We start from the raw sequence: 116,118 nt of genomic DNA, 5'->3' as shown, positions 1-116,118 counted from the left end.
TTTGTTAAATCATTCAATCCTAGCTATGTTCTCCCCACTAAAGGTTATAAAAGCAGTGAAAATTTAGTTTTTACTGAATAAAATATGAACAGGCAGGACTGAGGCCTCAGTGTGTAGCTGTCCATACCTCAACGTTACAAAAGCACAACTACTGTCCACACCCCAACCACACCTCACCTCACAGTAAATGATCGTTTCCATTTTAAGCATTTCCAAATAATCATTTCCCATACTGCCAGTGTAAATGTACACAGTATACTGCATCACTACAATATACATGTTTTACACACTCCTTTTGTTGTTGACATTTACAGGCTGTGTGCAAAAGGCCACACTCTTCAAATTCATGCCAACTAATATTTCTACATCCAATTGGATGAAAAGCTTCAGTGCTTCATGAAGCTTCATCTGCCCATCACTACTATCAAGGGCACACACACAAGAGCATCTGCAGCCACTGAGGAGCGACCTCCACATAAACAGAAACACGTGACCTCCACAGTAACCGGAAACACGTAACTCATGCTGCTAATAAATACATTTGGTTCTAAGTGGGGGGTTTTTAACACTCTGGGTTTGTTAAAAAAAAAAAAAATCACCATTCCTTCAGATTGTTTGTGGCTAAAAGTGTCCATGTGTTGTTTTTGTTTCTTTGCTACTTTTTCTGCATAAAGGTTTTTTCATAAATATAAACTAGTCATTACTTACATTACTTACATTTTTAATCATTAAAACACCTTTTTCTAGTACAATGCACTTGTTTGAAGACAACCTAAAAACTCACCATTTCATATACACATACACACATACATACACACACACACAATGGACAACTGTACCCTCAAACACAATAATAACATGGACTGAACCACCACTCACAACCACTAGCACTTTATATAGCCTCTGTAGAAACTATCTACACCCTCACTTATCTTAACTGCACTACTGTATAGCTCTGTGTAAATAATCATTCTGTACATTCGATAATCTTTAATCCTACAACTGTTTACAACTTGCATAGTTCCCATTTCTGTATAGCTGTATATCCCAGATTCTGTAAAGTTATTTATTTCATATTCTGTATAGTTTTTCATATTTATATCCTGTTCATATCCTGTACATAGCTTGTACTCACTACAGCCTGTACATACTTATAGTTATAGAATATTCACAACATACTTCATACCGTGTACATTATAACATACCATAATAGACCCATTTCTGTAATATACTCACATATCTATATTATTGCTAATATATATTGTAATATATCTATATCACTAAAACACTTCTGGATGGATGCAAACTGCATTTCGTTGCCCTGTACCTGTGCATGTGCAATGACAATAAAGTTGAATTCTATTCTATTCTATTCTATTCTATATATCAGCAGTGCTACTGGAAAACAGTGGTCCCTCACGCGGTTCATCTTTCACTGATTTTTTTTCCTTTGGGTCGGTTTCCCTGGGGCTTTTCCCCTGTTGTGGTCTGTGTCTTATATTGAAAGAACTATTTACGCGTTACCATAGCGACCAGAGAGCATCAAGAAGCTGAGAGGAGGTTGTTACTCTCAATGTTGTTGGCACATTTCAGGAGGACGCTGCTAATAAAGTTAAACAATTACACAGCCGAATTTGCGTTTATTATTATATTTACAAAATACCACAGTTTTCGTCTTTGTCTGTATCATTTTATTCTGTTGTATTTATCTGCAACACCTTAAAGGCCGGTCCGTAAAAATATTGTCTAACTGGTCCGTGGTGCAAAAAAGGTTGGGGACCGCTGCTGTACAGTACAGAATGCTTTTAGCTTGTCGAATTTATATAAATCTGCTGACAAAACGTTTTGCACGGTTTCATTTTATCATGGAATTATGTTTCTATGATGGGTTGAACTTTAGGAGTGTTTAAACAAAAGAGAAAAGTGTGAAAATGTTACAGTTAAATTTTTTACTTTAAGCATGGACATGGAAACAAGTGAACAACATTTTATAATAAGCTTAATTGGAATTCTGTACACTGAAAAAAAAGCAACAACACATAAAAACACAAACAAACAGCCAGTGACTTCATCTGTCCATTAAATGTCAAACATCACATTGACCCGTAGTCCCTGCTCGTCAGCACATTTAAAAAGAGCTCCATGTCCTCTGCAAACTGAAAAACAAAGAGGAAGAAGTCCCTCTACACAAAAACACTGCAGATGACAGGCCAGGAAAACACCTATTGATCTGTTTGAATGCCTCCTCATCATGTGAGCCTTGAAGGGTTTTTTTTTTAAAAAAAGACTATTTTCATGGACTTTCCACAAGCCACAGTTTCATTCAGCACAGAGGGAGGAGCACATGAATGTTCTACCGAAGATTCAGAAAATGGTTTTGATGCTGGAGACAAGACATCGAGAGGGAGATGGGGCTCCACGGAGAGTTCAGTGGGGAGCAGTCCTGAATGCTGACATGACAATAATTGACTTGCCATATCCCCACGCTGTATGACTGTCATGTTACAGACAGGGCAGTGAAAGTGCACCGGCATATCATTTTGTCTGTAAGAGAGAGAAAAACAACATGTAATTTAAATGTAGTTGTATAGAATGCAATCAGTTTATCTAACAATCAGATTGTACATATTAACAAAAACATCCAAGCCATCCTCAATAATGAAAGCAAAATGGTGTGGATCACAAGAGCTGTCAGGAAATGTGGTGAACAGGAAAAAAACATTTAATGAAAACACACTTTTTCTCTCACTGATGAATGAACTGAACTGTACAATGTGAAAAGCAACTTTAAAGTCAACAAAGAGACTGCAGAAGTGCTGAAAAGAAGTGCATATTTATAACTTTAACTATGAGGTATATTTAATACCAACATACCTTTGAAAGGCAAAGCATTTTTAACAGAATGGAATAGAGAATATTAGTATTTATAAATATGTAAACCCCTTTGTGACGACCTTTACAATGTTGATGCAGATGGAATGAGAGACATGAATAAAGTGCAATATGCAGTAAATGGAACAACGTGCATTGATGTTACAAATAGTGAAAAGCAGTGAAGTGAATTTGTTCATAACAAGCAAAAATCAAATACGTTTGAAACTGACCACTAAATGCTAACCAGAGGTGTCAAAAGTGCACATTCCTTACTAAAGTTTAGATAGGGTTGGAGCTATTTGTTCTTTATTATTATTATTATTATTTTGAAATTAGTTAAAGTTTGTTGTTAGTTTACTTAAATTTTGGGGTTTATTTACAAGTTTATTTGTCAGTTAAAATTTTGTTTCAATGTTTTGTTTGTTTGGTGTTACCTTGTTAAATTAGTCAGTAAAAGCTGTAGGGCCATTTTGTTTCTATAAATAAAGAGACTGGTATAGGACCAGCATGCACTGGGGTGGGCCTATTGGTTTTTTACCAGAGCAGGAGAAGCAGCAGGAAGTAACAAAAAATGGATCTTGTTATTGCTTGCCAAACTGGATAAATAAACCATAAAAACGCAACTTTCAAGTTTGGACAATGGACTTCTTTTGCCTGCATACGAAATATTATCTCAGTGCAGCAGTGGCTTGTGAACTTTTAATTGTGGGATGTTTGGTTGGTCAAACAAAAGGAATTGCCACTACAACCTCGGGGGTATGACCGTTGTTGTAACGCTAACAAAGTGCCAACGTAATCAGTGTAAGCAAACTAGATGATTCCTAGAATTATATAATTATTAACGGTGAATTTATACATGGAAGACTCTGTACCAACCTTTACGATCCACTTGCAAGGTTAAGGATCCATGCAGAAACGAGACAAGAAAGTATTTCTGCCTACTATGGAGGTCACGTGTTTCCGGTTACTGTGGAGGTCCCAATATGGTGCTCCCCAGTTGCTGCAGCCAGACCCTTCTCTGAGAAGGAGCAAATCCAGTCACTACTGTTGCTACCCGATTCATACTGGAAACCCGATCGGTACCCCGCATGCGCAAATCTTACGTCACTTCCTCTCTTTGCCAGCATTGCGACATTCTATGGTCGTGTCCAAATTCATGGGCTGCATCCTCCTGAGGACCCGGCCTTCGCGGTCTACGTGGGCCGGGTCCTCAGAAGGTCGGGTAGGCCGAAAGTAAACGGCCGTGAAATTGGACGGTCTAGCCTTCTAATTAGCGTCACCGCTGTCTCGGTGGAGTTTAATAAACTCAGCCGTCTGCTCCTTGCTATCTAAAATATTACAGGACACTGGAGGAAACTCTCGACCGTCTCACACTTCTGTTTAATCAGTTTTCTGTTTGACGTTTAGTCAGCTCTGTAAAGACCAAGGAGGAACCCACCCGGGGGATTAATAAAGTTTTATTTTATCTAATCTAATCTAATAACTTTAATCTCAGCAAAACCGATTTACTCACGAACAAACAAAACACTGAAAAAAGCCCAACAATAACATTTTTAGGTTGTCTAAGTGACTTATATATTACGTTTAACCCGAGCAGCGAAACTCCGCGGTGATCTGAAAATGATGTGCCGGGAGTTGTGCCGTTCTCGGCTGCATCAGTAACCCTCGAGCTCCCGGCGAGCTATCGAGCTGGTGGGTAACAGACGTCTCTGAAAACGTCGAAGCACTTTTGCAAATATGCGATATCTTGACAAACCGAGCAGATATTTGATGTTTACAAAACTACTTTCTCGCCTGAAAATATGTTAAAAGTTTATTTTCTGACCCAGAAAGATTAGTAGGAGTAATTTTAAAACTTAGTAGCGGCCGCCATTGTTGGAAACTGGAGTTTGGCTGGGCCGCGCTATGAATTCTGGGATATGGTAGGCCACGAAGGACACACCCGACCCATCCTTCAAATTTGGGGAAAAGGAGGACGCATTTGTCGGCTGCATTCGAAGGAGTCTACGAATTTGGACAGCCTTCGGCGCGTCGCTGTGATGTAATCGGTCTACAAATGCGGCCTCAGGAGGATGCAGCCCATGAATTTGGACATGACCAATATATTTGAATTACACGGTTAGTGCCCAGTTAGCTCCTTGCATCTCTCAACAGCTCTGCCTCCTTTTCGACTACCGGGACATTTAAACAATGGATAATCCGTATCTGCAACAAATTTTTGCTTTTCTCCTCAACAGAGAGCGTCCCCCGATTGAACAACAGCACCGTAAAATAAGAAGAATGGCGCCTAATTACAGAGTTAATAATACAGACTTTGTAATATGTCACGTGAAGATTCATCAGCCAGATGAAGTGTTTACTGACAATTGACAGTGATAGCGGACATCACCATCACTATTCCAATCAATCCTCCACACACTCGACTCTCACTAAATCAAATTTAACACACGTTTGTAATCACGCTAATTCAGTTTACAATAGGGTTCATTCGCTCAGTCAGCAGGTGGCAGTATCCTCGTACACTGGGGAGTAAACTGCCATTAAACCAACAGAAGAAGAAGAAAACCCCTGCACATGCGTGGTACAGATCGGGTAGACCCGATTTGTACGGTCCGACAGTGAGGATCGGGGAGTCCTGATCCGTAACTATCTTTTTATCTTTCGTTTTGTCTACATTGTATTGAAATGTTTCATTATTGGAAACATTTTAAGAGATACTTATTATTCTTAACATCTTTTTTTTTTTTTCCTGCCTGTCCCGTTTGGCTCTTTTGCATCAGAATTGTTGTCTAAAGGCAAAGAAAGATGCCCAACGGATTTACTTTACCAAATTGACCATCCCAGCCTTGCTGTAATGGTCCATTTGATTCACCTTTTATTGTTTATTTTATTTTCACTTACTGAATACGGGACAGACTTAACTGGGGGAAAGAAGGGGAGAAAGAAAGAGGGAAAGAGAAACAGCTGAGAAGAGGGACAGGGGAGAAGGGCAAAAAACATAAACCAACAGAACGGGCAGAGAAAAAAGAAAAAGAAAAAAATGCATATATCAATCACCTGGATCACCTGCTGAGAAAGAAAAAAGAAAACAAGCAGAAGAGAACAAGAGTAATAGAATAAACAACATCACAATGATATATGGGAATATGACAGTAAATACTAAATATTAAACATTATTGTGCAGCACGTAGTGGCCCGAGCGAGCCCCAGGCTCCAGGCCCCGATAAGCGGCCGCCAAGGAGTGAGCCGGTGTGTACCTGGATGCCCATCCCCAGACACAAAGAACCACCAACGCACCGATGTCTGAGGGGGTCCGCCACTGGCAGGGGAAGTGGTGGTGGGGGGAGACAGGCCTCCAAACCTTGGAGGGCCTGAGATGTCCCCAGAGAGGTGGCGTCTGACACCCAACCTGACATATAGACACAGACATACAGGCACACACAGATACAAACATCCATTCCCACCCTCATGCTCTCATATGCACTTACTCCACACTCAACCAACGTGGAGACAGACATAAAGAGACGCTGTACACACGATCACACTCCCCAAGCATACTCTACGAACCGGGTCTAGGTACCCTTGCCCCTGGAGGGGGGAACTGCACCCAGACCCAGGTGGTGTTACCCTTTTCCCTGCGGTGGGAGGAGGCAGACCGCCCCGACTCCGCAGCAGAAGGGAGGCCCCACACTCCAGACCGCAGTCGGACGGCCAACTCCTCCTCCTAGCCCCCCCGCTCCAGCAGGTCGCAGAGAACGGGGGTGAGAGAAGACTCCAAACCTCCCTCCACCCGCTCATTGTAGTGTTGATGCATGTGTGTTCTAAGGTGCATTTAAAACCCAGGAGGGCATGGAGCTACCTGCCAGAGAGCAGTAGGTAAGCGCATGGTCCCTCCTGCTAGCCCTCAATGTCTGTGTATTTAAAATTGAGAGGTGGGCAACGACGCCAGGGGTGAAGTGTACACCCTGATGGTAATTTGGATTCCGTGTATCGTGCCCACCCCCAAGATCCTATATGTATGTGTAATGAGAGTGTGAGTAATGTGAATGTCTAAGTTGTGGGATAAAATTGAGGCAGAGGCAGCCAGAAGGGGACGGGGGGGGGGGGGGGGGGGGGTAGCCTCCTCTGCACCCTGGTGACATACCCCTACTCCAAGGTCCTGCATGTGTGGGTGGTTGTGGTGGAGCGGGAAGAGGGAGGCAGCTGGAGATGGGGAGGGAAGGAAGGGAGGGGCAAGTGACCCCTCCCTGGGGCCAGCTCCCCCGCTGACCCCAGTAGGCACCCCCATGCTCCGCGGCCCGCCAGGGAAAGGGGGCCCAGGCCCATCCAGACCGGGACCCAGTGCAGCAGCGCCTCCCGGCCCCACAGAGCCCGGGACAGTCCACCCAACCCCACCACAGAGAAAACTGCACCCACCCCACCATCCACTCATCTTCCAGACTACATAAGACAATAAACACCCAGGCTGAGATCTTCCTCCACCTCTCCTGTATCTCCCCCTCCTGCAGAGAGAGTTCCTGAAGAGAGGAAAGCTCCTGCAAGATGTGACAATCTCCCCAACCAGTTGAAGAGCCCCCCAGGTGGCTCGACGCACCGGCGGCACCCTGCGCCAGGACTGGGCCCCCATACACCCACCCGCCCACAACCCCGACAACACACCAACCAGGACCCAAGCCCCCGAGGCCCAGCCCAGGCCCCAGCCCAGAGACGGAGCGCCCCCAGAACCTCACGCCCATCCCGGACCCACCCAGGGGCAGCCAGGCTACCAGGTCAGTAACCCACGTCTGTCAGCACAGACCCTCCCCAAGCCCCACTGCACGCAGCCGCGAGGAAACAGTCACCTGAGAGCCAACAGAGCCCCTAACCGGACATGACCGCTACCCCGGGTTGAGCCCCCCACGGAAGATGCCTCCGGGGAACCCCCCGACACCCTAAGCCTGTCCCTACCCCCACACCAATCACAACAGTGAAGGCGGGACCAAACTATGACCCCCCACCCCCACTAGGTGATGGAGCTGATCAAAGGAGCCCAGAGCAATTGATCTGATGTGGTGGCAGAGGCTGTATCAAGACTAATGTAATCTAATAGATAATTTCTATATTGGTTAGAATTAAGATTGTTTTTATTTTTCCAGTTCATGAGGACTGTTTTCTTGGCTATGCATAGGGCAGTGAAAACCATATGGACTATATTCTTTTCTGAAGTGACATTATCTAAGCTGCCCAACAAACACACTAAGGGGGAAGTTGGAATGTTACATTTCAGACACTTCGATAAGTCTTCACATATCTCGCGCCAAAACTTCTGAACTGGTGGACAGAACCAAAGAGCGTGGATATAATTGTCCGGTGAATTGGTTTGGCAGTCTTCTTAGTATTCTTAACATCTTAACAGATACTCTGACCCACAACTATCGTAAAACGCTTCGACTGGACGTAGACACCTTTCGCGCATGCGGAGTACCGATCGGGTTTCCGGTACGGATCGGGTAGTGACAGTGACAACTACTGTACAGACTGTCTTCAACAACCACTAGGTGCATTATCGCCACCAACAGGTGGTGGTTAAAGTTTGAGCTCTCTGGGGTTTTGAATCGGTTTCAGATATCTGAGCTTTTGTGCTTCTTTCTTTAATCCAGTGTGTCTTCATGTGAGTGTCTCCTCTCCTCCAGTTTCTCCTGCATTGCTTTGAATCCTGAAAAACCATCTTCCTCCCCTTGCTGTTGACCTGCTTAAGCCTTCTCGCAAAATTATTCAATTTCCACCAAAATGAGCTGGTATCTAGGACAACATCTTCATTCACTTTCATAGCCTATACCTGTGACAGCTGCAGACTCCACCACCCCACAGCTCTGAACTGGATACATGCACATACATAGATAACTGGAGTTTGGGTTCAGATTTGTTGTCTCAGGATGATCCAGACTTGAGGTCCACACAGCTCTCTGAGGACTTGGTAGAAAACTGTGGCAGCATTCGTGTGATTGTTTGCTCCCTTAGCTCACGGTAAGAAGAAGACAGCTTCAACCGTCTGTGTGTTGACAAACTGGAACACACCTTCACCGCTTTTTCTTGCTAGTAACGGTGTTGTAATGGCAGAAAAAGCAATTAGTTAAGTTACTAGTCACTGAAAACAAGTACTGGTGTTAGTACCACTGTTTATTTTAATGCCATTATTCCCATCACTGCTCATGACCATAAATACATGTTGCAATTTTGGAGTCTATTAAAGCTGTAAGAGGGCAAGAGATAGGGTACACCCTGGTCAGATCCCCAGACTGAAAAGAAGAGGATCTTCAGGCCTGGAAATGGCTTGAGAAGGAAAATTTGTTTTTGCTTTTTGAAATAAAAATGTCTTTAGCTGCTTTTTGAAGGTCTTCAGATACTGTAGAAATAGAGGAAGGGCATTCCACAGTCTCTGTGCAACAGATTGGAAAGATTGGTCCCTTCGAGTTCTGACACAAGTGTGGGGGACCACTAAAAGGTTTTGATTCCATGACCTCAGGTTATGAGAAGAGTTGTGTATACAAATCAAATCAGCAATAAAGGGCTCTAAAGTTTAAAACTAGAATTTTAAAATGAAGCCAGTGTAGTGACTTTAAAACGGGAGTTATATGGGCTCCAATTGTCTCATTGCAGAGTTTTGCACAACCCGAAGATGAGCCAGCCCTTTCCTGTTGAGACAACTAAACAGACTATTGCAATAGTTGAGTCTTGTAGACAAAAGCATGGATATCATCTCAAGTTCACTCATTGACACCATTAATCTAGGTTTTGAGATGTTCCTTAAATGAACAAAGCGGGTTCTTACCGTCTTATTTAAATTTCGCTTCAAAGTAAAAGCTTAATCAAAAACAACACCCAATATCAGCCTGTTGTCTCGTCCCACAGCAGATTAAAATAATGACCTAGGAATTGAATTTGAAAATAAATCAAATGTATTTTTAACATTACTTATTGTCCGAATAAAGATGAAATAAATAAGAATATTAAGTAATACAGATTAAAGTTCCAGTAGTATTTAAACAAAAAAAAGTTTGAAAACAGGAAATTAAAAATGGTCTCTGGCGTACGTTTAAATAAAGATTCAAATTAAATCAAAAATATTTTATTTTCCAGTCCAAAGCAAGTTCCCAACGTTTACAGATGATTCAGTTCATAAATTCACAATTGCATGTCGCCCTGGAACTGGTCTCATCTTTAGGATGATGTTCCTAGCTGCTGATAACCATGCTAAAGCTCTGTCACGACTACAGCCATGTGAGACGTGCATGAGGCTCTTTACAGGATCATATATACAACTGTGCTTAATTACAGTAAAACTGAACAAAACAGAATTGTTGTATATCATGAGGTCTTTATGTCAATTACACAGTTTAACTGATTACATACCGTATTTTCATGACCATAAGGCGCACTTAAAAGTCTTAGATTTTCTTCAAAAAGTACAGCGCGCCCTATAGCGCAGTGCGCCCTATAGCGCAGTGCGCCCTGTGTGTTGTAATGAGGAGGTAGTAGAGAACACCATGAGAACGCTAAAGGGTGAAGTGTGGCCGAGTTGGAGGAAAGACTCGAGCGGTGGATCATCGAGCAAAGAACGAGCAGGAGAAGCGTTTCGACGGTCACCATTCGGCTAAAAGCAGTTTCACTTTCACTTTTTATGAAACGGTGCCATTTTTCCATCAGGACCAGGACTACGGTAGCGCAGCAACTTCCAGCGGATTGTAAGGAAAAGCTGGCCATCTTCCGCTCCTACTGCAGCAAACACATCGGCGACAAAAACATCCAGCCCAGCCACATCACTAACATGGACGAGGTCCCGCTCACTTTTGACATCCCGGTGAGTCACACTGTGGAGAAGAAGGGGACCAGCACGGTAGCGATACGCACAACGGGGTATGAAAAGTCTTCTTTTACTGTTGTGCTTGGCTGCCATGCTAATGGACAGAAACTGCCGCCTATGGTGATTTTTAAGCAAAAGACTTTGCCTAAAGAGAAGTTTCCAGCAGGAATCATCATTAAGGCAAATGAAAAGGGCTGGATGGATGAGGAAATGATGAAAGACTGGCTGAGGGAGGTGTATGTAAGGAGACCAGGTGGTTTTTTCCACGCATCACCATCGCTCTTAATCTGTGACTCTATGCGTGCCCATCTCACAGCCGATGTGAAAAAACTAGTGAAACAAATGAACTGTGAGCTTGCTGTCATTCTGGGAGGCCTGACAAAGGAACTCCAGCCGCTGGACATCGGTGTGAACCGCCCATTCAAAGTAAGGCTGCGAGCGGCCTGGGAGCGATGGATGACCGATGGAGACCACAGTTTCACCAAGAGTGGAAGGCAGCGCCGGGCGAGTTACGCCACAATTTGCCAATGGATTGTAGATGCTTGGGCTAACATGTCTGCTGGCACTGTTGTTCGAGCTTTCGCAAAAGCCGGCATCATTTCCGAGGAGCCGCACGGCACGGAAAGTGACTCTGACAGTGAAGAAAGTGAACCTGGCATGTTTGATGGAGATTTAGCGCAGCTGTTCAATTCAGACACAGAGGATGAGGACTTCGATGGGTTTGATTGATGATAAAAATGTGAGTACCAAACTCAGGTTTGCTCCCGCTTTATTTTTAAATACGCATATGGTACTTGTATGCGCCCTATGATCCAGTGCGCCTTATGTGTGTGTTAAATACAGTAATGGCACACATAACTGAGACTGTGCCTTTTAGTACAGTGCGTCTTATGGTCGTGAAAATACGGTATATAGTTAAATACTTATGTGGTCCAACACGCAAATTTGGGGGATGGGGGGTGGACAAACAAACTAAGAGACGATGTCGCTTCTCTTGTTTTATAGTTTGCTGTCGCATTTCACTCATTGGCTAACAAGACTGAAAAGCTATTCGCTTAGCAAGCATGATCCTGGGGTGTTTCTGACAGGGAAGCTCACATAAACATTACCAGGTACCAACGTGATGCATTAATTTAACTTGACATCACAAGTCCAGGGCGCTGGTGTTGTGCCAAAGTTATGGTCTGCCAAAAACAGATGTCCAGTATTTGCCAAAAAGAGATGTTTATGTAAGTACATGTTTTTTGCACACTGGTAACAGTGAAACAGTTTATTTGCAGCGTGGGATCGTTTGTATTTGGAATATGAACGGAGATTCCTGAGGATTTTGTCACACTGGACACAGATGTAGCTCTTGGTGTTACGATGAGCTGAATGTGAGAAGCTTCTGTCACAGTGTCTACAGTTGTATGGTTTCTCTCCTGTGTGGATTTGTTCATGTCTCTTAAGCTGGCTGATAGTGGTGAAGGATGACCCACATTGGTCACACACGTGCTTTTTAACCCCACTGTTACAGAGTTCGTGTTTTTTGTAATTCACTCAGTGTGGGAAAGCCTCTCTCACACTCTTTGCAGTAGTTCATTTTATCTCCAGTGTGTCTACGCTGATGTATTTTCAGGCTTTCTGGTAATTGAAAGTTTTTCCACAAAGGTCACAGTGAAACTCTTTCCCACCACCACAGTGACGACAGGTTTGAGAATTGGATCCATCTGTGTCGCTCTGCTTCTAAACAAAGACACAAACACAGTAAGTCAGGGAATTCCTTCAACATTTTTATCCTGAAAATCGCCTGAAACAAAGAGCATCTCCCAATTTAATGTATTTGATGTAGAGGAACAGCAACAAGCACTGGTACTGTATAAGTTTTCTACAGTACCAGTTTTTCCTTCCCACTGTCACCAAAGTGCTTGCTCATAGGGGGTCATATGATTGTTGGGATTTTCTCTGTATCTATTATTGTAGAATCTACTGTACAATATAAAACACCTTGAGGCGACTGTTGTTGTGATTTGGCGTTATATAAATAAGATTGAATTGAATCTTGAAAATTCATGACTATGTCATAAATTGCAGGGACAAGGTTAAAAACTTGGGCGTGTGGTTCGACATGGCGCTCTCCTTCGAGTCTCATGTAAAAGAGACAACAAAGACCGCCTTTTTTCATTTGAGGAACATAGCTAAAATCAGACAAGTTTTATCAAACTACACTGCAGAGGTTCTTCTCCACGCATTTGTGTCTTCGCGTATCGATTATGGTAACGCTCTCCTTTCTGGGCTACCAAAGAAAGGTTTTAGAGGTTTACAGATGGTGCAAAATGCAGCTGCTCACATTTGAACTAAAACTGGAACATTTGAGCACAATACCCCTGCATTGAAATCACTTCATTGGCTACCTTGTGAGGTTCGACAGATTTTAAGGTCCTGCTACTCACCTACAAGGCTTTAAATGGTTTGGCACCTTCATACCTCTCTGATCTTTTGAACCCTTATGTTCCATCCCATGCTCTCCGATCCCAGGATTCTGGTCATTCAAAAGTTCCTAGAGCCAGAAAAATAACTATTGGGGGAGCGTGCTTTTTCCTTTTCCTGCCCCGTTTTTGTGGAACAACCTCCCTCAAGATATTAGTGGAGCCTCTGTGGAGGTTTTTACAGCTAAGTTGAAGACCCACTAGTTCACCCTATCCTACACATCTTAATTATTGTTTTTAACTTTTATTGCTATGCATCACTTTCATTTATTTCTTTATTTTTAAATAGCTGTACAGAACTTTGTCTGAAAGCGCTTCATAAATAAAGTTCTTCTTCTTATGTTTTTGTTTCTTTGTTTTCTGTTTACTTTTTTATTTTGATTAGAGAAAAGGTGAGCCTAGGTCTTATTAACCTATAACAACTGTGATACTTGCTTCTACTAATAACACTCAGCTTACTGGATGAAAATAACACATTTTTTCAATCAGTTCATCCAATATAACTCCATAAGTTTACTGATCTGACTTGTTCCAAACACTCAGTCTAATATAAGAAGATAATAATATAAATACATACCTCACAGTAACTGCACTTGTAGAGTTACTTTCTGGTGTGGATCTTTTGGTGTCTTCTCAGGGACTTTGGAGATTTGAAAGTCTTATCACACAGGTCACATTTATAAGGTCTCTCCTCATTGTGGGTAAACATGTGTTGCTGTAACTGTACATCTCTTGTAAATAGTTTTCCACACTGATCACAGAAATAAACATTATGTCCAGTGTGACTGCGTAAGTGTAGATTTCGTGACTCTATACGGCGGAATGTTTTTCCACAAAAATCACATGGGTACGCTTTGCTTCCAGAGTGGATAACTTGATGACGCTGTAAGTACGTACTGTGAGCAAAAGCTTTACCACACTGATCACAGCTGTACGCTTTAACTCCAATGTGGACGAGTTGGTGTCTTTTTAAGCCTCCAGGCTGGGTAAAAGATTTTCCACACAACTCACAGCTGTACGGTTTAATTCCACTGTGGATGAGTTGGTGTGTTTTCAGGTGTTGAGCCTGGATAAAAGATTTTCCACACAAGTCACAGCTGTACGCTGTAATTCCACTGTGGATGAGTTGGTGTGTTTTTAAGGTTTTAGCCCAGGTAAAAGATTTTCCACACAAGTCACAGCTGTACGGTTTAATTCCACTGTGGATGAGTTGGTGTGTTTTTAAGCTTCCAGGCTGGGTAAAATATTTTCCACACAATTCACAGTTGTAGGGTTTAACTGCACTGTGGATAAGTTGGTGTGCTTTCAGGTATTGAGCCCGGGAAAAAGATTTTCCACACAAGTCACAGGGGTACGCTTTAATTCCTCTGTGGAGGAGTTGGTGTGTTTTCAGGTGTTGAGGCCGGGTAAAAGATTTTCCACACAAATCACAGTTGTAGGGTTTAACTCCACTGTGGATAAGTTGGTGTGCTTTCAGGTATGGAGCCCGGGAAAAAGATTTTCCACACAAGTCACAGCTGTACGCTTTAATTCCACTGTGGATGAGTTGGTGTGTTTTCAGGTGTTGAGCTCGGGTAAAATTCTTCCCACACTCGTCACAGCTGTATTTTTTCTCTCCCTTTCTTCTGTGAGGTTTGTCGGCCTCCTGAGAGGGCTGACTTCTCGCTCCATGTTGGTCCTGCAGTGACAGAGATACAAACAGAGGCAGTGAGTGAAATGCAGTCGTGGAACAAACTGAAACTGCCTCCATTAGTGGAATCAAAGAGGTCAAGAAACACGTTGTAGGTGTGTTACCACCACCTTCTGGTGATAGTTTCACACTACAATGATGTGCTACAATAAGACTTGTCAAAGGGGAAAATCTTTTATGTCATAAAAATATTGTGAGTTCAACTGATGATGTTGTTGTTTCAATGTGTGCTGATAAAATATGATCTTTGTATTTTCTTGTAACTTCTGTGGTTTTTGTTTGTGAATGTAGCTTCTGTATGTATGGAGGAGCCCAGGATGGAAAAGATAAAGCTGCTGTTAACAACCAGCTGTGCACACAGTTTCAATAACAGTGTAACTGAGATACTTTTCTCACCTCCTGTGTTGAAGTCATTGTTTCCTCTCTAGTGGCTGAGCTGAGTCCAAATGGCTGAAACTGTTCCTCTGCTGCTCCACCAGACTCTTCTCCTCCTGTTACTCAGCTGGGACACAAAAGTATAGATATGTATTTTATCCCTGGCAAGAAGAAGCAGAGCAAATAAACATTACGACACTCATCAGTAACAATACCTATGAAGGAGGAGTGGAGCAGGACCGGAATACAGTATTCGGAAAGGCACACAAAAAAAACAAACAAAAAAACAAAACAATTAATTTCTTTACGAATATTTATTTCGAACAAATACTTAAAAAATATTTATATTTGGGAACAAGGGAAAACTTTATATGAAACAGCTGAGTTTCCTTGAGAGACTGCAGAACAGTACTGGATGAGTGAGTGACGTGTGAAAGAGGTGACTGACACAGGCTGCTCCACACAGCGACAGAGACGGCTCGGCTGAGCGAAAAAAAACACTGAACTGCATCACTATTTTTGTTCAATAGATTTTTTGGACCTTAACTGTGTTCTGGAGGTAGTTTATAGGTTTCGCGAAGATCGGGAGATTATTTCATTACGCTGCACTATTGACATCTGCATTCGGGTGCTCTTATGCTCACTCTGTTTACGTAGCTCTGTTAGCTTGGTAATTTAGACAACAGGCTGTTGACAGAGTAACGATAAAGTTCGGCAAAAAGGTTAAAACAATGATTGTGTCGAATGTATGCACTTGTGCGAGCTATATGGTACATTTAGGTTACTTAGGTATTTCAACCTATGCTAAGGTTAACCTTAGTTGTTGGTTTAACCATGGTTGAGGCAATGGCTGTTATGTTATTTTCTTTTCAGTGACGTTACATGTTCATTGCTGGATTTATGGAAAGAAAAAAATCAACTAATACTGCCTATCCATAGTTGCTATAATGGATACAATTAAAGAATACTTACACTATAACATTAATTACAAGCGTAACACAAAAAATTGATTTTTATGCCCAGCTTGAATTTTACTCAAATACAAATACTTTTCCCCCCTCAATAAATACAAATACAGATACTGGCTGCTTTGCACATCTCTACTATGAAGCTTCAAGGTGAAATCCCAGGAGCAACTACAAAAAGAAAGTCATCAGCTGCCTACAAGAACTTGAAAGGGAAAAGGCCACTGAGTAGGGCTGGGCGATATGGCCTAAAATTCATAAGGTGATATAATTTGAAGCATGTGCGGTAACGATATATATCGTGATATATTCTTTTCTTCTGTATAACGTATTTTCCACACTAAAAATCCTTTAATTTTCTCAAAAATCGAGAGTGTGCCTTATGTATGAATTCTGGTTGTGCTTACTGACCTCGAACCGATTTCTGCGTGCAGAAATCTGTTAAAAAAATGTTTTAGTACGGTGGTTCCCGACAAGATGGCAGTCTGAAAAGAGTTGCTCTGCAACTTGCACACTGAAAATAGATACAGTAATAGCATGCACCGTCTTTTTTGGAACATTGTGTATTGGCACATGTATGTGAAATGCCCTTAAATAACTAGCCTTTGTGAACTAATGCGGAAACGGCAAACCAGAAGGGCGCAGCGTGCTAAAGACCCTCCGACTGAACAACAAGCTAAAACTACTAAGAAAATGGATGCCTACGTCAGCAGGCCTCAGGAAGACCCAGCCGCTGTGACGTGTGTAGCCTCGGGAGGAGAATTAACACTAAACGAGTTGGTTGCGGAGTTAAGAATCATTCGGACATCGACAAATAATATTGAAAAGGACACGAAACAGATAAAAACGACTGTTCAGGAGATCGAAGGTAAAATCAATGCGTTGAGTGCCCGCATGGAAGAAGTGGAAAGTCGGGTTGCAACTCTTGAGGAGGCAACCCATGCGTCAGAGCAACAATTACCCACTATTCAAGAAGAAATTAAGAACTTACGGAACCATATTGAAGATCTGGACAACAGAGGACGGCGCTGTAATATCAGGATAATTGGTATACCTGAGTTAATAGAAGGAGAGGATATGATCAAGTTCTTACAGCGGGAGATCCCCATAATGTTGGATTTAACTTTGGAGCCCCGTACGCTAGATATACAGCGAGCGCATCGTGTTCCTATGGGTCCACCGAAACGGAGTAGGAGAGAGGGAGAACGACCGCGGCCTGTTATGGTTAACTTACTCCGTTATCGGGATAAGGAAGACATCCTTCGGGCGGCCAGAGAGAAAGGCCAGATTCTATGGCGTGGGGCGAAGATAATGTTTTTTCCGGATTACTCCCGACGAACCATGGACCGGCGCATGTCTTTCAAACAAATTAAGTTGGAGTTGAGAGAAAAAGGAGTGGAATACTCGCTGCTTTTCCCCGCTACTCTAGAAATAAAACGCAATGGAGCAAGGCACAGATTTTCTTCACCGGAGGAGGCTGCAAAATTTATTAAGAATATGTTCCCTTAAGATAAGTGACACTTTCTGCCTTTTTTTTGTTTTGTTTTGTGATCGGGGATGGTGAAGTACTTTACCATATGTAAGTGCGTTTAACGTGTTGTTAGATGGGTTTGGTGCAGGGATTTTCTTTTTTTTTTTTCCCTTTTACTCGATTAATTTAAATATCCCTATAAACTACTAGTTATGTGCTGGGTTGCTAGCCGGGCACCGGTGACCACCAACCCTGGGTTTTCCAGTGTTAGCAAGAATTAGTCTTGCCTTTTGTTTTTTCCTTTTTTCTGGCTGGAGTTTTGCTGGAGCTGTTTTCAGTTTGTTTCTATTTATTTTGAGTCCTTGTATTTATAAATTGGTTTATCTTCACATAAAACCACCCTCTATAATGGATATATTTATGAATTGGAGTATTATATGGAATTCCACATTGTAACATGGATAGACAGACAGATTTCAAAATAGCCAGCTGGAATGTTAAGGGGTTGAATAACGGGATTAAGAGGAAGAAAATATTAACATATTTAAAGTTATCAAGAGTTGATATAGCCTTTATTCAAGAAACACACATGTGTAAGTCAGAAACTTTAAAACTTAAATGTTCCTGGGTAGGTAAAGTCTTTTCCAGTCCTGGAACTGGTAAAAGCAGGGGAGTGTCGGTTCTGATTCATAAAACAGTTAGCTTTACTGAAACAAAAGTAATACCAGATAAGGAAGGTAGATTTATATTGGTTTATGGACAATTACTGGACACACCAATAATTTTATGTTTTTATGTAATATCTATGCACCTAATGCGGACATACCCGCCTTTTTTCATAACCTGTCACAGTATCTTTTGGAATTAGAAGGTGCACAAATAGTGGTAGGAGGAGATTTTAATCAAATACTGGATCAAGACCTAGATAGATCACTTCCTAGGAGAGGCACAGAGAGTAAATCTGTAGTTGCCATAAGGCAGATGACCTCAGATTTGGGTCTGAATGATATTTGGCGGACAATGCATCCAGAAGGCAGGGAATATTCATTTTACTCTCCGCCTCACTACTTTCTGGGCAGGGATAGCTCAGTAGGTAGAGTGGTTGCCCCATGATCGGAAGGTCGGGGGTTCGATTCCCCTTAACAGCTACCCTGAGGTACCCCTGAGCAAGGTACCGTCCCTACACACTGCTCCCCGGGCGCCCAATGGCTGCCCACTGCTTCACTGAGTGAATGGGTTAAATGCAGAGAGCAATTTCCCCACGGGGCTCAATAAAGTACAATAATGTACACACTTTCTTCTTCTTATTTCTGAAGCCTTAGTGAATAATTCTATAGATTCAAGTATTGGTAATATAGTAATTTCGGACCATGCGCCAATTTTTCTATGTCTTGGAAATATTTTACAGATTCCTCCAAGCCGCAGATGGCGTTTAAATGTGTCCTTAATTAAAGACTCTGGTTTTATTAAATTGATAAGAGATGAAATACAATTTTACAAACAGACAAATAATCGAGAGGACACTACATTGGCTACTTGGTGGGATGCTATGAAGGCATACTTAAGGGGGAGAATAATTTCTTACGCTTCCTTTAAAAAGAAGGCAGCTAACAAGAATATCATTACGTTAGAAGCCAAATTAAAGGCACTTGAGGCAGTACATTCCCATACAAAAGACAGAGTTACGTTGAATAAAATCGTTAAAGTTAAATATGAGTTGAATGTACTGTACAACAGAAAGGCAGAATACGCTTTATTTCGCATTAATCAAGCATATTGGGAAATGGGAGAAAAGCCGAGTCGTTTATTAGTATACCGTCTTAAACAGAAAGACAGTATGAACCATATCCCAGGCATACGACAATCAGATGGGGTTATTTCAACTTCTATTAGACATATAAATGATGGATTCAGGGCCTTTTACAATAATCTTTATTCTACACAAGGTAGTTTAGATGAACAGAAATTCGAAGCATTTTTTACTGATTTAAACCTGCCACAGCTTTCTACTACTGACCAGCTGATTATAGATGCTCCAATTACAGTGGAGGAGATTACCCATGCAATTAACAGTATGCCACTTAATAAAGCTCCAGGATTAGATGGGTTACCATTGGATTTCTATAGAGCATTTGAAGATATGTTAAGTCCCCTGTTGCTCGATGTTTATAATGAGGCGTTCAAAGTAGGCTCATTACCTCAGTCAATGCACTCTGGACTTATAACATTTATTCTTAAAACTGGGAAAGACCCTTTAGACCCAAGTGGTTACCGCCCTATATCTTTGCTGAATTCTGACCAAAAAATCTTGGCAAAGGTCTTAGCGGGCTGATTAAAAGCAGTAATGGCAAAAATAATTCATGCAGACCAATCTGGTTTTGTTCCAAACCGCTATGGTTCAGATAATATTAGACGGTTGGTTTATTTGCAAAATTATATATATGATTCAGTATATCCAACAGTGGCCCTATCGCTGGATGCTGCAAAAGCTTTTGATTGTGTTGAGTGGGATTATCTGTTTAAGACATTAGAAAAGTTCGGTTTTGGTGATAATTTTATTAGGTGGATAAAGATATTATAAGATTCGCCTTCAGCGCGAGTATTGACGAATGGGCTCATATCAGACCTATTCCTTTTACAGAGATCCACAAGACAGGGTTGTCCCCTTAGCCCCGGTCTCTTTGTAATTGCTATAGAGCCTCTGGCACAAAAACTGAGAAATAATGTAAATATATTTGGAATTTCGATGGGTAATAGTCAACATAAGCTTCTATTATATGCAGATGATATGTTGTTACTTATGACCCAGCCTGGGAAGTCAATTCAAGCCCTATTAGAACGTATAGAAAGCTTTACGCTGCTTTCAGGGTATCGTGTCAACTGGGATAAATCAGAGGCAATGCCTATGTCAGGACACTGCCCCCATACTTTATTTAAACAGTGGGAGTTTCGGTGGTCCGTGAATGGTTTGAGGTATTTGGGGATACAAATTACCTCGGATTACACTAAGATGGTTCAAGCAAATATGGAGCCAATGATTGAAAGAATAAAAATGGAATTTGGTAGATGGTCCAGAGTGCGTCTCACAATATGGGGTAAAATTAGTTGTATTAAGATGATGACTGCACCCATGATCTTTTATATTTTATCTAATATTCCATTACACATTCCAGATAAGTATTTCAAAGATCTAGACTTTTTGATCCGGCAGTTTCTTTGGGGTAGTTCACCACATCGTTTAAGTATTAGGAAACTTCAAGCGAGTGTAAAACAAGGAGGTTTTTCATTGCCTAATTTCCAATGGTATTATTGGGTGATGAACGTGAAACAACTTAGAGCATGGTTACCTACTGCACCAGTTAAACCCATCTGGTCCCATATAGAGACGGAAGTTAATGGCGGTATTTCTCCTTGGAGGGAGCTGTTTGATACCAGTCATAAAACTACCCATCCTATAATTGCAAACGCGAAGACATTGTGGTGTAAATTACATAGGGCAGGTCGCTGGGACTTTATTAAATCACCTTCGGCAACCTTATGGGGGAATAAAAGAATTTTAATTGGAGGGACATCGGTTGACTGGTTACAGTGGCGTAAAGCAGGCATCCTTAATGTATCAGATTTATTTGACTGTGGGACTAAATGTTTTTTAAGCTTTGATAAAATTGTGGAGTTATATAAGTTGAAGCGTAATCAATTCTGGAGATATGTCCGAATACATAGTTCATTATCGAAGTGGCTGGGAACCCCCTTGAGTTGTCCTGTGGGCAGCCCTGTGGAAGTCCTGCTCTCAAGATCACCCTTGGGTAAAGGCATTACCTCTAAGATTTATCACTTATTGCAAGAACGGTCAGCTGACCCTCTCCTTAAAGTTAAGGGCTACTGGGCCCAGGACATGGCATTGGACATATCTTCAGTTGAATGGGATTCATGTTTTCAAAGTGTTAATACTATGTATAAAGAAACAGGCAGTAGATTTATTCAACTGAGATTATTCATCCACAATACGAGGTTAGTTATTAATATACTGCAACAACATGGGAATAGAGCAGCTGCGAGAGAATTCAACATTAATGAATCAATGTTACGGAAGTGGAGGAAGCGCAGTTTTTGGCTTTCCCCATATTTCAAAAGGGCTTCATCTCTTTGCTATGACTGTCGCTTGGCATAATTTGCAGATGATAATGGTTTTAGCCGCTGCGATGCTTTCGACCAAAACAGGCGCAGCTTGATGACATCATCAACATGCGCTATCGCGATATAGTCAAAATCTCTATCGTTGGTCAAATTTATATTGTTTCTATCGTATATCGTTTATATCGCCCACCTCTACCACTGAGCTCCCTGCATACCACCACCTTTACCCAGGGGATGCTACACCCTGTATATATTTCAAAATAAAAAATAAAAAAAAGCTCAGTTTCCTACAATGGCGGCAGCCGGTTAGTTTTAATATTACTCTTATTATTCTTTCTGGGTCACAAAATAAAGGTTTAACATCTTTTTTGTCTTTCACTACTCAGGTTAAACATGATATATGAGTCACTTGGATAACTTAGAAATGTTATTGTTTGGCTTTTTTTAGTATTTTATTTGTTCCTGAGTAAATCGGTTTGGCTGAGATTAAAGTTATAGTTTTTACACAGCTGAATAAACGTCAAGCAGACAGCTGATTATCAGAAGTGTGAGATGCTCGAGAATATACTCCGATGTAGACGGCTGAGTTTATTAAACTCCACCGAAACAATCTGCAAATGTAATTAAACTGTAATAAAAATGGTAAAATGGTAAATGGCCTGTATTTGTATAGTGCTTTACTAGTCCCTAAGGACCCCAATTGACCACATTCCTATAACGATCCCACACACATTAGGTGGTACTCCATTATAACACAAAATTCCTTTATTTAACACATCACCAAGACCATCTGTGACAGCGTTCAAGTTTTACAACAACTAAAAGGGAAACAGAAAATACACACTGATATATTACATACTTACGAATTTATAAGTTAAATATAGTGTACAATAACCAAGCTGTTATCAACCATCATTAACTATTGAACCTGCATTTTTGTTGAAGCAGTCTTCAGAAATGGGAAATTATTACATTCAGAAATCACATAATTTCCACATTCATGGCTGCATCAGCAGATATTCAAAAATACATAATTAAAATCACCTTGTTACCTGCAAACATTAAACGTGTTCTCAGGTACATTTGTGATCATTTTCAAGTTGTATGGCTTTAACAATGTGACATTTTCTCCCAAAATCACAATACCATCTCATTCCTTTTTGTAGAGGCAGGCATTTTAAAATGTTTACATTTTTAGGTCTTTATTTATTTAACTTTTTTACAATCCCAACCAGCACAGTCACTGGGTACTTTTGTGATTGTTTTCCTTCTCTATAAGGGACAGGTTCAAAGGTTAAAGGTCTCTCTTACTTTCAGTGCTGCCACATGTGGATTTAAGTCCGCACTGCACTGTGTGTGTCTGTTGTTCAATGTTGTTCAACAATTTCAACAAGAAAGCGGCTGGACTTCTTTAAGTTTGGTAAAACACGTTTCACCGCTCATACAAACCATTATGACGGAATTATAGAAAACACTGCATCAAAAACACAAAAAAAGTTGTTTCAGACATGTTGATCTCAGCAAAGGAGAATCACACCAAAACTTTCTTTGTGAGTACGGGCAGCTGCACCTAAAGGCACAATGAATAGCGAGCACACATTGAACCGTACATAACGCTGTAGGGGCGTAAGGTCTTTTAATCGTGGATGTAGTCAACGCGGTAAATACAAACGAGGCTGTAGAGGTTTGGTGCAGGCAGAAAAACAGCTGCAGGAACAATGAAAAGACTTTTCTGCTCCAACTTCTCCCAGCATGCTGAGCTAATGATTAGTTGGTGTTTTTCTCCAAACACTCTCTCACTCTTCTCTCAACGTGTTCACAATAAACTGTGAACAGACACCGAGGAGAGCAGCAGAAGACCTCATTCAGGAGCTAAACTCAACATGAACTGAACTCACAGTAAAGTTAGCTCGGTGCTTACCTTTAGATGAGCCCACAAACCGAGAGAAACTCCGCGATGAAGCTGCAACTCTTTCCAAACACAGGAAACAGATCAGGGAGCAGAGACCCACGTGGTTCACGCTGATCTCAGCTACGATCCAGGAGACAAGGGTGGGCAGATCGATGCAGATATCGATCAGGACGTTGGTAGTGGTTTATGATCGATTCTTTAGTTTGTTTCTCTCCTCTAAGTTCACTACTTTACTCCCGTTTCATGAAAAAGCAGCTCTCTCTGCTCGACTCCTCTCCTGCGCACACTCTTTGCTCCGCCCCATTTTCTGCTCTGCTGTGATTCGTTGCTGTGCGGTCACGTGACTCAGAAGCTACATTTGGGGGGTGTCCAAATTCATGAGCCGCGTCCTCTTTTTTTTTTTTAAATAAACTTTATTAAGAAACAGTATACAGAACATGTATACAACCAGAACAAAATTATTATATATGCCAGAGGGTGTGATACAAAGAATTACAAACATTCAAATAATTTGTAATTACTACAAATAGTAATAGTTTTCATAGCCTTTTTGTTGAGTGATCCACTAATCAATTTTATGTAACATAAAACATCATTATAGTAATGTTTAAAATTAGGTTTTTTGTTACTGTATTTGCATTTGTGAAAATAAAATTTAGCTAAGATAACTAACAAGTTTATTATAAAGTAAGCATCTTCTTTTTTTTGCCTTCGAAAGAAACAAAATACAAGATTTTCCCATTTCACAGTAAAGTCTTTATAGAGATGTCCAGCAATGAATCTACTGAAGTCTTTCCAAAATGTTCTAGCGTATGAACAGATCCAGAAAAGGTGTTGCACAGTCTCAGGATGGCTTCCACAAAATCCACAGTTCACATTTATGTCCCTTTTGAACTTTGTCACCTAATGATTAGCAGGATAAAATTTATGCAGTATTTTAAAGGAGACTTCCTTCACTTTATTCGTTACCAGTTACTTGTTAGGAATTGTCCATACTCTTTTCCAGTTAATGTCACTGACAAAGAAATTCCAATAAGAGACCACATGTGGAATAGTTAGAGATTCTGTCTGGAACAAAGCACGGATATTCTTATTACTTTTACTACGGTTTGTTAGACAGATTCTTCCTATGTGTGAATCTAAAGGGTTGGGGAGAGAAACAGATGATATGCAAGGTTGAATACCTTTAAACAGCATTATAATACCCGTAGGTATTGCATCAAATAATATGGCATATTCTTTGGGTGTGGCTGGAAATTTATAGGTGTTTAAGAATTCTGAATAGGACATAAGCTGCCCATTAGGATTAAACAGCTGATTCACTAAAACAATCCGTTTCTCAACCCACCTAGAAAAAAATAATGATTTATTTTCATACACTATGTTCCTATTATTCCAAATTGAATACGTATGGGGTGTAAAGTTGTGTTTATATATAAGGGACCAAGCTAATAGAACTTGTTTGTGAAGCATCGAAAGGTTTTCTGGAAGCTTATCTATATTATAATCACAACCTAAGATAACTTAGACCACCAAACTTCCAAATGGATACCGGATTTTTAAGAAAATGTTTAGCCCAATTAATCTTAAATGTATTGTTTAGAGTAGTAAAATCCAAAACATTGAGGCCACCGTGTTCATAGTCATTCATCAATACACTTTTTCTGATGTAATGTAATGTGTCCTGTTTTTCCAGAGGAAGTTGAAGAGCATTCGGTCGATATCCTTACAAGTTTTGCCGTCCACATGCAGAGAAATTGCTGCATAAGTCAGTCGACACAGACCTTCTGCTTTTGAGAGCAATACCCTTCCTCTTAAACTTAAATCTCTCTGCAACCATTGATTTAATTTGGTTTGAGATTTTTTAATAATTGGGGGACAATTTAGTAAAATTCTGTCTTTTGGATCTTTGCAGATAATCAGATCTAAATATGTTGCTTCATTTTTAACTGTTATATTACAAATACTCTGAACATTACACTCTTTGACAGGCAATAATTGACATTTATTTAAGTTTAGGACCAATCCAGACCCTTTTGAGAAATCCTCTATTACGTGTAAAGCAATTGGCACTTGGCTGGCATTTTTAAGAAAAATTGTGGTATCAGGCTATGACAGCGTTGATGGAGTTTTTAAATTGTGTTGATCGGCCACGTAAAACCAGAGTTATGTTAAAAATATATGAAATATTTGGTTTTCTTCCTGAATACTATCATTGTTTATATTTACTGCGGGAAGAAACGGTAAAAACGGTGTTTCATAAGGAAAATGCCATAAAGCACTTTCCACCTGTGAGCGAAGACAACACCAAAAAACCCCACCCTTTCCTAATGGTCAAAAAATGTACCATGTCGACCAATCAAAAGATTCCAGATAGCAAGACGACATTGAATCGATGTTGATTTTTCATCCAATCCGTCGTTATGGTCAGGGTTGAAATGTCACTGTTGTAACAACATTGAAATACTGTGGTAAACCCATGGTCTTACTATAGGGACGTTGAAATGATGTTGATTTACCGTTGTTTTTTTGTCATTGATATTTGATCTATTTGTAGTTGACCAGGTGACAACAACAATGTGGAGAAAACGTCTATTTATAGTTGACCATCATTCCGCGCCGGACACCATCAAAAAGCCATCGATTTCTAGTAGTGCATTAAATTGCATTGCAACTGAGCGGGTATAAAGTACCGGAGAAAGTAGATTTATTGTTCTTTTGTTATCAATGACTTTGGTCTAGTTCACCAGCTTTGAAAAATCGTGTCGACCTGCAATTTATGTATAGTTGAGCGGGAAATTAAAGCAGCGATCACTTGGACTATTCCGCAGCACCCCTCTCACAGTGGTACATCCCTCCAGGTAACCATTGTCTTGTACAGTAGAGCGGGACATTAGATTTACTCTCAGCGGAATTGACCGGAGAAGGCATCAGTTCATGCACTGCACTGGCCTGCACCACGATTAGTATAAGGTAAGAATGAATGAATTTTCTTCTATTTGTTATTTCCACAGTTGCATTTGAATAACAGTAAAAAACTCGTTAATGTACAGTTTATGACAAAATGTGGGAGCCCGAAATTGTGTCCACTTTTCATCTTACAACTCAGCTGGAGTTTCATACTTTTCTGTTATATTCTGTTACAAAGCTAGCCTAACGCTTCGAGGGTTCCTTTGTTAGCCTTGCCGTCGCCTCGGCCACCATTGACCCAGACTGTCGCTCTGTCTTTGCCTTTTTGCATAGTACTAAAAAAAAAATAGTGTAAATCTGTGATATATGATTGGTAAATGTAAAGGTAACTGTATAAATGTGTTCAATGACTTTGTTACTTTTGATGATTGGAGAGCACCCGCTTCAATTCGCACACGAAAACTTTAGACTCAGTTCGAATGCTCACGCGGCATGTCCACGTGACTTTACGTTGCACGCTCACCTTTACGTTGCACGCTCACCTTTACGTTGCACACTCACCTAACTTTACGTTGCACGCGTACATGACTTTCCGTTTGTGCCTTGAATAATGAATAAGGCTACGTCCACACGTACCAGGGTATTTTTGAAAACGCAGATTTTTCTATGCGTTTACACCTTTCGTCCACACGTAAACCTCGTTTTCGTTCGCTGAAAACGGAGATTTTAAAAAACGCCTGCCAGGGTGGATATTTTTGAAAACTCAAGTTTTTGCATTTACGTGTGGATGAGGAAAACTGAGAAAACGCAGCGTCAAAGGTGTGCGCCTATTTTGACGTCACACTGTGCACGTTTTTCTTTCGGTGCAATGAATTTCTACAATGGCGGACTTAGACAAACTTATACTTGAATGCAGAATGTTAAGCCATCACTTATGGATATATTAGGTTTTCGCCTCCCACTGCTTAAACCTGAACAACCACTTTATGAAGTGGTTCTGACTGAGCTGGAGCTGTTTTGCAAAGAAGGATGGGCAAGGATTTCAGTCTCTAGATGTGCAAAGCTGGTAGAGACAGACCCTAAAAGACTGGCAGCTGGAATTGCAGCAAAAGCTGGTTCTACAAAGTATTGACTCAGGGGGCTGAATAATTACACACAGCCCACTTTGCAGTTATTTATTTGTAAAAAATGTTTGGAATCATGTAGGATTTCTGTTCCACTTCTCACGTGTGCACCACTTTGTGTTGGTCTTTCACGTGGAATTATAAATGTACATTAATACATTCAATAAAATTGATTCATGTTTGTGGCTGTAATGTGACAAAATGTGGGAAAGTTCAAGGGGGCCGAATAATTTTGCAAGCCACTGTAAGCGGGAGATTTTCCCAACGAAGAACCACTTACTGCTTAAAAGATAGAGAGTTAAAGTAGACTGTATACCCCCAGGTTAACTTTAAAGGTATTGTTGAAGTCAGAGGCAGCATAAAAGTGACCCCCCCTTAGACTGATTTCTAGTTCTAGTGTCTTTATATTCCAGTGAGTTCTGCTTTTAGTTAGCAAACATAAACTAATGTAAGTCTATTAACGGCAACTGACTAACCAACCCGGTGAGTCGAGTCCCCTCGAGCAGTGCTCACTGACCAAGCCTAACACCAAACTGATGAAAACATGGCAGCATTTAGTCTGCATTTATAAATAAGGCAGCATTTATTTAAAACCTGCAACAATCTCTCCCAAAGTGATTGCAGTCACTTCAAGTCAGAGCGCAACTGTTTGCAGAAAGTTGGCCTCTTATAAGATGAGCTCCCTTATTCATTGTATTCCCAGAGTAATTCCCAGAGTATTTTATTTTCTTTAATAAATATCGATGTTTGGTGTCACTGTATTGAGACAACATCACAACGCAAAATATCAAGATGCTGTGCTGTATCGATCCCCCCCCTCTACCGTATTACGGGTGAAAACACCAGTCAGCCAGAAGATCAAAACAATAGTTAAGTTCAAGTATTTATACAATATCAGTTAACTGTAAGGTAAAACAATATCTATAACAACAACTACTACTAAATACGGTGTCCCAATGGGAAAACCATTTAAACGTAACAGCGATAACATTTTGGAGAATCAAAATCCGTAAAAAATAAATAAATAAAAAAATAAAATAAAAAAGTAAAAGACTTGCAGCTTCCCAAATGTAACATTCAGGATTATTGATGCAAGTCCAGAAATCAGAGCCACAAAGTAGACAAAAGGAAAACATATTATTGATACAGAAGTTGTTTTCTATGCAAGATCACTGCAAAAAGCCATACCTAATGTCCACCCTACTGTTACTCATTTTATATTAAGATTTAAAAATTAGTTGGTATTGGTATGGCGAGTGGCCTTCAATAATAGTAATAAATCACATAGCAATAGTACATTCATATAGTTGTAATAGGCATGAAAATATATTAAGTAATCCAAAGTATTCAGAATACGTAACTCTACCGGCATCCAGCATCTATCTACATGTAAAAAGAATTTGGTGTTTTCTGAGGGTCCAAAAAGAAATAATAGAATTTGAATTAATTTAAATTAAAACAATTTAGTTTAATACGACTAATAGGCATGACGAGCTCAGTCATGGGAAAAAAAAACAACAAAAAAAAACAACAACAACATTTCGAATGTTATTTCTTCCTGAATTGAAGTCCAAACATCAGAGCTACCTCATGAGATCCAAGTGTGACATCAGCTGACACTCTTTACAGGAGATTCCATCTGAACTCCGTGGAGCCTGATCTGGTTTGTAAGTCTGACCCTGAAACCAGAAGAGGATCTTTCTGTCTCTTCAGATTCACTGTGATCCAGTGCAGTCCGTCCTGCAGGATCGCGCTGATGTTTGCACAGAGCAGATAATGAAGTGAATGTTTTTGCACACTGGTAACAGTGAAACAGTTTATTTACAGTGAGGGATTGTTTATGTTCGGATTATAAACTGAGATTCTTAAAGCTCTTGTCACACTGTTATTAAGTTCACTTCAATATGTCGAAGTTCATGGCAATCACGAGTCCCTGAATATGAGAAACGTCTGTCACAGTGTCTACAGTTGTATGGTTTCTCTCCTGTGTGGACTCATTATGCAGGTAACCTGCAGTGGTGAAGGATGACCCACACTGGTCACACACGTGCTTTTTAACCCCACTGTGAATGACTTCATGTCGTTTTAATTCACTTGGTTTGGAGAAGCCTCTCCCACATTCTTTGCAGAAGTTCATTTTGTCTCCAGTGTGTCTACGCTGATGTATTTTCAGGCTTTCTGGTAATTGAAAGTTTTTCCACAAAGGTCACAGTGAAACTCTTTCCCACCACCACAGTGACGACAGGGTTGAGAATTGGATCCATCTGTGTCGCTCTGCTTCTAAACAAAGACACAAACACAGTAAGTCAGGGAATTCCTTCAACATTTTAATCCTGAACATCGCCTGAAACAAAGAGCATCTCCCAATTTAATGTATTTGATGTAGAGGAACAGCAACAAGCACTGGTACTGTATAAGTTTTCTACAGTACCAGTTTTTCCTTCCCACTGTCACCAAAGTGCTTGCTCATAGGGGGTCATATGATTGTTGGGATTTTCTCTGTATCTATTATTGTAGAATCTACTGTACAATATAAAACACCTTGAGGCGACTGTTGTTGTGATTTGGCGTTATATAAATAAGATTGAATTGAATCTTGAAAATTGATGACTATGTCATAAATTGCAGGGACAAGGTTAAAAACTTGGGCGTGTGGTTCAACATGGCGCTCTCCTTCGAGTCTCATGTAAAAGAGACAACAAAGACCGCCTTTTGTCATTTGAGGAACATAGCTAAAATCAGACAAGTTTTATCAAACTACACTGCAGAGGTTCTTCTCCACGCATTTGTGTCTTCACGTATCGATTATGGTAACGCTCTCCTTTCTGGGCTACCAAAGAAAGGTTTTAGAGGTTTACAGATGGTGCAAAATGCAGCTGCTCACATTTGAACTAAAACTGGAACATTTGAGCACAATACCCCTGCATTGAAATCACTTCATTGGCTACCTTGTGAGGTTCGACAGATTTTAAGGTCCTGCTACTCACCTACAAGGCTTTAAATGGTTTGGCACCTTCATACCTCTCTGATCTTTTGAACCCTTATGTTCCATCCCATGCTCTCCGATCCCAGGATTCTGGTCATTCAAAAGTTCCTAGAGCCAGAAAAATAACTATTGGGGGAGCGTGCTTTTTCTTTTCCTGCCCCGTTTTTGTAGAACAACCTCCCTCAAGATATTAGTGGAGCCTCTGTGGAGGTTTTTACAGCTAAGTTGAAGACCCACTAGTTCACCCTATCCTACACATCTTAATTATTGTTTTTAACTTTTATTGCTATGCATCACTTTCATTTATTTCTTTATTTTTAAATAGCTGTACAGAACTTTGTCTGAAAGCACTTCATAAATAAAGTTCTTCTTCTTATGTTTTTGTGTCTTTGTTTTCTGTTTACTTTTTTATTTTGATTAGAGAAAAGGTGAGCCTAAGTCTTATTAACCTATAACAACTGTGATACTTGCTTCTACTTTTTTTTTTTTTTTTTTTTTTAGAAGTGAGTAAGTGACGGACAAGGTAAGCGACTCATGTTGTAACTGACGTCAGACACCGGAGATTTTGGCGGAAAATTAAAGCAAATGGTAGTTTAGATTTGAACAAATTCATTTAAGCTTCAGCATTACCAAATACACTTATCAATTGTCTTATAACTAACACTATTTGTCTAAATAATCTCCAACACCCTGGAGAACAACGAGGAGAGTTTAGAGACTCTCCAAGATTATATTGATCAGTGCTTTCAGGATCTCGTGATGAAGAAGACCCCGTGTGCAGCTTCCCCGGCTAAAGCTGAGATGCCGTCGTCGAAAAGACAACGCCCGGCAGATTCCCCCGGCTCAACATCGCCAGCCGGCAAAGATATTGCCGACATATTGGAGTCAATCGACAAGCGATTGTCCAGTTTCGACGCAAGGCTGTCCTTGGTGGAGATTCTTCACCGAGAATTTAAATGCTTGCGAGAATCCCTGGAGTACAGCCAGCAGCAGGTGGAAACGCTTGCTGCTGAAAATGCCACGCTAAGGGAGTCGGTGAAATGTCTCACAGAAAATGTTACCCAGCTCAATAGAGAAAATAAAAAAATAAAAGAAACAGTTATCGATCTACAAGCTCGTAGCATGCGTGATAATCTGGTATTTTCTGGTATTCCAGAAGCCGCTGGAGAGGACGCGGAGACCACGGTAAAAAGCTTCATCAAAACCCACCTGAAGCTGCCGGAGGACACTGTGAAGAACATCGTCTTCGATCGGGTACATCGCCTCGGCCCCATTCGGGCTACGGCCGGGAGACCACGTCCTATCGTGGCCAAATTCGGCCACTTCAAACAAAAGCATCATGTGAAAAGCCGCGGCAGGGAATTAAAAGGAACGGACTTCAGCGTGAACGACCAGTTCCCCAAACAGATCTTGGAACGACGCAGGGTCCTCTTCCCAATCCGACGCGGCTTCATCCAGAAGGGCTCCCGCGCTGTCATCGCTGTGGACCGGCTGTACGTGGACGGACAGCTCCACCGCGACCCCAACATCACTCCGTGGCTGTATTAACCTCACACCAGATAAGAATCAGCTGCACCATTTCCCTATCCACTCACACTAACTTGCATTAACATCTGTTTAACTTACCAGCATCAAATCGCATCTTAAAGTGTGATTTCATAGCAGAATTAACACCGTCACTCTCCGTCAGTGATTTAATTGGAATGTTTACGTTTTGTTTCTGTTTTTTTTTTTCTTCTCGTTTTTTTTTTTTTTTCCCTCCTCTCTTTTCCCCCTCTTGGTTTTATGCTGCTCACCCCTGTCCTTGGTTTCTTTCTTTATTCCTTTCACTGCTTCGATCACCTGCTTCGACACTCATCCACAAACATCCTTTATTTCGACACATACGCACCATGCGCTCAATGGCAGCACATTTACATCAGTCAGACAGCACACACAGTCATATAAGATACACACACACACTTAAGCCAAGCCTACTCATATTAGTAACTATGCTTACACAAAGTCAGACTCAGGGAGCATCTTGCCACACATTTTTTCTCTCTCTCCTTCTCTTTATTTATGAACAAGTGACGTATTCTCTCCACCTGTCTAAGCGACGCACACAGCATACATCCCTAGTTATACACAAACATCTATGGGTACACTGAGGTTCATTACATGGAATATAAATGGAGCTGGCTCCAGAGTAAAGAGGTTAAAAATATTTAACCAACTCAAAAAACTACAGGCAGATGTTGTCCTATTACAAGAGACCCACAGACCTCTTAGAGGTTCGAATGAACTTAAAACACCTGAGTTTCCTAATGTGTTCTCAGCTTGTTATAATTCTAGACAAAGGGGAGCAGCAATTTTAATACATAAAAATATTAATTTCACAGTACTCGATACAGTTATAGATCCAGAGGGCAGATTCTTAATCATTAAACTATCTATACGTGATAAAAAGCTATGTATTGCAAGTGTATATGGTCCAAATGTTGATGATCCCTCATTCTTTCACGGTTTTTTCAGTGCACTCTCTGAACACTTAGATGGCACACTTGTTCTTGGAGGCGACCTCAACCTTGGACTAAATGAAGACATGGATAGGCTCAATACAGCGGGAACTCAGCGTAATTGGCAGTCCACAAATATAATCAAACAGTATATGAGCGACTTTGGTCTTTGCGATGCATGGCGCTCCCTTCACCCCACCAGTAAGGAATATACTTTTTTCTCACATGTCCATCACTCCTACTCTCGTCTGGATTATTTTTTGGTCAGCAGCTCACTGCTGAACGACATTTCAGACACTGAGATTCACCCTATAGCTGTCAGCGATCATGGTCCTGTATCTTTAACACTAATGCACAAGAATAATACTACGCCAAGAAAAAACTGGAGATTTAATATATCACTACTTAAAGATGAAGACTTTATTAAATATTTTAAAAAAGAGTGGACTTCATATTTGGACTATAATGACACTCCCGAAACATCAGCTTCTGTTCTATGGGAAGCAGGGAAAGCTGTGATGAGAGGTAAAATAATTTCTTTCTCATCACATAAAAAGAAAAAAGAAAACACAAATATTCAGGAATTAGAAAAAAACATCAAATCACTAGAAGAAGCCTACGCGTCCCACCAAGATCAGGAAACATTGAACAAAATACGCAAAACAAAACTAGAATTAAATGAGATAATTGATAAAAAAACAAAATTCTTAGTACAAAGACTACGCTTACAAAATTATGAACATGGTAATAAATCTGGTCAATTTCTAGCAAACCAGCTAAAAATAAATAAAGAAAAAACAACTATATGTGCTGTTCAAGATTCATCTGGGAACACAATATATGATCCGATACAAATAAACAACATTTTCAGGGATTTCTATAAAACGTTGTATTCACCACAAATAAACCATCTAAAAAAGAAATTGATCAGTTTTTGGACAACATAACTCTTCCAAAATTATTGGACACTCAAGCAATGGCACTGGATTCACCACTGACACCAGGTGAACTCCAGGAAGCCCTGATAAGTATGCACAATAATAAGGCTCCAAGTCCAGATGGCTTTCCTGCAGAATTCTACAAAGAATTCTGGTCGATTCTAGCACCAGTTTTCTACAGAACGTTGTTGGAAATTAAAGAAAAGGGCAGACTTCCATCAAATATGAATTCTGCAAACATTAATCTCCTGCTAAAACCAGGCAAAGACCCTGTATATCCCTCAAGCTATCGTCCAATATCCCTTATAAATGTAGACCTTAAAATAATCTGCAAAGCTCTCTCAAAGAGACTGGAGAAAATAACCCCCCTCTTAATTCATCCTGACCAAACTGGTTTCATAAAAGGTAGGCACTCATCAACAAATACACGTAGATTACTTAATTTGATAGACTACTCATACAGTAAAAACCTAGAAACTACAATATTCTCTTTAGACGCAGACAAAGCATTTGACAGAGTTAACTGGAAATTTCTATTTGCAACTTTACACAAATTTGGTTTTGGATCCTCTTTCATAAACTGGTTAAAAATATTATATAATTCCCCAACAGCTTGTGTTAGAACAAATGACCAGACATCCTCCAGCTTCTGTCTCTTGAGGGGCACCAGGCAGGGATGCCCACTCTCCCCTTCACTATTTGCAATTTTTATTGAACCACTAGCAGCAGCAATTAGACAGAATTCAGTAATTAAGGGCATAAAATGCAAGAACGTGGAACATAAAATCAGCCTTTATGCGGATGATGTGTTACTCTTTCTCCAAAATTCACAAACCAATATCTCTGGGGTGATTGAATTGATAAACTCTTTTGCAAGAATATCAGATTACTCAATTAACTGGTCAAAATCTACAGTCCTACCGATTAATTGCTCCTTCCATACTTCCTCTTCTACACCACTGCAATCGGGAAATATAAAATATTTAGGTATTAATGTTTCTCCCAAGCTTGCAGATCTAACTAAATTAAACCATATCCCACTTTTAAAGAAGGTAGAAGATGATCTGGCTAGATGGAAATGTCTACCCATATCACTCATGGGAAGGGTTGCTGCTATAAAAATGATGGTCTTACCAAAAATAAATTATTTATTCTCAATGATCCCAACTAAACCGCCACAAGATTGGTTCAGATCTCTAGATTCATGTATGTCCAAATTCCTTTGGAAAAATAAACCCCCACGTATAAGCTTAAAAACACTACAAAAGACCAAGGATAAAGGAGGACTAGAACTGCCTAACTTTCAGCACTACTTCTTAGCCAACAGGCTTCAGTTTATCTCAGGATGGCTAAAACACACCCTCTTAGATGAACCTTGGCTAGATGTAGAACAAGCACTCTGCAATAATCTAGAGATCTCAGACCTACCATTTATCAGCTCAAACATCCAAAGACATGAATGCTTTAAAAGCATCAACATCAGCTCTTCTCTGACAGCATGGTGGGAGTTTCTGAAATTGACGGCGTCTTCGTTAATCCCATGCAAACGTGCACCTATCTGGAAGAACCCTGACATATTACAAAACAATAATATGATAAACTTTTCAGATTGGAGTGATAAAGGAATCAAATATTTAGAACATATACTAGAAGGAACAGAATTTATTTCATTTGACGGACTAGTTACAAAATATGGGATCAACAAGAAAAGATTTTTAGAATATCAACAACTTAAATCCATAGTAAAAAAGAAATTTAAACCGGGTCAAGTTGAACTACAAACACCACCAAGTGTGGTTCAATTTCTTACTCTTAAACCCCCCAAATTATTATCCAAAATATACAGAATGCTTTCTAAAACAGATAAATCAATATCACTTCTCTCTCACCTTAGAACACACATGCATCAACACTACAATGAGCGGGTGGAGGGAAGTTTGGAGTCTTCTCTCACCCCCATTCTCTGCGACCTGCTGGAGCAGGGGGGCTAGGACTAGGAGGAGGAGTTGGCCGTCCGACTGCGGTCTGGAGTGTGGAGCCTTCCTGCTGCTGCGGAGTCGGGGCGGTCTGCCTCCCCCCACCGCAGGGAAAAGGGAAACACCACCTGGGTCTGGGTGCAGTTCCCCCCTCCAGGGGCGGGGGCACCTAGACCCGGTTTGTAGAGTACGCTTGGGGAGTGTGATCGTGTGTACAGCGTCTCTTTATGTCTGTCTCCACGTTGGTTGAGTGTGGAGTAAGTGCATATGAGAGCATGAGGGTGGGAATGGATGTTTGTATCTGTGTGTGCCTGTATGTCTGTGTCTATATGTCAGGTTGGGTGTCAGGCGCCACCTCTCTGGGGACATCTCAGGCCCTCCAAGGTTTGGAGGCCTATCTCCACCCACCACCACTTCCCCTGCCAGTGGCGGACCCCCTCAGACATCGGTGCGTTGGTGGTTCTTTGTGTCCGGGGATGGGCGTCCAGGTACACACCGGCTCACTCCTTGGCGGCCGCTTATCGGGCCCTGGAGCTCGCTCGGGCCACTTCGGAGGTGGGGTGCCCCCGGCCTCTCGGCCTGGGGCTCAGTCACTCAGGCGCAGCTGGCTGCCGGCGGAGCTCACGGGCGCGTCACTGCAACTCCCCCTGGCTTCTGCTCCGCGGCTGCTGAGTGAGCCCTCATCTGGGACTCTCCTCAGCTCTTTCCGGGACAGTGGCGCGGCTGCCCCTCTGTTGGTCTTCCTTGGTCTCTTGTGTTCTGGGGGCCTCTGGATGTCTGGAGTTTTGATCTCCTCCACACCTGCTTCACGCCCTGGAGGACGGGGCTGTGGCCCCCCCACACCCTCTAGCAGATTATTACATGAAGGAACCTTTTAAAAAACAAAAAACAAGCGCGTCCATGCTCACAGGTGTACACACGGGTGATCACACCCACAAACTACACCCTTTTTGGCTCCTACCTCAAAGCACACTGTGTTCTGTTGATCTTATGTGCTGCACAATAATGTTTAACATTTAGTATTTACTGTCATATTCCCATATATCATTGTGATGTTGTTTATTCTATTACTCTTGTTCTCTTCTGCTTGCTTTCTTTTTTCTTTCTCAGCAGGTGATCCAGGTGATTGATATATGCATTTTTTTTTCTCTGCCCGTTCTGTTGGTTTTTGTCTTTTGCCCTTCTCCCCCGTCCCTCTTCTCAGCTGTTTCTCTTTCCCTCTTTCTTTCTCCCCTTCTTTCCCCCAGTCAAGTCTGTCCCGTATTCAGTAAGTGAAAATAAAATAAACAATAAAAGGTGAATCAAATGGACCATTACGGCAAGGCTGGGATGGTCAGTTTGGTAAAGTAAATCCGTTGGGCATCTTTCTTTGCCTTTAGACAACAATTCTGATGGCAAAAGAGCCAAACGGGACAGGCCAAAAAAGAAAAAAGATACTTGCTTCTACTAATAACACTCAGCTTACTGGACGAAAATAACACATTTTTTCAATCAGTTCATCCAATATAACTCCATAAGTTTACTGATCTGACTTGTTCCAAACACTCAGTCTAAAATAAGAAGATAATAATATAAATACATACCTCACAGTAACTGCACTTGTAGAGTTACTTTCTGGTGTGGATCTTTTGGTGTTTTCTCAGGGAATGTGGAGATTTGAAAGTCTTATCACACAGGTCACATTTATAAGGTCTCTCCTCATTGTGGGTAAACATGTGTTGTTGTAAATGTACATCTCTTGTAAATAGTTTTCCACACTGATCACAGAAATAAACATCATGTCCAGTGTGACTGCGTAAGTGTAGATTTCGTGACTCTATACGGCGGAATGTTTTTCCACAAAAATCACATGGGTACGCTTTGCTTCCAGAGTGGGTAACTTGATGACGCTTTAAGTTTTTACTTTGAGCAAAAGATTTTCCACACAAATCACAGTTGTACGGTTTAATTGCACTGTGGATGAGTTGGTGTCTTTTTAAGGTTCCAGCCAGGGTAAAAGATTTTCCACACAAGTCACAGCTGTACGCTTTAATTCCACTGTGGATGAGTTGGTGTGTTTTCAGGTGTTGAGCCTGGATAAAAGATTTTCCACACAAGTCACAGCTGTATGCTTTAATTCCACTGTGGATGAGTTGGTGTGTTTTCAGGTGTTGAGCTCGGGTAAAATCCTTCCCACACTCGTCACAGGTGTGTTTCTTCTCCCCCTTTCTTCTGTGAGGTTTGTCGGCCTCCTGAGAGCGCTGACTTCTCGCTCCATGTTGGTCCTGCAGTGACAGAGATACAAACAGAGGCAGTGAGTGAAATGCAGTCGTGGAACAAACTGAAACTGCCTCCATTAGTGGAATCAAAGAGGTCAAGAAACACGTTGTAGGTGTGTTACCACCACCTTCTGGTGATAGTTTCCCACTACAATGATGTGCTACAATAAGACTTGTCAAAGGGGAAAATCTTTTATGTCATAAAAATATTGTGAGTTCAACTGATGATGATGTTGTTTCAATGTGTGCTGATAAAATATGGTCTTTGTATTTTCTTGTAACTTCTGTGGTTTTTGTTTGTGAATGTAGCTTCTGTATGTGTGGAGGAGCCCAGGATGGAAAAGATAAAGCTGCTGTTAACAACCAGCTGTGCACACAGTTTCAATAACAGTGTAACTGAGATACTTTTCTCACCTCCTGTGTTGAAGTCATTGTTTCCTCTCTAGTGGCTGAGCTGAGTCCAAATGGCTGAAACTGTTCCTCTGCTGCTCCACCAGACTCTTCTCCTCCTGTTACTCAGCTGGGACACAAAAGTATAGATATGTATTTTATCCCTGGCAAGAAGAAGCAGAGCAAATAAACATTACGACACTCATCAGTAACAATACCTATGAAGGAGGGGTGGAGCCGAACCAGAATACAGTATTCGGAAAGGCACACAAAAAAAACAAACAAAAAATAATAATAATAATTTTTTTACGAATATTTATTTCGAACAAATACTTAAAAAATATTTATATTTGGGAACAAGGGAAAACTTTATATGAAACAGCTGAGTTTCCTTGAGAGACTGCAGAACAGTACTGGATGAGTGAGTGACGTGTGAAAGAGGTGACTGACACAGGCTGCTCCACACAGCGACAGAGACGGCTCGGCTGAGCGAAAAAAACACTGAACTGCATCACTATTTTTGTTCAATAGATTTTTTGGACCTTAACTGTGTTCTGGAGGCAGTTTATAGGTTTCGCGAAGATCGGGAGATTATTTCATTACGCTGCACTATTGACATCTGCATTCGGGTGCTCTTATGTTCACTCTATTTACGTAGCTCTGTTAGCTTGGTAATTTAGACAACAGGCTGTTGACAGAGTAACGATAAAGTTCGGTAAAAAGGTTAAAACAATGATTGTGTCGAATGTATGCACTTGTGCGAGCTATATAGTACATTTAGGTTACTTAGGTATTTCAACCTATGCTAAGGTTAACCTTAGTTGTTGGTTTAACCATGGTTGAGGCAATGGCTGTTATGTTATTTTCTTTTCAGTGACGTTACATGTTCATTGCTGGATTTATGGAAAGAAAAAAATCAACTAATACTGCCTATCCATAGTTGCTATAATGGATACAATTAAAGAATACTTACACTATAACATTAATTACAAGCGTAACACAAAAAATTGATTTTTATGCCCAGCTTGAATTTTACTCAAATACAAATACTTTTCCCCCCTCAATAAATACAAATACAGATACTGGCTGCTTTGCACATCTCTACTATGAAGCTTCAAGGTGAAATCCCAGGAGCAACTACAAAAAGAAAGTCATCAGCTGCCTACAAGAACTTGAAAGGGAAAAGGCCACTGAGTAGGGCTGGGCGATATGGCCTAAAATTCATAAGGTGATATAATTTGAAGCATGTGCGGTAACGATATATATCGTGATATATTCTTTTCTTCTGTATAACGTATTTTCCACACTAAAAATCTTTTAATTTTCTCAAAAATCGAGAGTGTGCCTTATGTATGAATTCTGGTTGTGCTTACTGACCTCGAACCGATTTCTGCGTGCAGAAATCTGTTTAAAAAAATGTTTTAGTACAACTTTGGTAAGCCGCACAGCTTGATGGATTGTCAGAGCATTATGGCTGCCGTAGTGAAAAGCTTCGCGGAGTAATCTGGGTCCAAAACTCCGTCAACTTCAGGTCCCAAAGTCAAACGAATACTAAGAGTTAAAAACGGTCTAAATTCTTTCATCTTTAATTAAATCATCAGCGTTGCTGCTTTATCGGGTGTAACAATTAAGTTTTACATCGATGCATCCATGAAAACAGAATTTATTAAATTTAACAGAGATAGAAGTTAACAGGAAGTTAGCTCGCTAGTTTACACCTAAACATGACATGTTCTAAGAGATTTTTGAAACTAATTCAAACGTACAGCTCTGCTATCACTTCCAACATAAATGAAGACAGAAAACTAAACAGCAGTGGCCTTTGAGGGGTTACTGAAGTCTGACTACCTGATATATAATGTTGTGCTACGTGATTGCTAGCGACACAGCTATGTTAGCATAACATTAGCACAATGAAGCTGGAGGATGAACGCCAACTTTTTTTCCACTCATTAAAAGTTAACGTGAGGGATTCTGGTGGTCAGGGACAAATGCAATCGTATAGCAGGATGCTGTACACGGGGCAAACTTCAGTCAGGAGAACAACTGAGATCATTCATCCACAATACGAGGTTAGTTATTAAGATAAGATAAGATAAGATAACCTTTATTAGTCCCACACGTGGGAAATTTGTTTTGTCACAGCAGGAAGTGGACAGTGCAAAAGTTATGATGCAAAAATTAGAATACAATAAGAATAAATACAGTACACAGCTGTACAGAATAGAATAAAATAATATACTATATACAGTAGAATAAAATAGAATAAAAATATACAATAAGATAAAAATAGAATACGAATGCTATATACAACTGAGTAAAAATACAACGATGCCAGAAAAGATTATTGCACTTAGTGTTATTGCACATGTGTGGATGTGTGTGTTTGATCAGCTGCAAAAGTCTTTGTTGTGGAGTCTGACAGCAGTGGGGAGGAAAGACCTGCGAAATCTCTCCGTCCCACACCGTGGGTGCCGCAGTCTCCCACTGAAGGAGCTGCTCATTGCTGTCACAGTCTGCTGCATGGGGTGGGAGACGTTGTCCAACAGGGATGACAGCTTAGCCGCCATTCTCCTGTCACTCACCACCTCCACTGGGTCCAGAGGGCATCCTAGAACAGAGCTGGCCCTTCGGATCACCCTGTTCAGTCTCTTCCTGTCCCCAGCAGAGATGCTGCCGCCCCAGCAGACCACACCATAAAAGATAGCAGAAGCCACCACAGAGTCATAGAAGGTCTTCAGGAGTGGGCCCTCCACCCCAAACGACCTGAGTCTCCGCAGCAGGTACAGCCTGCTCTGCCCTTTCCTGTAGAGGGCGTCTGAGTTATGAGTCCAGTCCAGTCTGTTGTTCAGATGAACACCAAGGTACCTGTAGCTGTCCACAGCCTCAATGTCCATACCCTGGATGTTCAGTGGTTGCAGTGGAGAATGCTTGTGCCTGCGGAAGTCTACCACCAGTTCCTTGGTTTTACTGGCGTTGATCTGGAGGTAGTTCAGCTGGCACCAGTCCACAAAGTCTTGAGTCAGTCCTCTGTACTCCTTGTCGTCCCCATCAGTGATGAGGCCGACTATTGCAGAGTCATCAGAGAACTTCTGCAGGAAGCACTGGGTGGAATTGTGGGAGAAGTCTGCAGTGTAGATGGTGAAGAGGAACGGAGCCAGAACCGTTCCCTGTGGGGCCCCCGTACTGCAGACGACCCTGTCCGACACACAGCCCTGAGTCCTCACATACTGTGGTCGGTCGGTGAGGTAGTCCAGGATCCAGGTAGTGAGGTGATGGTCCACTCCAGAGTTCTCCAGCTTGTCCTTCAGAACCGAGGGAAGAATAGTGTTGAAGGCACTGGAGAAATCAAAGAACATGATTCTCACAGTGCTTCCAGCGGTCTCCAGGTGAGCGAGGGAACGATGTAGGAGGTGAATGACGGCATCATCCGCTCCAATGCCAGGCTGGTAGGCAAACTGAAGTGGGTCCAGTGATGAGCTTGTTAGGCGCCGAAGCTGAGCCAGGACCAACCGCTCCAGGGTCTTCATCAGGTGGGATGTCAGAGCCACCGGCCTGTAGCTGTTGAGGTCCTTGGGGCGTGAAGTCTTTGGCACTGGTACAACACAGGAGGTTTTCCAGAGCTGTGGGACTCTTCCCAACCTCAGGCTCAGGTTGAAGAGGTGCTCCATCACCCCACACAGTTGGTCCGCGCAGGACCTGACGACCCTCGAGCTGATGCCATCTGGGCCCGCTGCCTTCTTGCCATTAATCCTCCTCAGTTCCCTCCTAACCTGGGTGGTTGAGAGAGACAGGCTGGAGCCTTGTGTTGAGTGTGTATTGGATGCTGTTGTTGGGGGTGGGGGGGAGTGAGCAGGGTGAATAGAGGAGGTGTGAAGTGTCTGAGGTGGAACAGCAGCAGTGGGGGTGGGTGAGTCTGCAGCCGATGTTGTAGACTGTCTCATGGTTGAATCAAATCTGTTGAAGAAATGATTCAGTTCATTTGCCCATCTCGCATCCCTCCCAGGCAGAGAGTTCTGCTGTTTGTGGCCTGAGATGGTTCTGAGGCCTCTCCAGACTTCACCAACGTTGTTTTGCTGAAGCTGGTTCTCCATCTTCTGCCTGTAGCTGTCCTTCCCATTCCTTATCAGTCCCCTCAGCTCTCTCTGCACCCTTTTCAACTCCTCTTTGTCTCTGGATTTGAAGGCCCTCCTCTTCTGCTTGAGAACAGCTTTAATTTCTGGGGTAATCCAAGGTTTGTTGTTGGAGAAACACCGTACAGTCCTGGTAGGTACGGTGTTATCCACACAGAAATTAATATAGTCAGTAATGCATGTAGTAAGGCTGTCGATGTCCTCTCCATGGTCGTCACAGATCACCTCCCACACAGTCGACTCAAAACAGTCCTTAAGAGCCTCCTCGCTCTCCTCTGACCATCTCTGCACTGTGCGGGTGGCTGGTGGCACCCTGCGCACTAAGGGCTCATACACAGGGACAAGGTGCACCAGGTTGTGGTCAGATTTGCCCAGTGGAGGGAGAGGTGATGAACTGTATGCCTCTTCAGCATTGGCATACAGTAAGTCCAGTGTTTTATTGTCTCTGGTTGAGCAGGTCACATACTGGGTGAAGGTGGGCAGTGTGGAGTCCAAAGAGGCATGATTGAAGTCCCCTGATATTATGAGAAGGGCTCTCGGAGATTGTGTTTGCAGTCTGCTGACCACTGAGTGGAGAGTGTCACAGGCTGCATCCGCGTTGGCCGAGGGGGGGACATACGCTGTTGTTGCGATAACATGCGAGAATTCCCGGGGCAGATAGTACGGACGCATGCTAACGGCTAACAGCTCAATGTCCCTGCTGCAGAGTTGTTCTTTCACAGTGATGTGCCCAGGGTTACACCATCTGTCGTTCACAAAAACTGCCAGTCCCCCTCCTTTCCTCTTACCGCTCTCTCTCGTCCTGTCCGCTCGCAGCATCTGAAATCCCGGTAGTGTCACGCTTGTGTCCGGAGTTAGCGGTGTTAGCCACGACTCCGTTAGCATCATGATGCTACATTGCCGGTACTCCCTCTGTGACCAGGTTAGCGACGTGAGCTCATCCATCTTATTGGGCAAAGATCTTAATTATTATCATTAATATACTGCAACAACTACTACTGCTGCTACTACTGCACATTCACCCAGTGTGTGTGTGTGTGTGTGTGTGTGTGTATGTATATATATATATATATATATAAAACACCCAGCACGCCCCTGCGGGCGGTTTATCCTTCAAGCTCGGGTCCTCTACCAGACGCCTGGGAGCTTGAGGGTCCTGCGCAGTATCTTAGCTGTTCCCAGGACTGCGCTCTTCTGGACAGAGATCTCCGATGTTGTTCCCGGGATCTGCTGGAGCCACTCGCCTAGCTTGGGAGTCACCGCACCTAGTGCTCCGATTACCACGGGGACCACCGTTACCTTCACCCTCCACATCCTCTCGAGCTCTTCTCTGAGCCCTTGGTATTTCTCCAGCTTCTCGTGTTCCTTCTTCCTGATATTGCTGTCATTCGGAACCGCTACATCGATCACTACGGCCGTCTTCTTCTGTTTGTCTACCACCACTATGTCCGGTTGGTTAGCCACCACCATTTTGTCCGTCTGTATCTGGAAGTCCCACAGGATCTTAGCTCGGTCATTCTCCACCACCCTTGGGGGCATCTCCCATTTTGACCTCGGGACTTCCAGGTTATACTCCGCACAGATGTTCCTGTACACTATGCCGGCCACTTGGTTATGGCGTTCCATGTATGCCTTGCCTGCTAGCATCTTGCACCCTGCTGTTATGTGCTGGATTGTCTCTGGGGCATCTTTACACAGCCTGCACCTGGGGTCTTGCCTGGTGTGATAGACCCCAGCCTCTATGGATCTTGTGCTCAGAGCTTGTTCTTGTGCTGCCATGATTAGTGCCTCTGTGCTGTCTTTCAGTCCAGCTTTGTCCAGCCACTGGTAGGATTTCTGGATATCAGCCACCTCCTCTATCTGCCGGTGGTACATACCGTGCAGGGGCCTGTCCTTCCATGATGGTTCCTCGTCTCCCTCCTCTTTCTTGGGTTTCTGCTGCCTGAGGTATTCACTGAGCACTCGGTCAGTTGGGGCCATCTTCCCAATGTATTCTTGGATGTTCGTTGTCTCATCCTGGACTGTGGTGCTGACACTCACCAGTCCCCGGCCCCCTTCCTTCCGCTTAGCGTACAGCCTCAGGGTGCTGGACTTGGGGTGAAACCCTCCATGCATGGTAAGGAGCTTTCTTGTCTTTATGTCAGTGGCTTCTATCTCCTCCTTTGGCCAGCCTATTACCCCAGCAGGGTACCTGATCACGGGCAGGGCGTACGTGTTGATGGCCCGGATCTTGTTCTTACCATTCAGCTGACTCCTCAGGACTTGCCTGACCCTCTGCAGGTACTTGGTGGTTGCAGCTTTTCTAGCGGCCTCTTCATGGTTCCCATTCGCCTGCGGGATCCCCAAGTACTTGTAACTGTCCTCTATGTCTGCAATGTTGCCTTCTGGTAGTTCAATCCCCTCAGTTCTGACTACCTTCCCTCTCTTTGTTACCATCCGACTACACTTCTCCAGTCCGAACGACATTCCAATGTCATTGCTGTATAGCCTGGTAGTGTGGATCAGTGAATCGATGTCTCGTTCACTCTTGGCATACAGCTTGATGTCATCCATGTACAGGAGGTGGCTGACAACTGCTCCGTTCCGTAGTCGGTATCCGTAGCCAGTCTTGTTAATGATCTCACTGAGGGGGTTCAGGCCTATGCAGAACAGCAGTGGGGACAGAGCATCTCCTTGGTAGATCCCGCACTTGATGGTGACTTGTGCTATGGGCTTGGAGTTGGCCTCTAGTGTTGTACGCCACATCCCCATTGAGTTCCTGATGAAGGCTCTTAGGGTCCCATTGATCTTGTACAATTCTAGGCATTCCAGTATCCAGCTGTGGGGCATTGAGTCATAGGCCTTCTTGTAATCAATCCAGGCAGTGCACAGGTTGGTCAGTCTGGTCTTGCAGTCTCGGCTGATTGTTCTGTCTACCAGTAGCTGGTGTTTTGCGCCTCTGGTATTCTTGCCAATTCCTTTCTGTGTCCCGCTCATGTATTGACCCATGTGCCTGTTCATCTTAGCCGATATGATGCCTGACAGGAGCTTCCATGTAGTACTGAGGCAGGTTATTGGTCGGTAGTTGGAGGGGACCGGTCCCTTCTTGGGGTCCTTGGGGATCAGGACCGTCCGGCCTTCAGTTAGCCATTCCGGGTGTCTCTCGTTAACTAGCAGCTGGTTCATTTGTGCTGCCAGACGCTCGTGGAGTGCAGTTAGCTTCTTCAGCCAGTAGGCGTGAACCATGTCGGGCCCTGGTGCTGTCCAACTCTTCATACTGGAGACCCTTTCTTGGATATCTGCCACTGTGATGGTTACTGGACCCTGTTCAGGGAGGTTGCTGTGGTCTGCCCTCAGATCCTCTAGCCACTGAGCATTGCCGTTATGGGTTTCGTCCTTCTCCCATATGCTCTTCCAGTATTGCTCCGTCTCCAGCCTTGGTGGTGCTGTTCTCTTATTGTTCCCTTGCCACTGAGAGTACACCTTTGCTGGTTCTGTGGAGAACAGCTGGTTTATTCTCCTGCCTTCTATCTCTCTGGTGTACCTCCTCAAGCGGCTGGCCAAGGCTGTGAGTCTTTGCTTGGCAGTTTCCAAGGCCTCAAGTATGGACAGCTTGCTGTATTTCTTAGGCACCTTATTCGTCGCACCTTTCTGCAACTCCGTTAGTTGGCTAACCTCTCTCCGTGCTACTTTGATCTTGCCCTCTAGCCTCCTTCTCCATGGAGGGTACTGCCCCTTGTGGCTGTTCAACTTGTAGCCAAGCATCTCACTGATCACTGCTGCCGTATTGTAGATCAGCTTGTTAGTGTCGGTAATCGTGGTTGTAGGTATTGCCCGTAGTGCTGCATTAACATCATCTAGCAGACCTTCTGAGGGTACTTCACGTAATCTTGGTAACCGGCTACGGGGGATCCAGGTTTCAAGCTTGGCCATGATCCTATTTTTCAGGTCAGTTCCTCTCGCACTCAACGATCCTTCTCCTATCACACTTGGGGCTATGTACCCAATCTCGGGTGGGGGTGATGATATATCCCCCCTGACCTGGCGTCCTGACTCCTCCTTGCCGTAGCATTTGTGTTGTACCTCGTCAATCTCTAGCTGTGAGAGCAGTCCCTTCTTTCGAATGTTGGAACACTGAGCTACTAGTTGTTTCGCCGTCATTGTAGATGTTGGGTATCGAAGAATCCATAGGTCCCTCATCCTATTCATGTAGCCCCTTCCGCCGGGGTTACTTGCGTAGTAGCATTCCAACAACGCCCTGTTTTCGTCCCTTGCCCACCGATGCCTTCTTGTTCCAGTAGCCCACTTTTCGTCAGGGTGCCCTGGTTCCTCAACACCTGACGCGGACCTTGTTGATCCGGGCGACGTCCGAGCCGGCATGCCTTCATATTTATCTGTCTCGCTCATGTCTGCGGTAGGCTTGCTTAGCATAGGGGGTCTAGCCTTAGGACCCTTACTGGATACAGACGCCCCAGGCAGGAATCGAACTTGCGATCCTCTGCTCCAAAGGCGTGTAGTCTAACCACTACGCTATCCAGCCGCTTATATATATATATATATATATATATATATATATATATATATATATATATATATATATATATATATATATATATATATATATATATATATATATATATAATGTTCTTCCTCTACACCCCCCCCCCCAATTTTTGCACATGTCGAGGAGCGTGTCAGGCTACATTTCACTGTATGTTATACTTGTATAACTATGCATGTGACAAATAAAGAACCTTGAACATGGGAATAGAGCAGCTGCGAGAGAATTCAACATTAATGAATCAATGTTACGGAAGTGGAGGAAGCGCAGTTTTTGGCTTTCCCCAAATTTCAAAAGTGCTTCATCTCTTTGCTATGACTGTCGCCATAATTTGCAGATGATAATGGTTTTAGCCGCTGCGATGCTTTCGACCAAAACAGGCGCCGCTTGATGACATCATCAACATGCGCTATCGCGATAGAGCGATATAGTCAAAATCTCTATCGTTGGTCAAATTTATATTGTTTCTATCGTATATCGTTTATATCGCCCACCTCTACCACTGAGCTCCCTGCATACCACCACCTTTACCCAGGGGATGCTACACCCTGTATATATTTCAAAATAAAAAATAAAAAAAAGCTCAGTTTCCTACAATGGCGGCAGCCGGTTAGTTTTAATATTACTCTTATCATTCTTTCTGGGTCACAAAATAAACGTTTAACATCTTTTTTGTCTTTCACTACTCAGGTTAAACATGATATATGAGTCACTTGGATAACTTAGAAATGTTATTGTTTGGCTTTTTTTAGTATTTTATTTGTTCCTGAGTAAATCGGTTTGGCTGAGATTAAAGTTATAGTTTTTACACAGCTGAATAAACGTCAAGCAGACAACTGATTATCAGAAGTGTGAGATGCTCGAGAATATACTCCGATGTAGACGGCTGAGTTTATTAAACTCCACCGAAACAATCTGCAAATGTAATTAAAATGTAATAAAAATGGTAAAATGGTAAATGGCCTGTATTTGTATAGTGCTTTACTAGTCCCTAAGGACCCCAATTGACCACATTCCTATAACGATCCCACACACATTAGGTGGTACTCCATTATAACACAAAATTCCTTTATTTAACACATCACCAAGACCATCTGTGACAGCGTTCAAGTTTTACAACAACTAAAAGGGAAACAGAAAATACACACTGATATATTACATACATACGAATTTATAAGTTAAATATAGTGTACAATAACCAAGCTGTTATCAACCATCATTAACTATTAAACTATTGTTTACGGAAGCGGTTGTGGGATTCATTGGGAAACTAGCGGATGATACCGTGGAGACAAAGACTATCACAACGTTTCCCAACCAGAAGCCGTGGGTGGATAAAACCATCCGCGACGCTCTGAGATCCCGCACCGCTGCCTACAACACGGGACTCATGACGGGGGACATGGACCCGTACAAAGCCGCGTCATATAACGTGCGGAGGGCGGTGAAAGAGGCGAAGCAGCGCTACGGGAGGAAACTAGAGTCACAACTCCAACAGAGTGACTCTAGGAGCCTGTGGCGGGGACTAAGGACAATAACGGACTATAAAGCACCAACAACCGGTATGACGAACGCGGCCGTGACTCTGGCAGACAAGCTGAACACTTTCTATGCTCGCTTCGAGGCTGCAGCTAAGGACTCCAACAATGCTAGTGTTAGCGGCGCTAACGGCTGCAGACAGGAAGATACTGCCAGCACTGGAAACGTGCTCGTCATCTCCGAGCATGAAGTAAGGAGAGCCTTCAAGAGAGTGAACACCAGGAAAGCAGCAGGACCAGACGGCATCCCAGGTCGTATCTTAAGAGACTGCGCATACCAGCTAGCTCCTGTGTTCACTGAGATATTCAACATCTCTTTATCTCAGTCGGTGATCCCCACATGCTTCAAAGAGTCCATCATTGTTCCTGTCCCGAAGAAACCCCACCCTGCTTCTCTCAATGACTATCGCCCTGTAGCCCTCACCTCAGTAGTGATAAAGTGCTTTGAACGCCTGGTCAGAGACTTCATCATTTCTTCACTACCAGACACACTGGACCCACTACAGTTTGCTTACCGTCCAAATCGATCCACAGACGATGCCATCTCTCATCTCCTCCACACATCACTCACTCACTTGGACACTAGAAGGGGGAATTATGTTAAAATGCTCTTCATAGACTACAGCTCTGCATTTAACACCATAATTCCCTCCACACTCACCACCAAGCTGGAGCATCTGGGACTCAGCTCATCTATGTGTCTGTGGATCTCCAACTTCCTAACTGGCAGACCACAGGCAGTAAGGATGGGCGGACATGTCTCAGCCTCCACCACTCTCAGCACTGGAGCCCCCCAAGGGTGTGTTCTGAGCCCCCTGCTGTACTCTTTGTACACATATGACTGTGTGGCCACTACCAGCTCCACCACCATCATCAAGTTTGCTGACGACACCGTCGTGGTGGGCCTGATCTCTGATAACAACGAGACGGCCTACCTGAAGGAGATTAGGAATCTGGAGAACTGGTGCCAGAGGAACAACCTCCTTCTAAACGTCAGTAAGACAAAGGAGCTGATAGTGGACTTCAGCACTAAGCAGGAGAGGAACTACCAGACCCCTGTCATCAACGAGTGCCCAGTGGAGAGAGTGGACAGCTTCAAATACCTCGGAGTTCACATCACGCAGGACCTGTCATGGTCCTGTCACATCAACACCGTGGTGAAAAAGGCCCGACAGCGTCTCTACCACCTCAGACGCTTGAGAGACTTCCAACTGCCCTCCAAGGTGCTCAGGAACTTTTACTCCTGCACCATAGAGAGCATCCTGATGGGAAACATCTTAACCTGGTTCGGAAACAGCACCATGCAGGACAGACGAGCTCTACAGAGGGTTGTGCGATCAGCTGAGCGCACCATCCGCTCCGAGCTCCCTGACCTGCACTCAATCTACAGCAGGCGGTGCTGGACCAAGGCCAGGAAGATCGTGAAGGACCTCAGCCATCCCAACAACAGACTGTTCTCTCTGCTGAGGTCAGGAAAGCGATTCCGCTCCCTGAAGACCAACACAGAGAGACTGAGGAGGAGCTTCTTCCCGCAGGCGATACGGTCTCTCAATCACACCACCACACAGTACTGACCCACACATACAGTTCTTACACACACACTGGACTTTCTGGACATTGTTTCACTTCATTACTTAAATCACGCTGCTGTTATTGTGTATATGCTGCTGTTATTGTGTATATATTTATTTATATTTCTTCATACATTCTTATATAGTTCTATATTGTGTATTTTGTTGTACAGTTATTTTATTTTCAACTTTAATTTATATATTTTATCTTATTCTCCCAGTTAAATTTACCCTTCATTAGGGCTGCTCAATTAATCGAATTTTAATCACGATTACGATCTGGGCTTTCAACGATCATTAAAAATGACTGAGCCGATTATTAGCCCCTCCCTCATTTATCCGCGACACCTTAAAGGCCGGTCCGTGAAAATATTGTCGGGCATAAACCGGTCCGTGGCGCAAAAAAGGTTGGAGACCGCTGATTAAGAGGACCCGAGGGAAGCTCGGAAAGCTAAGCAGAAGTTATTTGGAGAGGAGAGTGACTGCCGTTGGTTGAAAAGAGTTTAAAAAAAAAAAACTTCAGTGGTGTTGCACACTATTTTATATTATTTTTTTAAAGTCATTGTTAACCCTTTAAAGCCGGTCAGAGCAGCACGCTCCGTTTTGCGTAACTATTTTTAAATCCCTGTAGCACTGCAACCACGTAAGCTAGCGCAATAATTTGTTTTGCATATGAAACCGGAGGAGTTGTACTTGCATCTTATGCCATCAGCTTGTCCTCGGTCACGGTTTCGTTCCACATATAGCTTTGCAAAAATTGCATAAAAAGTGCTTGCAGGAACAAAAACATAATATTCCAGAAACACGCTTTGCCGTTCCTCAATTTCAGTGAAAATAATCGTGATTATCATTTTTGCCATAATCGAGAAGCCCTACCCTTCATTCTAATTTGTGTTGTACAGTTATTTCATTTTTAACCTTAATTTATATTTTATTCCTTCCTAGTTAAATTTACCCTTTTTAATTTTTCATATTTATTTCCTATCTTATTCATAGCCTTTTCCTTTTTTGTTTTCTTTAGGTCACGAGCAGTTGTCCAAGCATTTCACTACATATCGTACTGTGTATGACTGTGTACGTGACAAATAAAATTTGAATTTGAATTTAAACCTGCATTTTTGTTGAAGCAGTCTTCAGAAATGGGAAATTATTACATTCAGAAATCACATAATTTCCACATTCATGGCTGCATCAGCAGATATTCAAAAATACATAATTAAAATCACCTTGTTACCTGCAAACATTAAACGTGTTCTCAGGTACATTTGTGATCATTTTCAAGTTGTATGGCTTTAACAATGTGACATTTTCTCCCAAAATCACAATACCATCTCATTCCTTTTTGTAGAGGCAGGCATTTTAAAATGTTTACATTTTTATGTCTTTATTTATTTAACTTTTTTACAATCCCAACCAGCACAGTCACTGGGTACTTTTGTGATTGTTTTCCTTCTCTATAAGGGACAGGTTCAAAGGTTAAAGGTCTCTCTTACTTTCAGTGCTGCCACATGTGGATTTAAGTCCGCACTGCACTGTGTGTGTCTGTTGTTCAATGTTGTTCAACAATTTCAACAAGAAAGCGGCTGGACTTCTTTAAGTTTGGTAAAACACGTTTCATACAAACCATTATGACGGAATTATAGAAAACACTGCATCAAAAACACAAAAAAAGTTGTTTCAGACATGTTGATCTCAGCAAAGGAGAATCACACCAAAACTTTCTTTGTGAGTACGGGCAGCTGCACCTAAAGGCACAATGAATAGCGAGCACACATTGAACCGTACATAACGCTGTAGGGGCGTAAGGTCTTTTAATCGTGGATGTAGTCAACGCGGTAAATACAAACGAGGCTGTAGAGGTTTGGTGCAGGCAGAAAAACAGCTGCAGGGACAATGAAAAGACTTTTCTGCTCCAACTTCTCCCAGCATGCTGAGCTAATGGTTAGTTGGTGTTTTTCTCCAAACACTCTCTCACTCTTCTCTCAACGTGTTCACAATAAACTGTGAACAGACACCGAGGAGAGCAGCAGAAGACCTCATTCAGGAGCTAAACTCAACATGAACTGAACTCACAGTAAAGTTAGCTCGGTGCTTACCTTTAGATGAGCCCACAAACCGAGAGAAACTCCGCGATGAAGCTGCAACTCTTTCCAAACACAGGAAACAGATCAGGGAGCAGAGACCCACGTGGCTCACGCTGATCTCAGCTACGATCCAGGAGACAAGGGTGGGCAGATCGATGCAGATATCGATCAGGACGTTGGTAGTGGTTTATGATCGATGCTTTAGTTTGTTTCTCTCCTCTAAGTTCACTACTTTACTCCCGTTTCATGAAAAAGCAGCTCTCTCTGCTCGACTCCTCTCTTGCACACGTGCTTTGCTCCGCCCCATTTTCTGCTCTGCTGTGATTCGTTGCTGTGCGGTCACGTGACTCAGAAGCTACATTTGGGGGGTGTCCAAATTCATGAGCCGCGTCCTCATTTTTTTTCTTTTTTTTTTTTTTTCCTGCCTGTCCCGTTTGGCTCTTTTGCATCAGAATTGTTGTCTAAAGGCAAAGAAAGATGCCCAACGGATTTACTTTACCAAATTGACCATCCCAGCCTTGCCGTAATGGTCCATTTGATTCACCTTTTATTGTCTATTTTATTTTCACTTACTGAATACGGGACAGACTTGACTGGGGGAAAGAAAGAGGGAAAGAGAAACAGCTGAGAAGAGGGACGGGGGAGAAGGGCAAAAACCAACAGAATGAGCAGAAAAAGAAAAAAAAGAAGAAAAAAAATGCATATATCAATCACCTGGATCACCTGCTGAGAAAGAAAAAAGAAAGCAAGCAGAAGAGAACAAGAGTAATAGAATAAACAGCATCACAATGATATATGGGAATATGACAGTAAATACTAAATATTAAACATTATTGTGCAGCACATAAGATCAACAGAACACAGTGTGCTTTGAGGTAGGAGCCAAAAAGGGTGTAGTTTGTGGGTGTGATCACCCGTGTGTACACCTGTGAGCATGGACGCGCTTGTTTTTTGTTTTTTAAAAGGTTCCTTCATGTAATGATCTGCTAGAGGGTGTGGGGGGGCCACAGCCCCGTCCTCCAGGGCATGAAGCAGGTATGGAGGAGATCAAAACTCCAGACATCCAGAGGCCCCCAGAACACAAAAGACCAAGGAAGACCAACAGAGGGGCAGCTGCGCCACTGTCCCAGAAAGAGCTGAGGAGAGTCCCAGATGAGGGCTCACTCAGCAGCCGCGGAGCAGAAGCCAGGGGGAGTTGCAGTGACGCGCCCGTGAGCTCCGCTGGCAGCCAGCCGTGCCTGAGTGACCGAGCCCCAGGCCGAGAGGCCGGGGGCACCCCACCTCCGAAGTGGCCCGAGCAAGCCCCAGGCTCCAGGCCCCGATAAGCGGCCACCAAGGAGTGAGCCGGTGTGTAACTGGACGCCCATCCCCGGACACAAAGAACCACCAACGCACCGACGTCTGAGGGGGTCCGCCACTGGCAGGGGAAGTGGTGGTAGGGGGAGATAGGCCTCCATACCTTGGAGGGCCTAAGATGTCCCCAGAGGGGTGGCGCCTGACACCCAACCTGACATATAGACACAGAAATACAGGCACACACAGATACAAACATCCATTCCCGCCCTCATGCTCTCATATACACTTACTCCACACTCAACCAACGTGGAGACAGACATAAAGAGACGCTGTACACACAATCACACTCCCCAAGCGTACTCTAAGCCCCGGGTCTAGGTACCCTTGCCCCTGGAGGGGGGGAACTGCACCCAGACCCAGGTGGTGTTACCCTTTTCCCTGCGGTGGGGGGAGGCAGACCGCCCCGACTCCGCAGCAGCAGGGAGGCCCCACACTCCAGACCGCAGTCGGACGGCCAACTCCTCCTCTTAGCCCCCCCGCTCCAGCAGGTCGCAGAGAACGGGGGTGAGAGAAGACTCCAAACCTCCCTCCACCCGCTCATTGTAGTGTTGATGCATGTGTGTTCTAAGGTGCATTTAAAACCCAGGAGGGCATGGAGCTACCTGCCAGAGAGCAGCAGGTAAGCGCATGGTCCCTCCTGCTAGCCCTCAATGTCTACGTGTATTTAACATTGAGAGGTGGGCAACGATGCCAGGGGTGAGGTGTACACCCTGATGGTACTTTGGACTCCGTGTATCGTGCCCACCCCCAAGATCCTATATGTATGTGTAATGAGAGTGTGAGTAATGTGAATGTCTAAGTTGTGGGATAAAATTGAGGCAGAGGCAGCCAGAAGGGGACCGGGGGGGGGTGGCCTCCTCTGCACCCTGGTGACATACCCCTACTCCAAGGTCCTGCATGTGTGGGTGGTTGTGGTGGAGCGGGAAGAGGGAGGCAGCTGGAGATGGGGAGGGAAGGAAGGGAGGGGCAGCTGACCCCTCCCTGGGGCCAGCTCCCCCGCTGACCCCAGTAGGCACACACACTCTTTTTTTTTTTTTAAATAAACTTTATTAAGAAACAGTATACAGAACATGTATACAACCAGAACAAAATTAATATATGCCAGAGGGTGTGATACAAAGAATTACAAACATTCAAATAATTCGTAATTACTACAAATAGTAATAGTTTTCATAGCCTTTTTGTTGAGTGATCCACTAATCAATTTTATGTAACATAAAACATCATTAAAGTAATGTTTAAAATTAGGTTTTTTGTTACTGTATTTGCATTTGTGAAAATAAAATTTAGCTAAGATAACTAACAAGTTTATTATAAAGTAAACATCTTCTTTTTTTGCCTTCGAAAGAAACAAAATACAAGATTTTCCCATTTCACAGTAAAGTCATTATAGAGATGTCCAGCAATGAATCTACTGAAGTCTTTCCAAAATGTTCTAGCATATGAACAGATCCAGAAAAGGTGTTGCACAGTCTCAGGATGGCTTCCACAAAATCCACAGTTCACATTTATGTCCCTTTTGAACTTTGTCATGTAATGATTAGCAGGATAAAATTTATGCAGTATTTTAAAGGAGACTTCCTTCACTTTATTCGTTACCAGTTACTTGTTAGGAATTGTCCATACTCTTTTCCAGTTAATGTCACTGACAAAGAAATTCCAATAAGAGACCACATGTGGAATAGTTAGAGATTCTGTCTGGAACAAAGCACGGATATTCTTATTACTTTTACTACGGTTTGTTAGACAGATTCTTCCTATGTGTGAATCTAAAGGGTTGGGGAGAGAAACAGATGATATGCAAGGTTGAATACCTTTAAAAAGCATTATAATACCCGTAGGTATTGCATCAAATAATATGGCATATTCTTTGGGTGTGGCTGGAAATTTATAGGTGTTTAAGAATTCTTTTGGCTTTTGGTTTTACTGTGAATGTGGAACAAATGCCAGCAACAACTGGAAACAATATTGCTAATATTGCTACCAGTGTAAAATTAGACTGGTCAGCTTGTAGTGAAGATGATTTCTTAGCTTATCATAGTAATACCGATATACATCTGAACAACATTTCTTTGCCGAAAGAAGCTATTTTGTGCAAGGATGTCAACTGTAAGAATGCTGTGCATAAACATTTACTCTGCTCCATGTATGATGATATAGTGACTGCTCTGCATGAAAGTGGTACACTGCTTGATAAACAATATAAGCATAAGAAACCTAACATCAGACCTGGCTGGAAAGAACATGTATCCATGTACCATGATGAAGCTCGCATAGCTTATAAATGTTGGGCCATGGCTGGAAGACCTAAACAAGGCCCAGAATTTGAACAGAAAAAATGTGCGAATGCCAGATATAAGTACGCTGTTCGCTTTATAACTAAAAATGAGCAAATGCTGAGAGCAGATTCTTTGGCCAGGAAAATGTTGTGTAATAATATGGCAGATTTTTGGAAAGAGGTGAAAGCTCTTAATAACTGTAAACCATCTCTACCATCAACTGTTGAAGGTGTTTCTGGGGCAGATAACATTGCAGCATTATGGAGACAGCATTACAGTGCGTTGTTTAACTGTATAAAAAGTGATCCATATGAGGACAATCTTGACATGAGTAATGACACAATAAGTGTAAGGACACATGAAGCATATGAAGCCATTCATAGGTTGTCTGATAATAAATCCTCTGGTTTGGATCACATCACTGCAGAACATTTAAAACATGCTAATTTAAGGCTAGCTCCTCTTTTAGCACTCTGTTTCACTGGGTTTATGATTCATGGCATATTACCAGACTCAATGCTGTGTATTTTACTGGTACCAGTTATGAAAGACAAAGCTGCAAAAGTGAGCTGTTTGGATAATTACAGGCCGATTGCACTAGCCAGTATTTTATCTAAGGTGTTAGAAAGAATCCTGTTTGATAGAGTTAGTGTGTTCATCTCTTCTCTGGATAATCAGTTTGGCTTTAAACCAAAGCACGGCACTGACATGTGCATATATGCACTCAAGGAAATAGTCAGGTTGTATAGGGCTAAAAATTCATCTGTCCTCATGTGTTTCATTGATGCCTCTAAGGCTTTTGATCGAGTGAACCACAGAAAACTTTTTGATAAATTGAAGACACGGGGAGTTCCTCAATACATCGTGAGGATTCTCTCTTACTGGTACGCTCATCAGAACATGCAGGTTAAATGGGGAAGCAGTATTTCTGCCCCCTTTGGTGTCAGCAATGGTGTCAGACAGGGTGGGATTTTGTCTCCAATTTTATTTAATTTATATGTTGATGATTTGTCCATACAGCTGAGAGCCTGTAACACTGGGTGTATATTAGGTGAAGCACTGATAAATCATCTTATGTATGCAGATGACCTGGTTGTTTTTAGTCCAAGCAGTGCTGGGTTACAGGATCTTCTTAATGTCTGTACTGAATATGGTGTGCAATATGACATTGAGTACAATGCTGCTAAAAGTGCTGTTTTGATATGTAGAACCAAGCAGGATAAACAGCTAAATTTCCCTTTGTTTAAACTGGCACAAAAAACTCTTGAAGTTCATAAAAAGGTGAAATACCTCGGTCACTTTATTACTGAGCAAATGAATGATGATGATGACATATACAGACAACGATGTAAGCTCTATGTGCAGGCAAATACTATTGCACGCAAATTCAGCTTTTGTTCACTTCCAGTTAAAGTGGCTTTGTTTAAAGCGTATTGCACACCGCTATATACTGCCCCCTTGTGGTCATCCTACAAACAATGTAGCATGCAGAAGCTGCATGTTGCATATAATGATGCGATGAGAATCCTTTGCAGGATACCTAGAAGTGGTAGTGCCAGTCAGATGTTTGTAGCTGTGGGTGTCTGGACTTTTAAAGCACTTTTTAAGAAAGTTAATGTTCAGTTTTAGAGAACGACTGGATGGTTCGAGTAACAGTATAATTTTAGCACTTACAGATCCGACAGTGAGTGGTTCCCGTTACTCATCCAGTCTCAGAAAGCACTGGTTAAAGTGCTTGTGTATTTATTGATTTATTTTAAGTAATTGTGTTTTATGTATATTATGGTTTTATGTTTTTACAAATGCTTTATATACTTATTTATATACATATATATATTTAATGGTATACCTTGTGTTGTGTGTGTGTGGGGGGGGGGGGGGAGTTGTGTGTGTGTGTTTCTTGTCTTGTTTTTATGGACATGTAGTCTGCCAATAAAGATTGAATTGAATTGAATTGAATTGAATTCTGAATAGGACATAAGCTGCCCATTAGGATTAAACAGCTGATTCACTAAAACAATCCGTTTCTCAACCCACCTAGAAAAAAAAAAGATTTATTTTCATACACTATGTTCCTATTATTCCAAATTGAATACGTATGGGGTGTAAAGTTGTGTTTATATATAAGGGACCAAGCTAATAGAACTTGTTTGTGAAACATCGAAAGGTTTTCTGGAAGCTTATCTATATTATAATCACAACCTAAGATAACTTAGACCACCAAACTTCCAAATGGATACCGGATTTTTAAGAAAATGTTTAGCCCAATTAATCTTAAATGTATTGTTTAGAGTAGTAAAATCCAAAACATTGAGACCACTGTGTTCATAGTCATTCATCAATACACTTTTTCTGATGTAATGTAATGTGTCCTGTTTTTCCAGAGCAAGTTGAAGAGCATTCGGTCGATATCCTTACAAGTTTTGCCGTCCACATGCAGAGAAATTGCTGCATAAGTCAGTCGACACAGACCTTCTGCTTTTGAGAGCAATACCCTTCCTCTTAAACTTAAATCTCTCTGCAACCATTGATTTAATTTGGTTTGAGATTTTTTAATAATTGGGGGACAATTTAGTAAAATTCTGTCTTTTGGATCTTTGCAGATAATCAGATCTAAATATGCTGCTTCATTTTTAACTGTTATATTACAAATACTCTGAACATTACACTCTTTGACAGGTAATAATTGACATTTATTTAAGTTTAGGACCAATCCAGACCCTTTTGAGAAATCCTCTATTACGTGTAAAGCAATTGGCACTTGGCTGGCATTTTTAAGAAGTTGATGGAGTTTTTAAATTGTGTTGATCGGCCACGTAAAACCAGAGTTATGTTAAAAATATATGAAATATTTGGTTTTCTTCCTGAATACTATCATTGTTTATATTTACTGCGGGAAGAAACGGTAAAAACTGTGTTTCATAAGGAAAATGCCATAAAGCACTTTCCACCTGTGAGCGAAGACAACACCAAAAAACCCCACCCTTTCCTAATGGTCAAAAAATGTACCATATCGACCAATCAAAAGATTCCAGATAGCAAGACGACATTGAATCGATGTTGATTTTTCATCCAATCCGTCGTTATGGTCAGGGTTGAAATGTCACTGTTGTAACAACATTGAAATACTGTGGTAAACCCATGGTCTTACTATAGGGACGTTGAAATGATGTTGATTTACCGTTGTTTTTTTGTCATTGATATTTGATCTATTTGTAGTTGACCAGGTGACAACAACAACGTCGAGAAAACGTCTATTTATAGTTGACCATCATTCCACGCCGGACACCATCAAAAAGCCATCGATTTCTAGTAGTGCATTAAATTGCATTGCAACTGAGCGGGTATAAAGTACCGGAGAAAGTAGATTTATTGTTCTTTTGTTATCAATGACTTTGGTCTAGTTCACCAGCTTTGAAAAATCGTGTCGACCTGCAATTTATGTATAGTTGAGCGGGAAATTAAAGCAGCGATCACTTGGACTATTCCGCAGCACCCCTCTCACAGTGGTACATCCCTCCAGGTAACCATTGTCTTGTACAGTAGAGCGGGACATTAGATTTACTCTCAGCGGAATTGACCGGAGAAGGCATCAGTTCATGCACTGCACTGGCCTGCACCACGATTAGTATAAGGTAAGAATGAATGAATTTTCTTCTATTTGTTATTTCCACAGTTGCATTTGAATAACAGTAAAAAACTCGTTAATGTACAGTTTCTGACAAAATGTGGGAGCCCGAAATTGTGTCCACTTTTCATCTTACAACTCAGCTGGAGTTTCATACTTTTCTGTTATATTCTGTTACAAAGCTAGCCTAACGCTTCGAGGGTTCCTTTGTTAGCCTTGCCGTCGCCTCGGCCACCATTGACCCAGACTGTCGCTCTGTCTTTGCCTTTTTGCATAGTACTAAAAAAAAAAAGTGTAAATCTGTGATATATGATTGGTAAATGTAAAGGTAACTGTATAAATGTGTTCAATGACTTTGTTACTTTTGATGATTGGAGAGCACCCGCTTCAATTCGCACACGAAAACTTTAGACTCAGTTCGAATGCTCACGCGGCATGTCCACGTGACTTTACGTTGCACGCTCACCTTTACGTTGCACGCTCACCTTTACGTTGCACACTCACCTAACTTTACGTTGCACGCGTACATGACTTTCCGTTTGTGCCTTGAATAATGAATAAGGCTACGTCCACACGTACCAGGGTATTTTTGAAAACGCAGATTTTTCTATGCGTTTACACCTTTCGTCCACACGTAAACCTCGTTTTCGTTCGCTGAAAACGGAGATTTTAAAAAACGCCTGCCAGGGTGGATATTTTCGAAAACTCAAGTTTTTGCATTTACGTGTGGATGAGGAAAACTGAGAAAACGCAGCGTCAAAGGTGTGCGCCTATTTTGACGTCACACTGTGCACGTTTTTCTTTCGGTGCAATGAATTTCTACAATGGCGGACTTAGACAAACTTATACTTGAATGCAGAATGTTAAGCCATCACTTATGGATATATTAGGTTTTCGCCTCCCACTGCTTAAACCTGAACAACCACTTTATGAAGTGGTTCTGAGTGAGCTGGAGCTGTTTTGCAAAGAAGGATGGGCAAGGATTTCAGTCTCTAGATGTGCAAAGCTGGTAGAGACAGACCCTAAAAGACTGGCAGCTGGAATTGCAGCAAAAGCTGGTTCTACAAAGTATTGACTCAGGGGGCTGAATAATTACACACAGCCCACTTTGCAGTTATTTATTTGTAAAAAATGTTTGGAATCATGTAGGATTTCTGTTCCACTTCTCACGTGTGCACCACTTTGTGTTGGTCTTTCACGTGGAATTATAAATGTACATTAATACATTCAATAAAATTGATTCATGTTTGTGGCTGTAATGTGACAAAATGTGGGAAAGTTCAAGGGGGCCGAATAATTTTGCAAGCCACTGTAAGCGGGAGATTTTCCCAACGAAGAACCACTTACTGCTTAAAAGATAGAGAGTTAAAGTAGACTGTATACCCCCAGGTTAACTTTAAAGGTATTGTTGAAGTCAGAGGCAGCATAAAAGTGACCCCCCCTTAGACTGATTTCTAGTTCTAGTGTCTTTATATTCCAGTGAGTTCTGCTTTTAGTTAGCAAACATAAACTAATGTAAGTCTATTAACGGCAACTGACTAACCAACCCGGTGAGTCGAGTCCCCTCGAGCAGTGCTCACTGACCAAGCCTAACACCAAACTGATGAAAACATGGCAGCATTTAGTCTGCATTTATAAATAAGGCAGCATTTATTTAAAACCTGCAACAATCTCTCCCAAAGTGATTGCAGTCACTTCAAGTCAGAGCGCAACTGTTTGCAGAAAGTTGGCCTCTTATAAGATGAGCTCCCTTATTCATTGTATTCCCAGAGTAATTCCCAGAGTATTTTATTTTCTTTAATAAATATCGATGTTTGGTGTCACTGTATTGAGACAACATCACAACGCAAAATATCAAGATGCTGTGCTGTATCGATCCCCCCCCTCTACCGTATTACGGGTGAAAACACCAGTCAGCCAGAAGATCAAAACAATAGTTAAGTTCAAGTATTTATACAATATCAGTTAACTGTAAGGTAAAACAATATCTATAACAACAACTACTACTAAATAAGGTGTCCCAATGGGAAAACCATTTAAACGTAACAGCGATAACATTTTGGAGAATCAAAATCCGTAAAAAATAAATTAATAAAAAAATAAAATAAAAAAGTAAAAGACTTGCAGCTTCCCAAATGTAACATTCAGGATTATTGATGCAAGTCCAGAAATCAGAGCCACAAAGTAGACAAAAGGAAAACATATTATTGATACAGAAGTTGTTTTCTATGCAAGATCACTGCAAAAAGCCATACCTAATGTCCACCCTACTGTTACTCATTTTATATTAAGATTTAAAAATTAGTTGGTATTGGTATGGCGAGTGGCCTTCAATAATAGTAATAAATCACATAGCAATAGTACATTCATATAGTTGTAATAGGCATGAAAATATATTAAGTAATCCAAAGTATTCAGAATACGTAACTCTACCGGCATCCAGCATCTATCTACATGTAAAAAGAATTTGGTGTTTTCTGAGGGTCCAAAAAGAAATAATAGAATTTGAATTAATTTAAATTAAAACAATTTAGTTTAATACGACTAATAGGCATGACGAGCTCAGTCATGGGAAAAAAAAACAACAAAAAAAAACAACAACAACATTTCGAATGTTATTTCTTCCTGAATTGAAGTCCAAACATCAGAGCTACCTCATGAGATCCAAGTGTGACATCAGCTGACACTCTTTACAGGAGATTCCATCTGAACTCTGTGGAGCCTGATCTGGTTTGTAAGTCTGACCCTGAAACCAGAAGAGGATCTTTCTGTCTCTTCAGATTCACTGTGATCCAGTGCAGTCCGTCCTGCAGGATCGCGCTGATGTTTGCACAGAGCAGATAATGAAGTGAATGTTTTTGCACATTGGTAACAGTGAAACAGTTTATTTACAGTGAGGGATTGTTTATGTTCGGATTATAAACTGAGATTCTTAAAGCTCTTGTCACACTGTTATTAAGTTCACTTCAATATGTCGAAGTTCATGGCAATCACGAGTCCCTGAATATGAGAAACGTCTGTCACAGTGTCTACAGTTGTATGGTTTCTCTCCTGTGTGGACTCATTATGCAGGTAACCTGCAGTGGTGAAGGATGACCCACACTGGTCACACACGTGCTTTTTAACCCCACTGTGAATGACTTCATGTCGTTTTAATTCACTTGGTTTGGAGAAGCCTCTCCCACATTCTTTGCAGAAGTTCATTTTGTCTCCAGTGTGTCTACGCTGATGTATTTTCAGGCTTTCTGGTAATTGAAAGTTTTTCCACAAAGGTCACAGTGAAACTCTTTCCCACCACCACAGTGACGACAGGGTTGAGAATTGGATCCATCTGTGTCGCTCTGCTTCTAAACAAAGACACAAACACAGTAAGTCAGGGAATTCCTTCAACATTTTAATCCTGAACATCGCCTGAAACAAAGAGCATCTCCCAATTTAATGTATTTGATGTAGAGGAACAGCAACAAGCACTGGTACTGTATAAGTTTTCTACAGTACCAGTTTTTCCTTCCCACTGTCACCAAAGTGCTTGCTCATAGGGGGTCATATGATTGTTGGGATTTTCTCTGTATCTATTATTGTAGAATCTACTGTACAATATAAAACACCTTGAGGCGACTGTTGTTGTGATTTGGCGTTATATAAATAAGATTGAATTGAATCTTGAAAATTGATGACTATGTCATAAATTGCAGGGACAAGGTTAAAAACTTGGGCGTGTGGTTCAACATGGCGCTCTCCTTCGAGTCTCATGTAAAAGAGACAACAAAGACCGCCTTTTGTCATTTGAGGAACATAGCTAAAATCAGACAAGTTTTATCAAACTACACTGCAGAGGTTCTTCTCCACGCATTTGTGTCTTCGCGTATCGATTATGGTAACGCTCTCCTTTCTGGGCTACCAAAGAAAGGTTTTAGAGGTTTACAGATGGTGCAAAATGCAGCTGCTCACATTTGAACTAAAACTGGAACATTTGAGCACAATACCCCTGCATTGAAATCACTTCATTGGCTACCTTGTGAGGTTCGACAGATTTTAAGGTCCTGCTGCTGACCTACAAGGCTTTAAATGGTTTGGCACCTTCATACCTCTCTGATCTTTTGAACCCTTATGTTCCATCCCATGCTCTCCGATCCCAGGATTCTGGTCATTCAAAAGTTCCTAGAGCCAGAAAAATAACTATTGGGGGAGCGTGCTTTTTCTTTTCCTGCCCCGTTTTTGTGGAACAACCTCCCTCAAGATATTAGTGGAGCCTCTGTGGAGGTTTTTACAGCTAAGTTGAAGACCCACTAGTTCACCCTATCCTACACATCTTAATTATTGTTTTTAACTTTTATTGCTATGCATCACTTTCATTTATTTCTTTATTTTTAAATAGCTGTACAGAACTTTGTCTGAAAGCGCTTCATAAATAAAGTTCTTCTTCTTATGTTTTTGTGTCTTTGTTTTCTGTTTACTTTTTTATTTTGATTAGAGAAAAGGTGAGCCTAAGTCTTATTAACCTATAACAACTGTGATACTTGCTTCTACTTTTTTTTTTTTTTTTTTTTTTTTTAGAAGTGAGTAAGTGACGGACAAGGTAAGCGACTCATGTTGTAACTGACGTCAGACGCCGGAGATTTTGGCGGAAAATTAAAGCAAATGGTAGTTTAGATTTGAACAAATTCATTTAAGCTTCAGCATTACCAAATACACTTATCAATTGTCTTATAACTAACACTATTTGTCTAAATAATCTCCAACACCCTGGAGAACAACGAGGAGAGTTTAGAGACTCTCCAAGATTATATTGATCAGTGCTTTCAGGATCTCGTGATGAAGAAGACCCCGTGTGCAGCTTCCCCGGCTAAAGCTGAGACGCCGTCGTCGAAAAGACAACGCCCGGCAGATTCCCCTGGCTCAACATCGCCAGCCGGCAAAGATATTGCCGACATATTGGAGTCAATCGACAAGCGATTGTCCAGTTTCGACGCAAGGCTGTCCTTGGTGGAGATTCTTCACCGAGAATTTAAATGCTTGCGAGAATCCCTGGAGTACAGCCAGCAGCAGGTGGAAACGCTTGCTGCTGAAAATGCCACGCTAAGGGAGTCGGTGAAATGTCTCACAGATAATGTTACCCAGCTCAATAGAGAAAATAAAAAAATAAAAGAAACAGTTATCGATCTACAAGCTCGTAGCATGCGTGATAATCTGGTATTTTCTGGTATTCCAGAAGCCGCTGGAGAGGACGCGGAGACCACGGTAAAAAGCTTCATCAAAACCCACCTGAAGCTGCCGGAGGACACTGTGAAGAACATCGTCTCGGCCCCATTCGGGCTACGGCCGGGAGACCACGTCCTATCGTGGCCAAATTCGGCCACTTCAAACAAAAGCAACATGTGAAAAGCCGCGGCAGGGAATTAAAAGGAACGGACTTCAGCGTGAACGACCAGTTCCCCAAACAGATCTTGGAACGACGCAGGGTCCTCTTCCCAATCCGACGCGGCTTCATCCAGAAGGGCTCCCGCGCTGTCATCGCTGTGGACCGGCTGTACGTGGACGGACAGCTCCACCGCGACCCCAACATCACTCCGTGGCTGTATTAACCTCACACCAGATAAGAATCAGCTGCACCATTTCCCTATCCACTCACACTAACTTGCATTAACATCTGTTTAACTTACCAGCATCAAATCGCATCTTAAAGTGTGATTTCATAGCAGAATTAACACCGTCACTCTCCGTCAGTGATTTAATTGGAATGTTTACGTTTTGTTTCTGTTTTTTTCTTCTTCTCGTTTTTTTTTTTTTTTTTTTTCCCTCCTCTCTTTTCCCCCTCTTGGTTTTATGCTGCTCACCCCTGTCCTTGGTTTCTTTCTTTATTCCTTTCACTGCTTCGATCACCTGCTTCGACACTCATCCACAAACATCCTTTATTTCGACACATACGCACCATGCGCTCAATGGCAGCACATTTACATCAGTCAGACAGCACACACAGTCATATAAGATACACACACACACTTAAGCCAAGCCTACTCATATTAGTAACTATGCTTACACAAAGTCAGACTCAGGGAGCATCTTGCCACACATTTTTTCTCTCTCTCCTTCTCTTTATTTATGAACAAGTGACGTATTCTCTCCACCTGTCTAAGCGACGCACACAGCATACATCCCTAGTTATACACAAACATCTATGGGTACACTGAGGTTCATTACATGGAATATAAATGGAGCTGGCTCCAGAGTAAAGAGGTTAAAAATATTTAACCAACTCAAAAAACTACAGGCAGATGTTGTCCTATTACAAGAGACCCACAGACCTCTTAGAGGTTCGAATGAACTTAAAACACCTGAGTTTCCCAATGTGTTCTCAGCTTGTTATAATTCTAGACAAAGGGGAGCAGCAATTTTAATACATAAAAATATTAATTTCACAGTACTCGATACAGTTATAGATCCAGAGGGCAGATTCTTAATCATTAAACTATCTATACGTGATAAAAAGCTATGTATTGCAAGTGTATATGGTCCAAATGTTGATGATCCCTCATTCTTTCACGGTTTTTTCAGTGCACTCTCTGAACACTTAGATGGCACACTTGTTCTTGGAGGCGACCTCAACCTTGGACTAAATGAAGACATGGATAGGCTCAATACAGCGGGAACTCAGCGTAATTGGCAGTCCACAAATATAATCAAACAGTATATGAGCGACTTTGGTCTTTGCGATGCATGGCGCTCCCTTCACCCCACCAGTAAGGAATATACTTTTTTCTCACATGTCCATCACTCTTACTCTCGTCTGGATTATTTTTTGGTCAGCAGCTCACTGCTGAACGACATTTCAGACACTGAGATTCACCCTATAGCTGTCAGCGATCATGGTCCTGTATCTTTAACACTAATGCACAAGAATAATACTACGCCAAGAAAAAACTGGAGATTTAATATATCACTACTTAAAGATGAAGACTTTATTAAATATTTTAAAAAAGAGTGGACTTCATATTTGGACTATAATGACACTCCCGAAACATCAGCTTCTGTTCTATGGGAAGCAGGGAAAGCTGTGATGAGAGGTAAAATAATTTCTTTCTCATCACATAAAAAGAAAAAAGAAAACACAAATATTCAGGAATTAGAAAAAAACATCAAATCACTAGAAGAAGCCTACGCGTCCCACCAAGATCAGGAAACATTGAACAAAATACGCAAAACAAAACTAGAATTAAATGAGATAATTGATAAAAAAACAAAATTCTTAGTACAAAGACTACGCCTACAAAATTATGAACATGGTAATAAATCCGGTCAATTTCTAGCAAACCAGCTAAAAATAAATAAAGAAAAAACAACTATATGTGCTGTTCAAGATTCATCTGGGAACACAATATATGATCCGATACAAATAAACAACATTTTCAGGGATTTCTATAAAACGTTGTATTCACCACAAATAAACCATCTAAAAAAGAAATTGATCAGTTTTTGGACAACATAACTCTTCCAAAATTATTGGACACTCAAGCAATGGCACTGGATTCACCACTGACACCAGGTGAACTCCAGGAAGCCCTGATAAGTATGCACAATAATAAGGCTCCAAGTCCAGATGGCTTTCCTGCAGAATTCTACAAAGAATTCTGGTCGATTCTAGCACCAGTTTTCTACAGAACGTTGTTGGAAATTAAAGAAAAGGGCAGACTTCCATCAAAAATGAATTCTGCAAACATTAATCTCCTGCTAAAACCAGGCAAAGACCCTGTATATCCCTCAAGCTATCGTCCAATATCCCTTATAAATGTAGACCTTAAAATAATCTGCAAAGCTCTCTCAAAGAGACTGGAGAAAATAACCCCCCTCTTAATTCATCCTGACCAAACTGGTTTCATAAAAGGTAGGCACTCATCAACAAATACACGTAGATTACTTAATTTGATAGACTACTCATACAGTAAAAACCTAGAAACTACAATATTCTCTTTAGACGCAGAAAAAGCATTCGACAGAGTTAACTGGAAATTTCTATTTGCAACTTTACACAAATTTGGTTTTGGATCCTCTTTCATAAACTGGTTAAAAATATTATATAATTCCCCAACAGCTTGTGTTAGAACAAATGACCAGACATCCTCCAGCTTCTGTCTCTTGAGGGGCACCAGGCAGGGATGCCCACTCTCCCCTTCACTATTTGCAATTTTTATTGAACCACTAGCAGCAGCAATTAGACAGAATTCAGTAATTAAGGGCATAAAATGCAAGAACGTGGAACATAAAATCAGCCTTTATGCGGATGATGTGTTACTCTTTCTCCAAAATTCACAAACCAATATCTCTGGGGTGATTGAATTGATAAACTCTTTTGCAAGAATATCAGATTACTCAATTAACTGGTCAAAATCTACAGTCCTACCGATTAATTGCTCCCTCCATAATTCCTCTTCTACACCACTGCAATCGGGAAATATAAAATATTTAGGTATTAATGTTTCTCCCAAGCTTGCAGATCTAACTAAATTAAACCATATCCCACTTTTAAAGAAGGTAGAAGATGATCTGGCTAGATGGAAATGTCTACCCATATCACTCATGGGAAGGGTTGCCGCTATAAAAATGGTCTTACCAAAAATAAATTATTTATTCTCAATGATCCCAACTAAACCGCCACAAGATTTGTTCAGATCTCTAGATTCATGTATGTCCAAATTCCTTTGGAAAAATAAACCCCCACGTATAAGCTTAAAAACACTACAAAAGACCAAGGATAAAGGAGGACTAGAACTGCCTAACTTTCAGCACTACTTCTTAGCCAACAGGCTTCAGTTTATCTCAGGATGGCTAAAACACACCCTCTTAGATGAACCTTGGCTAGATGTAGAACAAGCACTCTGCAATAATCTAGAGATCTCAGACCTACCATTTATCAGCTCAAACATCCAACGACATGAATGCTTTAAAAGCATCAACATCAGCTCTTCTCTGACAGCATGGTGGGAGTTTCTGAAATTGACGGCGTCTTCGTTAATCCCATGCAAACGTGCACCTATCTGGAACAACCCTGACATATTACAAAACAATAATATGATAAACTTTTCAGATTGGAGTGATAAAGGAATCAAATATTTAGAACATATACTAGAAGGAACAGAATTTATTTCATTTGACGGACTAGTTACAAAATATGGGATCAACAAGAAAAGATTTTTAGAATATCAAATTAAATCCATAGTAAAAAAGAAATTTAAACCGGGTCAAGTTGAACTACAAACACCACCAAGTGTGGTTCAGTTTCTTACTCTTAAACCCCCCAAATTACTATCCAAAATATACAGAATGCTTTCTAAAACAGATGAATCAATATCACTTCTCTCTCACCTTAGAACACACATGCATCAACACTACAATGAGCGGGTGGAGGGAGGTTTGGAGTCTTCTCTCACCCCCATTCTCTGCGACCTGCTGGAGCAGGGGGGCTAGGAGGAGGAGTTGGCCGTCCGACTGCGGTCTGGAGTGTGGAGCCTTCCTGCTGCTGCGGAGTCGGGGCGGTCTGCCTCCCCCCACCGCAGGGAAAAGGGAAACACCACCTGGGTCTGGGTGCAGTTCCCCCCTCCAGGGGCGGGGGCACCTAGACCCGGTTTGTAGAGTACGCTTGGGGAGTGTGATCGTGTGTACAACGTCTCTTTATGTCTGTCTCCACGTTGGTTGAGTGTGGAGTAAGTGCATATGAGAGCATGAGGGTGGGAATGGATGTTTGTGTCTGTGTGTGCCTGTATGTCTGTGTCTATATGTCAGGTTGGGTGTCAGGCGCCACCTCTCTGGGGACATCTCAGGCCCTCCAAGGTTTGGAGGCCTATCTCCACCCACCACCACTTCCCCTGCCAGTGGCGGACCCCCTCAGGTGTCGGTGCGTTGGTGGTTCTTTGTGTCCGGGGATGGGCATCCAGGTACACACCGGCTCACTCCTTGGCGGCCGCTTATCGGGGCCTGGAGCCTGGGGCTCGCTCGGGCCACTTCGGAGGTGGGGTGCCCCCGGCCTCTCGGCCTGGGGCTCGGTCACTCAGGCGCAGCTGGCTGCCGGCGGAGCTCACGGGCGCGTCACTGCAACTCCCCCTGGCTTCTGCTCCGCGGCTGCTGAGTGAGCCCTCATCTGGGACTCTCCTCAGCTCTTTCTGGGACAGTGGCGCGGCTGCCCCTCTGTTGGTCTTCCTTGGTCTCTTGTGTTCTGGGGGCCTCTGGATGTCTGGAGTTTTGATCTCCTCCACACCTGCTTCACGCCCTGGAGGACGGGGCTGTGGCCCCCCCACACCCACTAGCAGATCATTACATGAACCTTTTAAAAACAAGCGCGTCCATGCTCACAGGTGTACACACGGGTGATCACACCCACAAACTACACCCTTTTTGGCTCCTACCTCAAAGCACACTGTGTTCTGTTGATCTTATGTGCTGCACAATAATGTTTAACATTTAGTATTTACTGTCATATTCCCATATATCATTGTGATGTTGTTTATTCTATTACTCTTGTTCTCTTCTGCTTGCTTTCTTTTTTCTTTCTCAACAGGTGATCCAGGTGATTGATATATGCATTTTTTTTTCTCTGCCCGTTCTGTTGGTTTTTGTCTTTTGCCCTTCTCCCCCGTCCCTCTTCTCAGCTGTTTCTCTTTCCCTCTTTCTTTCTCCCCTTCTTTCCCCCAGTCAAGTCTGTCCCGTATTCAGTAAGTGAAAATAAAATAAACAATAAAAGGTGAATCAAATGGACCATTACGGCAAGGCTGGGATGGTCAGTTTGGTAAAGTAAATCCGTTGGGCATCTTTCTTTGCCTTTAGACAACAATTCTGATGGCAAAAGAGCCAAACGGGACAGGCAAAAAAAGAAAAAAGATACTTGCTTCTACTAATAACACTCAGCTTACTGGACGAAAATAACACATTTTTTCAATCAGTTCATCCAATATAACTCCATAAGTTTACTGATCTGACTTGTTCCAAACACTCAGTCTAAAATAAGAAGATAATAATATAAATACATACCTCACAGTAACTGCACTTGTAGAGTTACTTTCTGGTGTGGATCTTTTGGTGTTTTCTCAGGGAATGTGGAGATTTGAAAGTCTTATCACACAGGTCACATTTATAAGGTCTCTCCTCATTGTGGGTAAACATGTGTTGTTGTAAATGTACATCTCTTGTAAATAGTTTTCCACACTGATCACAGAAATAAACATCATGTCCAGTGTGACTGCGTAAGTGTAGATTTCGTGACTCTATACGGCGGAATGTTTTTCCACAAAAATAACAGGGGTACGCTTTGCTTCCAGAGTGGGTAACTTGATGACGCTTTAAGTTTTTACTTTGAGCAAAAGATTTTCCACACAAATCACAGTTGTACGGTTTAATTGCACTGTGGATGAGTTGGTGTCTTTTTAAGGTTCCAGCCAGGGTAAAAGATTTTCCACACAAGTCACAGCTGTACGCTTTAATTCCACTGTGGATGAGTTGGTGTGTTTTCAGGTGTTGAGCCTGGATAAAAGATTTTCCACACAAGTCACAGCTGTATGCTTTAATTCCACTGTGGATGAGTTGGTGTGTTTTCAGGTGTTGAGCTCGGGTAAAATCCTTCCCACACTCGTCACAGGTGTGTTTCTTCTCCCCCTTTCTTCTGTGAGGTTTGTCGGCCTCCTGAGAGCGCTGACTTCTCGCTCCATGTTGGTCCTGCAGTGACAGAGATACAAACAGAGGCAGTGAGTGAAATGCAGTCGTGGAACAAACTGAAACTGCCTCCATTAGTGGAATCAAAGAGGTCAAGAAACACGTTGTAGGTGTGTTACCACCACCTTCTGGTGATAGTTTCCCACTACAATGATGTGCTACAATAAGACTTGTCAAAGGGGAAAATCTTTTATGTCATAAAAATATTGTGAGTTCAACTGATGATGATGTTGTTTCAATGTGTGCTGATAAAATATGATCTTTGTATTTTCTTGTAACTTCTGTGGTTTTTGTTTGTGAATGTAGCTTCTGTATGTGTGGAGGAGCCCAGGATGGAAAAGATAAAGCTGCTGTTAACAACCAGCTGTGCACAGTTTCAATAACAGTGTAACTGAGATACTTTTCTCACCTCCTGTGTTGAAGTCATTGTTTCCTCTCTAGTGGCTGAGCTGAGTCCAAATGGCTGAAACTGTTCCTCTGCTGCTCCACCAGACTCTTCTCCTCCTGTTACTCAGCTGGGACACAAAAGTATAGATATGTATTTTATCCCTGGCAAGAAGAAGCAGAGCAAATAAACATTACGACACTCATCAGTAACAATACCTATGAAGGAGGAGTGGAGCAGGACCGGAATACAGTATTCGGAAAGGCACACAAAAAAAAACAAACAAAAAATAATAATAATTATTTTTTTACGAATATTTATTTCGAACAAATACTTAAAAAATATTTATATTTGGGAACAAGGGAAAACTTTATATGAAACAGCTGAGTTTCCTTGAGAGACTGCAGAACAGTACTGGATGAGTGAGTGACGTGTGAAAGAGGTGACTGACACAGGCTGCTCCACACAGCGACAGAGACGGCTCGGCTGAGCGAAAAAAAACACTGAACTGCATCACTATTTTTGTTCAATAGATTTTTTGGACCTTAACTGTGTTCTGGAGGCAGTTTATAGGTTTCGCGAAGATCGGGAGATTATTTCATTACGCTGCACTATTGACATCTGCATTCGGGTGCTCTTATGTTCACTCTGTTTACGTAGCTCTGTTAGCTTGGTAATTTAGACAACAGGCTGTTGACAGAGTAACGATAAAGTTCGGTAAAAAGGTTAAAACAATGATTGTGTCGAATGTATGCACTTGTGCGAGCTATATAGTACATTTAGGTTACTTAGGTATTTCAACCTATGCTAAGGTTAACCTTAGTTGTTGGTTTAACCATGGTTGAGGCAATGGCTGTTATGTTATTTTCTTTTCAGTGACGTTACATGTTCATTGCTGGATTTATGGAAAGAAAAAAATCAACTAATACTGCCTATCCATAGTTGCTATAATGGATACAATTAAAGAATACTTACACTATAACATTAATTACAAGCGTAACACAAAAAATTGATTTTTATGCCCAGCTTGAATTTTACTCAAATACAAATACTTTTCCCCCCTCAATAAATACAAATACAGATACTGGCTGCTTTGCACATCTCTACTATGAAGCTTCAAGGTGAAATCCCAGGAGCAACTACAAAAAGAAAGTCATCAGCTGCCTACAAGAACTTGAAAGGGAAAAGGCCACTGAGTAGGGCTGGGCGATATGGCCTAAAATTCATAAGGTGATATAATTTGAAGCATGTGCGGTAACGATATATATCGTGATATATTCTTTTCTTCTGTGTAACGTATTTTCCACACTAAAAATCTTTTAATTTTCTCAAAAATCGAGAGTGTGCATTATGTATGAATTCTGGTTGTGCTTACTGACCTCGAACCGATTTCTGCGTGCAGAAATCTGTTAAAAAATGTTTTAGTACAACTTTGGTAAGCTGCACAGCTTGATGGATTGTCAGAGCATTATGGCTGCCGTAGTGAAAAGCTTCGCGGAGTAATCTGGGTCCAAAACTCCGTCAACTTCAGGTCCCAAAGTCAAACGAATACTAAGAGTTAAAAACGGTCTAAATTCTTTCATCGTTAATTAAATCATCAGCGTTGCTGCTTTATCGGGTGTAACAATTAAGTTTTACATCGATGCATCCATGAAAACAGAATTTATTAAATTTAACAGAGATAGAAGTTAACAGGAAGTTAGCTCGCTAGTTTACACCTAAACATGACATGTTCTAAGAGATTTTTGAAACTAATTCAAACGTACAGCTCTGCTATCACTTCCAACATAAATGAAGACAGAAAACTAAACAGCAGTGGCCTTTGAGGGGTTACTGAAGTCTGACTACCTGATATATAATGTTGTGCTACGTGATTGCTAGCGACACAGCTATGTTAGCATAACATTAGCACAATGAAGCTGGAGGATGAACGCCAACTTTTTTTCCACTCATTAAAAGTTAACGTGAGGGATTCTGGTGGTCAGGGACAAATGCAATCGTATAGCAGGATGCTGTACACGGGGCAAACTTCAGTCAGGAGAACAACTGAGATCATTCATCCACAATACGAGGTTAGTTATTAAGATAAGATAAGATAAGATAAGATAAGATAAGATAAGATAAGCTTTATTAGTCCCACACGTGGGAAATTTGTTTTGTCACAGCAGGAAGTGGACAGTGCAAAAGTTATGACGCAAAAATTAGAATACAATAAGAATAAATACAGTACACAGCTGTACAGAATAGAATAAAATAATATACTATATACAGTAGAATAAAATAGAATAAAAATATACAATAAGATAAAAATAGAATACGAATGCTATATACAACTGAGTAAAAATACAACGATGCCAGAAAGGATTATTGCACTTAGTGTTATTGCACATGTGTGGATGTGTGTGTTTGATCAGCTGCAAAAGTCTTTGTTGTGGAGTCTGACAGCAGTGGGGAGGAAAGACCTGCGAAATCTCTCCGTCCCACACCGTGGGTGCCGCAGTCTCCCACTGAAGGAGCTGCTCATTGCTGTCACAGTCTGCTGCATGGGGTGGGAGACGTTGTCCAACAGGGATGACAGCTTAGCCGCCATTCTCCTGTCACTCACCACCTCCACTGGGTCCAGAGGGCATCCTAGAACAGAGCTGGCCCTTCGGATCACCCTGTTCAGTCTCTTCCTGTCCCCAGCAGAGATGCTGCCGCCCCAGCAGACCACACCATAAAAGATAGCAGAAGCCACCACAGAGTCATAGAAGGTCTTCAGGAGTGGGCCCTCCACCCCAAACGACCTGAGTCTCCGCAGCAGGTACAGCCTGCTCTGCCCTTTCCTGTAGAGGGCGTCTGAGTTATGAGTCCAGTCCAGTCTGTTGTTCAGATGAACACCAAGGTACCTGTAGCTGTCCACAGCCTCAATGTCCATACCCTGGATGTTCAGTGGTTGCAGTGGAGAATGCTTGTGCCTGCGGAAGTCTACCACCAGCTCCTTGGTTTTACTGGCGTTGATCTGGAGGTAGTTCAGCTGGCACCAGTCCACAAAGTCTTGAGTCAGTCCTCTGTACTCCTTGTCGTCCCTATCAGTGATGAGGCCGACTATTGCAGAGTCATCAGAGAACTTCTGCAGGAAGCACTGGGTGGAATTGTGGGAGAAGTCTGCAGTGTAGATGGTGAAGAGGAACGGAGCCAGAACCGTTCCCTGTGGGGCCCCCGTACTGCAGACGACCCTGTCCGACACACAGCCCTGAGTCCTCACATACTGTGGTCGGTCGGTGAGGTAGTCCAAAATCCAGGTAGTGAGGTGATGGTCCACTCCAGAGTTCTCCAGCTTGTCCTTCAGAACCGAGGGAAGAATAGTGTTGAAGGCACTGGAGAAATCAAAGAACATGATTCTCACAGTGCTTCCAGCGGTCTCCAGGTGAGCGAGGGAACGATGTAGGAGGTAAATGACGGCATCATCCGCTCCAATGCCAGGCTGGTAGGCAAACTGAAGTGGGTCCAGTGATGAGCTTGTTAGGCGCCGAAGCTGAGCCAGGACCAACCGCTCCAGGGTCTTCATCAGGTGGGATGTCAGAGCCACCGGCCTGTAGCTGTTGAGGTCCTTGGGGCGTGAAGTCTTTGGCACTGGTACAACACAGGAGGTTTTCCAGAGCTGTGGGACTCTTCCCAACCTCAGGCTCAGGTTGAAGAGGTGCTCCATCACCCCACACAGTTGGTCCGCGCAGGACCTGACGACCCTCGAGCTGATGCCATCTGGGCCCGCTGCCTTCTTGCCATTAATCCTCCTCAGTTCCCTCCTAACCTGGGTGGTTGAGAGAGACAGGCTGGAGCCTTGTGTTGAGTGTGTATTGGATGCTGTTGTTGGGGGTGGGGGGGAGTGAGCAGGGTGAATAGAGGAGGTGTGAAGTGTCTGAGGTGGAACAGCAGCAGTGGGGGTGGGTGAGTCTGCAGCCGATGTTGCAGACTGCCTCATGGTTGAATCAAATCTGTTGAAGAAATGATTCAGTTCATTTGCCCACCTCACATCCCTCCCAGGCAGAGAGTTCTGCTGTTTGTGGCCTGAGATGGTTCTGAGGCCTCTCCAGACTTCACCAACGTTGTTTTGCTGAAGCTGGTTCTCCATCTTCTGCCTGTAGCTGTCCTTCCCATTCCTTATCAGTCCCCTCAGCTCTCTCTGCACCCTTTTCAACTCCTCTTTGTCTTTGGATTTGAAGGCCCTCCTCTTCTGCTTGAGGACAGCTTTAATTTCTGGGGTAATCCAAGGTTTGTTGTTGGAGAAACACCGTACAGTCCTGGTAGGTACGGTGTTATCCACACAGAAATTAATATAGTCAGTAATGCATGTAGTAAGGCTGTCGATGTCCTCTCCATGGTCGTCACAGATCACCTCCCACACAGTCGACTCAAAACAGTCCTTAAGAGCCTCCTCGCTCTCCTCTGACCATCTCTGCACTGTGCGGGTGGCTGGTGGCACCCTGCGCACTAAGGGCTCATACACAGGGACAAGGTGCACCAGGTTGTGATCAGATCTGCCCAGGGGAGGGAGAGGTGATGAACTGTATGCCTCTTCAGCATTGGCATACAGTAAGTCCAGTGTTTTATTGTCTCTGGTTGAGCAGGTCACATACTGGGTGAAGGTGGGCAGTGTGGAGTCCAAAGAGGCATGATTGAAGTCCCCTGATATTATGAGAAGGGCTCTCGGAGATTGTGTTTGCAGTCTGCTGACCACTGAGTGGAGAGTGTCACAGGCTGCATCCGCGTTGGCCAAGGGGGGGACATACGCTGTTATTGCGATAACATGCGAGAATTCCCGGGGCAGATAGTACGGACGCATGCTAACGGCTAACAGCTCAATGTCTCTGCTGCAGAGTTGTTCTTTCACAGTGATGTGCCCAGGGTTACACCATCTGTCGTTCACAAAAACTGCCAGTCCCCCTCCTTTCCTCTTACCGCTCTCTCTCGTCCTGTCCGCTCGCAGCATCTGAAATCCCGGTAGTGTCACGCTTGTGTCCGGAGTTAGCGGTGTTAGCCACGACTCCGTTAGCATCATGATGCTACATTGCCGGTACTCCCTCTGTGACCAGGTTAGCGACGTGAGCTCATCCATCTTATTGGGCAAAGATCTTAATTATTATCATTAATATACTGCAACAACTACTACTGCTGCTACTACTGCACATTCACCCTGTGTGTGTGTGTGTGTGTGTGTGTGTGTGTGTGTGTGTGTGTATATATATATATATATATATATATATATATATATAAAAAATGTTCTTCCTCTACACCCCCCCCAATTTTTGCACATGTCGAGGAGCGTGTCAGGCTACATTTCACTGTATGTTATACTTGTATAACTATGCATGTGACAAATAAAGAACCTTGAACCTTGAACATGGGAATAGAGCAGCTGCGAGAGAATTCAACATTAATGAATCAATGTTACGGAAGTGGAGGAAGCGCAGTTTTTGGCTTTCCCCAAATTTCAAAAGTGCTTCATCTCTTTGCTATGACTGTCGCCATAATTTGCAGATGATAATGGTTTTAGCCGCTGCGATGCTTTCGACCAAAACAGGCGCCGCTTGATGACATCATCAACATGCGCTATCGCGATAGAGCGATATAGTCAAAATCTCTATCGTTGGTCAAATTTATATTGTTTCTATCGTATATCGTTTATATCGCCCACCCCTACCACTGAGCTCCCTGCATACCACCACCTTTATCCAGGGGATGCTACACCCTGTATATATTTCAAAATAAAAAATAAAAAAAAGCTCAGTTTCCTACAATGGCGGCAGCCGGTTAGTTTTAATATTACTCTTATCATTCTTTCTGGGTCACAAAATAAACGTTTAACATCTTTTTTGTCTTTCACTACTCAGGTTAAACATGATATATGAGTCACTTGGATAACTTAGAAATGTTATTGTTTGGCTTTTTTTAGTATTTTATTTGTTCCTGAGTAAATCGGTTTGGCTGAGATTAAAGTTATAGTTTTTACACAGCTGAATAAACGTCAAGCAGACAGCTGATTATCAGAAGTGTGAGATGCTCGAGAATATACTCCGATGTAGACGGCTGAGTTTATTAAACTCCACCGAAACAATCTGCAAATGTAATTAAAATGTAATAAAAATGGTAAAATGGTAAATGGCCTGTATTTGTATAGTGCTTTACTAGTCCCTAAGGACCCCAATTGACCACATTCCTATAACGATCCCACACACATTAGGTGGTACTCCATTATAACACAAAATTCCTGTATTTAACACATCACCAAGACCATCTGTGACAGCGTTCAAGTTTTACAACAACTAAAAGGGATACAGAAAATACACACTGATATATTACATACATACGAATTTATAAGTTAAATATAGTGTACAATAACCAAGCTGTTATCAACCATCATTAACTATTAAACTATTGTTTACGGAAGCGGTTGTGGGATTCATCGGGAAACTAGCGGATGATACCGTGGAGACAAAGACTATCACAACGTTTCCCAACCAGAAGCCGTGGGTGGATAAAACCATCCGCGACGCTCTGAGATCCCGCACCGCTGCCTACAACACGGGACTCATGACGGGGGACATGGACCCGTACAAAGCCGCGTCATATAACGTGCGGAGGGCGGTGAAAGAGGCGAAGCAGCGCTACGGGAGGAAACTAGAGTCACAACTCCAACAGAGTGACTCTAGGAGCCTGTGGCGGGGACTAAGGACAATAACGGACTATAAAGCACCAACAACCGGTATGACGAACGCGGCCGTGACTCTGGCAGACAAGCTGAACACTTTCTATGCTCGCTTCGAGGCTGCAGCTAAGGACTCCAACAATGCTAGTGTTAGCGGCGCTAACGGCTGCAGACAGGAAGATACTGCCAGCACTGGAAACGTGCTCGTCATCTCCGAGCATGAAGTAAGGAGAGCCTTCAAGAGAGTGAACACCAGGAAAGCAGCAGGACCAGACGGCATCCCAGGTCGTATCTTAAGAGACTGCGCATACCAGCTAGCTCCTGTGTTCACTGAGATATTCAACATCTCTTTATCTCAGTCGGTGATCCCCACATGCTTCAAAGAGTCCATCATTGTTCCTGTCCCGAAGAAACCCCACCCTGCTTCTCTCAATGACTATCGCCCTGTAGCCCTCACCTCAGTAGTGATGAAGTGCTTTGAACGCCTGGTCAGAGACTTCATCATTTCTTCACTACCAGACACACTGGACCCACTACAGTTTGCTTACCGTCCAAATCGATCCACAGACGATGCCATCTCTCATCTCCTCCACACATCACTCACTCACTTGGACACTAGAAGGGGGAATTATGTTAAAATGCTCTTCATAGACTACAGCTCTGCATTTAACACCATAATTCCCTCCACACTCACCACCAAGCTGGAGCATCTGGGACTCAGCTCATCTATGTGTCAGTGGATCTCCAACTTCCTAACTGGCAGACCACAGGCAGTAAGGATGGGCGGACATGTCTCAGCCTCCACCACTCTCAGCACTGGAGCCCCCCAGGGGTGTGTTCTGAGCCCCCTGCTGTACTCTCTGTACACATATGACTGTGTGGCCACTACCAGCTCCACCACCATCATCAAGTTTGCTGACGACACCGTCGTGGTGGGCCTGATCTCTGATAACAACGAGACGGCCTACCTGAAGGAGATTAGGAATCTGGAGAACTGGTGCCAGAGGAACAACCTCCTTCTAAACGTCAGTAAGACAAAGGAGCTGATAGTGGACTTCAGCACTAAGCAGGAGAGGAACTACCAGACCCCTGTCATCAACGAGTGCCCAGTGGAGAGAGTGGACAGCTTCAAATACCTCGGAGTTCACATCACGCAGGACCTGTCATGGTCCTGTCACATCAACACCGTGGTGAAAAAGGCCCGACAGCGTCTCTACCACCTCAGACGCTTGAGAGACTTCCAACTGCCCTCCAAGGTGCTCAGGAACTTTTACTCGTGCACCATAGAGAGCATCCTGATGGGAAACATCTTAACCTGGTTCGGGAACAGCACCATGCAGGACAGACGAGCTCTACAGAGGGTTGTGCGATCAGCTGAGCGCACCATCCGCTCCGAGCTCCCTGACCTGCACTCAATCTACAGCAGGCGGTGCTGGACCAAGGCCAGGAAGATGGTGAAGGACCTCAGCCATCCCAACAACAGACTGTTCTCTCTGCTGAGGTCAGGAAAGCGATTCCGCTCCCTGAAGACCAACACAGAGAGACTGAGGAGGAGCTTCTTCCCGCAGGCGATACGGTCTCTCAATCACACCACCACACAGTACTGACCCACACATACAGTTCTTACACACACACTGGACTTTCTGGACATTGTTTCACTTCATTACTTAAATCACGCTGCTGTTATTGTGTATATGCTGCTGTTATTGTGTATATATTTATTTATATTTCTTCATACATTCTTATATAGTTCTATATTGTGTATTTTGTTGTACAGTTATTTTATTTTCAACTTTAATTTATATATTTTATCTTATTCTCCCAGTTAAATTTACCCTTCATTAGGGCTGCTCAATTAATCGAATTTTAATCACGATTACGATCTGGGCTTTCAACGATCATTAAAAATGACTGAGCCGATTATTAGCCCCTCCCTCATTTATCCGCGACACCTTAAAGGCCGGTCCGTGAAAATATTGTCGGGCATAAACCGGTCCGTGGCGCAAAAAAGGTTGGAGACCGCTGATTAAGAGGACCCGAGGGAAGCTCGGAAAGCTAAGCAGAAGTTATTTGGAGAGGAGAGTGACTGCCGTTGGTTGAAAAGAGTTTAAAAAAAAAAAACTTCAGTGGTGTTGCACACTATTTTATATTATTTTTTTAAAGTCATTGTTAACCCTTTAAAGCCGGTCAGAGCAGCACGCTCCGTTTTGCGTAACTATTTTTAAATCCCTGTAGAACCTGAACCGTGTAAGCTAGCGCAATAATTTATTTTTGCATATGAAACCAGAGGAGTTGTACTTACATCTTATGCCATCAGCTTGTCCTCGGTCACGGTTTCGTTCCACATATAGCTTTGCAAAAATTGCATAAAAAGCGCTTGCAGGAACAAAAACATAATATTCCAGAAACACGCTTTGCCGTTCCTATCAGCTGTTCGTAACACTTCCCACAGTGAAATGATGCACCTGCTGTTTTCTTTGCAAATTTGCATCATAGGATTGTTTTTTGTTTTTCCTGCAGTATATAAAAATTGCTGTATCTCCAAAATAAAACTATGAAGACACTCAAAATAAATTTCCTGTGGTGGAAAACTATTTTTTGCAACTTTATTGTATTTAAAGTTTTGAGGGATAAACCTCTTAAACTTCTCCAAGTAGAAATATATGTAAACAAAACAAAAGCGATTTTCAATTTTTTTTGTAGTTTATTGCACTTTTTTGCAATTTATGTAATTACTATGGACTTAATGCATACATATTATTAAAATATGGGCTATAACAGTTGTATTGATTTATAGCAACTTGAAATGCTCCGACAAATGGCACTACAGCATGTAAAAAAAAATAAAAAAATAATAATATAAGCTCTGGTGGACTTGGTTCTATAGTAGGTCTTAAAGGGTTAAATAAATATCGTCAAATAATCGTGATCTCAATTTCAGTGAAAATAATCGTGATTATCATTTTTGCCATAATCGAGCAGCCCTACCCTTCATTCTAATTTGTGTTGTACAGTTATTTCATTTTTAACCTTAATTTATATTTTATTCCTTCCTAGTTAAATTTACCCTTTTTAATTTTTCATATTTATTTCCTATCTAATTCATAGCCTTTTCCTTTTTTGTTTTCTTTAGGTCACGAGCAGTTGTCCAAGCATTTCACTACATATCGTACTGTGTATGACTGTGTACGTGACAAATAAAATTTGAATTTGAATTTAAACCTGCATTTTTGTTGAAGCAGTCTTCAGAAATGGGAAATTATTACATTCAGAAATCACATAATTTCCACATTCATGGCTGCATCAGCAGATATTCAAAAATACATAATTAAAATCACCTTGTTACCTGCAAACATTAAACGTGTTCTCAGGTACATTTGTGATCATTTTCAAGTTGTATGGCTTTAACAATGTGACATTTTCTCCCAAAATCACAATACCATCTCATTCCTTTTTGTAGAGGCAGGCATTTTAAAATGTTTACATTTTTATGTCTTTATTTATTTAACTTTTTTACAATCCCAACCAGCACAGTCACTGGGTACTTGGGCTGCACGATTTTGCATAAAATGAGAATCACAATTTTTTGGCTTAGAATTGAGATCACGATTCTCTCACGATTTTCTTTTCCAGTATAAATATTTATTGCACTTATTAACTGCACATCAACTTCGTAACAGTTGAGACTGAACATAAAAACAATAAATAAACATAAAAACAACAAATGTCTCACGTTTTGTTGTTGCCACAAAATGTTGTACTGCTTGAAATTCCGTCTCCACCGTTGCTCGACACTGCGTGTACAGAGCAGGTAGTGCAACAATAGAAAAATAGTTGCGGGACGGCACTGTGTAGCGTTTGTCTAGGGTGTTGATCATTTTCCTAAATCCCTCGTTTTGCACAGTGTTGATGGAGCCATATCTTTGGTCAGGTGATAAGTGATAGCCTCCGTAATTTCTTTGTGCCTGCGGGAGTTCGACGGGTATAGGGAAGCGCTGTATAAGGTTCCCGTTATTGATGTTTGGGTGGTTGACCGGGACGGATTTTCTCCCGTCACTTTCTCGTCATCCCTGACGTGCTCTCCGTTGTTTTCTCCTGCTAATTTTAGCATCACACAGCACAGCTTCTGTATCACGTGGTATAAGGCTCCGCCCTTGTCATTTGTTGAGCAGGAAGAGTGAGCGCTTGTTTTCATGCAGATTACGTCCCGGATCAAAATGCGGTACAATCGTTGTCTTTTTTTTTTTTTTTTTTAAATCGTTGTCATTTAGAAATGAGATCGCACATAAGTATGAATCGAGATCGCGATTTTCTAACGATTAATCGTGCAGCCCTACTGGGTACTTTTGTGATTGTTTTCCTTCTTTATAAGGGACAGGTTCAAAGGTTAAAGGTCTCTCTTACTTTCAGTGCTGCCACATGTGGATTTAAGTCCGCACTGCACTGTGTGTGTCTGTTCCCTGATTCAGTAAAACACGTGCAGCTCTCCCAAAATGTGGGCGCATCACAGTTTTTTGGCCTCGTCTTATCTGTTTATCTTATCGGTATACAAGGCTCGCAACAATACAAATGGAAAATGTAATGTTAGTGTCATGTTGTTCAACAATTTCAACAAGAAAGCGGCTGGACTTCTTTAAGTTTGGTAAAACACGTTTCACCGCTCATACAAACCATTATGACGGAATTATAGAAAACACTGCATCAAAAACACAAAAAAAGTTGTTTCAGACATGTTGATCTCAGCAAAGGAGAATCACACCAAAACTTTCTTTGTGAGTACGGGCAGCTGCACCTAAAGGCACAATGAATAGCGAGCACACATTGAACCGTACATAACGCTGTAGGGGCGTAAGGTCTTTTAATCGTGGATGTAGTCAACGCGGTAAATACAAATGAGGCTGTAGAGGTTTGGTGCAGGCAGAAAAACAGCTGCAGGGACAATGAAAAGACTTTTCTGCTCCAACTTCTCCCAGCATGCTGAGCTAATGGTTAGCTGGTGTTTTTCTCCAAACACTCTCTCACTCTTCTCTCAACGTGTTCACAATAAACTGTGAACAGACACCGAGGAGAGCAGCAGAAGACCTCATTCAGGAGCTAAACTCAACATGAACTGAACTCACAGTAAAGTTAGCTCGGTGCTTACCTTTAGATGAGCCCACAAACCGAGAGAAACTCCGCGATGAAGCTGCAACTCTTTCCAAACACAGGAAACAGATCAGGGAGCAGAGACCCACGTGGTTCACGCTGATCTCAGCTACGATCCAGGAGACAAGGGTGGGCAGATCGATGCAGATATCGATCAGGACGTTGGTAGTGGTTTATGATCGATACTTTAGTTTGTTTCTCTCCTCTAAGTTCACTACTTTACTCCCGTTTCATGAAAAAGCAGCTCTCTCTGCTCGGCTCCTCTCTTGCACACGTGCTTTGCTCCGCCCCATTTTCTGCTCTGCTGTGATTCGTTGCTGTGCGGTCACGTGACTCAGAAGCTACATTTGGGGGGTGTCCAAATTCATGAGCCGCGTCCTCTTTTTTTTTTCTTTTTTTTTCTTTTTTTTGCCTGTCCCGTTTGGCTCTTTTGCCATCAGAATTATTGTCTAAAGGCAAAGAAAGATGCCCAACGGATTTACTTTACCAAACTGACCATCCCAGCCTTGCCGTAATGGTCCATTTGATTCACCTTTTATTGTTTATTTTATTTTCACTTACTGAATATGGGACAGACTTTACTGGGGGAAAGAAGGGGAGAAAGAGAGAGGGAAAGAGAAACAGCTGAGAAGAGGGACGGGGGAGAAGGGCAAAAACCAACAGAATGAGCAGAAAAAGAAAAAAAGAAGAAAAAAAATGCATATATCGATCACCTGGGTCACCTGCTGAGAAAGAAAAAAGAAAACAAGCAGAAGAGAACAAGAGTAATAGAATAAACAACATCACAATGATATATGGGAATATGACAGTAAATACTAAATATTAAACATTATTGTGCAGCACATAAGATCAACAGAACACAGTGTGCTTTGAGGTAGGAGCCAAAAAGGGTGTAGTTTGTGGGTGTGATCACCCGTGTGTACACCTGTGAGCATGGACGCGCTTGTTTTTTGTTTTTTAAAAGGTTCCTTCATGTAATAATCTGCTAGAGGGTGTGGGGGGGCCACAGCCCCGTCCTCCAGGGCATGAAGCAGGTATGGAGGAGATCAAAACTCCAGACATCCAGAGGCCCCCAGAACACAAGAGACCAAGGAAGACCAACAGAGGGGCAGCTGCGCCACTGTCCCAGAAAGAGCTGAGGAGAGTCCCAGATGAGGGCTCACTCAGCAGCCGCGGAGCAGAAGCCAGGGGGAGTTGCAGTGACGCGCCCGTGAGCTCCGCCGGCAGCCAGCTGTGCCTGAGTGACCGAGCCCCAGGCCGAGAGGCCGGGGGCACCCCACCTCCGAAGTGGCCCGAGCGAGCCCCAGGCTCCAGGCCCCGATAAGCGGCCGCCAAGGAGTGAGCCGGTGTGTACCTGGACGCCCATCCCCGGACACAAAGAACCACCAACGCACCGACGTCTGAGGGAGTCCGCCACTGGCAGGGGAAGTGGTGGTAGGGGGAGATAGGCCTCCAAACCTTGGAGGGCCTAAGAGGTCCCCAGAGGGGTGGCGCCTGACACCCAACCTGACATATAGACACAGAAATACAGGCACACACAGATACAAACATCCATTCCCACCCTCATGCTCTCATATGCACTTACTCCACACTCAACCAACGTGGAGACAGACATAAAGAGACGCTGTACACACAATCACACTCCCCAAGCGTACTCTAACCCTGGTGACATACCCCTACTCCAAGGTCCTGCATGTGTGGGTGGTTGTGGTGGAGCGGGAAGAGGGAGGCAGCTGGAGATGGGGAGGGAAGGAAGGGAGGGGCAAGTGACCCCTCCCTGGGGCCAGCTCCCCCGCTGACCCCAGTAGGCACACACACTATTTTTTTTTTTTTAAATAAACTTTATTAAGAAACAGTGTACAGAACATGTATACAACCAGAACAAAATTAATATATGCCAGAGGGTGTGATACAAAGAATTACAAACATTCAAATAATTTGTAATTACTACAAATAGTAATAGTTTTCATAGCCTTTTTGTTGAGTGATCCACTAATCAATTTTATGTAACATAAAACATCATTATAGTAATGTTTAAAATTAGGTTTTTTGTTACTGTATTTGCATTTGTGAAAATAAAATTTAGCTAAGATAACTAACAAGTTTATTATAAAGTAAACATCTTCTTCTTTTTTTGCCTTCGAAAGAAACAAAATACAAGATTTTCCCATTTCACAGTAAAGTCATTATAGAGATGTCCAGCAATGAATCTACTGAAGTCTTTCCAAAATGTTCTAGCATATGAACAGATCCAGAAAAGGTGTTGCACAGTCTCAGGATGGCTTCCACAAAATCCACAGTTCACATTTATGTCCCTTTTGAACTTTGTCACGTAATGATTAGCAGGATAAAATTTATGCAGTATTTTAAAGGAGACTTCCTTCACTTTATTCGTTACCAGTTACTTGTTAGGAATTGTCCATACTCTTTTCCAGTTAATGTCACTGACAAAGAAATTCCAATAAGAGACCACATGTGGAATAGTTAGAGATTCTGTCTGGAACAAAGCACGGATATTCTTATTACTTTTACTACGGTTTGTTAGACAGATTCTTCCTATGTGTGAATCTAAAGGGTTGGGGAGAGAAACAGATGATATGCAAGGTTGAATACCTTTAAAAAGCATTATAATACCCGTAGGTATTGCATCAAATAATATGGCATATTCTTTGGGTGTGGCTGGAAATTTATAGGTGTTTAAGAATTCTGAATAGGACATAAGCTGCCCATTAGGATTAAACAGCTGATTCACTAAAACAATCCGTTTCTCAACCCACCTAGAAAAAAAAAGATTTATTTTCATACACTATGTTCCTATTATTCCAAATTGAATACGTATGGGGTGTAAAGTTGTGTTTATATATAAGGGACCAAGCTAATAGAACTTGTTTGTGAAACATCGAAAGGTTTTCTGGAAGCTTATCTATATTATAATCACAACCTAAGATAACTTAGACCACCAAACTTCCAAATGGATACCGGATTTTTAAGAAAATGTTTAGCCCAATTAATCTTAAATGTATTGTTTAGAGTAGTAAAATCCAAAACATTGAGACCACCGTGTTCATAGTCATTCATCAATACACTTTTTCTGATGTAATGTAATGTGTCCTGTTTTTCCAGAGGAAGTTGAAGAGCATTCGGTCGATATCCTTACAAGTTTTGCCGTCCACATGCAGAGAAATTGCTGCATAAGTCAGTCGACACAGACCTTCTGCTTTTGAGAGCAATACCCTTCCTCTTAAACTTAAATCTCTCTGCAACCATTGATTTAATTTGGTTTGAGATTTTTTAATAATTGGGGGACAATTTAGTAAAATTCTGTCTTTTGGATCTTTGCAGATAATCAGATAAATATGCTGCTTCATTTTTAACTGTTATATTACAAATACTCTGAACATTACACTCTTTGACAGGTAATAATTGACATTTATTTAAGTTTAGGACCAATCCAGACCCTTTTGAGAAATCCTCTATTACGTGTAAAGCAATTGGCACTTGGCTGGCATTTTTAAGAAAAATTGTGGTATCAGGCTATGACAGCGTTGATGGAGTTTTTAAATTGTGTTGATCGGCCACGTAAAACCAGAGTTATGTTAAAAATATATGAAATATTTGGTTTTCTTCCTGAATACTATCATTGTTTATATTTACTGCGGGAAGAAACGGTAAAAACTGTGTTTCATAAGGAAAATGCCATAAAGCACTTTCCACCTGTGAGCGAAGACAAAACCAAAAAACCTCACCCTTTCCTAATGGTCAAAAAATGTACCATGTCGACCAATCAAAAGATTCCAGATAGCAAGACGACATTGAATCGATGTTGATTTTTCATCCAATCCGTCGTTATGGTCAGGGTTGAAATGTCACTGTTGTAACAACATTGAAATACTGTGGTAAACCCATGGTCTTACTATAGGGACGTTGAAATGATGTTGATTTACCGTTGTTTTTTTGTCATTGATATTTGATCTATTTGTAGTCGACCAGGTGACAACAACAACGTCGAGAAAACGTCTATTTATAGTTGACCATCATTCCGCGCCGGACACCATCAAAAAGCCATCGATTTCTAGTAGTGCATTAAATTGCATTGCAACTGAGCGGGTATAAAGTACCGGAGAAAGTAGATTTATTGTTCTTTTGTTATCAATGACTTTGGTCTAGTTCACCAGCTTTGAAAAATCGTGTCGACCTGCAATTTATGTATAGTTGAGCGGGAAATTAAAGCAGCGATCACTTGGACTATTCCGCAGCACCCCTCTCACAGTGGTACATCCCTCCAGGTAACCATTGTCTTGTACAGTAGAGCGGGACATTAGATTTACTCTCAGCGGAATTGACCGGAGAAGGCATCAGTTCATGCACTGCACTGGCCTGCACCACGATTAGTATAAGGTAAGAATGAATGAATTTTCTTCTATTTGTTATTTCCACAGTTGCATTTGAATAACAGTAAAAAACTCGTTAATGTACAGTTTCTGACAAAATGTGGGAGCCCGAAATTGTGTCCACTTTTCATCTTACAACTCAGCTGGAGTTTCATACTTTTCTGTTATATTCTGTTACAAAGCTAGCCTAACGCTTCGAGGGTTCCTTTGTTAGCCTTGCCGTCGCCTCGGCCACCATTGACCCAGACTGTCGCTCTGTCTTTGCCTTTTTGCATAGTACTAAAAAAAAACATAGTGTAAATCTGTGATATATGATTGGTAAATGTAAAGGTAACTGTATAAATGTGTTCAATGACTTTGTTACTTTTGATGATTGGAGAGCACCCGCTTCAATTCGCACACGAAAACTTTAGACTCAGTTCGAATGCTCACGTGGTATGTCCACGTGACTTTACGTTGCACGCTCACCTTTACGTTGCACGCTCACCTTTACGTTGCACGCGTACATGACTTTCCGTTTGTGCCTTGAATAATGAATAAGGCTACGTCCACACGTACCAGGGTATTTTTGAAAATGCAGATTTTTCTATGCGTTTACACCTTTCGTCCACACGTAAACCTCGTTTTCGTTCGCTGAAAACGGAGATTTAAAAAAACGCCTGCCAGGGTGGATATTTTCGAAAACTCAAGTTTTTGCATTTACGTGTGGATGAGGAAAACTGAGAAAACGCAGCGTCAAAGGTGTGCGCCTATTTTGACGTCACACTGTGCACGTTTTTCTTTCGGTGCAATGAATTTCTACAATGGCGGACTTAGACAAACTTATACTTGAATGCAGAATGTTAAGCCATCACTTATGGATATATTAGGTTTTCGCCTCCCACTGCTTAAACCTGAACAACCACTTTATGAAGTGGTTCTGAGTGAGCTGGAGCTGTTTTGCAAAGAAGGATGGGCAAGGATTTCAGTCTCTAGATGTGCAAAGCTGGTAGAGACAGACCCTAAAAGACTGGCAGCTGGAATTGCAGCAAAAGCTGGTTCTACAAAGTATTGACTCAGGGGGCTGAATAATTACACACAGCCCACTTTGCAGTTATTTATTTGTAAAAAATGTTTGGAATCATGTAGGATTTCTGTTCCACTTCTCACGTGTGCACCACTTTGTGTTGGTCTTTCACGTGGAATTATAAATGTACATTAATACATTCAATAAAATTGATTCATGTTTGTGGCTGTAATGTGACAAAATGTGGGAAAGTTCAAGGGGGCCGAATAATTTTGCAAGCCACTGTAAGCGGGAGATTTTCCCAACGAAGAACCACTTACTGCTTAAAAGATAGAGAGTTAAAGTAGACTGTATACCCTCAGGTTAACTTTAAACGTATTGTTGAAGTCAGAGGCAGCATAAAAGTGACCCCCCCTTAGACTGATTTCTAGTTCTAGTGTCTTTATATTCCAGTGAGTTCTGCTTTTAGTTAGCAAACATAAACTAATGTAAGTCTATTAACGGCAGCTGACTAACCAACCCGGTGAGTCGAGTCCCCTCGAGCAGTGCTCACTGACCAAGCCTAACACCAAACTGATGAAAACATGGCAGCATTTAGTCTGCATTTATAAATAAGGCAGCATTTATTTAAAACCTGCAACAATCTCTCCCAAAGTGATTGCAGTCACTTCAAGTCAGAGCGCAACTGTTTGCAGAAAGTTGGCCTCTTATAAGATGAGCTCCCTTATTCATTGTATTCCCAGAGTAATTCCCAGAGTATTTTATTTTCTTTAATAAATATCGATGTTTGGTGTCACTGTATTGAGACAACATCACAACGCAAAATATCAAGATGCTGTGCTGTATCGATCCCCCCCCCACCTCTACCGTATTACGGGTGAAAACACCAGTCAGCCAGAAGATCAAAACAATAGTTAAGTTCAAGTATTTATACAATATCAGTTAACTGTAAGGTAAAACAATATCTATAACAACAACTACTACTAAATACGGTGTCCCAATGGGAAAACCATTTAAACGTGACAGCGATAACATTTTGGAGAATCAAAATCCGTAAAAAATAAATAAATAAAAAAATAAAATAAAAAAGTAAAAGACTTGCAGCTTCCCAAATGTAACATTCAGGATTATTGATGCAAGTCCAGAAATCAGAGCCACAAAGTAGACAAAAGGAAAACATATTATTGATACAGAAGTTGTTTTCTATGCAAGATCACTGCAAAAAGCCATACCTAATGTCCACCCTACTGTTACTCATTTTATATTAAGATTTAAAAATTAGTTTGTATTGGTATGGCGAGTGGCCTTCAATAATAGTAATAAATCACATAGCAATAGTACATTCATATAGTTGTAATAGGCATGAAAATATATTAAGTAATCCAAACTATTCAGAATACGTAACTCTACCGGCATCCAGCATCTATCTACATGTAAAAAGAATTTGGTGTTTTCTGAGGGTCCAAAAAGAAATAATAGAATTTGAATTAATTTAAATTAAAACAATTTAGTTTAATACGACTAATAGGCATTACGAGCTCAGTCATGGGAAAAAAAACAACAACAAAAAAAACAACAACAACATTTCGAATGTTATTTCTTCCTGAATTGAAGTCCAAACATCAGAGCTACCTCATGAGATCCAAGTGTGACATCAGCTGACACTCTTTACAGGAGATTCCATCTGAACTCCGTGGAGCCTGATCTGGTTTGTAAGTCTGACCCTGAAACCAGAAGAGGATCTTTCTGTCTCTTCAGATTCACTGTGATCCAGTGCAGTCCGTCCTGCAGGATCGCGCTGATGTTTGCACAGAGCAGATAATGAAGTGAATGTTTTTGCACATTGGTAACAGTGAAACAGTTTATTTACAGTGAGGGATTGTTTATGTTCGGATTATAAACTGAGATTCTTAAAGCTCTTGTCACACTGTTATTAAGTTCACTTCAATATGTCGAAGTTCATGGCAATCACGAGTCCCTGAATATGAGAAACGTCTGTCACAGTGTCTACAGTTGTATGGTTTCTCTCCTGTGTGGACTCATTATGCAGGTAACCTGCAGTGGTGAAGGATGACCCACACTGGTCACACACGTGCTTTTTAACCCCACTGTGAATGACTTCATGTCGTTTTAATTCACTTGGTTTGGAGAAGCCTCTCCCACATTCTTTGCAGAAGTTCATTTTGTCTCCAGTGTGTCTACGCTGATGTATTTTCAGGCTTTCTGGTAATTGAAAGTTTTTCCACAAAGGTCACAGTGAAACTCTTTCCCACCACCACAGTGACGACAGGGTTGAGAATTGGATCCATCTGTGTCGCTCTGCTTCTAAACAAAGACACAAACACAGTAAGTCAGGGAATTCCTTCAACATTTTTATCCTGAACATCGCCTGAAACAAAGAGCATCTCCCAATTTAATGTATTTGATGTAGAGGAACAGCAACAAGCACTAGTACTGTATAAGTTTTCTACAGTACCAGTTTTTCCTTCCCACTGTCACCAAAGTGCTTGCTCATAGGGGGTCATATGATTGTTGGGATTTTCTCTGTATCTATTATTGTAGAATCTACTGTACAATATAAAACACCTTGAGGCGACTGTTGTTGTGATTTGGCGTTATATAAATAAGATTGAATTGAATCTTGAAAATTGATGACTATGTCATAAATTGCAGGGACAAGGTTAAAAACTTGGGCGTGTGGTTCAACATGGCGCTCTCCTTCGAGTCTCATGTAAAAGAGACAACAAAGACCGCCTTTTGTCATTTGAGGAACATAGCTAAAATCAGACAAGTTTTATCAAACTACACTGCAGAGGTTCTTCTCCACGCATTTGTGTCTTCACGTATCGATTATGGTAACGCTCTCCTTTCTGGGCTACCAAAGAAAGGTTTTAGAGGTTTACAGATGGTGCAAAATGCAGCTGCTCACATTTGAACTAAAACTGGAACATTTGAGCACAATACCCCTGCATTGAAATCACTTCATTGGCTACCTTGTGAGGTTCGACAGATTTTAAGGTCCTGCTACTCACCTACAAGGCTTTAAATGGTTTGGCACCTTCATACCTCTCTGATCTTTTGAACCCTTATGTTCCATCCCATGCTCTCCGATCCCAGGATTCTGGTCATTCAAAAGTTCCTAGAGCCAGAAAAATAACTATTGGGGGAGCGTGCTTTTTCTTTTCCTGCCCCGTTTTTGTGGAACAACCTCCCTCAAGATATTAGTGGAGCCTCTGTGGAGGTTTTTACAGCTAAGTTGAAGACCCACTAGTTCACCCTATCCTACACATCTTAATTAGTGTTTTTAACTTTTATTGCTATGCATCACTTTCATTTATTTCTTTATTTTTAAATAGCTGTACAGAACTTTGTCTGAAAGCACTTCATAAATAAAGTTCTTCTTCTTATGTTTTTGTGTCTTTGTTTTCTGTTTACTTTTTTATTTTGATTAGAGAAAAGGTGAGCCTAAGTCTTTTTAACCTATAACAACTGTGATACTTGCTTCTACTTTTTTTTTTTTTTTTTTTTTTTTTTTTTTAGAAGTGAATAAGTGACGGACAAGGTAAGCGACTCATGTTGTAACTGACGTCAGACACCGGAGATTTTGGCGGAAAATTAAAGCAAATGGTAGTTTAGATTTGAACAAATTCATTTAAGCTTCAGCATTACCAAATACACTTATCAATTGTCTTATAACTAACACTATTTGTCTAAATAATCTCCAACACCCTGGAGAACAACGAGGAGAGTTTAGAGACTCTCCAAGATTATATTGATCAGTGCTTTCAGGATCTCGTGATGAAGAAGACCCCGTGTGCAGCTTCCCCGGCTAAAGCTGAGACGCCGTCGTCGAAAAGACAACGCCCGGCAGATTCCCCCGGCTCAACATCGCCAGCCGGCAAAGATATTGCCGACATATTGGAGTCAATCGACAAGCGATTGTCCAGTTTCGACGCAAGGCTGTCCTTGGTGGAGATTCTTCACCGAGAATTTAAATGCTTGCGAGAATCCCTGGAGTACAGCCAGCAGCAGGTGGAAACGCTTGCTGCTGAAAATGCCACGCTAAGGGAGTCGGTGAAATGTCTCACAGATAATGTTACCCAGCTCAATAGAGAAAATAAAAAAATAAAAGAAACAGTTATCGATCTACAAGCTCGTAGCATGCGTGATAATCTGGTATTTTCTGGTATTCCAGAAGCCGCTGGAGAGGACGCGGAGACCACGGTAAAAAGCTTCATCAAAACCCACCTGAAGCTGCCGGAGGACACTGTGAAGAACATCGTCTTCGATCGGGTACATCGCCTCGGCCCCATTCGGGCTACGGCCGGGAGACCACGTCCTATCGTGGCCAAATTCGGCCACTTCAAACAAAAGCAACATGTGAAAAGCCGCGGCAGGGAATTAAAAGGAACGGACTTCAGCGTGAACGACCAGTTCCCCAAACAGATCTTGGAACGACGCAGGGTCCTCTTCCCAATCCGACGCGGCTTCATCCAGAAGGGCTCCCGCGCTGTCATCGCTGTGGACCGGCTGTACGTGGACGGACAGCTCCACCGCGACCCCAACATCACTCCGTGGCTGTATTAACCTCACACCAGATAAGAATCAGCTGCACCATTTCCCTATCCACTCACACTAACTTGCATTAACATCTGTTTAACTTACCGGTATCAAATCGCATCTTAAAGTGTGATTTCATAGCAGAATTAACACCGTCACTCTCCGTCAGTGATTTAATTGGAATGTTTACGTTTTGTTTCTGTTTTTTTTTTTCTTCTCATTTTTTTCCTCCTCTCTTTTCCCCCTCTTGCTTTTATGCTGCTCACCCCTGTCCTTGGTTTCTTTCTTTATTCCTTTCACTGCCTCGATCACCTGCTTCGACACTCATCCACAAACATCCTTTATTTCGACACATACGCACCATGCGCTCAACGGCAGCACATTTACATCAGTCAGACAGCGCACACAGTCATATAAGATACACACACACTTAAGCCAAGCCTACTCATATTAGTAACTATGCATACACAAAGTCAAACTCAGGGAGCATCTCGCCACACATTTTTTCTCTCTCTCCTTCTCTTTATTTATGAACAAGTGACGTATTCTCTCCACCTGTCTAAGCGACGCACACAGCATACATCCCTAGTTATACACAAACATCTATGGGTACACTGAGGTTCATTACATGGAATATAAATGGAGCTGGCTCCAGAGAAAAGAGGTTAAAAATATTTAACCAACTCAAAAAACTACAGGCGGATGTTGTCCTATTACAAGAGACCCACAGACCTCTTAGAGGTTCGAATGAACTTAAAACACCTGAGTTTCCTAATGTGTTCTCAGCTTGTTATAATTCTAGACAAAGGGGAGCAGCAATTTTAATACATAAAAATATTAATTTCACAGTACTCGATACAGTTATAGATCCAGAGGGCAGATTCTTAATCATTAAACTATCTATACTTGATAAAAAGCTATGTATTGCAAGTGTATATGGTCCAAATGTTGATGATCCCTCATTCTTTCACGGTTTTTTCAGTGCACTCTCTGAACACTTAGATGGCACACTTGTTCTTGGAGGTGACCTCAACCTTGGACTAAATGAAGACATGGATAGGCTCAATACAGCGGGAACTCAGCGTAATTGGCAGTCCACAAATATAATCAAACAGTATATGAGCGACTTTGGTCTTTGCGATGCATGGCGCTCCCTTCACCCCACCAGTAAGGAATATACTTTTTTCTCACATGTCCATCACTCTTACTCTAGTCTGGATTATTTTTTGGTCAGCAGCTCACTGCTGAACGACATTTCAGACACTGAGATTCACCCTATAGCTGTCAGCGATCATGGTCCTGTATCTTTAACACTAATGCACAAGAATAATACTACGCCAAGAAAAAACTGGAGATTTAATATATCACTACTTAAAGATGAAGACTTTATTAAATATTTTAAAAAAGAGTGGACTTCATATTTGAACTATAATGACACTCCCGAAACATCAGCTTCTGTTCTATGGGAAGCAGGGAAAGCTGTGATGAGAGGTAAAATAATTTCTTTCTCATCACACAAAAAGAAAAAAGAAAACAAAAATATTCAGGAATTAGAAAAAAACATCAAATCACTAGAAGAAGCCTACGGGTCCCACCAAGATCAGGAAACATTGAACAAAATACGCAAAACAAAACTAGAATTAAATGAGATAATTGATAAAAAAACAAAATTCTTAGTACAAAGACTACGCCTACAAAATTATGAACATGGTAATAAATCCGGTCAATTTCTAGCAAACCAGCTAAAAATAAAGAAAGAAAAAACAACTATATGTGCTGTTCAAGATTCATCTGGGAACACAATATATGAACCGATACAAATAAACAACATTTTCAGGGATTTCTATAAAACGTTGTATTCACCACAAATAAACCATCTAAAAAAGAAATTGATCAGTTTTTGGACAACATAACTCTTCCAAAATTATTGGACACTCAAGCAATGGCACTGGATTCACCACTGACACCAGGTGAACTCCAGGAAGCCCTGATAAGTATGCACAATAATAAGGCTCCAAGTCCAGATGGCTTTCCTGCAGAATTCTACAAAGAATTCTGGTCGATTCTAGCACCAGTTTTCTACAGAACGTTGTTGGAAATTAAAGAAAAGGGCAGACTTCCATCAAAAATGAATTCTGCAAACATTAATCTCCTGCTAAAACCAGGCAAAGACCCTGTATATCCCTCAAGCTATCGTCCAATATCCCTTATAAATGTAGACCTTAAAATAATCTGCAAAGCTCTCTCAAAGAGACTGGAGAAAATAACCCCCCTCTTAATTCATCCTGACCAAACTGGTTTCATAAAAGGTAGGCACTCATCAACAAATACACGTAGATTACTTAATTTGATAGACTACTCATACAGTAAAAACCTAGAAACTACAATATTCTCTTTAGACGCAGAAAAAGCATTTGACAGAGTTAACTGGAAATTTCTATTTGCAACTTTACACAAATTTGGTTTTGGATCCTCTTTCATAAACTGGTTAAAAATATTATATAATTCCCCAACAGCTTGTGTTAGAACAAATGACCAGACATCCTCCAGCTTCTGTCTCTTGAGGGGCACCAGGCAGGGATGCCCACTCTCCCCTTCACTATTTGCAATTTTTATTGAACCACTAGCAGCAGCAATTAGACAGAATTCAGTAATTAAGGGCATAAAATGCAAGAACGTGGAACATAAAATCAGCCTTTATGCGGATGATGTGTTACTCTTTCTCCAAAATTCACAAACCAATATCTCTGGGGTGATTGAATTGATAAACTCTTTTGCAAGAATATCAGATTACTCAATTAACTGGTCAAAATCTACAGTCCTACCGATTAATTGCTCCCTCCATAATTCCTCTTCTACACCACTGCAATCGGGAAATATAAAATATTTAGGTATTAATGTTTCTCCCAAGCTTGCAGATCTAACTAAATTAAACCATATCCCACTTTTAAAGAAGGTAGAAGATGATCTGGCTAGATGGAAATGTCTACCCATATCACTCATGGGAAGGGTTGCCGCTATAAAAATGGTCTTACCAAAAATAAATTATTTATTCTCAATGATCCCAACTAAACCGCCACAAGATTTGTTCAGATCTCTAGATTCATGTATGTCCAAATTCCTTTGGAAAAATAAACCCCCACGTATAAGCTTAAAAACACTACAAAAGACCAAGGATAAAGGAGGACTAGAACTGCCTAACTTTCAGCACTACTTCTTAGCCAACAGGCTTCAGTTTATCTCAGGATGGCTAAAACACACCCTCTTAGATGAACCTTGGCTAGATGTAGAACAAGCACTCTGCAATAATCTAGAGATCTCAGACCTACCATTTATCAGCTCAAACATCCAACGACATGAATGCTTTAAAAGCATCAACATCAGCTCTTCTCTGACAGCATGGTGGGAGTTTCTGAAATTGACGGCGTCTTCGTTAATCCCATGCAAACGTGCACCTATCTGGAACAACCCTGACATATTACAAAACAATAATATGATAAACTTTTCAGATTGGAGTGATAAAGGAATCAAATATTTAGAACATATACTAGAAGGAACAGAATTTATTTCATTTGACGGACTAGTTACAAAATATGGGATCAACAAGAAAAGATTTTTAGAATATCAAATTAAATCCATAGTAAAAAAGAAATTTAAACCGGGTCAAGTTGAACTACAAACACCACCAAGTGTGGTTCAATTTCTTACTCTTAAACCCCCCAAATTACTATCCAAAATATACAGAATGCTTTCTAAAACAGATGAATCAATATCACTTCTCTCTCACCTTAGAACACACATGCATCAACACTACAATGAGCGGGTGGAGGGAGGTTTGGAGTCTTCTCTCACCCCCATTCTCTGCGACCTGCTGGAGCAGGGGGGCTAGGAGGAGGAGTTGGCCGTCCGACTGCGGTCTGGAGTGTGGAGCCTTCCTGCTGCTGCGGAGTCGGGGCGGTCTGCCTCCCCCCACCGCAGGGAAAAGGGAAACACCACCTGGGTCTGGGTGCAGTTCCCCCCTCCAGGGGCGGGGGCACCTAGACCCGGTTTGTAGAGTACGCTTGGGGAGTGTGATCGTGTGTACAACGTCTCTTTATGTCTGTCTCCACGTTGGTTGAGTGTGGAGTAAGTGCATATGAGAGCATGAGGGTGGGAATGGATGTTTGTGTCTGTGTGTGCCTGTATGTCTGTGTCTATATGTCAGGTTGGGTGTCAGGCGCCACCTCTCTGGGGACATCTCAGGCCCTCCAAGGTTTGGAGGCCTATCTCCACCCACCACCACTTCCCCTGCCAGTGGCGGACCCCCTCAGGTGTCGGTGCGTTGGTGGTTCTTTGTGTCCGGGGATGGGCATCCAGGTACACACCGGCTCACTCCTTGGCGGCCGCTTATCGGGGCCTGGAGCCTGGGGCTCGCTCGGGCCACTTCGGAGGTGGGGTGCCCCCGGCCTCTCGGCCTGGGGCTCGGTCACTCAGGCGCAGCTGGCTGCCGGCGGAGCTCACGGGCGCGTCACTGCAACTCCCCCTGGCTTCTGCTCCGCGGCTGCTGAGTGAGCCCTCATCTGGGACTCTCCTCAGCTCTTTCTGGGACAGTGGCGCAGCTGCCCCTCTGTTGGTCTTCCTTGGTCTCTTGTGTTCTGGGGGCCTCTGGATGTCTGGAGTTTTGATCTCCTCCACACCTGCTTCACGCCCTGGAGGACGGGGCTGTGGCCCCCCCACACCCACTAGCAGATCATTACATGAACCTTTTAAAAACAAGCGCGTCCATGCTCACAGGTGTACACACGGGTGATCACACCCACAAACTACACCCTTTTTGGCTCCTACCTCAAAGCACACTGTGTTCTGTTGATCTTATGTGCTGCACAATAATGTTTAACATTTAGTATTTACTGTCATATTCCCATATATCATTGTGATGTTGTTTATTCTATTACTCTTGTTCTCTTCTGCTTGCTTTCTTTTTTCTTTCTCAACAGGTGATCCAGGTGATTGATATATGCATTTTTTTTTCTCTGCCCGTTCTGTTGGTTTTTGTCTTTTGCCCTTCTCCCCCGTCCCTCTTCTCAGCTGTTTCTCTTTCCCTCTTTCTTTCTCCCCTTCTTTCCCCCAGTCAAGTCTGTCCCGTATTCAGTAAGTGAAAATAAAATAAACAATAAAAGGTGAATCAAATGGACCATTACGGCAAGGCTGGGATGGTCAGTTTGGTAAAGTAAATCCGTTGGGCATCTTTCTTTGCCTTTAGACAACAATTCTGATGGCAAAAGAGCCAAACGGGACAGGCAAAAAAAGAAAAAAGATACTTGCTTCTACTAATAACACTCAGCTTACTGGACGAAAATAACACATTTTTTCAATCAGTTCATCCAATATAACTCCATAAGTTTACTGATCTGACTTGTTCCAAACACTCAGTCTAAAATAAGAAGATAATAATATAAATACATACCTCACAGTAACTGCACTTGTAGAGTTACTTTCTGGTGTGGATCTTTTGGTGTTTTCTCAGGGAATGTGGAGATTTGAAAGTCTTATCACACAGGTCACATTTATAAGGTCTCTCCTCATTGTGGGTAAACATGTGTTGTTGTAAATGTACATCTCTTGTAAATAGTTTTCCACACTGATCACAGAAATAAACATCATGTCCAGTGTGACTGCGTAAGTGTAGATTTCGTGACTCTATACGGCGGAATGTTTTTCCACAAAAATAACAGGGGTACGCTTTGCTTCCAGAGTGGGTAACTTGATGACGCTTTAAGTTTTTACTTTGAGCAAAAGATTTTCCACACAAATCACAGTTGTACGGTTTAATTGCACTGTGGATGAGTTGGTGTCTTTTTAAGGTTCCAGCCAGGGTAAAAGATTTTCCACACAAGTCACAGCTGTACGCTTTAATTCCACTGTGGATGAGTTGGTGTGTTTTCAGGTGTTGAGCCTGGATAAAAGATTTTCCACACAAGTCACAGCTGTATGCTTTAATTCCACTGTGGATGAGTTGGTGTGTTTTCAGGTGTTGAGCTCGGGTAAAATCCTTCCCACACTCGTCACAGGTGTGTTTCTTCTCCCCCTTTCTTCTGTGAGGTTTGTCGGCCTCCTGAGAGCGCTGACTTCTCGCTCCATGTTGGTCCTGCAGTGACAGAGATACAAACAGAGGCAGTGAGTGAAATGCAGTCGTGGAACAAACTGAAACTGCCTCCATTAGTGGAATCAAAGAGGTCAAGAAACACGTTGTAGGTGTGTTACCACCACCTTCTGGTGATAGTTTCCCACTACAATGATGTGCTACAATAAGACTTGTCAAAGGGGAAAATCTTTTATGTCATAAAAATATTGTGAGTTCAACTGATGATGTTGTTTCAATGTGTGCTGATAAAATATGATCTTTGTATTTTCTTGTAACTTCTGTGGTTTTTGTTTGTGAATGTAGCTTCTGTATGTATGGAGGAGCCCAGGATGGAAAAGATAAAGCTGCTGTTAACAACCAGCTGTGCACAGTTTCAATAACAGTGTAACTGAGATACTTTTCTCACCTCCTGTGTTGAAGTCATTGTTTCCTCTCTAGTGGCTGAGCTGAGTCCAAATGGCTGAAACTGTTCCTCTGCTGCTCCACCAGACTCTTCTCCTCCTGTTACTCAGCTGGGACACAAAAGTATAGATATGTATTTTATCCCTGGCAAGAAGAAGCAGAGCAAATAAACATTACGACACTCATCAGTAACAATACCTATGAAGGAGGAGTGGAGCAGGACCGGAATACAGTATTCGGAAAGGCACACAAAAAAAAACAAACAAAAAATAATAATAATTATTTTTTTACGAATATTTATTTCGAACAAATACTTAAAAAATATTTATATTTGGGAACAAGGGAAAACTTTATATGAAACAGCTGAGTTTCCTTGAGAGACTGCAGAACAGTACTGGATGAGTGAGTGACGTGTGAAAGAGGTGACTGACACAGGCTGCTCCACACAGCGACAGAGACGGCTCGGCTGAGCGAAAAAAAACACTGAACTGCATCACTATTTTTGTTCAATAGATTTTTTGGACCTTAACTGTGTTCTGGAGGCAGTTTATAGGTTTCGCGAAGATCGGGAGATTATTTCATTACGCTGCACTATTGACATCTGCATTCGGGTGCTCTTATGTTCACTCTGTTTACGTAGCTCTGTTAGCTTGGTAATTTAGACAACAGGCTGTTGACAGAGTAACGATAAAGTTCGGTAAAAAGGTTAAAACAATGATTGTGTCGAATGTATGCACTTGTGCGAGCTATATAGTACATTTAGGTTACTTAGGTATTTCAACCTATGCTAAGGTTAACCTTAGTTGTTGGTTTAACCATGGTTGAGGCAATGGCTGTTATGTTATTTTCTTTTCAGTGACGTTACATGTTCATTGCTGGATTTATGGAAAGAAAAAAATCAACTAATACTGCCTATCCATAGTTGCTATAATGGATACAATTAAAGAATACTTACACTATAACATTAATTACAAGCGTAACACAAAAAATTGATTTTTATGCCCAGCTTGAATTTTACTCAAATACAAATACTTTTCCCCCCTCAATAAATACAAATACAGATACTGGCTGCTTTGCACATCTCTACTATGAAGCTTCAAGGTGAAATCCCAGGAGCAACTACAAAAAGAAAGTCATCAGCTGCCTACAAGAACTTGAAAGGGAAAAGGCCACTGAGTAGGGCTGGGCGATATGGCCTAAAATTCATAAGGTGATATAATTTGAAGCATGTGCGGTAACGATATATATCGTGATATATTCTTTTCTTCTGTGTAACGTATTTTCCACACTAAAAATCTTTTAATTTTCTCAAAAATCGAGAGTGTGCATTATGTATGAATTCTGGTTGTGCTTACTGACCTCGAACCGATTTCTGCGTGCAGAAATCTGTTAAAAAATGTTTTAGTACAACTTTGGTAAGCTGCACAGCTTGATGGATTGTCAGAGCATTATGGCTGCCGTAGTGAAAAGCTTCGCGGAGTAATCTGGGTCCAAAACTCCGTCAACTTCAGGTCCCAAAGTCAAACGAATACTAAGAGTTAAAAACGGTCTAAATTCTTTCATCGTTAATTAAATCATCAGCGTTGCTGCTTTATCGGGTGTAACAATTAAGTTTTACATCGATGCATCCATGAAAACAGAATTTATTAAATTTAACAGAGATAGAAGTTAACAGGAAGTTAGCTCGCTAGTTTACACCTAAACATGACATGTTCTAAGAGATTTTTGAAACTAATTCAAACGTACAGCTCTGCTATCACTTCCAACATAAATGAAGACAGAAAACTAAACAGCAGTGGCCTTTGAGGGGTTACTGAAGTCTGACTACCTGATATATAATGTTGTGCTACGTGATTGCTAGCGACACAGCTATGTTAGCATAACATTAGCACAATGAAGCTGGAGGATGAACACCAACTTTTTTTCCACTCATTAAAAGTTAACGTGAGGGATTCTGGTGGTCAGGGACAAATGCAATCGTATAGCAGGATGCTGTACACGGGGCAAACTTCAGTCAGGAGAACAACTGAGATCATTCATCCACAATACGAGGTTAGTTATTAAGATAAGATAAGATAAGATAAGATAAGATAAGATAAGCTTTATTAGTCCCACACGTGGGAAATTTGTTTTGTCACAGCAGGAAGTGGACAGTGCAAAAGTTATGACGCAAAAATTAGAATACAATAAGAATAAATACAGTACACAGCTGTACAGAATAGAATAAAATAATATACTATATACAGTAGAATAAAATAGAATAAAAATATACAATAAGATAAAAATAGAATACGAATGCTATATACAACTGAGTAAAAATACAACGATGCCAGAAAGGATTATTGCACTTAGTGTTATTGCACATGTGTGGATGTGTGTGTTTGATCAGCTGCAAAAGTCTTTGTTGTGGAGTCTGACAGCAGTGGGGAGGAAAGACCTGCGAAATCTCTCCGTCCCACACCGTGGGTGCCGCAGTCTCCCACTGAAGGAGCTGCTCATTGCTGTCACAGTCTGCTGCATGGGGTGGGAGACGTTGTCCAACAGGGATGACAGCTTAGCCGCCATTCTCCTGTCACTCACCACCTCCACTGGGTCCAGAGGGCATCCTAGAACAGAGCTGGCCCTTCGGATCACCCTGTTCAGTCTCTTCCTGTCCCCAGCAGAGATGCTGCCGCCCCAGCAGACCACACCATAAAAGATAGCAGAAGCCACAACAGAGTCATAGAAGGTCTTCAGGAGTGGGCCCTCCACCCCAAACGACCTGAGTCTCCGCAGCAGGTACAGCCTGCTCTGCCCTTTCCTGTAGAGGGCGTCTGAGTTATGAGTCCAGTCCAGTCTGTTGTTCAGATGAACACCAAGGTACCTGTAGCTGTCCACAGCCTCAATGTCCATACCCTGGATGTTCAGTGGTTGCAGTGGAGAATGCTTGTGCCTGCGGAAGTCTACCACCAGCTCCTTGGTTTTACTGGCGTTGATCTGGAGGTAGTTCAGCTGGCACCAGTCCACAAAGTCTTGAGTCAGTCCTCTGTACTCCTTGTCGTCCCTATCAGTGATGAGGCCGACTATTGCAGAGTCATCAGAGAACTTCTGCAGGAAGCACTGGGTGGAATTGTGGGAGAAGTCTGCAGTGTAGATGGTGAAGAGGAACGGAGCCAGAACCGTTCCCTGTGGGGCCCCCGTACTGCAGACGACCCTGTCCGACACACAGCCCTGAGTCCTCACATACTGTGGTCGGTCGGTGAGGTAGTCCAAAATCCAGGTAGTGAGGTGATGGTCCACTCCAGAGTTCTCCAGCTTGTCCTTCAGAACCGAGGGAAGAATAGTGTTGAAGGCACTGGAGAAATCAAAGAACATGATTCTCACAGTGCTTCCAGCGGTCTCCAGGTGAGCGAGGGAACGATGTAGGAGGTAAATGACGGCATCATCCGCTCCAATGCCAGGCTGGTAGGCAAACTGAAGTGGGTCCAGTGATGAGCTTGTTAGGCGCCGAAGCTGAGCCAGGACCAACCGCTCCAGGGTCTTCATCAGGTGGGATGTCAGAGCCACCGGCCTGTAGCTGTTGAGGTCCTTGGGGCGTGAAGTCTTTGGCACTGGTACAACACAGGAGGTTTTCCAGAGCTGTGGGACTCTTCCCAACCTCAGGCTCAGGTTGAAGAGGTGCTCCATCACCCCACACAGTTGGTCCGCGCAGGACCTGACGACCCTCGAGCTGATGCCATCTGGGCCCGCTGCCTTCTTGCCATTAATCCTCCTCAGTTCCCTCCTAACCTGGGTGGTTGAGAGAGACAGGCTGGAGCCTTGTGTTGAGTGTGTATTGGATGCTGTTGTTGGGGGTGGGGGGGAGTGAGCAGGGTGAATAGAGGAGGTGTGAAGTGTCTGAGGTGGAACAGCAGCAGTGGGGGTGGGTGAGTCTGCAGCCGATGTTGCAGACTGCCTCATGGTTGAATCAAATCTGTTGAAGAAATGATTCAGTTCATTTGCCCACCTCACATCCCTCCCAGGCAGAGAGTTCTGCTGTTTGTGGCCTGAGATGGTTCTGAGGCCTCTCCAGACTTCACCAACGTTGTTTTGCTGAAGCTGGTTCTCCATCTTCTGCCTGTAGCTGTCCTTCCCATTCCTTATCAGTCCCCTCAGCTCTCTCTGCACCCTTTTCAACTCCTCTTTGTCTTTGGATTTGAAGGCCCTCCTCTTCTGCTTGAGGACAGCTTTAATTTCTGGGGTAATCCAAGGTTTGTTGTTGGAGAAACACCGTACAGTCCTGGTAGGTACGGTGTTATCCACACAGAAATTAATATAGTCAGTAATGCATGTAGTAAGGCTGTCGATGTCCTCTCCATGGTCGTCACAGATCACCTCCCACACAGTCGACTCAAAACAGTCCTTAAGAGCCTCCTCGCTCTCCTCTGACCATCTCTGCACTGTGCGGGTGGCTGGTGGCACCCTGCGCACTAAGGGCTCATACACAGGGACAAGGTGCACCAGGTTGTGATCAGATCTGCCCAGGGGAGGGAGAGGTGATGAACTGTATGCCTCTTCAGCATTGGCATACAGTAAGTCCAGTGTTTTATTGTCTCTGGTTGAGCAGGTCACATACTGGGTGAAGGTGGGCAGTGTGGAGTCCAAAGAGGCATGATTGAAGTCCCCTGATATTATGAGAAGGGCTCTCGGAGATTGTGTTTGCAGTCTGCTGACCACTGAGTGGAGAGTGTCACAGGCTGCATCCGCGTTGGCCAAGGGGGGGACATACGCTGTTATTGCGATAACATGCGAGAATTCCCGGGGCAGATAGTACGGACGCATGCTAACGGCTAACAGCTCAATGTCTCTGCTGCAGAGTTGTTCTTTCACAGTGATGTGCCCAGGGTTACACCATCTGTCGTTCACAAAAACTGCCAGTCCCCCTCCTTTCCTCTTACCGCTCTCTCTCGTCCTGTCCGCTCGCAGCATCTGAAATCCCGGTAGTGTCACGCTTGTGTCCGGAGTTAGCGGTGTTAGCCACGACTCCGTTAGCATCATGATGCTACATTGCCGGTACTCCCTCTGTGACCAGGTTAGCGACGTGAGCTCATCCATCTTATTGGGCAAAGATCTTAATTATTATCATTAATATACTGCAACAACTACTACTGCTGCTACTACTGCACATTCACCCTGTGTGTGTGTGTGTGTGTGTGTGTGTGTGTATATATATATATATATATATATATATATATATATATATATATATATAAAAAATGTTCTTCCTCTACACCCCCCCCCAATTTTTGCACATGTCGAGGAGCGTGTCAGGCTACATTTCACTGTATGTTATACTTGTATAACTATGCATGTGACAAATAAAGAACCTTGAACATGGGAATAGAACAGCTGCGAGAGAATTCAACATTAATGAATCAATGTTACGGAAGTGGAGGAAGCGCAGTTTTTGGCTTTCCCCAAATTTCAAAAGTGCTTCATCTCTTTGCTATGACTGTCGCCATAATTTGCAGATGATAATGGTTTTAGCCGCTGCGATGCTTTCGACCAAAACAGGCGCCGCTTGATGACATCATCAACATGCGCTATCGCGATAGAGCGATATAGTCAAAATCTCTATCGTTGGTCAAATTTATATTGTTTCTATCGTATATCGTTTATATCGCCCACCCCTACCACTGAGCTCCCTGCATACCACCACCTTTATCCAGGGGATGCTACACCCTGTATATATTTCAAAATAAAAAATAAAAAAAAGCTCAGTTTCCTACAATGGCGGCAGCCGGTTAGTTTTAATATTACTCTTATCATTCTTTCTGGGTCACAAAATAAACGTTTAACATCTTTTTTGTCTTTCACTACTCAGGTTAAACATGATATATGAGTCACTTGGATAACTTAGAAATGTTATTGTTTGGCTTTTTTTAGTATTTTATTTGTTCCTGAGTAAATCGGTTTGGCTGAGATTAAAGTTATAGTTTTTACACAGCTGAATAAACGTCAAGCAGACAGCTGATTATCAGAAGTGTGAGATGCTCGAGAATATACTCCGATGTAGACGGCTGAGTTTATTAAACTCCACCGAAACAATCTGCAAATGTAATTAAAATGTAATAAAAATGGTAAAATGGTAAATGGCGTGTATTTGTATAGTGCTTTACTAGTCCCTAAGGACCCCAATTGACCACATTCCTATAACGATCCCACACACATTAGGTGGTACTCCATTATAACACAAAATTCCTGTATTTAACACATCACCAAGACCATCTGTGACAGCGTTCAAGTTTTACAACAACTAAAAGGGATACAGAAAATACACACTGATATATTACATACATACGAATTTATAAGTTAAATATAGTGTACAATAACCAAGCTGTTATCAACCATCATTAACTATTAAACTATTGTTTACGGAAGCGGTTGTGGGATTCATCGGGAAACTAGCGGATGATACCGTGGAGACAAAGACTATCACAACGTTTCCCAACCAGAAGCCGTGGGTGGATAAAACCATCCGCGACGCTCTGAGATCCCGCACCGCTGCCTACAACACGGGACTCATGACGGGGGACATGGACCCGTACAAAGCCGCGTCATATAACGTGCGGAGGGCGGTGAAAGAGGCGAAGCAGCGCTACGGGAGGAAACTAGAGTCACAACTCCAACAGAGTGACTCTAGGAGCCTGTGGCGGGGACTAAGGACAATAACGGACTATAAAGCACCAACAACCGGTATGACGAACGCGGCCGTGACTCTGGCAGACAAGCTGAACACTTTCTATGCTCGCTTCGAGGCTGCAGCTAAGGACTCCAACAATGCTAGTGTTAGCGGCGCTAACGGCTGCAGACAGGAAGATACTGCCAGCACTGGAAACGTGCTCGTCATCTCCGAGCATGAAGTAAGGAGAGCCTTCAAGAGAGTGAACACCAGGAAAGCAGCAGGACCAGACGGCATCCCAGGTCGTATCTTAAGAGACTGCGCATACCAGCTAGCTCCTGTGTTCACTGAGATATTCAACATCTCTTTATCTCAGTCGGTGATCCCCACATGCTTCAAAGAGTCCATCATTGTTCCTGTCCCGAAGAAACCCCACCCTGCTTCTCTCAATGACTATCGCCCTGTAGCCCTCACCTCAGTAGTGATGAAGTGCTTTGAACGCCTGGTCAGAGACTTCATCATTTCTTCACTACCAGACACACTGGACCCACTACAGTTTGCTTACCGTCCAAATCGATCCACAGACGATGCCATCTCTCATCTCCTCCACACATCACTCACTCACTTGGACACTAGAAGGGGGAATTATGTTAAAATGCTCTTCATAGACTACAGCTCTGCATTTAACACCATAATTCCCTCCACACTCACCACCAAGCTGGAGCATCTGGGACTCAGCTCATCTATGTGTCAGTGGATCTCCAACTTCCTAACTGGCAGACCACAGGCAGTAAGGATGGGCGGACATGTCTCAGCCTCCACCACTCTCAGCACTGGAGCCCCCCAGGGGTGTGTTCTGAGCCCCCTGCTGTACTCTCTGTACACATATGACTGTGTGGCCACTACCAGCTCCACCACCATCATCAAGTTTGCTGACGACACCGTCGTGGTGGGCCTGATCTCTGATAACAACGAGACGGCCTACCTGAAGGAGATTAGGAATCTGGAGAACTGGTGCCAGAGGAACAACCTCCTTCTAAACGTCAGTAAGACAAAGGAGCTGATAGTGGACTTCAGCACTAAGCAGGAGAGGAACTACCAGACCCCTGTCATCAACGAGTGCCCAGTGGAGAGAGTGGACAGCTTCAAATACCTCGGAGTTCACATCACGCAGGACCTGTCATGGTCCTGTCACATCAACACCGTGGTGAAAAAGGCCCGACAGCGTCTCTACCACCTCAGACGCTTGAGAGACTTCCAACTGCCCTCCAAGGTGCTCAGGAACTTTTACTCGTGCACCATAGAGAGCATCCTGATGGGAAACATCTTAACCTGGTTCGGGAACAGCACCATGCAGGACAGACGAGCTCTACAGAGGGTTGTGCGATCAGCTGAGCGCACCATCCGCTCCGAGCTCCCTGACCTGCACTCAATCTACAGCAGGCGGTGCTGGACCAAGGCCAGGAAGATGGTGAAGGACCTCAGCCATCCCAACAACAGACTGTTCTCTCTGCTGAGGTCAGGAAAGCGATTCCGCTCCCTGAAGACCAACACAGAGAGACTGAGGAGGAGCTTCTTCCCGCAGGCGATACGGTCTCTCAATCACACCACCACACAGTACTGACCCACACATACAGTTCTTACACACACACTGGACTTTCTGGACATTGTTTCACTTCATTACTTAAATCACGCTGCTGTTATTGTGTATATGCTGCTGTTATTGTGTATATATTTATTTATATTTCTTCATACATTCTTATATAGTTCTATATTGTGTATTTTGTTGTACAGTTATTTTATTTTCAACTTTAATTTATATATTTTATCTTATTCTCCCAGTTAAATTTACCCTTCATTAGGGCTGCTCAATTAATCGAATTTTAATCACGATTACGATCTGGGCTTTCAACGATCATTAAAAATGACTGAGCCGATTATTAGCCCCTCCCTCATTTATCCGCGACACCTTAAAGGCCGGTCCGTGAAAATATTGTCGGGCATAAACCGGTCCGTGGCGCAAAAAAGGTTGGAGACCGCTGATTAAGAGGACCCGAGGGAAGCTCGGAAAGCTAAGCAGAAGTTATTTGGAGAGGAGAGTGACTGCCGTTGGTTGAAAAGAGTTTAAAAAAAAAAAACTTCAGTGGTGTTGCACACTATTTTATATTATTTTTTTAAAGTCATTGTTAACCCTTTAAAGCCGGTCAGAGCAGCACGCTCCGTTTTGCGTAACTATTTTTAAATCCCTGTAGAACCTGAACCGTGTAAGCTAGCGCAATAATTTATTTTTGCATATGAAACCAGAGGAGTTGTACTTACATCTTATGCCATCAGCTTGTCCTCGGTCACGGTTTCGTTCCACATATAGCTTTGCAAAAATTGCATAAAAAGCGCTTGCAGGAACAAAAACATAATATTCCAGAAACACGCTTTGCCGTTCCTATCAGCTGTTCGTAACACTTCCCACAGTGAAATGATGCACCTGCTGTTTTCTTTGCAAATTTGCATCATAGGATTGTTTTTTGTTTTTCCTGCAGTATATAAAAATTGCTGTATCTCCAAAATAAAACTATGAAGACACTCAAAATAAATTTCCTGTGGTGGAAAACTATTTTTTGCAACTTTATTGTATTTAAAGTTTTGAGGGATAAACCTCTTAAACTTCTCCAAGTAGAAATATATGTAAACAAAACAAAAGCGATTTTCAATTTTTTTTGTAGTTTATTGCACTTTTTTGCAATTTATGTAATTACTATGGACTTAATGCATACATATTATTAAAATATGGGCTATAACAGTTGTATTGATTTATAGCAACTTGAAATGCTCCGACAAATGGCACTACAGCATGTAAAAAAAAATAAAAAAATAATAATATAAGCTCTGGTGGACTTGGTTCTATAGTAGGTCTTAAAGGGTTAAATAAATATCGTCAAATAATCGTGATCTCAATTTCAGTGAAAATAATCGTGATTATCATTTTTGCCATAATCGAGCAGCCCTACCCTTCATTCTAATTTGTGTTGTACAGTTATTTCATTTTTAACCTTAATTTATATTTTATTCCTTCCTAGTTAAATTTACCCTTTTTAATTTTTCATATTTATTTCCTATCTAATTCATAGCCTTTTCCTTTTTTGTTTTCTTTAGGTCACGAGCAGTTGTCCAAGCATTTCACTACATATCGTACTGTGTATGACTGTGTACGTGACAAATAAAATTTGAATTTGAATTTAAACCTGCATTTTTGTTGAAGCAGTCTTCAGAAATGGGAAATTATTACATTCAGAAATCACATAATTTCCACATTCATGGCTGCATCAGCAGATATTCAAAAATACATAATTAAAATCACCTTGTTACCTGCAAACATTAAACGTGTTCTCAGGTACATTTGTGATCATTTTCAAGTTGTATGGCTTTAACAATGTGACATTTTCTCCCAAAATCACAATACCATCTCATTCCTTTTTGTAGAGGCAGGCATTTTAAAATGTTTACATTTTTATGTCTTTATTTATTTAACTTTTTTACAATCCCAACCAGCACAGTCACTGGGTACTTGGGCTGCACGATTTTGCATAAAATGAGAATCACAATTTTTTGGCTTAGAATTGAGATCACGATTCTCTCACGATTTTCTTTTCCAGTATAAATATTTATTGCACTTATTAACTGCACATCAACTTCGTAACAGTTGAGACTGAACATAAAAACAATAAATAAACATAAAAACAACAAATGTCTCACGTTTTGTTGTTGCCACAAAATGTTGTACTGCTTGAAATTCCGTCTCCACCGTTGCTCGACACTGCGTGTACAGAGCAGGTAGTGCAACAATAGAAAAATAGTTGCGGGACGGCACTGTGTAGCGTTTGTCTAGGGTGTTGATCATTTTCCTAAATCCCTCGTTTTGCACAGTGTTGATGGAGCCATATCTTTGGTCAGGTGATAAGTGATAGCCTCCGTAATTTCTTTGTGCCTGCGGGAGTTCGACGGGTATAGGGAAGCGCTGTATAAGGTTCCCGTTATTGATGTTTGGGTGGTTGACCGGGACGGATTTTCTCCCGTCACTTTCTCGTCATCCCTGACGTGCTCTCCGTTGTTTTCTCCTGCTAATTTTAGCATCACACAGCACAGCTTCTGTATCACGTGGTATAAGGCTCCGCCCTTGTCATTTGTTGAGCAGGAAGAGTGAGCGCTTGTTTTCATGCAGATTACGTCCCGGATCAAAATGCGGTACAATCGTTGTCTTTTTTTTTTTTTTTTTTTAAATCGTTGTCATTTAGAAATGAGATCGCACATAAGTATGAATCGAGATCGCGATTTTCTAACGATTAATCGTGCAGCCCTACTGGGTACTTTTGTGATTGTTTTCCTTCTTTATAAGGGACAGGTTCAAAGGTTAAAGGTCTCTCTTACTTTCAGTGCTGCCACATGTGGATTTAAGTCCGCACTGCACTGTGTGTGTCTGTTCCCTGATTCAGTAAAACACGTGCAGCTCTCCCAAAATGTGGGCGCATCACAGTTTTTTGGCCTCGTCTTATCTGTTTATCTTATCGGTATACAAGGCTCGCAACAATACAAATGGAAAATGTAATGTTAGTGTCATGTTGTTCAACAATTTCAACAAGAAAGCGGCTGGACTTCTTTAAGTTTGGTAAAACACGTTTCACCGCTCATACAAACCATTATGACGGAATTATAGAAAACACTGCATCAAAAACACAAAAAAAGTTGTTTCAGACATGTTGATCTCAGCAAAGGAGAATCACACCAAAACTTTCTTTGTGAGTACGGGCAGCTGCACCTAAAGGCACAATGAATAGCGAGCACACATTGAACCGTACATAACGCTGTAGGGGCGTAAGGTCTTTTAATCGTGGATGTAGTCAACGCGGTAAATACAAATGAGGCTGTAGAGGTTTGGTGCAGGCAGAAAAACAGCTGCAGGGACAATGAAAAGACTTTTCTGCTCCAACTTCTCCCAGCATGCTGAGCTAATGGTTAGCTGGTGTTTTTCTCCAAACACTCTCTCACTCTTCTCTCAACGTGTTCACAATAAACTGTGAACAGACACCGAGGAGAGCAGCAGAAGACCTCATTCAGGAGCTAAACTCAACATGAACTGAACTCACAGTAAAGTTAGCTCGGTGCTTACCTTTAGATGAGCCCACAAACCGAGAGAAACTCCGCGATGAAGCTGCAACTCTTTCCAAACACAGGAAACAGATCAGGGAGCAGAGACCCACGTGGTTCACGCTGATCTCAGCTACGATCCAGGAGACAAGGGTGGGCAGATCGATGCAGATATCGATCAGGACGTTGGTAGTGGTTTATGATCGATACTTTAGTTTGTTTCTCTCCTCTAAGTTCACTACTTTACTCCCGTTTCATGAAAAAGCAGCTCTCTCTGCTCGGCTCCTCTCTTGCACACGTGCTTTGCTCCGCCCCATTTTCTGCTCTGCTGTGATTCGTTGCTGTGCGGTCACGTGACTCAGAAGCTACATTTGGGGGGTGTCCAAATTCATGAGCCGCGTCCTCTTTTTTTTTTCTTTTTTTTTCTTTTTTTTGCCTGTCCCGTTTGGCTCTTTTGCCATCAGAATTATTGTCTAAAGGCAAAGAAAGATGCCCAACGGATTTACTTTACCAAACTGACCATCCCAGCCTTGCCGTAATGGTCCATTTGATTCACCTTTTATTGTTTATTTTATTTTCACTTACTGAATATGGGACAGACTTTACTGGGGGAAAGAAGGGGAGAAAGAGAGAGGGAAAGAGAAACAGCTGAGAAGAGGGACGGGGGAGAAGGGCAAAAACCAACAGAATGAGCAGAAAAAGAAAAAAAGAAGAAAAAAAATGCATATATCGATCACCTGGGTCACCTGCTGAGAAAGAAAAAAGAAAACAAGCAGAAGAGAACAAGAGTAATAGAATAAACAACATCACAATGATATATGGGAATATGACAGTAAATACTAAATATTAAACATTATTGTGCAGCACATAAGATCAACAGAACACAGTGTGCTTTGAGGTAGGAGCCAAAAAGGGTGTAGTTTGTGGGTGTGATCACCCGTGTGTACACCTGTGAGCATGGACGCGCTTGTTTTTTGTTTTTTAAAAGGTTCCTTCATGTAATAATCTGCTAGAGGGTGTGGGGGGGCCACAGCCCCGTCCTCCAGGGCATGAAGCAGGTATGGAGGAGATCAAAACTCCAGACATCCAGAGGCCCCCAGAACACAAGAGACCAAGGAAGACCAACAGAGGGGCAGCTGCGCCACTGTCCCAGAAAGAGCTGAGGAGAGTCCCAGATGAGGGCTCACTCAGCAGCCGCGGAGCAGAAGCCAGGGGGAGTTGCAGTGACGCGCCCGTGAGCTCCGCCGGCAGCCAGCTGTGCCTGAGTGACCGAGCCCCAGGCCGAGAGGCCGGGGGCACCCCACCTCCGAAGTGGCCCGAGCGAGCCCCAGGCTCCAGGCCCCGATAAGCGGCCGCCAAGGAGTGAGCCGGTGTGTACCTGGACGCCCATCCCCGGACACAAAGAACCACCAACGCACCGACGTCTGAGGGAGTCCGCCACTGGCAGGGGAAGTGGTGGTAGGGGGAGATAGGCCTCCAAACCTTGGAGGGCCTAAGAGGTCCCCAGAGGGGTGGCGCCTGACACCCAACCTGACATATAGACACAGAAATACAGGCACACACAGATACAAACATCCATTCCCACCCTCATGCTCTCATATGCACTTACTCCACACTCAACCAACGTGGAGACAGACATAAAGAGACGCTGTACACACAATCACACTCCCCAAGCGTACTCTAACCCTGGTGACATACCCCTACTCCAAGGTCCTGCATGTGTGGGTGGTTGTGGTGGAGCGGGAAGAGGGAGGCAGCTGGAGATGGGGAGGGAAGGAAGGGAGGGGCAAGTGACCCCTCCCTGGGGCCAGCTCCCCCGCTGACCCCAGTAGGCACACACACTATTTTTTTTTTTTTAAATAAACTTTATTAAGAAACAGTGTACAGAACATGTATACAACCAGAACAAAATTAATATATGCCAGAGGGTGTGATACAAAGAATTACAAACATTCAAATAATTTGTAATTACTACAAATAGTAATAGTTTTCATAGCCTTTTTGTTGAGTGATCCACTAATCAATTTTATGTAACATAAAACATCATTATAGTAATGTTTAAAATTAGGTTTTTTGTTACTGTATTTGCATTTGTGAAAATAAAATTTAGCTAAGATAACTAACAAGTTTATTATAAAGTAAACATCTTCTTCTTTTTTTGCCTTCGAAAGAAACAAAATACAAGATTTTCCCATTTCACAGTAAAGTCATTATAGAGATGTCCAGCAATGAATCTACTGAAGTCTTTCCAAAATGTTCTAGCATATGAACAGATCCAGAAAAGGTGTTGCACAGTCTCAGGATGGCTTCCACAAAATCCACAGTTCACATTTATGTCCCTTTTGAACTTTGTCACGTAATGATTAGCAGGATAAAATTTATGCAGTATTTTAAAGGAGACTTCCTTCACTTTATTCGTTACCAGTTACTTGTTAGGAATTGTCCATACTCTTTTCCAGTTAATGTCACTGACAAAGAAATTCCAATAAGAGACCACATGTGGAATAGTTAGAGATTCTGTCTGGAACAAAGCACGGATATTCTTATTACTTTTACTACGGTTTGTTAGACAGATTCTTCCTATGTGTGAATCTAAAGGGTTGGGGAGAGAAACAGATGATATGCAAGGTTGAATACCTTTAAAAAGCATTATAATACCCGTAGGTATTGCATCAAATAATATGGCATATTCTTTGGGTGTGGCTGGAAATTTATAGGTGTTTAAGAATTCTGAATAGGACATAAGCTGCCCATTAGGATTAAACAGCTGATTCACTAAAACAATCCGTTTCTCAACCCACCTAGAAAAAAAAAGATTTATTTTCATACACTATGTTCCTATTATTCCAAATTGAATACGTATGGGGTGTAAAGTTGTGTTTATATATAAGGGACCAAGCTAATAGAACTTGTTTGTGAAACATCGAAAGGTTTTCTGGAAGCTTATCTATATTATAATCACAACCTAAGATAACTTAGACCACCAAACTTCCAAATGGATACCGGATTTTTAAGAAAATGTTTAGCCCAATTAATCTTAAATGTATTGTTTAGAGTAGTAAAATCCAAAACATTGAGACCACCGTGTTCATAGTCATTCATCAATACACTTTTTCTGATGTAATGTAATGTGTCCTGTTTTTCCAGAGGAAGTTGAAGAGCATTCGGTCGATATCCTTACAAGTTTTGCCGTCCACATGCAGAGAAATTGCTGCATAAGTCAGTCGACACAGACCTTCTGCTTTTGAGAGCAATACCCTTCCTCTTAAACTTAAATCTCTCTGCAACCATTGATTTAATTTGGTTTGAGATTTTTTAATAATTGGGGGACAATTTAGTAAAATTCTGTCTTTTGGATCTTTGCAGATAATCAGATAAATATGCTGCTTCATTTTTAACTGTTATATTACAAATACTCTGAACATTACACTCTTTGACAGGTAATAATTGACATTTATTTAAGTTTAGGACCAATCCAGACCCTTTTGAGAAATCCTCTATTACGTGTAAAGCAATTGGCACTTGGCTGGCATTTTTAAGAAAAATTGTGGTATCAGGCTATGACAGCGTTGATGGAGTTTTTAAATTGTGTTGATCGGCCACGTAAAACCAGAGTTATGTTAAAAATATATGAAATATTTGGTTTTCTTCCTGAATACTATCATTGTTTATATTTACTGCGGGAAGAAACGGTAAAAACTGTGTTTCATAAGGAAAATGCCATAAAGCACTTTCCACCTGTGAGCGAAGACAAAACCAAAAAACCTCACCCTTTCCTAATGGTCAAAAAATGTACCATGTCGACCAATCAAAAGATTCCAGATAGCAAGACGACATTGAATCGATGTTGATTTTTCATCCAATCCGTCGTTATGGTCAGGGTTGAAATGTCACTGTTGTAACAACATTGAAATACTGTGGTAAACCCATGGTCTTACTATAGGGACGTTGAAATGATGTTGATTTACCGTTGTTTTTTTGTCATTGATATTTGATC

The 116,118-nt window shown here is 42.1% G+C and overlaps 1 protein-coding gene and 3 pseudogenes across 2 annotated transcripts; all 4 read right to left on the bottom strand.

Annotated features, from left to right (window-relative positions):
• Positions 1–9,995: 9,995 nt before the first annotated feature.
• On the bottom strand, positions 9,996–23,958 carry LOC146567742 (uncharacterized). The gene is made up of 4 exons (XM_085287777.1): positions 23,745–23,958; positions 15,272–15,377; positions 13,763–14,863; positions 9,996–12,442 (listed from the first exon to the last, which is right to left on the bottom strand). The coding sequence occupies exons 2-3, from the start codon at positions 15,287–15,289 to the stop codon at positions 13,787–13,789; spliced, it is 1,095 nt and encodes a 364-aa protein (XP_085143903.1). The 5' UTR covers positions 15,290–15,377; positions 23,745–23,958; the 3' UTR covers positions 9,996–12,442; positions 13,763–13,786.
• A 5,394-nt stretch (positions 23,959–29,352) lies between these two features.
• Positions 29,353–52,930, bottom strand: LOC146567741 (uncharacterized; annotated as a pseudogene). Its single transcript, XR_014893726.1, has 4 exons — positions 52,694–52,930; positions 38,840–38,945; positions 37,751–38,431; positions 29,353–29,448 (listed from the first exon to the last, which is right to left on the bottom strand). The product of XR_014893726.1 is annotated as an uncharacterized LOC146567741 (transcript).
• Positions 52,931–70,930: 18,000 nt separating this feature from the next.
• LOC146567740 (uncharacterized) lies at positions 70,931–84,120 on the bottom strand (annotated as a pseudogene).
• Positions 84,121–99,229: 15,109 nt separating this feature from the next.
• Positions 99,230–112,406, bottom strand: LOC146567739 (uncharacterized; annotated as a pseudogene).
• Between the last annotated feature and the right edge of the window lie 3,712 nt (positions 112,407–116,118).

This window comes from Mchenga conophoros, linkage group LG9 (assembly GCF_057382185.1).
Source record: "Mchenga conophoros isolate Kocher_MC1m ecotype Shallow Benthic linkage group LG9, M_conophoros_male_GT1.1, whole genome shotgun sequence".
NCBI classification, from domain to species: domain Eukaryota; kingdom Metazoa; phylum Chordata; class Actinopteri; order Cichliformes; family Cichlidae; genus Mchenga; species Mchenga conophoros.
Note: the sequence above shows the minus strand (reverse complement) of the source record. Positions and strands in the feature narration are given on the sequence as shown.